Consider the following 126,884-nt stretch of genomic DNA (forward strand, 5'->3'; position numbering starts at 1 on the left):
TCACATCTATTGTCCCCTACATCTATAATGAACTCCATGGTTATTATTGAATTACATGTTAAAAATGTAGGATGTGCCCTGGAACCAAAGGACCAAGGTTCAAATATTACCTCTGATATCTACTACTTGTATCACACCTAGGCAAGTTCATTTAACACCCTAGGGCCTCAGTTTTCTCATCTGTAAAATAAAGTAGTTGAATTAGTCAGCTTCCATGATCCCTTCCAGCTCTAGGTCTAAAATAATAACAGCCACATTTATATGATATGTTTAAAGTTTGCAAAATGCTTTACATATATTATTTCATGATGTTTAGTTTTGCCCAACTCTTCCTTACCCCACTTGGAACTTTCTTGGCAAAGATACTGGAGTGATTTACCATTTCTTTCTCCTGCTCATTTTAGAGATAAGAAATTGAGGCAAGCAGAGGAGAGGAACTTGTCCAGGGTCACATACCTAGTAAGTATCTGAGCCAGATAATTTGAACTCGGGTCTTCCTGACTCTCGACCTTGTGCTTTACCTCTTTTGTTACCCAGCTGCCTGACATTTTTGTAGCACTTTACTATTTAGAGAGTGTTTTCTTTGAAACAGCCCCATGAGGTATATCTGCTAGTTCTGTATTACATCATAAAGCTATGATTTAGTTCCTGAAAACTGTTTGAAACTCAAGATCTTATAAAATTGCTTGAGGCTCAGCTAGTTTGAAGACAGAGGTGGAGAGAGAACAAACCCTAGTAACAAACATGCATAATCCAGCAAAACAAAGTCGGGCATTGGCCATGTACACTGTATGTCTCAATCTGCCTGGAGTCATTATTTTTCTCTCAAGAGGCAGGTAGAAGTCTTCACCCATGGGGCCTCTGGAATCATAGTTGGTCACTGACACGATCAGAGTTCTGATCTTAAAGTTGTTTGGTCATTACAGCGTTATAGTTATTGTGTACAATGGTCTAAGTCTGTTCCCCTAACTGTTAGATCATACAAGTCTTTCCCGGTCCTCTGAAACCATCCCTTTCCTCAATATTCCATCACAATTATAGGGAATTGGCTTCCAATATAACATAATTCATTCAGCTCTTCCCCAATTCATACCACGTTCGCTCCTCTAAGAAACGTCAGGCACAGAGTTTAGCATTTGAACCCAAGTCAGAGCATCACAGATAGGTACAGAAAGCTAAGGGACCTTAGAGCTCATCGGCTCTTTCTGTAGATGGGGATGCAGCCCCGGAAAGACTTGCTCTAGTGATCTAGGCGGGTTTCAAACCTTTAATTAGTCTTGTGACACCAAAGTTCTCTTTCAACAATCCCAGGGTCCCCAGCCCATCTCCCAGCTCCCCCATTGCCAATCCCCTGTTTTCTGCACCCACAGACTGAGGCAGAAAGTGGAGAGAGGAGCCCTGAGCCTCAGCAAGGACTGGGGAGGGGGGGGACTGTGAAGGGGAAGCAGGCCAGTTAGAGAGGGTGCCTTCTTCCCTGCGACCCTTCAGCTCTGGCCGGGACCGAGTCGCGACAGTGAGAAGCCTGCCCCCGGAGGGTCGGGGAGGGAGCTGGGCCACTTGACCATTGTCGGCTTGGATTGGAAGCTTCCCCTCCTCGGTTTCCTTTTAATTAACCCGCATTCCAAGAGGAGAAATATTTACGTTGGCTCCCGGAGGGCAGAGTCTCCTCTCTGGGGGAGAGGGGGCGGAGGAAAGAAAAGGCTGCCCCCGGCAAAACAATCTCCCGGAGGAGTTCAGGAAGGAAAAAGAGGGGCCCGAGAAGCTATTAAATCCGCCTGCCTTCTCCCTCCTCCTCCCCCTTCCCTCTTTGGCCCCCGAGCCCCCTCCCAACTCCTCCCCAGCCTCCTCCCCTCGACAACCCCCTCCTCCCCCAGTCTTCCAGCCGCCAGGCCGCTTCAATTCACATGCTAATCCGCCGCTGCCCCCTCCCTGGCTCCCGACACCTTTCCCCTGGGCGTTTGGGAACCGGCCTCTCGGGGCGGACCCAGCTCCCCGCGGCTCGGCTCGCACTCCTCCTTGTGTCAGCGGCTGCCGGAGTGGGGCTCTCCAGCCAGCAGGGGTTTTTCCCTCCCCCCCCCCCCTCTTTAATTTAAACAAAGACTCCCGAGTTCATCAACCTCCCACTGAAATTCACAGCTGCTGAACAAACTAATCCCCTCTCTGGGCCTTTCTTTCCTTCAATGGGCTCTTGGCTTCAAAGCCACTTTGGAAAGCACTTTCTTTGGGGGGCTCACACTGCGCCTTCAAAAGAAGTGAGCCAGTATTATCCACCCCTGAGCCAATGCCTTTGCAAACCAATCCCGCCCGCACAATGCCCCCAAACAGACGCACATCCCGCCTGCAGACTCAGCCTGGCCCTGTCTGATTAGGGTTCGGCCTCCCCTTGCCTTGCCTCGAAAGCCCTTCGTACCCCCAGCATTGCCCCTAATTTGAGGGCGCCCCAAGACGAGTCCCTGTCGAGCCCTCCTTCCCACCCCACGCAGGCTAGCTCCTGTCTCCTTTAGAGATTCCTGTGCTCCCTCCCAGAGGCAGGGCAGCAGGGCCGCCTCGGAGCGCCCAGCAGAGAACAGGTGTCCTGTTCATTTGGGAAGGAGGCCTGCGCTGGGTAGACAAGAGCAACCGGGGGAAACAGACAGCTGACCCTGGAGGAAACCACATCACTACAGCTTGTTTCCCCTATTAGAGTGCTTCACTGGCTCAAATGTCCAAAGTGTGGGGGAAAGTACTGGGAAGCAAATAGTGAGGAGTAAAAGGAGGGAATGGAAGCCCTAGGCCCAGTGTCCTTGGAGAGAAGGGGATTGGAGGAAATGGGAGGGGAAGGAAAGAGGAGGAGGGGACGGACAGGACTCTTCTTTGCCTATTTCTTCTGACACAGAGCACCTATAAGCACAATCTGACCAGTTTAGTGACCACCTTGGAATACAGGGTAATGTAGCCAACCTCAGAGTTTCTCATATCTGTGCTCCAGTAGCTGGGTCTCAGTCTCCCAATTTTGTTCTGTCTCAGGCAAGGGAGTCAATTAAGAAGGATGAATAAAAGATGGGAAAGCCCAAGGCCCTGGTGAGACTTCACCACCTACACTACACCACTGCAGACACCAAACGCACACGATTGCTGATACTTTTCAGACTGGGATGTAGCTCCTAGGAAGGAAAAAGTCTATCAGGAAGACTGATTTATAGCTGAGAGGTGACAGTAGAACCTACTTCATAGAGGAAAAGGGATCCTGAGGTCAGATTTATACAGTAATCCTCTAAAAAAAAAAAAAAAAAAGGTGCAGAGAAGGAAAGGAACAAGATTTTAGTAAACACTTATTATGTGCCAGACACCACACTAAGCCCTTTGTAAATATGATTTTATTTGATCCTCGAAACAACTTTGAGAGTTAAGATGCTATTATTACTCCCATTTTCCAGCTTAGGAAATGGAAGCAGATAGAATTTAAGTGACTTGTCCAGGGTCACACGGAGAGGAAGCATTTGAGATCAGATTGGAACTCAGCTGTCCAGGTGATGTGCTCCATCTTTTGTGCCACCTAGTTACCTTGTTGAAATGTCTCAAAGCTGATCTTCAGAGACAGATGCTCCAGGATTTGCAGCTCTTTCCTCCCTACCTGCTCAGGTAGCTGCTGCTGAAGGCAGACAGTTCATAGACAGGCTTATGTGACAGAGATCAGCCAGGCAACCAGAGAGATAAACCAGCAAGGCAAACAGCCTGACACCCTGCCTTGTCTAGCATAAATGACAACAGACAATCAGTTGGATGACAAACTAGTCAAAAAGTCCTTTAAAATGTATCTAGCTCATTTTAAACCTATATCAGATTGCTTGCTATCTTGGAATGTGGTGGGGGGAGAGGGAGAAAAATCTGGAACACAAGATTTTGCAAAGGTAAATTTTGAAAACTATCTTTGTATGTATTTGGGAAAATAAAATACTATTTAAAAAAAACATTTGGAACACAAGGTTTTGCAAAGGTGAATGAAGCTTGAAAACTATCCTTGCATGTATTTGGAAAAATAAAATACTATTTAAAAAACCATCTGGAATACAAGGTTTTGCAAAGATGAATCTCTAAAACTACCTTTGCATATATTCGGAAAAATAAGATACTATTTAAAAATATCTATTGTGCTGAATGTTCAGTGCTGGCCTCTTTCCCTTGTATCCAAACTTCCAGGGAGCACAGGGCCAAGGGAAGGAGCCTCAATACCATTTAATCTCCACCACCACTTTTAGACTTTCCTTCTGTTGCTATCACTCCCCAATCTGTCCTTATTAAAAGTTCACATTGCCAAATTCAAACACTCAGGACAGTGACACATGGTTATTAACTACTAATTGCCAAATTACATACAGATCCTTCTCTCCTCCAGGAGAACTGTATCTGTTCCATCTTTTCTCCTATAATCCTTGTCCTCTCCTTTGGTGTCTTCAATGTTTACAAAGATGACTTTTGGAACATATTGTCTTCCTATGTTCAATTGAACATCTTAATTGAAGATCTCTTTCTCATCTTTAGCTCAGACTCCCACAAGTACACTCCATGCCAGCAAGAATTATGTCATGATCAACTATGATAGAGTTAGCTCTTAGTGATCCAAAACAATTTCAGTATAGTTAGGAGGGAAAATAATTTACATTGAGAGAGAGAATTATGGAGGCTGAATGTGAATCAAAGCATACTATTTTCACCTTTTTTTTTTGTTTACCTTTTCTTTCTTTGAGTTTTTTCCTTTTGTTCTAATTTTTCTTTCACAACATGACTAATATATAAATGCATTTTTGTGCATTTATGACCTATATCAGATTACATGCTGTCTTGGGAAGAGAAGTAAGGGATAGAGGGAGAAAAGATTGAACTCAAAATCTTACAAAAATGAATGTAGAAAATTCTCGTTATGTGTAATAATACCATTAAAAAGTTTAAAAAATATTCCACACTTTGGACCTCCTCATTAATCTGAGACATCCAAGATCTTAAACTCTGAAATCCTCCTGTTTTCATCACTATCCCTTGTTCTTCCTCTTCTCCTGTTGCCCCATTTCCAAACTCTCATTTTCACCATATTATTCCAATCAATCACCCCTGCTCTGTCCTTGCTTTCTAAGCTCTCTTCTATCTTAGCACAATGCCTGTCACCCAGAAGGTGCTTAATAAATGCTTGTTTACAGAATTGTTGAGTTGACCCAAAATAATAATATTATTATTAATAGCTAGCATTTATTAGAACTGCCATGTGCTAGGTACTATATTAAGAGCTTTACAAATATCATCTCATTTGATCTTACAACAATCCTGGGAAGTAGGTGCTGTTATTATTTCTATTTTATAGAGGAGAAAATTGAAGCAAACAGATGTTAAGTTACTTGACGAAGATCCCACAGATAGTAAGTATCTGAGTCTGGATTTGAATTTTAGGTTTAGGGTTAGGTATCCTGAATCCAGGCCTAGGGCTCTCATCCACTGTACTACCTATCCCTGCTGTAGAGTAGAGATGATTCCTCTTTGTTAGGAATTGAAGGATGGTGATGGGCAGCAAGGTATTATTTGCTCCTTTCACTTCTACATCAGTGCTTTCTGAGTTCTGTAAATGGTTAAGGAGAATGAGTATATGGGACTGGATGTTCCCTGATTTATTCAGGATTAGTTAAGAAGAAAGACATGGAGAGTCTTATCTATGCATGTGCTATGGAACTTTCTGAGGCTTGTTGAAAATACCTATTGGGGAAAGAGGGCTTGTATTGGGGTGAAAGCAAGAAGCAACGAACACTTGCAGAATACCAGCCAACTTCTAAGAGAACGAATCTTTCCAGAAACATTGGGAGAGCACTATTATTTTTTTCTATGTACATGAAAAAGCTGTGAAACTGGCTCAACCCCCCAAAGAGAATTGCTATACCACAACTTTCATTTGGATGCAGATTTGGAGACCCACAACAGGACCATTTCTATGTCCAATCAATTGTGAGGAATAATTTTTAATAAATCTGTTTTGGATCTTTAAATCTTCAGTGTGGCTTCTTTTTTTCCTTTCCTAATGTGGACATTGGGCAATTAGCTAATCACTCATTTGGAGAAACATACATATGCAAATAATGGAAGAAATTGAAATGGATAGGAGTAACTGAGCAAGGATCTTTATTTTTAAGCCCTTAAACTCACTTGGTCTAAAAAATGATCCTAATTTATCTAATCTTTAATTCCTTGTCTCCTTGTCTTTCTTCCACTGATATCCTGCAAATTCTTAATCCTGGTCATACCCGCATTTCACCTTCTCTACTTTACATCCATTTGTATAAACTTATTGATGCTAATTGGCTAAATGAAACTGGGATGCTAATATCCAGAGGTTACCATGAGGGAGAACACACCAAAATGGGAATTCCACCTAAAAGCATTAGAGAAAGACATCCCTAACTCCTTAGACTATCTCTAAAGATCTGAGGACGTTGTTATTCTAAACCTGTCCCTCATCCTAACTTCTTATTTTGTGTTACAAGCATTTTCTTCTTTCTTCATCACTGAAATATATTTGTTTGCCCTTTCCCTCATTTCTCAATTCCAATCAGCTGTAAAGTTTTGATCATTCTACACCAAAAAAAATCTCATACATCTGTCTGTCTTCTGCTCTCTAATAACATGTTGTCACCTAGTCCAGGCCTTCATCAGCTCTTACCTGGGTTATTGAATTGGCTTCCTAAATAGTACTGATACCTCCATTCTCTCCATTCTTAAACCCATTCTTCACACCGCTGACAAAATAATCTTTTTAGGCCTGGAGTCATTGTGTCACTCCCATGTTTATATATCATCCAATAGTTCCTTATTGCTGATAGCTCAAAACACACATGCTTTTCCAAGCATTTAAAGAGCTTCACAATCTGGCTCCAATTTATCTTTCCAGTCTATGGTATGATTGCTAACTATGCTATTAATTATTCTCCTAACTCCTTTATAGCATCTGCCCTGAATGCATGCATGCAGCCTGTTCTCATTTCCTAGAATGTACTTCCTCCTCATCTCCACCTTTCAGAATCTTCTCTTCCTTCAAGGCTCATATCTGGGGCCATCTCTTCCATGAAGCTTTCACTGATCTTCTAACTGAAGGTGTTCTCTAACTACTCAATTTCTTCTGTGTACTTTTTGTCCGAGTCTTTCCTTATTTGACATCTCCTCAAATTATATAAATGATAATTTCATCCTTCAAAAGATAACGAAAATAATCAGGGAAGCTGCAATTCTGGACCTAAATAGAAATTTTGAAAGGAAGTGACTACAGTTATCCCTTCCACATTGCAACCTTTCCCAACAAGGTTTTCATACATCATAGGTTGGCAGAAAAAATTAAATTGAAATTTTGGAGGAGTTTTTTGGAAGTTGCAGGTGACATGCAAAGGCCAACATATGATACAAAAAGTTTAGAAACTCAGAAATATCTTCCCTGACTAGAACTAAAATTTGTCCTGGAGATTGATTTCGATCTAAGAGTATAAGTTAAAGGACAGTAAATCCAGCTCCTAGGGTTAAAGGGTACAAGCAGGAGAAACCATTTTTACATCAATAAGTACATTTAAGATAATTTCATGTTAGGTATTGTAGGGATACTCCTTTTAGCAGTTTAGAGAATTTGAACTTTGAAGAACTATTACTGGTTTTCTAATAACATTTTTGCCTATTTATTTTAAACTCATCGCCTCTCTCTATTACCTTCCCCAATTAAAACCTCCCAGATTCTTGTAACAGATAGTAAATTACACCATCCTTTGTCAATTCAAAACTGTATGTCTCATTTTGTATCTTGAGTCAATCAATCAGAAGGCGAGTAATAAACTTCTTTATTAGTCCTCTGCAATAATAATTGGTCATTGCAAAGACTGAAACTTTTAAACTTTTCTAAATTATTTTTATTTCTAATGTTTCTGTTACTGTATAAATTGTGTTTCTTTGTTTTTCTCTTTTACTTTGCATCAGGTCATAAAAGCCTTTCCAAATTACTCCAAAATTATTACTTTTGCAATTTTTTATGATTTTCAGATATAGTATTGCTTTTCAGATCCTCAGAGATTATTCAGTTATCAATTTTACTAATTTATGACCTTTTTCCCCAAATAAAATTCTTGATATCTGAGTTTAATTTGGTCCTGATAGACCTATATACAGCATAAAACAACAACAAAAGGTTTTTTGGAAAGAACCTTAGTTATTAATACCTAAATTCCAAAGTTCTTGACAAATTGGGGGCAGAGCTCCTTATTAAGACGGAAAAATTATTGTCAAAATTTTGTTTACATGTAACAATGACTTTGTAATATGAGATTCTCTATTCCATTAAATTCACATGCCACAATTTATGTAGCATTTCGCAGTTGATGGGTGCCTTCTTTGTCTCCAGTATTTTACTACAACAAAAAGATCTAATACATTTTTGTACAGATGGGTCTTTTTCCTCTTTCTTTCATTCTTTTGAGGTACAAATCTAGAAGCAGTATCACTGGATCAAAAGATATGTTCAGTTAGTAACTTTAAGGCATAGTTTTAAAATGTTTCTGAAAATGAATGGGCCAAATTCACCAACAGTGCATCACTGTGCTTGTTTTCTTGAAGCTCCTCCTAACAGCAGCCATCTTTTCCAGTTTGAGAGTTATGAAGTAGAAACTCAGAATTATTTTAATTTTCATTTCTATAATTATTAGGTATTTGGACCAGTTTTCATTTATCTGTTGATCACTTGCATTTCTTCCTTTAAAAATTACATTTTCATGCTCTAGGATAATTTTTCTCTTGAGTAATAGCTCTCTCTGTCTCTGTCTCTGTCTCTGTCTCTGTCTCTGTGTGTGTCTGTCTGTCTGTCTCTGTCTCTGTCTCTCTGTCTCTCTGTCTGTCTGTCTGTCTGTCTCTCTCTCTCGCTCGGTCTCTCTCTCTCTCTCTCTCTCTCTCACACACACACACACACACAGAAACACCTCCTAAAAAGGAAAAGGGAATAGAAAAAATTTTTAAAGAGATCTATTATTGTTTTATTGATTCTTCATGTCTCATAGAATTATTAGCTTCTACTTATCCAATTCTAATTTTTAAAGAATTATTTTTCAGTTAGCCTTTGTACCTTCCTTTGCATTTGGCCAATTCTACTTTTAAAGGACTTGTTTTTTTCAGTGGATTTTTTTTTCCAATTTGGCTAATACTATTTTAAAGGAGTTCATTTTTTTAAATAAAGCTTTTTATTTTCAAAACGTATGCACAGATAATTTGACACTGACCCTTGCATAGCCTCGTGTTTTAGATTTTCTCCTCCTTCCCTCCACTCCCTCCCTTCGATGGCAAGCATTCCAGTTTATGTTAAACATATTAAAATATATATTAAATCCAATATCTATAAACATATTTATGCAATTCTCTTGCTGCACAAGAAAAATCAGGTTAAAAAGAGAGTATATGAGTAAGAGAACAAAACGCAAGCAAACACCAACAAAAGGATTGAGGATGTTATGTTGTAGATTGACATTCATTTCCCACAGTCCTCTCTCTGGATGTAGATGGCTTTCTTCATCACAACATCATTGAAACTGGCCTCGGTCATCTCATTGTTGGAAAGAGTCGCGTTCATCAGAATTGATCATCCTATAATATTGATGTTGCCGTATATAATGATCTCCTGGTCTGCTCATTTCACTTAGCACCAGTTCATGTAAGTGACTCCAGACCTCTCTAAAATCATCCAAGGAGTTCTTTTTTTCAGTCAATTTTTGTGCTTTCTTTTCTAAGTTGTTGACTTTTTTTTCATAATTCTTTCACCTAACTCTCATAAAATAAATGAGAGTTATTGGAAAATAACCAAATTTTTCTTTTATCTCTCATTTGATTTTAAAATCTTTTTGAATTATTCCAAGAGGAATTTTTGTGCTCAAGACCAATTCATTTTTTCCTTTGAAGCTTCGTATATAGACATTTTGACATTGTCCTCTTCTAGGTTTAAGTTTTTGTCTTCCTTGTCAACGCTGTAGCTTTCTATGATCAGGGATCCTTCTTGTTTTTTGCTCATTTTATTTAAAATTAAGCTCTGCTCTTGGGGTACAGCAGTCACTGTTCCAAGCTTCTTACATAGAGCCTGGGGGTCTGTTTTCTACACTGGGGCCTTTGGGGTTGGCAGCTTGACCACTGTGCTGAGGTGGGAGGGCCATGCTAGCTTAGTTATGCCTATTATGCCCTAGGTTTTGGAGTTGGCAGTATGCTTGCTGCATTGAGGCTGGAGGTCTTATACCTGGTCAGATGTATCTCTGGTCTGCTGAGCCAAGACCATGGGTCCTTGGGTGCTGATTTGTGCTATGGCTAAGAGTTTGCATACTACCTGCATTGGGTTCCACTCCCCTTTTATCCAAGTGAAACAGATCTTTCCTGAAGTCTTTCTATGTTATCTTGGGCTGGAAATTTATTTCATTCTGTCTTTTTGTGAATCTGTTGCTCCAGAATTCTTTTAGAGAATTGACTTCACATTTCAGAGGAAAACTGGGGAGAACACAGGTAACTTCCTGACTTTTCTCCACCATTTTGGCTCCACAATAGGGTTACTATTCACACTGTAATTAGAAATCTCTCCTCCATGAGCTGGGAAAACTCACAATCTAGATTCTTCTGCACTAGCATCAGCCCTGCAAGGCATACCATGACCCAGATACCCACAGCAATTCTGCAATCACTGTTGGAAAAATCTTCCACTTTCACCCTTGTATGCTTAGATCACCCATGGATAGGTGGGGAGAGGGAGCAGAATGAGTTTTACTTGGTAAGAGGTTCCATACTCCCATATCAAAAATATTTAAACAAAATTTTCCAAAATAAATTTCATATACTAAATTTCACATCCAGAAAATCAATACTCATTCAATCACACTGATTTGACAAAATATAATTTTAGTAAGAGCAAAAAGTTTTTTTAAATTTTTGTACAATTGTAATTTGTACAATTAATAAATTATTTTCAAAATATTTCATCTTTTTATTTCAATTTTTTCTATTTAATATTTCTATATTATTTTCATTTTTGAATTTTAATATGCATAATTATTAGCACAACAGTACATGTATTTAATTTACAACTAAATAAATGTGCATATATTGATGGTGAATGCATAAACATTTTTTGCTGATGGGGTGTATGATTTAAAAAGTATGAAGAATACTAGTCTGGAACATGCTTATCATGTGTTCATAAACTACAAAAGAAGCAGCTAGCTAGTGATCAAATATAGTATTGCTTCTCAAATCCTCAGAGATTATTCAATTATCAATTTTATTAATTTATGACCTTTTTCCCCAAATAAAATTCTAGATATCTGAGTTTAATTTGTTCCTGATAGACTTATATACAGCATAAAACAACAACAAAAGGTTGTTTCCAGAATATTGTTTCCAAGTTTTTCACATATGAGAGTTTTAAAAATAAAAATGTATATTGAATGGAGAATAGGTATCTAGGAGGAGAAAGTGATCAGAGATTAGTTCTGCACTAGGAGACATCACTACACTGGGGGTCTAGGTGTTGCTTCCTGTTATCCAGAAAATGTTCTCCTATAAGCAAGGGCCTGTCTTGGTCCCAAGAATTGTGGGAACATAGAACTGATCCATAAACATATCATTTTATACCTCTAAATCAAAATATCAAAACCTCAAAGTTAGAAAAGACCTAGGATTTTAATTAAGACAATTTCTCCATGAACAAGAAGAAAAATAGCAACTTCTCATTGAAGTCAGGAAGAGTTTAAATGACCACTTTTGAGGGGATGTTGAAGACTTCTTCAGTACAGAATCAAAGGAAAAACTGTTCTTCTCTAAAGCAGAAACTACAGAATCAAGCAAAGGAAAAACTGTTCCTCTCAAAAGCAGAAACTATTTCCTTACAGGAGCAGGGATTATTTCATTCGCCACAACTCCCAATTAGTCACTTAAATGATTGTTGGTGCTTAAAAATCACTGCTTCTTTTCTATATATTCACTAACCAGCCCATATTGAAAACACTGGTTTAGTTTATATGTATTCTAGGAGACTATGGTCTCTGGCTGATTTCTTCCTGATCAGGATTAGTTCTTCCTTCCCTAATCCTTAGACTGAATCTAATGGGACTATTGAGCCAGTTGAGCAACACATCAGAAACACAGGGCATGTCAAATCCAATATTGACATTCCATGTAGGAGTTTAGTTTCTAACTGACCTCTGTCAGCTATATAAGCTTCAGAGCTTTTCTGCTGTCCCATTGGCTTGGCATATTTTTTTTCCTGGAACCAAGGTCATTCTTTCTTCCTGGCTTTCATGTAGTCATTTATCTTCATGGTATTACTAACCAAGGCTGACAAATTTTCAGGCATAGGATTCCCTGATTTAAAAAAAAATTCTCTATGAAACATCTAAACAAGCCAAAACCCACAATAGTGAGCCAGCCTATGTAACTTTTTAGTTTTAAGTTTTTATTTATTTTATTCTGAATTTAAGAAATAAAACAAGCATTTCCATAACATAGTAGGATAGAAAAAGAAATGATTGTACATGAAACTGCAAATCTATTATGTATGTATGTTAAATTGCTATTCTTTTAAAATATATAATAAATTTGTTATATAACTCTTTTTTCCTTTTTCCCCTTTTTTTCCCTTTCATCTCCTGCTCTAGAGATGGCTATCATTAGACACACACACACACGTATGTGTATGTGTATGTGTAGAACCATTCTATACATACTTCTTTTTACCAGGTGATTATAATACCCAAAATAACTTAGTCCCTGAAAAGTTTTCTTCAAACAATATTGCTGTTATCAAACACATGTTCTCTTGGTAATTTTTATTTCACTTTTCATTATTTTGTGCAAGTCTTCCATGTTTTTCTAAGATCATCAAGCTCATTATCTCTTATATTACAATAGTATTCCATCACAATCACATACCACAACTCATTCAACCATTCCTGAACTAATGGGGATCTCTGCAATTTCTACTTTTTTGCTGCCACAAAGAGAGCTACTATAAACATTTTAGAACATTTAGAATATACCCTAATTATCTGGGGAAACACACCTAGTTGGGGTATTGCTGTATCAAAGGGAATAGGCAGTTTTAAAAATTCTGGGCATAATTCTAGATTGTTCTCCAAAATGGTTGGATCAGTTCACAATTCTATCAACAGTGGATTAAGTGCCAGTTTTTGAACATCTCCTCAATCCCCTTCAATCCCTTTCAATCATTTTAGTCAATCTGATAGGTATAAAAGCATATCTCAAGGTTGTTTTAATTTGCATTTCTCTAATCATTAATGATTTAGAATATTTTTTCATATGATTATAAATAGTTTTAATTTTTTTGCTCAAAAAATTGCCTATTCATATTATTTGACCACTTATTACTTGGGGAATGACATATTATTTTTTTAATGTTTCAAATCTTCTTTATTATTGAATATCCATAAAATTAAGTTCAGATTTACTAGTTAGTTCATCCTGGACTACATCATTGTAGCTTGACTGTTCTTCAAGACACATCATTTCATTCCTTCCTCCTTGTTTTTCTACTGGGTGATTTTTTTCCATTTTTTTCTTTTTTTAATGTATTTTATTTGAAGAAACAGATAAGCAAAAAGAAAAAGAGAAAAGCAATACAAAACAAAATGAAACAAAACAAAAGAGAACATTATCATGTCCTCAGCAAAACAATGGGAAGGATTCAAAATATATGACAACAAATACCAATTTAAGAAAGTATATATATATATATACATATATATCTTAGTAGAAGAAATTATATTCACTAGTGTCCATCTTTTCTTTACTTGCTTGTAAATCATTCTTTTGTTCTCTGCTGTGCACCTTATTTACTTTATTCTTTTTTCCCCTTTTATCCCTCTACCCCCAAGCAGGTTATAATTAAGAAAGGATATATTTATGTATCCATATGTATATACATACATACACACACTCACACACAAATATACCCCAGAAATACACACATGTATTTCCTAGCCCTGCTGACTCTTTCTTCTCCATAACTTGGCTTACAGTTACTTAACAGTAACAGTAACTCACCCAGTAATCTTCTTCTCTCATCCTTTGCTTCCCCATACACCTATCCCTCCCCCGTTGTTTCTTTGTAGATTTTGGAGGGTAATATACCTTTCATGGTGTGTGTGTGTGCGTGTGTGTGTGTGTGTGTGTGTGTGATTGTTTATTGAATCCATTCCTGATATGAGTAGGTTTTCAGAACTAAGAGCCCTCCTCCCCCCTCCCCTAATGCCTCTGTGTCTATTTTTCCTCTGCATCTCATTTGTAAAACTTGATACCTATTTTTACCTTTACTCTGTCAATCTTTCTTTTGAGCTTACCCTATTGTTGCTGTAACTCTTAAATATAAAGCATATATTTCCCATGTAAAAAAATTTGTCTAAACAGTTTATACATCTTGAGTTCATTAAAATTGTTCTTTGATATTGACTCTTATATGTTAAGTTTTCTGTTAAATTAGGACTTGGTTGACAGAAAGGTCTGAAAACCTGCAAATTCATTGAATGTTCATTTTTTTCTCATTGAAAATTATAAATAATATTGCTGGATTTGATATGTTTGCTTTTGATCTTTTGCTTGTCTGTAGATGATTCCAAGACCTGTGGTCTTTTATTGTAGCTCCTAATAAGTCTTGAACAATTCTGATTGTAGCTCCAGCATATTTGAATTTTTTCTTGTTTTTTGCAAAATTTTCTCTTTGATCTGGGGTTTCAAAATTTGGCAATAATATTTCTAAGTGTTTTCCACAAAGGATTTCTTTGAGGTAGTGATCAGTGAATTTCTTCTATTTCTACTTTCCCCTCATGTTCTATCACTCCAGGACAATTTTCTAAGATTATTTCCTGCATTATTGTGCCAATGTTCTCTTTTTTATTACAATTTTCTGGCAATCCAATTATTCTTATATTTTCTCTTCTTGATCTGTTCTCCAGATCTGTTATTTTTCTTATGTGATGTCTCACATCTATTCTATTTTCTCATCCTTTATAATATGTTTTGTTATTTCTTTTTTTTTAATTACAGCTTTTTATTGACAGAACATATGGATGGGTAATTTTTCAACAATGACCTTTGCAATCACTTCTGTTCCAACTTTTCCCTTCCTTCCCTGTTTTGTTATTTCTTAATCTCTCATAGCTTTACTGGTTTCCATTTGCTCAATTCTAATTTTTAAAGAATAATTTTCTCTTTGAGACTCTGTACTTCCCTTTTTAATTGGTTAACTTTTTTGATAATCTTGTTTTTCTTGAATGGTTTTAATTTTTTCTTTAGTTTTTCCTCCATGTCTCTCATTTGATTTTTGAATTCTTTTTGTGAGTTCAAAACTCTGGGTAAGGAGTCATTTCACGTTACTCTTTGGAGTAGAAGCCTTTTTCTTTTCTCTTTTTTTTAAAAACTAAAATGTCCTCCTCTGAAGATGAATCCCTGCCTTCTCTATTCCCATAATATGTTTCAATGGTGAGGTTCTTTCCTTTTTGCCAGTTCATTTTTTAAAAATAAGAAGTATTAGTGTAAATACCTCTAATCTTGGGGTGGGGGAGATGATGCCTCAAGCTTCCCTTCAGCTTTCCACTCTGACCAGGAACTGAAAACCAAGAGCTCCACCCTCCTATAAGTGTCCACAGCCAGCAGGGATCCTACCCTGCTGGTTCCTTCTTGCCCAGGGCCATTTCCCATATCACAGCTGGGCCTGGCATTCTCAATCAGCTGAGATTCATTCTGTCTTCCAAGACTCAAACCACACTCTACAAACAGTCTGGGAGGTGAAAGTGTCTATGGTTCCTATTGAGGCTTGGGCCACAGCCAGCCAGTCCCAGGGATCTCCACTTGAAGTTTCTGTGCAGCTACCCCAGAGGTGTTTATATGTCAGACAGATTAATCCCCAGTCTGGGGTCTTTCTTCAGATCTTGTAAAGTTATATAAGGAGGATGCCAGTTCTGTCCCAAGTCTTCTTGGTTTTTTAAGATGTGCATCCTGAGGAGCAAATTTGTTCTATCTGTGGGGAAAATAGGGAGAGCTTGAAATTTACTACTTTACTCCACCATCTTCCCAATATCCTCCCCTTGACTCATATTCTTATAGATTTGAAAAAAGTTCTTTATACATTTCACATATAAAGCCTTTATCTGAGAATCTATGTACAAAATTTCCCCCAATTTTCTGTTTTCCTTCTGATCCTGGCTACATTTATTTTATTGGAACAAAAGCTTTTTAATTGAATATAATCAAAATTATTCATTTTACATCTCACACTGCTGTCTCTTGTTTATTCATAAGTTGCTTGCCCATCCATAATTCTGATAGGTAATATAGTCCATGCTCTTCAAATTTTCTTGTATTAACTCTATATCTAGGTCATATATCCATTGTGACCTTATCTTGGTAAACAATATAAGACAGTGGTCTATACCCAATTTCTGCCAGAAACTAGAAAGTTTCTTCTCAGCACTAACAACCAATGTTCTTTCTCAAATTCCTGCTGGAAAGCCTTTTTACAAAGCCACAAGTATGGTGCTGTCCACCACCACAGTGCTGAATTACTGAATTCTCTGTTGTGTGACAAACTTCAGCTATTGTTCTGACAATCTTAAAAACCTCTGCCCATCTTCACTTGTCCTTTCTTTCCTTTTTCTTTTTATGTGTAATGTTGTTTTTAGTTATGCACTACTTTTTATCTTCATTCCTTTTTCCCCCGGGGGTTAAATTGCATTGCTTAAGAATTAGTTGATCATCAAGTAATTAGCTAATTAAATAATGAAATAATATTGTAGTTATTTTTATTATCCTAAGAGGATTACTTTGAGGTAAATTCTCTAAGAATTTGACTCTTTGATACTTTTCCAAGTTTGCAAGTTAGAATGACTGGCAAACTATACCAAAGCCCTCTCTCTAACTCAATATTAATATTAACTCATTAATGATTTAGCCATCTTATTACAAGCATAGTATGAGAGACTTTTTCAAAAACACTTCCTGAAATATAAGCATAAAAATGTCTGCATCATTTCTCTGATCTATGAGCTTAGTTACCGTGTCAAAAAAAAAAGGGGGAAACATGTCATGAGCTGTTCTTCATGAAACTATGTTGGCTTTTAATGGTTACTTTCCTTTCTAAGTACTCACAAGTCACCTTTTTAGTCATATGTTCTACAATTTTTTTTTAAAAGAATTCAAGTTAAATTCACTGGCCTACATTCTTCCTTTTTTATTTATTTTATTTTATTTTTATTTTTTGTTTTTGTTTGTTTAGAGGTTTTTTTAGTGGGGCAATTGGAATTAAGTGACTTGCCCAGGGTCACATAGCTAGAAAGTATTAAGCATCTAATGTTGGACTGGAACTCAGGTCCTCCTGACTCCATTGTACCATCTAGCTGCCCCTCTTTTCTCTCTTTTTAAAAATTGGATTAAATAATCCAATTTTTACAACATAAGTCTTGCTCCAGACCTGTAATATTCTTTTTTGATTTACAAAATTTTTTCAAAGACCACTGGTGGGCTCAGTGGGCTCAGCATCATGGGTCAATTTTTATTCCAGGAACTATATAGATCAACCATACCTAGATACTGACTGACAGTCCCCTCACTTATCTTAATTTTCCACTCCCTGATAATCAATTTTTGTTCTATTTGGAGCTCAAAACTCCTTTACCAGGAAGGAATTTATGACCAAAGAAGAACTAATGTACTAGAGTACATTATGAAATGTAAACTGGATAATTTTGATTACATTGAATTAAAAAGTTTTATACAAACAAAACCAATAGAGCCAAAATTAGAAGGGAAGCAGAAAACTGAGAAAAAAATTTACATCCAAGGATCTGATAAAGGACTCATTTCTAAAATATATAGAGAATTTATTCAAATTTATAAGAATACAAGGCATTCTTCAACTGAATGAACATATGAATGAACAATTTTCAGATGAAGAAATTAAAACCACTTCTAGTCATATGAAAAAGTGCTCTAAATCATTATTGATCAGAGAAATACAAATTAAGACAATTCTGAAGTACCACTATACATCCCTCAGATTGACTAAGATAACAGGAAAAGATAATGATAAATGTTTGAAGGGGATGTGGGAAAACTGGGACACCAATACATTGCTGGTGATTTTGTGAACTGATCCAACAATTCTGGAGAGCAATTGGCCCAAAGGGTTATCAAACTGTGTATAAACTTTGATCTAGCAATGTCTCTACTGGGCTTGTATCATAAAAAGAGGGAAAGGACCCATATGTGCAAAAATGATTGTAGCAGTCCTTTTTGTAGTGGCAAAGAACTGGAAACTGAGTGGATGCCCAGCAGTGGAGGAATGGCTGAATAAGTTATGGTATATGAATGTTATTAAATGTTATTGTTCTATAAGAAATGATCAGCGGGATGATTTCAAAAAGGCCTGGAGAGACTTATGTGAACTGATGCTAAATGAAGTGAGTAGAACCAAGAGAACATTGTACATAGCAACAACTTTATGCAATGAGCAATTCTGATAGATGTGATTCTTTTCAATAATGAGATTATTCAGGCCAATTCCAATAGACTTGTGATGGAGAGAGCCATCTGCATCCAGAAAAAGGATTGTGTAGATTGAATGTGGATCACAACATAGTATTTTCATTTTTATTGTTGCTTGATTGTTTTTTTCTTTCTCATTTTTTTCCCATTTTGATCTGATTTTTCTTATGCAACATGTTAAATGTGGAATATGTATAGAAGAATTGCACATGTTTAACATATATTAGATTGCTTGCTGTGTAGGGGAGGATGGGAGAAAGGGAGGAAGAAAAATTTGTAACAATTTTTTACAAAATTGTTTGCAATAATAATGTTGAAAAGAATCTTTGCATTTTTAAAAATAAAAAGCTATTATTTTTTAAACCTCTTTCTCCTTGATAGATAGAAGAGAAACAAAATAAAGAACTGTTTCTGATCTTAAGATCATGTTACCACCAGCCCATTCAGCCAAAATAACAGTCTTTATTTCATTGATGCTTTGTTTGATCCAAACATAGCCTTAAAATTTTTTTGTTGTCTTTAGCATTAATTTCCAACGTCATATTCTGGTTATTTAAACTGGTACCATTTTTCAGATTTATGCTACTTTTTGCATATATCATATGTTATTTGCTCATACTTTCATGCTCATACATGTTTTTTGATTTTGCTCTTTTTTTTTTTTGAGATTGAGTTTCCCTTTCTGAAAGTGCAGTTATCATTCATGAGAAAGAGCCTGTTGATGATGGAATAGGGGGTTTGAGCAAATTAAGTGAACACAGCATTTTCTGATTTTTAAAAAATCTCTCCCATGATTTTCCCTTTTTGCTCTGATTTTCTCTCCCAACATGATTCATAAAGCAATATGTTAAAAATAAATTTTAAAAATACTATCATGCTTTAAGAAATTATGAGCTAGCAATAACTTTAATTATCTAGTGTTCGACAAATCCAAAGACCCCAGTTTTGGGATAAGAATGCATTATTTGACAAAAATTGCTGGGAAAATTGGAAATTAGTATGGCAGAAACTAGGCATTGACACACACTTAACACCGTACACCAAGATAAGGTCAAAATGTGTTCATGATCTAGGCATAAAGAATGAGATTATAAATAAATTGGAAGAGCATAGGATAGTTTACCTCTCAGACCTGTGGAAGAGGAAGGCATTTATGACCAAAGAACTAGAGGTCATTATTGATCACAAAATAGAAAATTTTGATTATATCAAATTGAAAAGTTTTTGTACAAACAAAACTAATGCAGGCAAGATTAGAAGGGAAACAATAAAGTGGGAAAACATTTTTACAGTCAAAGGTTCTGATAAAGGCCTCATTTCCAAAACATATAGAGAACTGACTCTAATTTATAAGAAATCAAGCCATTCTCCAATTGATAAATGGTCAAAGGATATGAACAGACAATTCTCAGATGAAGAAATTAAAACTATTTGTAGCCATATGAAAATATGCTCCAAATCATTATTAATCAGAGAAATGCAAATTAAGACAACTCTGAGAAACCACTACACACCTGTCAGATTGGCTAGAATGACAGGGAAAGATAATAGGGAATGTTGGAGGGGATGTGGGAAAACAGGGACACTGATACATTGTTGGTAGAATTGTGAATACATCCAGTCATTCTGGAGAACAATTTGGAACTATGCCCAAAAAGTTATCAAACTGTGCATATCCTTTGATCCAGCAGTGTTTCTACTGGGCTCATACCCCAAAGAGATACTAAAAAAGGGAAAGGGACCTGTATGTGCCAAATGTTTGTGGCAGCCCTCTTTGTAGTGGCCAGAAGCTGGAAAATGAATGGATACCCATCAATTGGAGAATGGTTGAATAAATTGTGGTATATGAATGTTATGGAATATTGTTGTTCTGTAAGAAATGACCAGCAGGATGAGTACAGAGAGGCTTGGCGAGACTTACATGAACTGATGCTGTGTGAAATGAGCAGAACCAGGAGATCATTATATACCTCAACAACAATACTGTATGAGGATGTATTCTGATGGAAGTGGATTCCTTCGACAAAGAGAAGATCTAGCTCAGTTTCAGTCGATCAATGATGGACAGAAGCAGCTACACCCAAAGAAAGAACACTAGGAAATGAATGTAAACTGCTTGCATTTTTGTTTTTCCTCCCGGGTTATTTTTACCTTCTGAATTCAATTCTCCCTGAGCAACAAGAGAACTGTTCGGTTCTGCACACATATATTGTATCTAAGATCTACTGTAACCTCTTTAACATGTATAGGACTGCTTGCCATCTGGGGGAGGAGGTGGAGAGAAGAAGAGGAAAAATTCGAACAGAAGTGAGTGCAAGGGATAATGTAAAAAATTACCCTGGCATGGGTTCTAGCAATAAAGAGTTATTAAAAAAAGAAAGAAAGAAATGATGAGCTGGATGCTTTCAGAGAAAACTTACATGAACTAATGCAAAGTGAAGCAAACAGATCCAGGAGAACATTGCACATAGGAATAGCAATATTGTTGTAATGATCAACTATGAATAACTTAGCAATTCTCAGCAATAAAATGATCCAAGACAACTCTTTTTTTTCCTTCTGAGGCAATTAGGGTTAAGCCACTTGCCCAGGGTCACACAGCTAGGAGGCATTAAGTATCTGAGGCCAAATCTGAACTCGGGTCCTCCTGCTTCAGGGATGGTGCTCTATCCACTGCGCCACTTAGTTGCCCTCAAGATAGCTCTTATATCTTGCTGATAAAAGGTGCTATCCTCTCCAGAGAAAGAACTGATGGAGTCTGAATACATTATTATCAGTAAATGTGATTTGTATATCTATCTTGTATACTTATCTACGTAGGAGCATATAAAAATTTCTTGGGAAAAAAAAGTGGAAAAAGTTTAAGAAGTCCTGACCTAGACTTAATAACATAGTTGTCATCCTAGACTTTTCATTCTCTCTGATCCCCCATATGTACTGCCTGATACAGGTGCTCATGCCTGAAATATTGCAATAACCTACTGATTGGTCTTCCTGTCTTAAGATTTGCCTTATTCCAATCGATCTTTCATTCAGTTGTGAAAATAATCATGATAAGCACAAATCTGATCATGTCATAACTCCACCCCATCCCACCTACCCCTCAACTCAAAAAAAGTGCTAATGGCTTCCTATTACATCTAGAAACAAATATAGAATCTTCTGTTTGGCATTCAAAGCCCTTCATAATCTTCCAATCTCATACCTTACACCTTGCCACATATTTTGAGACCTACCGACACTGGCCTTTTTGCTGCTTTTTAACCAAGACATTTCATCCATCAACTCCCGGCCTTTTCACTAGCTGTTCCCTAGTCCTGAAATTCTTCCCCTTCTGGTGTCTGACTGCTGATTTTGTCAGCTTCCTTAAAGTTGAGCCAAACTTTCCTGATCCCACTTAATTCTAATGACTTCTCTCTTTTGATTATTTCCACTTTCTCCTGGATATATTTTGTTTGTACCTAGCTGTTTGCATGTTGTCTCTTCCATTAGATTATGAGTTCCTTGAGACTGGGAACTATCTTTTGTCTTTCTTTGTATACCCAGTATTCAGCACATTTCTTGACATATAATAGGTGATAAATATTAGCTGATTGACTAGATTGAATTGAAGAACTCTCTTCTAAAATTATCCACTTTCTTCTCTCATATTTGCTAAAGTAATTTATTTTAATAAAAATGTTTTCTGTTTTTATTTAAAAGCAGAAAGCAGTAGAAAGCTCATGGTTCTAATTCAGACAAGTACATTTTTCTTTGAACTAATAAATAACAAATTTAGGGATGTGCTGCCATCTAGTGGCATCATACTAAAGATTAAATATGACCGATACTTTCAGGATCAGGGGAAGAAAATCAAGAGGGGAGAAGTTAAAAACCAAAAATCATGGCAAAAGTATAACAACAAAGACAAGGGGATTTTATTTGATCTATCAGAAAGTACATTTTTTATTTTCATTATCTCAAAAGGGTACAAGAGGTTCAAGAAACATTTGAATAAATTTGAGGACAACAACTTGGCAGGAGCCTGAAAGAAACGACTTCCAAGACTTTATTCATGGTGACTGCATTTCAAAAACTTTATTTTGTCATTCAGGTTGGGAGACTATCAACTAATCCCATTGAATTCCAGTGACCTAGAGGGCCTTCTAAACTCACTCATGGGGAGAAGGGATGTATAATAATATATCATGTTGCTATGTGGGTTGAAAGGATTGAAAGGAAATCTGTCAGTCTCTGGAGGAAAGGCAGCCTTGGAAAACAGGTTAAAAGAGAAAGAGAAATGGGATGGAGATAAAGGGATACAATCATTTATTAAGTGATTACTGTGTGCCAGATACTGAGACAATTACCATATATGTATACGAATATATATAATTTCCCCCAATTACATGTTAAAACAATTTTTAACATTTAAAAAAAGTTTCGAGTTCCAAATTCTAACCTTCCTTCCTCTTCCCCCTCTTAAGACAGTAAGCAAATATAAATTATACATGTACAATTATGTAAAATGTTTCCATATTAATAATTTTGTACAAGAAGACTCAAATTAAAAAGAATGAAAGAAAGAAAATGAAAAATAGCATACTTCAATATGTATTCATACAATAACAGTTCTTTCTCTGGAGGTGGATAGCATGCTTTTTCAGTAGTCCACTGAGATTGTCTTGGATCATTGCATTGTTGAGAATAGTTGTCATTCACAGTTCTCCATCAAATAATATTTCTGTTATTGTGTATGTACAATGTTCTCCTGGTTTTGTTCACTTCTGCATCAGGTCATGTAAGTCTTAGTTCTTAGCCACTACAAGAAAGAGTTACTGCATTTCTGTACAAATAGGTCTTAATGTGATCTATGGAAAGAAATTGATGTGATCTAGGAAAACAATTTCTGGTCACCAAATGATAAGATTTTTGTAGGCACCAAATGTTGGGGTTCAGTTGTGTGAGGAATTCACAATGGCCACTCTCTTTGGCAAAGAATAGGTTTATTTAAGAAAAGTGGGTACAAAAAATAAAGAAATACAATAGGCACCAGGAGTGGTAAATATGAAATAGCGTTGGGAGATCCTATAGTAAGCAAGGAAATGGATTTTAACAATTAACGATGGAAAAGACAATTCCCTAGTGGATCTTGCAATTAACTAGGAGAAATCTAACACCCCATGAGGTTGGAGTATACCTTTGGCTGGCAGGTTAAATCCTAAAGGGGATTTAGTACCCTAAAAGAGACGGTTAGCTATAAGAAGGAGAAAAGAATAGCGGAATGGTGGGGAATGAGAGGAGAGACACCATGTAATATGGGGAAGGGAAGGGGAAAGAAGCCACAAGGCAGAGTGTTATGGTGGACTAAACTAAAGGGGTTCGGCAAAGATGGCATGATCCATGGACAGGATTATAGGGGAAATTCAGTCTCAAAGGTTTGATATAATTCAGATTTCTGACCAGACTTAGCAAGGCAGGGCTGCCAATGACCTCCACAGAGGGTGGGACCACGAAGCAAAACTGATTCCTATCAGTACCCTCCTTGCCTCAGGGAGCAATTCCAGTCCCTTTCTGCCAACTGCACGCAGCTACTAAGGACCTCATCATGTCCTTTCCCATTTTTTAATGGCTTTGGGATATAGACTTAGCAGCAATATTACTGGATCGAAGGATATGCACAATTTTAAAGCTCTTTGAGCATGATTCCAAATTGCTGAGATAACTACTTTACAAATATTCTCATTTGATCCTCACAACAATCCTGTGAGGTGCTGCCATTATGAACACTACTATAGTTGAGGAAACTAAAGCAAATAGAGGGTAAGTGACCAGGTTAGATTAATATAATGTCTTAGAACTTATGTCTTCCTGATTTCAGGCCCAGTACTCTATCCACTGTTCTACCTGGAGAAGAGAGAAAAGCATAGGGAAAGACAAAGGAGAGAGAGAGAACCAAAGAGACAGAGAGACAGAAAGAGAGAAACAGAGACAGAGAGAGACAGAGAGGCAGAGGCAAAGAAAGGAAGAGAAAGGACAGAGAGAGACAGAGAAAAAGACAGACAGAAAGACAAAGAGACAGAGAGAGTCAGAGACAGAGAGACAAAGACAGAGAGACAGAAAGAGACAGAGAGAGAGAGAGAGAGAGAGAGAGAGAGAGAGAAAGACAGAGACAAAGAGGCAGAGGTAAAGAAAGGAAGAGAAAGGACACAGAGAGAGAAAGAACAATATATTTAAGCTCCCAAAGTAAAAGAAAATACAAGATTAATTAGTAGAAAGAATGTAGGTCCAAGAGTTGCAAGAGAAATTTGCTTAAAGCCTGTCTCCATGTGACCACAGGCAAATAATCTAACATTTGTAGAATTCACTTTCCCAAATATGAAATGTGAACAATGATACTAGAGAACCTATTTCACAGAGTTGTTATAAGGCTCAAACGAGACGCTTTTTTGAGGTACTTTATACATCTTAAATGCTATTAGATTTCAGTTATAATTATTAATGCCTTAATGTGGTATATGAGGCAGCTGTTGGCATACACTAGGTCTGGCGTTAGGAAGATAGGAGTTCAAAACTTCTCTCAGTCACTTACTAACTGTGAACCTAAGCAAGCCTCTCAGTTTCAACTTTTCATCTATAAAATCTATAAAATAGTGATAATAATAGTACCTACCTCCCAGCATTGTTGTGAAATTTAAATAAAATAATGAATGTAAAGAGTTTTGCAAATCTGAAAACAATATTTAAATGTTAGCATTTCTCATTTGGATTCCTGTTTTAGAGGTCTCTGAAACTAGTATAAAATCTTTTGATCTTGTCTTGTCTTCAATGATTGCTCTGACTGAGGCAGATCAAATGTGTTTCTTTTTATTCTGGAAAGGTTCAGAGAGAAGTTGGTGGCAACCTTTGTTCTGAAAAGCCTTGAACCCTAGACAGACTTGGACCTCAAAGATCAAACCAATAAAAAAATTGCTCCATGTGTAGGCAGGTCTAAGAAGCTTGAGATACACTGAAATGTGGTCATATCAGGTCAGGAAAACAACCTCACAACTTAATGACATCTTACTGCTCCAGTTCTGTGACCTTGCTACCGCTGACTGTTTCTGCTATAAATTATTTAAATTATGAATCAAGAATATTGTCTCTGACAACCTAACATTAGGATTGTTTGTTTAATAATTGTATTTATTATTTAACAACACCAGTCTTCCATGTTTGTTGTGAGAAATCAATGATAACACATTTACAAAGTGTTTTGTAGATCTTAAAATGATACATAAATATGAACTTTTATTATTTCATTCCTGTTTTATGGTTATCTAAGACTACAATAGGAAGTTATTTTAATTTATCTTATCACCATTTGTTGGTCTGACCTGTGCCAGGATCATGTTTCTCCCACTCCCTTTCCTGTAGTTTTGACTATCCCTAATTTCTAAACCGATTCCCACTTCCCAGAATTAGTTTCCCCAGATTTTTCAACTTTTCAATTCTGGATCTTTGGAGCCCTTTAGGGTGACTCATTATAGAATGTTAGTGGCCTTAAAGTCCTGTAGTATTCCAATCTGCATGTAGTCATGTGGTACTTTTACTTGTCACTTCTAGTGGTTTCCAAAGCCCCTGCTGTGGGCTTCTGATATCTGTGAAGCTTTCTCATGAAGTCCCTCTGGTCTCTTTATCTCCAGATACAGAACTCTGCAATCTATACCTGTCTCTAGTCTAATCTTTGAACATGCTGGGAAGCTGCTGAAGCATGGCTAGGACTTTTCCTGAGATAGTGGTTTCAAATTAGTCACAAGTTAGGAGTAGTAACCAATAAGAAGAGGCCTTTAGTCAGAAGTTACTACTGACCCAAATAGGAGTTCGTTCATAAGTAATTTTTATTTTCTCGTTTATCAAGCACTGAGTTGTTGGGGTCTATTTTTTCTGATCCTTCCATGTCTAAATTGTTCCATTGATCTACATCTCTCTTTTAAAAAAATAGTATTTTTCCTCCAATTAGATAATTTTTAGCATTCATTTCTACAAGATTGCGAGTTCCAAATTTTTCTTTCCCTCTCATTCCTCTCTCTTTATAAAATGGAAAGGTAACTCATAAGGCCATGGAGGAGATGGCCAGAGACTTCAAAATTATAATTACAGTTCTCATCTCTTTTGTGAACTTCATCACTACCAACTCTATGATGGATATATCCAGCTGGATAGCCCTCGAACATCTCAAACTCAACATTTCCAAAACAGAATTCATTGTACTCCCCATGAAGGTTTTCCTCTTTTGGATTCCTTGAATTTCTGTTGAAGGAACTTTAGTTCTGTCACTCAAGTTCAAAAATGTAGAGTCATCCTCAATTCTTCTCTCTCCCCTACCTTTCATCCAATTAATTGCCAAGTGTCATCAGTTGTATTTCCATACTATTTCTTGTATATAAACACTTCCCAAACAGATACTATCCTCTATCACATATTCATCTTTCACCCAGGATATTGTTTTTATTGTTTCAGTTATGTCTCATTTTTCATGATGCCATTTTGGATTTTTTTTCTTATAAAACTTTTTATTTTCAAAACATTTACATAAATAGTTTTCAACATTCATTCTTTTTTTTTTTTTTAAATTTAATAGCCTTTTATTTACAGGATATATACATAGGTAACTTTACAGCATTAACAATTGCCAAACCTCTTGTTCCAATTTTTCACCTCTTACCCCCCCACCCCCTCCCCTAAATGTCAGGATGACCAGTAGATGTTAAAATATATTAAAATATAACTTAGATACACAATAAGTATACATGACCAAAACATTATTTTGCTGTACAAAAAGAATCAGACTCTGAATTATTGTACAATTAGCTTGTGAAGGAAATCAAAAATGCAGGTGTGCATAACTATAGGGATTGGGAATTCAATGTAATGGTTTTTAGTCATCTCCCAGAGTTCTTTTTCTGGGTATAGCTAGTTCAGTTCATTACTGCTCCATTAGAAATGATTTGGTTGATCTCGTTCAACATTCATTCTTGAAAAAACTTTGTGTTCCAAAAATTTTTTCTCCCTTCCTTCTCCCCACCTCTCCCACATGACAAGTAATCTAATATATGTTAAACATGCATGATTTTTCTATACATATTTCCATAATTATCATGCTACACAAGAAATGTGCAAATCAAAAAGGGAGAAAATGAGAAAGAAAACAAAATGCAAGCAAACAAAACAAAAAAAAGTGAAAATGCTATGTTGGGCTCCACACTCAGTTTCTGTAGTCCTCTCTCTGTGTGTAGATGTCTCTCTCTATCACAAGACCATTGGAACTGACCTGAATCATTTTGCTGTTGAAAAGAGCCACAACTGTCTGAATTGATCATCATTTAATCTTGTTATTACTGTGTACAGTATTCTCTTGGTTATACTCATTTCACTTAGCATCAGTTCCTGTAAGTCTCTCCAGACCTTTCTGAAATTATCCTGCAGATGGTTTCTTATAGAACAATAATATTCCATAACATTCATATGCCATAAATTATTCAGCCATTCCCCAACTGATGGATATGCTCTCAATTTCCAGTTCCTTGCCCCTACAAAAAGGGCTGTCACAAATATTTTTGCACATGTGGGTCCTTTTCTCCTTTTTTATGATATCTTTGAGATACAGGTATTTGGAATTTTCTTGACAAGATACTGGAGTGGTTTGCTATTTCCTTCTCCAGCTCATTTTACAGATGAGAAACTGAGGGAAATAGTATTAAAGGAGTAGCCCAGGGTCCCACAGCAAGTAACTGTCTGAGACCAGACATTTTATATCATTAGAAGATGATATAAACTCTGTCACAGAGTCTCCAGTTTAAACATAAGGACATGTTTTTATAATTCCAAATTGCTTTCCAAAATTCATGATTCATAGCATTCCTATCTTCCTACAAGTCCTTTAACTTAGATCACTGCAATCTTTTGTAAGCTCTGCCAATTTGCAAAATGTGTGATAAAATCAGATTTGTTTTGATTTGCCTTTCTCTTATTTGTGATTTGGAGTATTCTTTTCGCAATTCTTTTGAGAACTGTTCATATCTTTTGATCACTTTTCTATGGGAAATGGCTTTTGGATATAAACATACATAAATACATATATGTTATATATATGTGTGTGTGTTGTTTATGTGTTTTGAATACCAAATTCTTTATAAAAATTATATAAATATTTTTCCCATTCTATCACTCCTTTCTCATCCTAGATGCATTAATTCTGTCTGTGCAGAAGTTTTTCAATTTCCCGTAATGAAAGTTATCTACTTTATCTTTTATCATTGCTTTTGTCCCTTATTTGATTAAGTATATATCACCTCTTCATAACTGTGAGAGGGTTATTATCTGCTTCTTTTCTAATTTTTAATAGTATGATCTTTAATACCAATTTAATAATATTAATTTTGTATTCCATTATAATATATAATTAGATATTAGTCTATATCTAATTTCTGCAAAACTGACTTTTATTTTTTCCTGCAACTTCCCCCCCCCAATTAGACCATTTTAGCATTCATTTCTACAAGATTTTGAGTTCCAAAATTTTCTTTCTCCCTCTCATCCCTCCCCTCTTTCTAAAATGATGAGCAATTTGATGTAGGCCATATATGTGTGACCATGTAAACATATGCCCGTATTAATCACAGTTATAAAAGAAGAAACAGACCAAAACTAAAATAAAAAAAGTGGAAAAAGTATGCTTTAAATTACATTCATCCCATCAATTCTTTATTTAACTGTGAATAGCATTTTCCATCATGAGGCCATTATAATTATCTTGGATCATTGCAGTGGAGAGAACTGTCATTTGTAATTAATGATCACATTATGTTGCTCTTACTGTGTACAATGTTTTCCTGGTTCTGCTCATTTCACTTTGCAATAGTTCATACAAGTTTTTTTTCAGGTTTTTCTGAAATCTGCCTGTCCCTCATTCCTTATTGCACAATAATATTCCATTACATTCATAATACCATAGCTTGTTCAGCTATCTCTCAATTGATGGGCATCCCTTCAATTTCTTTTCTGTTCTTTCTTTCTTTCTTTCTTTCTTTCTTTCTTTCTTTCTTTCTTTTTTTGCTGAGGCAATTGGGGTTATGTGACTTGCCTAAGGTCACACGGCTAGGAAGAGTTAAGTGTCTGAGACCAGATTTGAACTCCGCTCCTCCTGACTTCAGGTCTGGTACTCTGTCCACTGCACCATTTAGCTGCCCCCATTCCTTCAATTTCTAATACTTTGTTAGCATGAAAAGAGCTGCTATTTTTACATGTGTAGGTCTTTTTCCCTTTTTATAATTCTTTGATACACAGACTGTTAGATCAAAGGGTATGCACAATTTGATTGCCCTTGGAGCATCGTTCCAAATTACTCTTCAGAATTGTTGGATTGGTTCACAGCTCCACCAACAGTGCATTAGTATCACAATTTTCCCACATTTTCCCCAACAGTAATAACTTTCCTTTTTTGTTCTTTTAGTCAATCTGATAGGTATAAAGTGATACCTCAGAGTTGTTTTAATTTTAATTTCTCCAATCAAAAGTGATTTAAACTACAGCATTTCTTTATGTGCATATAGAATCATTTTTATTTCATCCAAAAGCTGCTTTTTCATATCCTTTGACCATCTGTCAATTGGGGAATGACTTACACCTTTTTAAAGCAATAACTGATGGTTTTGATGGTTACTGCTTTTTAACATAGGTTGAAATCTGGAAGTTCTATTTCCTCTTCATCTTTTTCTTTTTTCATTGTTTCCTATAATATTACAAATCTTTTGTTTTTCAGTTGAATTTTATTATTTTATCAAGTTTCACAAAATATTCTTTTGATAATTTGATTGGTATAGTAGTAAAAGTGGAAATTAAGTTTGGTAATATTTTCATTTTTATTATATTGAAACAATCCAGACATTAGCACTGAATATTCTTTCACCTATTTAAGTTCTAGTTTATTTCTTCCAGGAACACTTTGTAACTGAACCTCTACAAGTGTTTTGTTTGCTTTATGTAGATTGATCCCCAGATATTGGATGTATTTTTTACTTATTTAGAATGGTCTTTCCTTTTCTAGTATTGCTTCTTGTATTTTATTATTATTATATAGAAATATAATTGATTTTGGAAAGTTTATTTTGGAGGCCTCAATTTTGCTGAAGTTATTATCTCAATTAGTATCTTTGCAGATTCCCCAGGACTTTTCAAGTAAATCACATCATTAACAAATAGGAATATGTAGTTTTTTACTCTTTATCTCTCTTTATGCCTTAAATTTCTTTCTCCTGTCTTATTGCTATTGCTAGCATTTCCAGGATTGTGTCAAATAATAGATGAGAGAGTATCCTTGACTCATTCCTGTATTTACTGGAAAAATTTCTAAATATATTCCTGCCATTTGCTTTTGATTCTAGACACTTGTTTCTCTGTGATTATATTTTGTAGGGTTTTTAGCATAAATGATCATTGTACTTTGTCAAATTCTTTTCCTGCATTTTTTGAGAACCATGGGGTTTGGGATACTTTGTTTTTTTTTTTTTTAAATATGATTAATTATATTAATTATTTTTCCTAAGGTTGAACTATTCCTGGTGCAAATCTAATTTGCTTGTACCAAATGGTTTTTTAGATAAATTATTGTAATCTGCTTGACAAGATTTTATTTAATATTTTTGAATCAATATTCATTAATGAAATTGATCTATAGTTCTGTCTTTTATCCTTTGCTGATTTAGGTATTAGAATGATAATTGTTGGACTAGTCTTTTAGGTGGATGCTTCTTTTCTTAAGTTCTAAAAATTATTTGTGTGGTATGGATACTTATTTTCCGGCAAAAGTTTGATAGATTTTCACATGAATTCATTAGGACTGGGTTTTTAATTCTTCTCTTTGGGATTTACTTTAGATATAGTTCTATTTCCTTTATCTGAAATTGAATTATTTATTTGGTCTTCTGTTAATTTAGATTTCTTTCCTATACTCAATTTGTTAGCATGTAACTATAATAGGTTCTGATTATTACTTTTACTTCTGGTTTTATTATGATTTAATTTAACTCATTTTTATTATATTAATTTTGTTTTTTGTCCTTTTTAAAATTAGACTTGTTCAACATTAGTCATTTCAAAGCACTAGCTTTTTATTTTTATTTATCATTTCTTTAGTTTAAAAAAATTGTTATTTGACACACTGATTATTTAAGATTTCATTGATAAGTCTCCATTTGTGCCTGTCTTTTCTTTATATTCCCTGAATTGATTATTACTGTTTTTATTGCATCATGGATCATAAAGGATATATTTACTATTTCTGACTTTTTACAATTGCTTGTAATATCTTTGCACTCAAATACAGAGTAAAATTTTGTAAAAACTTCTATGTGAGAGATTTATGAGAAATATATATATATATATATATATATATATAAACAATTCCTTTTAGAAGATGTCAGAAGTCTTTTATCTCCATTTTCTCTAGTAATTTTTGCAGTTCTCTATTTTCCTTTTTATCTTTCCACTAGACTTTTTGAAAACAGAGAGAGAGAGAGACAGACACTGAAATCTTTTGCCATTATTTTGTTACTATGTCTTCTTTAGGGTGTAGGATATATTCAGGAAAGACTAGATCTTCTGGAATGAGGGCTTCTGAGCTCTTTACAAGGCTACTTTTCACTTTTGGTGTCCACCTGATCCATCTAATTCTCACCTGTGGCTCCAAGAAGCTGTAGCTTTCACAATGGTCATACCCAGTAAACCATTTGGCAGGCAGGGAATTCCACTATACTAAAAAAGTGCAAAACTTCTGAAAAGTTGATTCCATTCGACGTGAGTATATGGAATGAGCTTTTAGATAACATTTTTAGACAATACAAAATCCAATAGACCTAAAAGGACAGCTCTTGTTGCAAGGGAACTCAATAGATATTGCATCCAAATAGTAGCCCTGAATAAAACAAGACTGGCAAATGAAGGCCAACTTACTGAATCAGGAGCTGGATACACATTTTTCTGGAGTGGCCATAGTGAAAGGAAGTGCTATGAAGCTGGTATTCTGGTGAACAAGCCATATGGCTTCCAAAAGAATGAATGACGGGTTCATGACAATGCGATTGCCACTTACAGGAAAATGTCATGCCGTCATCATTAGTGACTATGCTCCCACTATGACAAACCCTGATGAGAGCAAAGAAAAATTTTATGCAGACCTGGAGACCTTTATCATAAATGTATCAAAAGAGGACAAGCTTATAATTCTGGGTGACTTTAATGCTAGATTAGGCTATATTACTCTCTGCCAAACAAGACAGGGAATCCTTATAAGTAATGGAGTTGGAAACAGCAACAGTAGTGATCATTTATTATTGAAGACTCGTGCATTTCATGGCCTTCTCATCACCAACATTTACATTCCATTTACATAAATTCAATAAAACTTCATGGAGGCACTATCAAAGCAGACACTGGAATTAAAAAGCTATGTGATTTTAAGGAGAAGAAACAGATAGGATGTGAGAAGGACCATAGCATTGTGTAGTGCAGAGTGCTGGACTGATCATAGACTTATCCTTTCCAAGCTGAATATTCACATTCAACTAAAATGGCAGCCTCAAGACAAAAAGACTACCAGAAGAATTAATGTCAACAGATTAAATGACTTCTCTGAGAGGGAACAATTTATTGCCACCTTGGAGGATAAGTTGAGCTAACACACAGTTGGCAACAATGAAACAGTAAAGAGGTGGGCAGCTTTCAGAAATTTCAGGTACAGCTCATCTGGATCAGAACACTTGCAAACATCAAGAGTGGCTTGATGAAAATTATGGGGAAACTCAGAAGCTAATAAATGAAAAATGAGAACTCCACATGATGTAACAGTAAGTTCTGCTATGGATGGCTTGCCTGAGACACTTGAGACCACTGGCCATAACTTAATGCTAGCTGAGTATGAAGAGAGAAAGAATCACCAGGACCAGATGAGAGATATAAAAAAACAAGCTCCATTTATTCATCTGAGGGCAAGGGTTTATATATTTTTATTAGAGTAATAATGAGCATTTTTCCTGAGAATATTAGCTAGGGAGTCACCCTGACCATTATAGGGAATCACCCTAAATGTTTCCTCATTTCCTTACGATCTCTAGCATTGTACTCTTCTCAAGAGACAGAACAGAGAAAGTGGTGAGCTAATATCCCAGTACACACAGCTATAGGATGGAGGACATGTTACAGGGAAAACCTGGGCTAGCCTGAATCTTCTGACTCCTCAGAATTGACCCTCAACATAGTTATGCATCTTTAAGGTGGCATTCAATTCCATCAAAAGTAAAGTACAACCAAAATTTAGAGAGATATAGGATTCTTGGCTTAATAAGAAGGCAGATGAAATTCAGTTTTATGCTGATAGTAACAACCCAAAGCATTTTTTTGATGCACTGAAGAGTATTTATGGGCCAAAGGTCTATGGTGTATCACAACTACTCAGTGCTGTGGTGCCACACTAATTAGTGGTAAGGACATAATCCTAGAGAAATGGGCTGAAACTTCCATAGTATTCTCAATAGACCATCATCAATCAATACTAAAGCTATTGACCGTTTGACTCAAATTGAAATCAATTCCTCCCTGGCTGAAGTTTCAACTGAAGAAGAAGTTTTGAATGCTATTAGGTTACTTTCATGTGATAAAGAATTGGGTGCTGATTCTATTCCAGCTGAGATTTATAAAGTTGGAGGGCCATTGCTCATACAAAAACTGATGGAAATTTTCCAGATTAAATGGCAAGAGGAAGTTATGCCCCAGGAGTTCAAATATACTCCATTGTGATAAGAAAGGGAATAGATTGTTCTGTGACAATCTCAGAAGGATCTCTCTGTCATTGTTGGCAAGATTCTTGTCAGAGTCCTCCTTAATATGCTGACTCTATACCTGGGAAAAGGTCATTTACCTGACAGCCAGTATGGGGTTCAGAAAGGACTGAGGAACAATCAATAGTGGGAAGCAATAGGGAACAACAAAACAACAACAAACAATGAGGAACAACAACTCCAGGAGAAATGTCAGGAGCAGAACAGAGATTTATATACAATATGGCCTTTGATACTATCAGTCATGAGAGCTTATGGAAAATTATGTCAATATTTGGTTGCCCGGAGAAGTTCATGAGCATAGAACATCAATTTCATGATGGCATGTTTGTCTGGGCTCTGGACAATGGACAATGTTCTTGAGCTTTCCCAATCCCCAATGGAGTGAAACAAGGCTGTGTGCTTGCTCTCATGGTTTTTAGCATGATGTTTTCAGTCATGGTGTCAAACAGCTTCAATGAAGACAAACACAGACTCAAAATCAGCTACAGTACTGATGGTAAATTCTTCAACTTGAAAAGGCTTCAAGATAAAAGCAAAGTGGAGGGAGTGTGGCTGCATGATATTTTTGTTTGCAAATAATTGTGCATTCATTGCAGCCTCCAAAGCTGAGGTGCAACAAAGCATGGATAGATTCTCAGATGCTCATGTTAATTTTGCCCTAACAATTAACACCAAGAAAACACAGATACTCCATCAGCCAGCACTACGCCATCCATATGTGGAACCATCCATTACAGCAAAAGGTGAAATATTGAATGCTGTGGTTAAGTTCACATACCTAGTTAGTATATTTTCCAGGAATCTCCACATTTATAATGAGATTGACACATACATTGCCAGAGCGAGATCAGTGTTTAGGAGTCTTTGAAGGAAAATGTGAGCGAGGATAGATATAAGACTAACTACCAAACCAAGGTTTACAGAGCTGTTGTGTGTCTGTTAATGCAGGAAAGTGAATTGCTTCCATGTGAATTGTCTTAGGAAGATTCTGAAGATCATCGGGAAGGATAAGGTACCAAACACTGGGATCCTTTCTTGAATTAAATTTCCAAGCATTCCAACTCTACTGCAGAGAGCACAACTACATTGTACTGGCCACACTATCCAAATACCAAATGTACACTTGCCAAAAAGTTTATTTTATGGAGAACTCACCCAGCAAGTGCTCACAAGGTTAGAAAAAGCAGTACAAGAATGCTCTTAAGATCTCTTTTAAGAACTCTAGAATTGGTTGTATGTCATGGGAGATACTGGCACAGGACGGCCCAGCATGGGGTGCCCTCATCAGAGAAGACTCTGTGTTCTATGAGCAAAACAGAATTGAATTAGCCCAGAAGAAACACGAGATACGTAAAGTTAGAGAAACTATCCCAAATGTTCATAGGGACTATTTAGGTTTGACCTGTGGCAGAGTAATCCAAGCTCGAATTGATCTAATTAGCCACAGTCAGACACACTGAAACTCCACCCTAACATAATGTTATCATTTTGGCTCTCTTCAAGAATGAAGGACAACGACCATTACTATTTTCCTGTATCTTGGTTAATATTTTCCATGTGAATTAGATAGGAAGATAGAATTAGATATATTGGAACATATAAATATAATATTGAGTTTTGTTGTCTATAGTTTCCCTTTCTTTCTCTCTTTCTTTCTTTTTTTTGAGGCAATTGGGGTTAAGTGCCTTGCCCAGCGTCATACAGCTAGAAAGTATTAAGGGTCTGAGATCAAATTTGAACTCGGGTCCTCCTGACTTCAGGGCTGGTGCTCTATCCACTGGGCCACCTAGCTGCCTCATCTGTGGTTTCTTTTAGCAAAATGTAGTTTCCTTATTTATTCTGTTTTCTGTTGTGAATGCTTGTTTCTGGGGTTTTTTTCCTGATACAATTATATTTCCTATTATTTTTTAGGTTCACCTGATGCACAGCAAGTTTTGTCTGAGCCATTCATTTGTATTCTGTAGATGTCTGTTTTTTAGGCGTGTTTCTTATAACCAACAGAATGTGGAATTTTATTTACTTTATTTACTTGTCACATTTTTTTTCATATTATTGATTTGCTTAATTCATTCACATTTAAAGGTATAAGAGTTAAGTTTATATTTTTCTCTATTTGTTTACAATACTAATTTTTTTCTGAGTTAGAATTTTTCCCTCTTTGTAAAGACATCACTTTCTCTTCAATTATTTTAGCTTAATGTACTTCAAGGTAAACAATTCAAAATAACTTTATTCCCATTGACTGTCTTCTTTTTCACCCTTAAGACTTGTCCTCTCTTATTGTGATCCTTTCTTTTAGTTTTGTAATTTTGCTTATTCCTTTTTTCCTTTTATCTAGTTATAAAATTCTTCCCTTCTTTCCCCCCTCCATTAAAGTAAAATTACCCTCTCTCTTCTCACTTTCAACTTACTTTGTTAGTTTTTAATTTTAACTTTTGTGTCTTTTTCTAAAAATTTTTTATTTTCTTCATTATTATATTTTCCATTTCTATTTAGTCTTTTATTCCTTAATTCATGATTTTTCTACTCATCTTTTGCTTCTTTTAGTCTTTTGAGTATTCTCTTCTAAATTGCATATTTTTGCCTTATAGATCTTATCCTTCTTGTTGTTAGTAATTTTTCAGTCATAGCACACTGTTTGTGAGACCATATTTGGAGTTTTCTTGGCAAAGATACCAGAGTGGTTTGTAGTTTCTTTCTCTAGCTCATTTCACAAATGAGGAGCTGAGCTAAATAAGGTTAAGTGACTTGTCCAGAAAAATATAGCTGTTCAGTGTCTGAAGCCAGATTTGAACTCAGGAAAATGAGTCTAACTTTAGGCTTGGCACTCTATGCACTGTGCCACCTAGTTAACCAGATCTTGACTTCTGGCCCCTTACGCCTCACTCTTAGAAATACAAAGTCCTGCAGGTGACTTAAAATGTTGCCCCTATGGTAAGTATTTTCCTATGACTGTGCAATCTATTATATTCCTTTGCCTTCCTCCCTTTTGTCATTTTTTCCATTTGTCTTGAGATTTATTCCCTAGACCCATACCCTTCCATTCTTCTGGGTATCAATTTATATTGATATTTATTGGAATTTATTGGATTGAGAGCCAAAATAAAATTATGACTCTGAAAAAGTATACTTTATTTAAAGGAAACAAGATAAATTAAAGGGGAATGTGGGGGAGGGGACAAGGATCATTGTGCAAAATGTTGCAAGTCACATATCCACATAGAAGGGAAGAATTTGTAATCAAGTTTTAAGGTGGAGGGAATGCCTCAACAAATACTATTGGGATTTTGTCCATTAGCCATGACTTATAATGCTGACTTTTTCCCACTGTTCCCTTTGTTTCTTTTATATGACTAAGTATTGCTATTTCCCAGAGCAGTAAGTACAGCCAGATCAAGCTTCTGGCTTTTGCTTTGGGGTAGGGGAAGAGTAAAGTTGAATTCTATTACAGATCTGTGGCTTGGCTTGTGTAGCAAGAGAATAAGGTAGCTGCTGCGGGGCAGGATACTGAGCCAACATATTGAGGATTAGGCTTCTCTGCCATTAAAGCATTGGTAACCTTGTTAGATTTCTGAAGAAAACTGAAACTGCTTTATCTCTAATGGGTTATTTTATAACTTCTATTTTTAGAAAGATTTGAGAGGAAGTGAGGTTTGTAAAAAGTGTCTAGCCCTCCATCTTTGTTGTTTACCAGGGCATGTATATGCGAAAAACAAATAACACTTCTTGGATGGTTCAGAGCTAATAATGTCTTCTTGTAATATTATTTGGCAGCTCCTATTTGACCCATTTCCCAGCGGATTGAATAGACTTATAGTCTTTTTCAGATGTACAGTGTCTATTGGGTACTGCATCAAACTAGATCAATCCTAATGGCTATTGAACAGTATTCTTCTGGTCTCATGGTTGTATTCTTCTGATGGTCTTGTGATTTCTGAGGCTGTCTCCACTATCTGCTTCTGGGCTGCTTGCCTCTTCAGCTCCAGTCTAAGAAGCTGTCATGGCTTGAAAGCATTTCTCTGATAAACATGGCCAAATAGAGGTAGAACGCCCTCAGACTAATGTTGTCTATTTTGGGAACTATTTCCTTTCCTCCCAGGAGGATCGTCATCATTAACCTAGCTTCTATTCTAGGTTTAGAACTCCATTATATTTTCTATTTAATTTCTAATTGATATTCCAGAATCTTTAAAAGGACTGCCTTGAAAAAAAATACTAAAGTGCTCTCTGGTTCTGAGGTCTCTTAGTTAGCTACAATCCCATAGATTCCCTTCTTTACCAAAGGGGCATAGTAAAAGAACAAAACTTCAGTAGGGATTTCTGAGGCATTCTCTTCCATCTCAAACTTTTATCACAAATTCTTTTTTTTATCATTTATACAAATTTTCTAAAACTTTTGAGTTGCCTTCACATACAATGCTCCTTAAACTCTCTCTCCCTCGATCCCCTTTGATCCATCTTGTTTCTTTTGAATATTAAGAAAGGCTTCAAGCAGGAGTTTGAACTTTAGCTGAGACAGCCTGTAAAAATGCTCAATCAAGAGATGGACTGTCTATCATATGTGAGGAAGAGCAAGATCCTGTCACAGCATCACTAAGACTAGAAAGGTAGGAAGGGGTCAGATTATGAAGAGATATGAAAGCTAAACAAAGGATTTTATGTCTGATGCTGAGGTCAGTAAGAAGGCACAGATGTTTTCTTGAGTCGGTGTATGTATATTGTGTGTGAGATATAATCAGATCTGTGTTTTGGGATTGATGAAACAGGAAAAGACTTGAGGCAAGGAAATAAGCCAGAAGGATATTGCAACAGTCTAGATATGAACCAGTTATTTTTACAAAGGTAGAAACTACAATTAATGAATGGGGGAGGTAAGAAAGAATAAGAAGTTCAGGATGACACAGCCTGGGTGCAAGCCTGGGTGACTGGAAGGAAGATGGTATCTCCATTGTAATAGGAAAATTAGGAAGAAGGGAGGGCTTGGGAAGAATGGTAGTGAATTCTCTGTAGACAAGTTGAATATAAGATGCTTATCAAACATCCATTTGAAAACAACCAATATATAGGTGGAGATACAAGAATAAAATTAGAGGTGGGTAAGATCTGAGAATCATCAGCACCAAAATGATAATTGAATCCAGGAGAGCTGATGAGCTCTCTCAGAAATATAGTATAGAGTAAAAAGAGAACAGTACGGGATCATTACTGTTAATGGATTGAACTGGATAAAGAGTTAGCAAAAGAAATTAAATTGAGAAAAAAAAAGTTAGATAGGACAGAGTAGTGTCATAGAAACCTAGAGAGAAGATACCATTTTTTTATAAACTTGAAAAATAGGCTTTATTTTAACCAGTAGTATTGTGTGACATCCTACATGGTGGAACTGATTACAACAAATGTTCATGAATACAAATAAAAGAGTAGTCTCTCCTTTGTTCCAGGTTGACCTCTTCCAAGAACTTTGGGAGATAGGAGCAATGATGCTCAGAAACCAAGGAACTCTCCAGCAAGATCCAGTTAAAGTCCAGGCTTCTAGCACATGTGGGCACACACACAGAAGCCTTAATTAAAAAAAAAATCTGAGCAGTATTTTTGAGGAAATTACACTAGCATTTGCACCAAATATGGCTAATAAAATTTCTCTCTTACCCACAGAGATATCTACGTTTCTATGTGAGGACCTGACCTTGTATCCAAAACAGGAATCCAAGGAAGACATCTTTAGTTAGGAAGTGGGTGGGAAGCCTGGTCAAGCCATTTTTCTCCCTCCCTCCTGCTCTCAATTACCAGAGGTGACTGATTCTTGCACAGGTCTCTAGGCTGCATTCTATACTGAGATAGATAAACTCAAACTATTCAGTACAACCCATCCGCCTCTCATTCTCTGCATATGCTTTGCTCTTTTTCACTCCAGAAAGCCTTGAATGTGTGAATCCTTAAAGCAATATAAGATGCATAAAACTATCTAAAACTTGAAAACAACTCTTCTCATATGAATGAGAGGATTTCAAATAGAGAATGTTAAATATACAAATTATTATAATCTGCCATTCTTTCCAGCTAAAAACAGGAATCACATTTCCAAAGGATCCCTGCAATACAGACGATACTGAAATGAAATTTGTTTCTCCCAAACCCAGAGTGCTTTCCCCTATTTTTCTAGGCAAGAGAAGAATAATGACAATAGATCTTTCTCAAGAAAAAGACACCTCAATAAAAATTTTCTGTATCTAAAGACTTTAGCAAGACGGGGTTCCTGATCTCATGTACTTTTTTTTTCTGTTTTGATCTTCAGCAAAATGTCAAAGACTGCAGAGAGATCAAGAAGATAATGTTTGAGAGAAAATCCATTCGTTTTAGCAATCAATTAATGGATGATAACTTTGGAGAGATCGATTTCAATTGAATGATGAGGTTGGAAACCAGTAAGAGACAAAGAAATAAAGGCACTTATAGTGGATAGATTTCTCATAGTGGTTAGCCACAAAAGTTGTTGCCTGTCCTTTGTTCTTGAAGAGGACCATGACATCAGAAAGGTAATGGCATGACTTGCAAGTGAATTGAATTAAGTGTAATGCCACAAGACACAGTAGAGATGTTGGATGATAGCTAGTGAGAATAGACAAAGCAAATGAGGGTTTTTGAAGATGGGAGAGACATGGGCATGTTTATAGGTAATAGGGCAGTATCCAGGGAGCACCTACAGATTAGTGAGAAAATGGGGATGATATGGATGGGGTGGAAAAAATCTTGTAGAAAAAATATTAGATGAAATGGGATCACTTGTGCACAGAGAAGGATTTGCCTTGGCAAAGGGAAGGGCCACCACTTCATATGAAATGATGAGGAAATAGTAACAGAAGGCATAGATGAGTGATGTGAGTTGAGGAAAGGGAAGAAGAAATGTTTGTTTGTTTTTTTTCAAATGGCTTCATTTTTTTTTCAGTGAAATGGAGAGAAATTCTCAGCTACCAGAGTGATTGGCAAGAAAGAGGCCTTGGATTTCACAGAACTTGAAAAAATAACAAGAAAATTCATCTGGAAGAACAAAAGGTCAAGAATGAAGGTAGCCCACCTGCACCAGACTAAACTAAATAAAACTATATTATAAAACAGGAATCATCAAAACCATGGTACTGGCTAAGAAATAGCATAGTCGATGAGTGGAATAGGTTAGGTTCACAGAACAAAATAGTCAATGACTATAGTAATCTAGTGTTTGACAAACCCAAAGACCTCAGCTTTTGGGATAAGAGCTCACTATTTGTCAAAAACTACTAGAAATTAATATGACAGAAACTAGGTATTGACCTGTAGCTAACACCCTATACCAAAGATTCATGATTTAGACTTAAAGAATGATATTATAAACAAATCAGAAGAACAAAGGATAGTTTACACCTCTGAGATCTGTGGAGAAGGAAGGAATTTGTTGCCAAAGAAGAACCTGACTACATTATTGAATGCAAAATGAATAATTTTGATTATATTAAGTTATAAAGTTTTAGTACAGGGGCAGCTAGGTGGCACAGTGGATAGAGCACCAGCCCTGAAGTCAGGAGGACCTGAGTTCAAATCTTATCTCAGACACTTAACACTTCCTAGCTGCTATATGACCCTGGGCAAATCACTTAAGCCCAATTGCCTCAAGGGTGGAAAAGTTTTAGTACCAAAAAACCAATGCAGAAAAGATTAGAAGAGAAGCAATAAATTGGGGGGGGGGGGAGAAATTACATTCAAGGTTTCTGATAAAGGCCTCATTTCTAAAATATATAAAAATTGCCTCAAATTGCTATGAGAATTCAAGCTATTCTCCAATTGATAAATGGTCAAATGACATGAATAGGCAATTTTCAGATGAAGAAATTAAAACCATTTCTAGTCATATAAAAAGATGCTCTAAATCACTATTAATTAGAGAAATGCAAATTAAGACAACTCTGGGGTACCATGTCATACCTCTCAGATTGACTAAGATGATAGGAAAAGATAATGATGAATGTTGGAGGGGATGTGAGAAAACTGGGACACCATACATTGTTGGTAGAGTTGTGAAGTGATTTATCATTGTGGAGAGCAATTTGGAACTATGCCCAAAGGCTATCAAACTGTGAATACCTTTTAATCCAGCAGTATTTCTACTGGATTTGTATCCTAAAAAAATCACAAAGGATGAAAAGGGACCCAAAATATGCAAAAATGTTTATGGAAGCCCTTTTTGTAGTAGCAAGAAACTGGAAACCGAGTGGATGCCCATCAGTTGGAGAATGGAGAATGGTATATGAATGTTATGGAATATTATTGTTCTATAAGAAATGATCAGCAGGGTGTTTTCAGAGAGACTTACATGAACCATTGAAGTGAAATGAGCAGAACCAGGAGATCATTTATATAAGGCAACAGCAAGATTATACAATGATCACTTCTGATAGATATGGCTCTCATCAACAATGAGATGATTCAGGCCAATTCCAATGGCCTTGTGATGAAGAAAGCCATCTGCACTCAGAGTGAGTACAGTGGGAACTGAATGTGGGCCATAACATAGTATTTTCACTCTTTTTGTTGTTTGTTTGCATTTTGTTTTCTTTCTCTTTTTTTTTCCTTTTTGATATGATTTTTCTTATGTAGCATGATATTTGTGGAAATACATATAGAAAAATTTCACATGTTTAATATATATTGGATAATTTGCTGCCCAGGACAGGGAATAAAGGAAAGGAGGAAAAAAATTAGAATACAAGGTTTTGTAAGGATGAATGTTGAAAATTATCCATGTATATATTTTGAAAATAAAAAGCTTTAATTTAAAAAAAGAAAGATCTTGGGAAGGATAAAAGATTGTGATAGTGAGTAGAATAGTGAATTAATTAGGGAAGTGTCAAAAGAATTCCTTGATGCACTGAGCACCAAGTTGAGATTTTGTAACATAAATTTGTAACTGACCCAGTCAGTATGGATTTATTTGTAAAGGAAACTTAAGAATTATAGATTTTCAATAGGAAGACAAATAGTCCAAAAAGCTGAACATCATAACACAGGAAAAAATACAAGAAGACTGCCCAGAACTTCTGAAGGGAGTTGGGGTGAATACTAACCAAAAGAATTCACAGATTGCCCCCAGAGGAAAAATAAACTCTAATGCTACAAACTCCAAAACATATAGTGGTTATATTTAGCAATTTCAATGGCAAACAACAAATTCTGCAAGCCATCAGGAAAAAGATCATTTTCAGGAAAAGTAAAAAGAAAGTCTACAAGAAATTAAATGAGGGGGCAAAAGAAGGGATTAAACTGGGAGGGGGTGGGAAAAGCGGAGTTTTTGTTTTTTTTTTTTTTTTTCCCCTGTGGGGACATGGGAACTTTATAATGGATATAGAATCTACAAGGATTTGATGTTAAGAGTCATGGCTCATCTTGCCTCAAAAAGGCAATCAATGATTCTGGGGCAACTGATGACCAGAAGAGTGGAAGGACACAGACTCAGAAAGGAGATTTCAAACCAAATGGGAAAAAAAATTGCAATGAGGAGGGCAAAGAGTAGAAATCAACTACACAATCAGAGCCATAGGAAAATCCCTACCTGGATTAATGTCCTCTATCACTGACAAGATTTAGCATTTCTAAAAAATAAATGGGGAATTATTTAAAAAAAAAAGGCGGGGGGGAGACTAGAGAACAATTATCTTTGTATCTTCAGAACTTAGTAGAGGTTGGCACAAATAGTTAACATGTTTATTGACTGACAAATTTAAAAAGCAATAATATACAAACTACTTTGAATGGGGAACCAAAAATAGATACCTTAAAAGCATTAATAATTTTTAACCCATTTCTTTTCATTTTTATTTTAATGGAGGAAAAAATATAAAACCCCATTTTGCAATATCAGCGGTGCCCTTCCCTTCCTTTTTTGTGTTCATATAGTTCTTGGGTTTGTCTTGGCAGGTAGACCCCCAAGTATTTTATTTTGTCCGTAATAATTTTAAATGGAATTTTTCTTTCTATCTCTTGCTGATGAACTTTGTCAGTAATATATAGAAATGATAATTTGTGTGGGTTTATTTTATATCCTTCAATTTTGCTAAAGTTGTAAATTGTTTCCAGTAGATTTTTGGTTGATTTTCTAGGATTCTCTAAGTATATTATCATATCATCTGGAAAGAGTGATAGTTTTGTTTCCTCATTGCCTGTTTTAATTCTTTTCTTTTTTTTCTTATTGCTAAAGCCAACATTTCTAGTCTAATGCTGAATAATAGTGGTAATAATGGGCATCCTTGTTTCACCCCTGATCTTATTGGGAATGTGTCCAGCTTCTTTCCATTACAAATAATGCTTGCTGTAAGTTTTAGATAGATACTGTATTATCTTAAGGAAAATTTATTTGTAGGTTCTCTAGTGTTTTTTAATAGCAATAGGTGCTGTATTTTGTCAAAAGCTTTTTCTGTTATCTATTGAGATTATCATATGACTTCTGTTTTGTTATTGATATGGTAATAGTTTTCCTGATATTGAACAATCCTGCATTCCTGGTATAAATTCCACTTGGTCATAGTGTATTGTGCTGCTGGTAAGTTGCTGTAATCTTTTTGCTAATATTTTATTTAAGATTTTTGCATCAATATTCATTAGGGAGATTGGTCTGTAATGTTCTTTCTCTGTTTTGGTTCTTCTGCCCCTCCCTCCCTTGTCCTCTAAGACTTCTTTTCCACTACCTGAAGACAGATGGGCTCCACTTTCCACTTACTCTCTTCTCCCCCAGAACTTCTGCAATCTGACTCCAGAATCAATGGCAGCCAAGAAAAAGTCAAATTTACAAAGTACCCTGCTCTGGTGCAGCAGGACTTAGAAGAGACCAGGGATTCTGGGAATTCTGATGGTTCTGTCAGGTCTGGGGGCTCTAAGACCTTAGAAGTATTAATTCCAAAAAGAATAAGAAGAATAAGGTCCATAAATCAAAGAATAAAAGTCTAGAGTGGACAAAAAGGAAAAGCAAATAATGAAGAGAATAAGAGAGAGAAATCCTACTTAGAGAAAAATCCAGAAAATTAAAATTTAAATACAAAACAAATTAAAGGGAGGCAAGGAAAAGAGGTTTTACGAGAGAGAGAGGGAGAATAATTTAATAAAAGGAAGAAGGAAAAAGGAATTAATGAATAAAGCAAAATGTCAAAACTGGGGAAAGTATAATAAATGAGAGGACGGAAGCTTGATGACAAAGGGAAGAGAACCAATGAAAATAGGAAAATAGGATTGTCTTAAAATACATTATGCTCATTACTATTCAAAATTGTACTAAAAATGCTAGTCCTAGATACCTAAATTCTAGATAATGCTAGATAGTACTAGGACAAGAAAAAGAAATAGAAGGGGAAAAAAAAAGGTGACGGGGGAATGAGGGGCACTTAGAGAACCCTTAGAGTGTCAACTAAAAACATTAATCAAAACAATTAACAGCTTTTGCAAAGTTACAGATTATAAAATAAGCCCACAATCTCTTCAACATTTCTGAACATTACCAACAAACCCAGCAGGAAGAGGAAGAAAAAGGAATTCCACTTAGAATAATTATAGATAGTAGAGGCTGAAGTCAAGATGGAAGATTACAGGCAGCAATCCATTTCTGCTTCCAAAATTCCCATCCAAACAACTTTAAAATAACTTCTCAAATCAAATTTTAGACAGGCAGAAGCGAGAAAATGTCAGAGTGAGAAATGTTTCCAGCTTACATTTTCTTCCTAAATTTTCTAGAAGATTAGCAGAAGTCTGTGATATTGGGATAGGTGCTGACCTGGAATACAAGTAGCAGCAGCACCAACAGTGGGCCTTGGAGGCAGAGAAGAACACTTATAATCTGTCACAAGGGAGCAGGAGCCCTGGGCATAGCTCCAAGCATTAGTAGTTGCACAAGAATGGGGGCCTTTCCTCAGTGAAAACGAGGAGTATGGACCAACAGAACAGTGACTCCACCTTTCTCTGTAATACACCACTTTGAAAGCACTGAAAACACGCAGATCCTCCCAGAACTCATTCTAAAAACAGCAACATGAAAAAGCTTGAATCTGGGGATGAGGGATAGCTCCCCACTCCAAGGTGAGCAGAACCCAACTTTAACATAAAGTTCAAACTCAAGAAATAGGCTTGAAAAATGAGCAAACAACAACAAAAAAGAACTTAATTATCAACTTGATAAAAAGAGGCCCCAAAATACTGAAGAAAACAACAGAATTGGTCTAATGATAGAAAAGGGACAAAAATTCACTGAAGAAAAAAACTTTAATATGAAAGCCACTAAATATTGTGTGAGCTTGACTGGGACTCCATGACATTTTAATTGTTTCTTGCTACTCAATTCTAATTTTTTAATAGCTTTTTATTTACAAGTTATATGCATGGGTAATTTTTCAGCATTGACAATTGCAAACCTTTTGTTCCAATTTTTCCCCTCCTTCCCCCCACCCCCTCCCCTGGATGGCAGGATGACCGGATGACCAATACATGTTAAATATGTTAAAGTATAAATTAAATACAAAATAAGTATATGTGACCAAACCATTATTTTGTTGTACAAAAAGAATCTGACTCTAAAATATTGTACATTTAGCCTGTGAAATTCAAGAGAAGCATAAAAAGGTAAACTGGAAAGAAAAATCATAAAAGATTCAGTAAGGTTAAACTGTTTACATTCCTATATGGAAAGATAATACTTATAACTCCTAATAATTTTTCATTATTAGAGCAGTTAAGAGGAAACATAGACAGAGGACAAAATTGTAAGTTAACTATTGTTAAATCACTTCAGTCATGTCTAACTCTTCATGATCCCATTTTTAGGTTTTCTTGGCAAGAATATTGGATTGGTTTGCCATTTCCTTGAGGCAACAGGCTTAAGTGAGTTGCCCAGACTTATGCAACTTATAAGTATGTAAGGTAAAATCTGAATTCAGAAAGGTGAATCTTCCTGACTTCAGGCCTGGTGCTCTATACCTTGGGCCACCTGTCATAGGTAACTGTGATGGGATAATATTTTTTTAATTAAGAAGTGAGAAAGAAGAATACACTGGGAGAAAGGGGGAAGGAGAGGAAGAATGGGGAAATTATTTTACATAAAAGAGGCATAAAAGGGTGAATTTATATAGCAGAGGGGAAAATGGGGGTGGGATGGAAGACAACACTTGAACCTTTCATCAAAACTGGCTCAAAGTGGGAATAATCTACACACTCATTTGGGCTTAGAAATCTATTTTGCTCTACAGAGTAGGGGAGGTACTGATGGAAGGGAGGGCAACTTAATGGAGGCAGTGATCAGAAACAAGAGTAACTTTTGAGGAGGGATGGGGAGAGAGACAGCAGACAGAGATAGAAAGAGAGAGAAAGACAGACAGAAAGAGGATAAATGGGGGGAAATAGGATGGAGGAAAATACGGTTAATAATCATAACTATGAATGTGAAGAACTCATCCATAAAATAGAAGCAGATAGAAGAATGGTTTAAAAGTCAGAACACAACAATATGTTTTTGTTTTTGTTTTTAACAAGAAACACACCTGAAACAGAGACATACAAAGAGTTAAAGTAAGGGGTAAGAATAGAATTTATTATACTTCAGCTGAGAAGGGAAAAAAACAGTGGTAGCTATCAAGAAAAAGCAAAAATAGACCTAATTAAAAGAGATAAAAAAGGACATTTTGCTAAAAGGTACCACAAACAATCAATACTAAACATACATAATATACAATTTTTTAATAATATATTTTTAGTGTTTTCTTTTGGTTTTGCACCCATACAATTTCTCCTAAAGAAATATCCTGTGTTATATTTGAAGGGGGGGAAAAAGGGGGGAAAAATTAGCAAAACCAATCAGTACAATGAAAAAAGTCTGATAATATGTGCCATATTCCATATTAGTATACAAATTTTTTTTTTCTTTTTCTTTTTTTTTTTTGCTGAGGCAATTGAGTTAAATGACTTGCCCAGGCTCACACAGCCAGAATGTGTTAAGTGTCTAAGACCAGATTTGAATTCAGGTCTTCCTGACTTCAGGGCTGTGCCACCTAGCTGCCCCAGTATACAAATTCCTAAAGGAAAAAATGAATTACAGGAGAAAATAGGCTGTAAATACAACTTTGCTTTTTCATAATTAGATGAATCTAGCCATAAAATAATGAGGCTGCTAAGAGGATTGTAATTGAGAAAATAAAATAAAATAGATAAAAAACAACGCACCCAAATTTTGGAGATGCAGCTAAAGTCCTTTAGGGAGAAAACTATGTACCTACAAACACATATTAACAAAATAGAAAAGGAGAGGTTAATATAACTGAACATATACGTTTTTAAAATTAGAAAATTAGAAAATTTAAAATGAGAAAAAATAGAAAAAATTAGAAAATTTAAAATTAGAAAGTGCCTTGGGTATACACTGGGTGTTTTCTTTCTTTTCACTGCTAATGTGTGTACTATAGAAAAGTATGCCTGAGTTTTATGAGGGAAATGTTTCATTGCCACTTCTCTTACTATGATATTTTATTAAATACTTTTGCTTTGTTTCCTCTGGACCACTTATAAAAGTAAATATAATTTTGGGGGTTCATGAGGTGTATGGAAATGAGAAAACAGGGTTAAAGAAAGGGATTTTTCTATACCCAATAATGGTCCCCATCTTCAATTTGCCTATATTCTATTAAGGAAAGGGAAGAAATAAGCAAATGCTAAATATCAAAGACATCTAGTATTTTCAGTAGAAACATTGGAAGGATGGTTGGAAGCCAGACTAAAGAATGAGTTAACAAGGGAGTGAGAGGAAAGATAGTGGGGTCACCTGTTGCTGATAATCTCAAGGAATTTGGCAATGAAAGGGAGAAGAGATATGGGACTGGTTGGTTGTTGTCCTTTGTTACCAAAGAGCTCAAAATAATACCAGTGTCAGAATCAAATTACAGGGTGTTCAGCTATGACTGATCAGATCAATATGACCTTAGAATGTTCTACCACAAATTGGACACAAATAATGCATATGAACATGTGAGGTGGATCCTCTAAATTTGTGCATCTCATGTGTCTTCTGAGCTAATTCAATTCTGCTTTGCTCCTAGAGCATTGCCCCTTCTCTGATGAGGGCACACAGTGCTGGGTGGTCCTGTGCCAGAGTCTCCATGTCATGCAAAGTTCTTGAGAGAGTATCTGTGTATCATCCTTTCCTGACCACCATGCGAGTGCTTGCCTTGTGTGAGCTCTCCTAAAGTCTAGTTAGCTGAGATGCAGCCTGTGATGGATTGAGTTCCACTCTCACTCCTGGGCAACAGATCTTTCAAGATGACTTTCTAAGTTGACTTGGATTGGAAAACTGAACCTTCCTAGAATGCTTTGGGGCATTAAAATTGTTTGGAAGGGCTTAAGGGAAAGCCAAGGCATGTCCTTGGCCTGTTCTCTGCCATCTTGGCTCTGCTCCCAACACAGAGTATCTGAAATCCAGGATAGCTTTTGGAGAGACCACAAATGAAAGAGAGAGGTCCTCCTGATGATACTATGTTGATTTTAAAAGGTTGGAATTAAGACCCTGAATTTTTGCCTTATTCGTTGGCAAGTCTGAACAATATTCAATAAGCAAAGCTAAACTTGAAGAACTAATCCAAAGAGTACATATCATTGAATTACAACATCAATTAACAAGGAATTCTTTCCAGGTTTTTGTAGTGGGGGCACGTGACCCTTTGGCCTGGGACAGATCCCATTTACACAAAGTTACTTATGTAGGGTTATCATTTACATAGATGCAAGGTATGTCTCGATTTGTAGGCCCTTTGGCACCTTCTCTCCTTCCCTATGACCAGCACTTTTAACTGCCCACCTTCACAATGTATATTGCCTCCTAAGGGTCCTTGATAATGCTTTTCTTGTCCAGGACTGTTTTATTTTCTATCAATCAGCCAAACTATTTGTATGCAACAATACCTGAAAGGCAGACGGTGAGCACAAAGACAGGACAACAACTAAAAGGCAGACTGCGAACACAAAGACAGGACAAAGACATCTCCAAAATACAATTATTTTACAAAAACCATCTGGTTTCTCCAACTTTTTAATAAGAGAATTAGAGCTGTCAATATAACCTTCCCTAAATTCTGTCTTGGACAAACCTTCCCAAGACCCAAGAATTAATATCTATGATGCCTATGACCCCAGCCAGGGAGGAAGGTGTCTTTATTGAGCTGTAATAAGGATATCTTATGGATTAATTATATAAAGCACTTTACAAAACCCTAAAGCATTGGAGAAATGTCGGCTACTGTTAGCTATAATATCTGGTGATAAGTGGGCAGTATTTTTTTTTCTGGGCATATTATCCCATCATTAATTTTAATGAAATTCTTTTGATTTTTTTTTCATTTTGTAGGATTGTCAGTTTCTAATTAATTTATAATCTTTATTTCAAAGGCCTTTTATGCAATATAATTTTAATTGCATTGTGATCAATAAAAGATAATTTTCGGGAGGTTTTTGTGCTCTAATACATGATCAATTTTGTGAAGATACGGCCTGCAATTGATAATGAAACTGAGCAACCCTAGATTATGACTAAATAGGGATTGCAGGTTTTTTATGAGGTGTTGTATTGAAATGGGATTGCCTTCCTTCCAGATCCCTTTCTTTTTTCTACTGCAATTCAAATTTATAAAGGGCTCTCACTTCTAAATAGATCCTAGTCTTAGCCATGACAATGCCCAGTATGACCTAGAAAAAGCATCAGGATGTTCTTCTACCCTGACCTCTGCCCCTTGGGAGGGTCTGTCTGCAGTCACATAGTGCGCTACCTTAATGGGTCTTCCCCATTATCCTTCTCTCTTTGCCCTTTATGCATAACCCCTTCTTACAGTGGACTCCCTTCAGTGGGCCTCCAGTGGCTCCTTCAAATCTCCCAGGGTTGGCTTTGTCTATTCCTTTTGATACTGATTCATCCAAAAGCAAGTACACACACAAGGCACTATGTGTTCACACATGCACCCATTGACCTAGGTGGGAAAGAGTACAAAGTGAAAGTCCTCCTTCCCATCCAAAGACCTACTGCTAGCAGTTTTTTCCTCTCAAAAGCCACCGAGAGAGCTAGTCTCAGTTGGAGGCTTTTGTATATATTGTCTAGCTCTAGGATCAATTAAAAGGCTTTTCTTCACTGTACAACGAAGCAGACAGGAAACATCACAGAGTACCTGTCCATGCTTTGAGTTAGGGACAGAATTCATTCCTTCACATTGTCACATGTGTCTAGAAGCAGGCCCACCAAGTCTCCCAGGTGTCTTGGCAGAATTAAATGTAAGATGACTAGAAAAGTAAAAGGTCAGATTTTGAAGGGTGTTAGAGGAAGAATAGCTGCAACTCAAAAAGACCATCACTGAAGACTTCTTCCTTTTACTTTATTCTGAAGACTAATATACCCAACATCTTTTGCAAATGGCCTGGTTATAGCCTCCCCCGCCTTTTTTGTTTTTTTCCCCCCAAATTCCCCAAATCCTCCAATTTAAAACATTTATAATAAGAGGCCTTTGGCTAAGACCATCACTGAAGACGTCTTCCTTTTACTTTATTCTGAAGACTAATATACCCAACATCTTTTGCAAATGGCCTGGTTATAGCCTCCCCCTCCCCCCTTTTTTGTTTTTTTTTCCCCCAAATCCTCCAATTTAAAACATTTATAATAAGAGGCCTTTGGCTTTGTTCATTACCAGTCTAGCTGATTCTCTTATGAAACTCCCTTAAAGTTCCAAGACAAATAACACCATTCAACAGTGATAGTAAAATCATTTTATTTAAATTTTTTTCAAAAAGTAACATTTTGCATATAAATTTCGACTTCAAGATTACAGCATATATTTACCAAAAGGCACATCCCCAAAGAAGGGACAGAATCAAAAGCCCACTGAGTGAGCACTGGGAAACAAGCTTCCTGGGGAATTTAAGCGGAAGTACTTTCTTCAAAATTTGAAAAAATATTTCCTCCACAATGGCATCCCATTTCTAAGACCTGACAGGTGTAGTGTGAGCAAATGCAAACCCATCAATATCACCTTAGGGTGATTTTTAAATCTACAGCTTATTAGATGGAGGAGAATCTCTGGAACTAAGAGTATAAAGAGTCAAGGACACAAATTTTTCCACAACAGATACTTCAATCAGCAACAACAATAAAGCCATGTGGATTGCCATGTTTATTTTGATCAGTTTACCAAGAAATTTTACAGGTATAGGAAGCATAGAGGATGCAAAATTGAATTGAAAATTGAATTTATAATCAAAGAATAAAAGCCAATTTCCAATTACAATGCCACCACAGTACACAGCCCAGGAAACAGACCTTAGGACAGATGTTCTATATCAGGTTTGGGCTTTACCTTCTTGGCACAATGGATACTAAGTTGGAGCATCTCTTATCACCACCTACAAGAATAGACAAATTTTCTTGTCTGGCTTCCTTGTCCAACGAAAGATCTTCATCAGCTGCACACTCATTTACTGTTGCTTTTGGGAGATTCAACTTCAGGGTTACAAGAGGTCCAGGTCACGTCTCCCAGACCAATAGGACATATGTCAATTCAGAACCTTTCTCTCTGTGGCACTACCCCAAAGGGACTCTTCTTCCTTTTCAGGCACCACTGGAAGGGATGACGGCCTCCCAGTGACAGTCTGAGAAGAATAAACAAGCTGACCACTTTAGCCTCCCAAGACCAGGCAGTTACCAACTAGCCAGGGAGGAGGACATAGAAAAAAAAGCGATGTCAAAGTGCACTACCAACATTTCTTACTACATTTGGGTTTCTGATGAAGAGTAGCAAGAACTATTGTGCTACAGTTAGCAGGGCAGCCATAGGGTTCAGCCTCAGAAATAGGCAGAGTGCTGGGGGATGCCGATGCCCCCAAATCCAGTTTTAAGAACAAAACTTCTTTCATTCAGGCTAAAAGTATATGGTGGGTAGCAAAGCCCTACTCCTTTCTCAGGCAGCTGCTGAGCTGAGAACAAGCAGCACCCAAGTCAGTCTTCGGACAGCTCACTACTGAGGAGAAATATAGCCCAACAACTACCCAAATGAAGGGAGATCAGGCACAGCAGGGCTTCGGGCCATAGAGGAGAGGATTACTTTAATGACCTCAGAATCAGGAGTACCTGTCCCTGAGTCGGTTGCTGTTGAATCTCCCCATTTATGTGCAATTTCCACACACTTAAGATGTGGCAGCAAATCTTCTGGAGTTTCTGGTGAGATGGCAAGGTCTACGGACCAACTGGCCACAAACTTTGCTGTTGGACAATAGAATCCACTCACTTAGAAGGTCCTTTCCCAAAGAACCTCAAAGGACTAGATGGCAATCGCTTCTGTGAATTCTGGGTCTGGACCCCAAAGGGGAAAATAATGAGCATTGGGACCCAGTGGTTTGTAAAGTTTTTTCTTTATGTCCTTGCCATACACCTGGGTCCCTTTGGCCTGGAAACATTTTCCCCAGGGTCTGATGTAAACATTTGCAGATTGCCCTTTAGAAAAGCAATAACTCATACAAATTTTTGTGTTTAACATTCCAGTGCAGGCAGTGTCTTAGCATTAGTCTTTTCCTTTTTCACAAGAACCTAGCTTATAAAGGAACACACGGAGGGAGCTTGAAAGAACTGTGGTCGAAGAAAACCACCTGACTGCCAAGGAACTGTGTCTGTGTCCTGCAGCCAGTGGATAAACCAGGCCTTTCCCAGGAGAGCAGAGTAGACTGAGCAGTACTTCTGTGAATTAATTTGCAGTCATTGTAACCCTTGTCCCTATTATTGCCCCCACCCACCCACCCTCCCGACTGCCATATCTTGGTACAGACGAGTTTTTCCAGCTCTTGCATCAACCTGTGCTTGCTTTGTTTCCAATGGGGCTTTTCTCAGAGGGCTCTGGGGCCTCCTTAGAGAGTAGAGAGATTTCTCTCCCAGTCCTGGCATCTGGGTACTTGAAAGCACAAGAGGAGGAGTCCATGAATATGCTAGGTATGCTGCTGCCAAAGTAGATCTTACTGTTTGCAGCAATGGCCTGGTACTTTTTAAGCTCTAGATACTCCGGGGTTAGTTTGAGCTGTATGGGGCAAACAAGAGGAATACTGTTAGAATACCTGAAACTCTCCCCTCCTCTTATAAAACAATGATTTATAATCTCTTTCCCTTCTGTTCCCAAGTAATTTTGGGAAACAATTCTGATTTCATTGAACAACACTCGACCCCTCATCTCCCCAGAGAAGAGATCCTCAATTTTCCATTCCATTTATCTATAAGCCATGACACGCCTTATGCTCAGGTTCTACTCTCATAGCTCCTAATCCTTCCACCCAATTCACTCAATACCAAAAGCCTATTCCACTCTGTTCTTTAGAAACATAAATCTACTGATCCAAGTTCTCCATGTTCTCACACTTTCCCATCAAATTTCTTTCTACCTTTTCACTTCGACAGAAATGTGGCTTCCCTTGAGAATACTGAATCCTTTGTAGCCCATTCCATTGGTGGCAATTTCTCTGAGATTAATAGACTGAAAGGAAAATGGGACACTCCCTGCTCCCCACTATTACACTTCCAGACTATTGGGGATCTTCACATTTTGGGTCATGGATTCCTTTGGCAATCTGGTGAAGCCCATGGATCCCTTCTCAGAATATATTTGTTGCCTCCATTCGTAAGTGAAAGTGAAATTTCAGATGTCAGTAAAAATAAAAATGTAATTTTTTCTCCCTATCCAAATTCATAGGACTCCCCCTACCCCTTGCCCCCTGCCCCAGACATCTATTGGATCCAGATTAAGAACCTGTTTCATGCAATATGTTATCACCAGTTCTCTAATGCCTTTACCTCCTTTGAAGTCCATTCAAAGCAACTGTTCTAGTAGGCTTCTTCCACGCTTGTCACCAGCTGCACATTGGAGTATGCCGCTCATTGCCACTGAGGACTTGCTAATCCTGGAGGTGTGTTCAGGGTCTACAAGCTTCCTCCTGTTCTCATTTAATTCTGTCCTCTAGGTCTGAGGACCTTAAGAGCACAGATGTAAAGCTCAAAGAGGCTTCAGAGAACATCTAGACCACTGCCCTTGTCTCTACCTCTACCCAATTAGTTTTCAAGGTCTTTTCCATTTCTCACATCTGTCCCATTTTCTCCCCTCATAGGCACCATACCATTTAAAGCTTTTATTATTTCTCATCTTATATAGGAAAATAATCTTCAAACACAATGCAATACAATAATCTGCCAAAATCATTTTCCTTAAAGCAGAGGACTGAGCAAATTACTCCCCGTTCCTGGAAGCTTCAGGGTCTCCCTCCAGTCTCTCCAGATTTATCTAACAGTTCTTCTCATGTCCATTCCAGCCAGATCCTCACTTAAGCCTGGAATATGTTCCAGTCTTGCCTCAATCTTTGGGAATCTTAGTTTTCTTCTCCAAGCCTCCCTTCAGACACCACTTCTCTCAAAATGCCTTTCTTGGTCCTCCTTCAGATGTTAGTGATCTCCCACATTCCCATCCTTAAGACAGCTTGCATTTCCTTAGAAGAACTGTAAATTTGGAATAGAAAAAAATCCAAAGGTCTTCTTCTCAATGATCTTCAGTATTTCACCTTTCAGGATTTCTGTATGAGTGTGATCTTAATAGTCACTGTTGTTCTACTCCCTATTTTATCTAACCTTCTTCGAAATATATTTTAGTCATAGGCTAAGGTTTGGTTTAATCTTCCTTGCATTATAATCTCAATTCACTTATTTCTCCCGTGTCTTATGTCTGTGTGTATAACACTGAAATGCCAATATACCTCCTGGACATTATCTAAGAATTACTGACTGGTCTAATGATAGTTCACTTCTCAGGTCATAATTACTCTTCTCTGTCTATACCCACATTCTCTCTATGTCTCTCTCTCCCTCTCTGTCTCTCTTCTTTCCCTCCCCCTCTTCTCCTCCCCTCCTTCCATCTCTTTCTCTTTCTTTCCTTTTCTCTTTTCTTCTTCCCCTCCCTCCCCTTACAATACTCACACAGTTTTCTCCCTCTTTCTCCATTCTGTTTTAATGCCTTCTGTCACAACTATAAATGTCCAAGAAAATACCCTTTCCCTAGCTCTAGTTTTCTCCCTGGCCAAGAGCCCATCACACTTTTACCTCTAAGACCACCAACTTAGACCTAAAGTCCTTTCTTCTTCACTGTTGTTTGGTTTCTCTTCTGAGAAAATAGGATCGTCAATGAAACAATACACCTAACTTAATATCTTCAGTTTGTAGCCCAGTACCTATCCTCACCATCCCTAGATACTTTCTGAACTCCTGCTAGCAGTGCCACTCATCCTCGTGGGAATCCACAGAAATGCAGAATGGTCCTAAGAATTGAGAAGACCTCAGAGGCGGGATTACAATGTGGATGGAGTCAGGAAGGCCCAAGTTTGAATCCTGTTGGACACTTGCTGGTTGTGAGACCTGCAAAATCCCTCACCCTCTATCTGCCTCAGTTTCTTCATCCATAAGATGCAGGCTTACCTCTACCAATACATACCTATAACCAATAACAGGAACTTCAGAAGATAAACCATTTCAAAGGGTTTGGAGGAGGATCAAATGAGATAATGTGTGAAGCGCTTTCTATAGGCTTTAAGGTTTCCAAGTGCCAGCTCTTAGGATTAGATCATTTTCGAGAACTTCTGTCCATTCTAAGATCCTATGTTCCCAAGTTTCAACAGGAGGCTCCACCAGGGCCCAAATTATGTCCCTCAAAGAAAGCAGCTGTCCTATGGCTTCAGTGGCCTGGCTTCTTGATGTTCTAATAGCTCTGGCAAGTATGATGACCAGGTTATCCTTTATCTGATCCTTGTTCCCTACTTGGTTTCCCAAAAGTGAACTTCAGACCAAGTCTAGAATATCACATTGATTTAAGCACTCTTCCCTGGCTGCTGTTGGTTATAGTTCCCCTGGAGCAGAAATTCTGATTACATTCAGATGCACCAGTGATTACTTCAAGTTCTGGTATTATATCCCCTTCCTTTCCTCTGCCAAGGCTAACCAAAAGCCAACTTTCCCCAATTTACTTGGCTGCTGAGACTCTACAGTATATACTTTCTCTCAGATAGATAAAATCACCTCCATCCCACTATTGTCAATAGGTAGCATAAGGGAAATTTCAGACCAAATCCTTCCATATTCTCCCTCCCACCCCCATTTGCCCAGGACGCCAAAAAAAGAAAGTTTGGGGAGGGAAAGCCAGTCACCTTGTTTGAAGTGGCATGTTTATGTGCAGTGTAGTATTCAGCATCTGCTCTTGCCTTCTCTCGGGCCAGGAATGCAGCATCTGGTAAGCAAAGCAAAGTGAAAAATTACTAAAAATAAAAAATTCCCAAACTATCCAAGTTGGGGAAGATTTAAGATCCTCTCTTGATGAGGGAGGACAAGTTTGCACATTCCAGAATCTGAGAGTATATAAGCAGTACAAAATGTAGACTACAGGCTTAGCTTTAAAAATTAGCCATTCCATTAAACATTTTTCACAAAAGAAGCCTTAACATCAACGTTACTCATTTTAATACTACTGCCTGTTCCCCCACTATTTCTTCCTTTCTCTTTCTCTTTTTTCTCTCTCTACTCATGCAGTTCTAGTCACTATAATAAAATTAGTGTTCACAATGCCATATCCCATAATCCACTTAAAATTTAAAAATAAAGTTATTCCTGCTTTTCCTCTCTCTGAAATAAGTGCCTAGTCTAAAGGTGCAATAAAGGCATTTCTGCTCTTAAGAAGTACAATTCTTTGTACCTTCAAGAACACCTGGCAGAATCCCACATCAATCAATATTTATGGAACATTCTATTCTCTTACACTTTGTTTAACCTATCCCAACTATCTTCTACCAATCAGTTCTGGAAGAAACAATTACTACAGAAATCACTTAGGGGCTAGAATGAAAAAGACAAAAGTAACAGGGTATAAGTAAGCAAAAAAAAATCTGAATATTCAAAAAACATTTGGGAACTGAAAGAAGCTAATTTGTGAAATCAAGACAGCCCTGGCATCTAAAGACCCAGCATTTGTTTCTTCAATTATGGTAGAAAATCTACAGTAAAAATTAAAAATCAAGTCACAGGAAACGTCCATGAGAAGAAAAAGGCATTTAGCGCATCAATCTTATTTTCAGAGGGCAAACTAAGCCCTGAGGTCAAATGATTGACTCTTACTCACAGACCAGTACCTGAGAACATTGAACTGCCCACTAACTGGCCTGCCTGGCACTGATGACTAGTCAAGAGAAGACATGGTTATTTTCATACATTCTCCCTATTCCCTGCAATTTCAAGAATTCTCCTTTCCCTGAGAAAAAAGGGCAATCAATAAAATTGGGGTGGTCCTCAATTGTGACAACACACCTTCAATTTCAGAAATGCGCTTCTCAGTTTCTTTCTCCATTACCTTCTGCTGAAACCGGATTTTTGCTACCTGTGCAGTTTTCTCTGCTTCTACAATTGAAAACAAGGAAAAAATATGTCTTTAAAAGCAGAATTTAGTAGCATACATCCAATCGAGTATGAGGTACCCTATTATAACATGTAAATCTTATGTCAACCACTAGAATTTAAAAATAACATTGAAGGAACTGCTTAAAAATACTTGTCAAAATAACAAAAATGAAGATATAACTGTTACTTAATTGTTCTGAGGTGCCAAAAAAAGAGGTCAAATGTAGTCTTTGATCTTGAAGAGCTTAATCCTTTTATTTATATATTTTTATTTATTCATATATTCATATGCAGATGTGAAAAACAGCAGGGTAAACAATACCCCAAATAACAGAACTATGTGATTACATAACCCATGTGGGGAGGGAAAGAAGAATGGGAAAATAACCAAAGACACAAAAGGCAAACTGGGAAAAGATTCTTAAAGGTTTTAAATTGGCAAAGGATCGAAAAGAACATCATCCTGGCAACAGAAGCAACATGAGCAAAGGCCCAGAGCTGGGTAAGAACAGTCACATAGAGGGGACAGCAGAGAGTTTCAATCTGGTTAGAGAAAAGAACAATGAAACATAAGGTTCAAGCTGTGCTTGATAGTTTCATTTGGTACAAGACTTTGAAAGGAGGAGATGCCTAGAGAGGAGAAGGGTAAAAACAGTGTTTGAGGAGCATTATCTGATAACTATAGGTATTGAACTCCACCAAGAACACAAGAGGAGATCACAACAAACCAGGCTTTTCACAAACAAGGATGATCAACACAAATAGTCCAAGAGCACAACAAATCAATTAGAATAAAATTTCAATCAACAGAACTTTTTTTTATTTGGAGAATAATAATAAAAATAATAGCTAACATCTATACAGTGCTTCTTGTGGGCAAGGCCATGTGCTAAGCACCTTTATCATTATTATCTCATTTGTTCCTCACAGACATTTAAAATAAGGTTAAGTGACTTGCGAAGGATCACAGAACTAGTAGAACCATGAATGGTCTTCCTGGTCTTCCTTCCAAGAATGACTATGGTACCACCTACCTGCCCCAATATTTCCCAATGTCCAATCTTGGGAGATACACTTATGTTTCAAGGCACCTTATTTCTGTCTTAAGAGTTAATTACAACAATAGAAGAATTTCCCAACTAAGTCGTCTCTTGACTCATTTCCAGAAGAAAATATCCTGGCTGAATATTAAGCAACAGGCCTTTCTTTTTCTCCACACAGCATAAAACATCAGAACAATCTACTATTATTCAACACAATGCCTTCACATTTGATTAGAAATGTAAATATGAAAAGAAACTCAACATTATGTAGTCTGGATTTAAATCTAATATTCTATCTTAAGCTCTTAGATAATAAAGGCTGTGTCATCTGTCATCTGGTACCTTCCCCTTCCCACCCCCAACATCTTAGCATAGTGCTTGGCCCAAAAGTGATAAAACTGCTGAAGTCAGTACAGAACCCCTGACCTGGAAGGAGAATCTGGACTTTTCCAAAAAGGTGATTCATTTCTGCCCACAAGAAGAATAATTATTCTGACAAGAATAATTTTTCCTAGGATTACTTCCAGAGGCTATCTTATTCACAGGCACACTTGTGAATTTCGAGGATAAACATTTAAATACTAATCAACATTTCCAAGGGAAGTGATAATAAAGAGGACTATAACTCAAAGCATCCAGGTTTCTATTTGTTTCTCTCATCCTCCTTCCATATTTCCTTTAGTAAACCATATCATGAAATTAAATATATGTCTTTTCATATTTGTTTTATCTAATTTATAAAGTTTTTATCTTCCCTATCCTAAAAAAAAAAAAAAAATCTTAAAGGTATTGTCTATATTTCTCCCTAAAAACAAACAAGAGAAATAGCGATATTGATGGGATTCTGATTTGTATGTGGCACTCCTGCTTATGTTTCCCTGGAGGGAGGGAAGCCCCATAGAATTCAGGTTCTCCCCTTTACTCTCACCAAACTGAATTGTATGTTCTTTTTAAAAAACTGAAAAAATTAAAATAGGAAATTACTGTAGAAAGCTGAGTACACATACATAACTATAAACAAATCTTCCATAAAAAAGAGGGGGGAAAAAACAAGTTAAATATCCATACCAATGAAAATGCAAAACAATTTTTTTTTTGGCTCTGGAATACAATTTATATATATTTTTTCTGATCATTATTGCTTTGGTCAAATTAATATGAAAATAATTCTGTTGCCCTTAAATATGAAGAAATAGCTAGAGAAGGGCTAGACAAGCAGGGGAAATCATATCCAAGACAACAAAGGCTATTTTGGGCAGCATTTGTCTAGCCAAAGGCAAAAGCCTGTAAACTATAGCTGAGTGCTTTGCACAGGTTAAGGGAAATCAAAGATTAGGTATACACTTCCAACATTTACCACATTTTTTTCTTTCTTTACAGTTGTTTGGGTTTTTAAGTCCATAAAGTCAATAATATCCACTATAAATATTCTTGGAAACCAGTGAAACAGTAGCTACTCCCACCAGCATGAAGAACCCTAGAGTTAAGTATGGCCCAATTTCACACCTTGCTTTGGGAGCTGTGGAGCTGATTAAAAAGGGAAGAGGAGGGGTGTCCAGGGAGACAACTAGGTGGATTACGTGACAAGTGTAAAATCAGGAAGACCACAAGTTCAAATCTGTCCTTAGACACTTATGATCTGAGCAAGACATTTAACCTCCGCCTGTCTCAATTTCCTCAGTTGTAGAATAGGAATAATAATAGCACCTACAACTCCCAGGGCTGCAATAAGGTTCAAATGAGATGTTTGCAAAGTACCTGCCATAGTGCTGGGTACCCACTAGATGCTTAACAAATGCTCCCTCATCTCCCTCTAAGTATGACTGGGGCATCACAAAGTTCAGCATGAGATGGCTAGTTATCTATTAATAGGACAAACTCATTCAACATATTCCAATCCACAAGGGACATTCATTGCAAATGGGGAACTGTGTACCTATAATAGCCTTTTTCCTCTCTGTTTCTGCTTCTTTCTCCACCACCTTTTGCTTCTGTGCAGCTATAAGAAGTTTGGTCTTCTCAGCTTCCCTGTGGAGTAGAAGATTTAAAAAATTAGGAAGAATTCAATTCAGTAAATATTTTTCAACTACCCATAATGTGCAAAGTATTGCGCTGGATGCTGAGAATACAAGGATAAAACACAAAGCAGTCATTTAAGAAGTCTGTGTTCTATTGGGAAAAACAAGATACAGAGGAAAAAAATCAAGGAAACCTAAGTGGGAAAGAGGAGAAACTATGGCAGGAAGTTGTAGAGAACGTGATAGGGGAAGGAATCAAAGAAAGCTTTTCATAGAAGATAGCCTCCCAGCTGAACTTAGAAGAAAGTTAGGGATGTAATTTAATCCTTTACATTAGAAGTAAGGATGGAGTATATACTGGGAATGAGAGATGGAGCTCCCAGTGATTAAATCTGTCTAGTATGCACAAAGGAAGGAAATAGAAACAAGTGGAGAAGAGCTTTAAATGCCAAACAGAATTAGCATATTCATTTGGCAGCTGAAAATGATTGGGAAAAGGATTATTGGGAAGCAAGGAGCTGCAGTAATCCAGGTTAGAAGTGATGAGAGCCTGAGATGTGAATGGAAAGCAAATGAATGTGAGATTTCATTATAAAATCAAAGTCACTGAGATTTTGCAACTGATTTATAGACAGCTAGGTGGCACAGGGCAGGGACTTGAAGCCCGAGTTCACCTCCTACATCATTTACTAACTGCGTGATTCTAGGAATCACTTAACTCTTTCTCTATCTCACCTGTAAAATGAGAATAATAATGGCACTTGCCTCCCAGAGCCATAGTGAAGATAAAATGTTTGTGAAGCACTTTGCAAACTTTAAAGTACTGTATAGATGCTAGTTGTTGTTGCTATGGTAATTAATTACTGTAATGGGTACTGAAGGACTTGTAGTGTGAAAACTTTCATAAATTTCAAATCAGATGATTTCAGAAAGGCCTGGAGAGACTTACACGAATTGATGCTGAGTGAAATGAGCAGGACCAGGAGATCATTATATACTTCAACAACAATACTATATGATGATCAATTCTGATGGACGTGGCCATCTCCAGCAATGAGATGAACCAAATCAGTTCCAATAGAGCAGTAATGAATTGAACCAGCTACACCCAGCGAAAGAACTCTGGGAGATGACTATGAACCACTACATAGAATTCCCAATCCCTCTATTTTTGTCCACCTGAATTTTTGATTTCCTTCACAGGTTAATTGTACGCTATTTCAAAGTCTGATTTTTTTTGTACAGCAAAATAACTGTTTGGACATGTATACATATATTGTATTTAACTTATACTTTAACATATTTAACATGTATTGGTCAACCTGCCATCTGGGGGAGGGGGTGGGGGGGAAGGAGGGGAAAAATTGGAACAAAAGGTTTTGCAGTTATCAATGCTGGAAAATTACCCATGCATATATCTTGTAAATAAAAAGCTATAACAAAAAAAAAAAAAATTCAAATCAGAGTAATTAAAAGGATGGCACCATCCCCAGGGAAATTAGTAAAGTTGGGAGGAGATTTAGGGGGAGAGAATAATGTGTTTCAACATGAAGTCAGGAAGAACTTGAATTCAAATCTGGTTTTAGATACTTTACAAGCTGAATGAATCTGGGCAAAGTCATTTAATCCCAGCTGCCTCCCCCAAAAAGAAATAAATGGATATAAAAGGATTGTGGAGGATAAAGACTTAAGATATAGAATCGGATGAGTTAAAATTCAAGAAGGATAAAAAGAAGGTAGGTGGTTTGTCTTACAAGGTTAAAAAAATAAGGGCCTTGAATAAATTGATAGAGTAGATTGGTGGGTAGGTCAAATTGTTTTAAAAAAACAAAAACAAAAACAAAAGGAACCTGAAATTCCTCTAGAACCATTTCAGACATAAATGTCCGGCAGGCAGCTGACGAGACAAGCTTAATAAGGCCTATATGTATGTATGTATATGTGTATATATATGTGTGTGTGTGTATACATATGTATGTGTGTGTGTGTGTGTGTGTGTGTGTGTGTGTGTATGTATGTATAAAATATATTAAAAAAGTCTGGGAATGATACAATACAATTCAACTCAATGACCTAGGTGACAGAAGATTACACCAAACCAGTGTTCCCCAAATCACTACTATTCCCAAAACTCTTTGGCTCAGGGTCCTGGGCTCCATCAGGATCTACAGGGAAATGGTAGTCAAGGTGATGGTGGTGCTAGTTTGACTTTCTTGGCAACCACTGATTCCTCTCTCTCCCTGACGTACCTTGAAAGCTTCAGTTAGTCTGGGTTATAAATTCTGGGTGTAGGAGCTGGTGGGGACGACTGGTCCCTTCTTCACAGAGTAACTTCCTCAGATGATGGCTGAGGCAGATGGGATGAAAGGAAGACCAGGGATTTGGGTGAATGGGGAGAGAAATTGCCATACCAGGGCTCTTGTGCCTAGCAATTCAAGCTGTCCCAAAATGGAATGTTGCCTAGAGAGGTGGCAGGTTCCTCTACTTGGAGGTCTTCAAGCAAAGCCTAGTATTTCATATCCAGATTGGACTCACTGGTTAATGAAGTCATCTTCCACCTCTCAGATACTGTGATAGGAGTCAGAATTATTCTTCTGAAATGTCATTGATTATTGTACAGACTGTCCTCCTGCGGCTTTTTATTTCACTCTCACATCAGTTCACAAACATCCTTCTAGGTACCTACTTCATTTGCTACCTCTTCTAATACCAATATTCCATTATTGCAATATACCATGATTTGTTTGATCATTCCTCACTGACAGGAATCTACTTTGCTTCCTGTTCTTTTTTACAACCAGAAGTAACACTATATCTGTGTCTGCGCATTTGCATGTCTGAACTGAACAGAATAAATCTTCATCATGAGGACAGCTGAACCCAGGGGAACTGATGAAATAGCAAGAGATCATATTGAAAGTATAAGAGAAAACTCAGAACAGAGCTTTGGGAACACCTACAATTAATGGTCAAGAAATGGATGATGATACAGTAAAGGAAATAAGAGAAGGCATGGTTTGATAAAGAGCCAAAGCAAAACAACTTCAAAAAAAAAAGGGGGGGGGAGAAGAAGGGGACTAATCTAGAATGAGAATGTGGTCGTCAAAGTCAAAAACTGCACTAATCTTGAAAAGAACAATTTCAGTCAAGTGACAGGAGTACCAAGAACTAGACTGAAGTGAGAAGTGAGGAAATGGATGCAGTGAGTATAGACAAAGCTTTCTAAGAATGGTTACCAAAAAAAGAGCTACAGGAAGATAATTTGAAGAAATGGCAGGGTTTAAGAGAAGGTTGGTTGGCTGGGTTTTTAAGATTGGGGGACATTTGATCATGATCGAGGAATCAATAGGGAAGGAAAAATGCTCTAGTCAGGTTCCCAAAGGAGCCAGGAAAAAATACAGCAAAGCTCACCTTTTTTCAGGAACATAAGCAAAAAAGAGAAAATGGAGAGGTTCTAGGGAGCCAAGAGAGCTTACAGTGAATTTTCAACAAAGTAGGAGACAAAGGTCTTCTGCTGAGATGGAGAGAGAAGGAATGACAGTGTATACTTGAGGAGAATATTAGGTGGCTTAGAAAAGCCAATGCAGTATAAAAATGTAGATTAAAGGTTTCATATTTTTCTTATTTACTTTTTATACTCTGCTTTGTGTATGGAAATGGAAATGCTCTCTTTTTTGAAAATCAGGTTTACAATAAAAACATTTTTTTTTTTAAAAAAAGTCAGTCATTGTAGGGAATGTAACAGTTTCAAATGGGAAAGAATAAAAGACTTTCTTTGTACAAAGACCCCAAATTCACAGAGGGGCTTGGTCAACATGATTGAATGATTTTCTTTAGCAGCGTGCAAGGAAGAGTAGAGAAAGCAGATGATGCAGATAAGTCAAGGGTGGGTTTTGGCAAAGTGACAGAACACTGGGTTTAGAGACAGGTTTAGAGATATAAGGCTTATTTCAATACATCATGGAGCCACAAAGAGTACATTCCTTCCAACAGTACCAGTCACAACATATAATCAGTATTCAGGTACCTTACAGGTAAAAGGAGGCAGGGACTTTGAGGATCCTTTCTCCTGATGCAAATGCTACAAAAGGATTTCCCTTTAAAATTAAAAGTAATTCAAGGGCAGCTAGTTGATGCAGTGGATAGAGCACAGCCCTGAAAAGTCAGGAGGACCTGAATTCAAATCTGGCCTCAGACACTTAACACTTCCTAGCTGTGTGACTCTGGGCAAGTCACTTAACCCCAAATGCCTCAGGGGGAAAAAATTAAAAGACATTCAGCTCATAATAGAACAAATTGAAAGAAAATTCTAAGCACAAACTCTTGAAAATTTCTAATGAGCTAATAAGATTTAAAAAACGCTCAGAGGGTACTTTCCCAATCTACAATAGAGAACACCTAGTTGACAACTGCCAAAAGACCACCAATTTTTAATGATCATTTGAAACAATAATCAATCTCACTAAAAATCAAAAATTAAAATATTGCTCATATATCACTTCATACTGACAAAAATGACAAAAAGTAATGAAATTATTTTCTCAATCTTTTGATTTAAATTTAACATATTTACCACTGCTAGGGCTATTCCCCCAAACATCAAAAAAGAAAAGATACTTTATTTACAAAAGCTCTTTTTGTGGTAGCAAAAAGCAAAAACTAAGGGAATGCCTACCAGTGAGAAATTTTGGTATATGCCCATAATTGAATACAATTCTGCTGTGACAAATGAAGAAAAGCAGTTAGGTAACAGTGGATAGAGTAATGGACCCAGAATCAGGAATACTAAGTCAAATCCAGGCTCAGACACTTAAGACTATGTCTTACCCTCTATCTGCCTCAGTTTCCTCAACTGTAAAATGGGGAGAAGAACAGTATCCTCCTCCCAAAAGTTGCTGTGAGAATCACATGAGATAATATAGAGCACAGTGTCTGGCAAGTACTAGGTACTTAGTAAATGTATATTTACTTTCTTCCTTTCAAAGAGTTATGGAACGACTTATATGAACTGATGAAGAATGAAATCAGAAAATAGTTGTGTGTGTGTGTGTGTTTTAAAAGACTCGAGTGAGCATAGTTAGAACAATTTATATTATAACATCAAACTTTTTTAAAATTATGTTGAAGAAGTTAAAGCTTATGGAGATCAAAATGAGGAGAACCAAGAACAACAATATAAAAACACAACTCCACAACTCTGAAAGCTGTAAGAATTATAATCAACATAACTACCATCTATGAGTTCCAAAGGCTGGACAAAAAAAGCATACCATCCCTACACCTAATAGTGAGGAGATGGTCACTCTTAGGATACAGAAAGAAACATGTTTTTTGGACACAGTTAATGAAAGAATCTGTTTTGTTTGACTATGCATATTTTTAACAAAGATTTTATTTTTATTTACCTTCCTTCTTTCCCTGTACCCAATGGGGTAGAATGTAAGAGGAAAAAAAAGTAAAACTTGTTCATTTAAAAAATAATTTTTCTAACTGTATGGATATGTATACATATATTGTACTTAATATATACTTTAACATATTTAACATATATTGGTCTACCTGCCATCTGGGGGAAGTGGTGGGGGGAAAGAGGGGAAAAACTGGAACAAAAGGTTTTGCAACTGCTAATGCTGAAAAATTACCCATGCATATATATCTTGTAAATAAAAAGCTATTAAAAAAATAGTAATTTACAAAAATTAACTTACAAAATAAAAGTAGTGAAACTCAATGCTAAAAGGGTTGGGGGGAGGTACACTCACAGTTATTTGCTGCTGGAAGGATTGAAAACTTTTATTATCTTTTTGGTAAACAATCTGGCAATACACAATAAAAATTACAAATACAATTACAGACTTTGACCCAATGATTCCACTGGGAACACAGCCTGAAATTATTATAAAAAACCATTCAAAAAACATCTGTTGAAAAATTTTTATTTTAGAATTATACGTAATTGCCCTCCCCTCCTCCCCCCATGAAATAAACCTAAAAGTCCACATCTGGGAATGGTTAAATAAGGTACTTTAATGAAATATTATAATGCTGATAAAGCATGAAGAATACAAAGAAATAAGGGGGAAAATAATGCAGCTAAAAAAAAAATCAAAGCAGATGCAGAAGAATGGGATTCATATGATCTACAATTATTTAAGAGAAAACAAATGGACAAAGAATTCTGATGGCGGCTTAAGCATAAGTGAAAAATTACAACATTTTAAATGTTCAAATCAATTAATTAAATATCTATATTTAATGAGCAAGTTCAGTTAGCTGAATTGGCATTTGTTTAGTATTAAGTTTTAGTAAAATATGTGATTTTTTGTAAAAGACTGTCAAGCTATCCATAAGTATTTATTAAGCATTTTGCTATCCACTAGGAATACAAAGAAAAAGCAGAAACAGTCCCTAACCTCAAGAAGTTTATCTTCTAACAAAGGAAAAACAATATATAAAAATCAGAATATGCAAGATAAATATTGAATAGATGGAAAGACTCGTTGAAGAGATGAAACTAACAGCTAGGGTAACCAGGAAAGGTCTCCTAGGGGAGATGCTTGAGCAGAGTAAGGTAGTCAAAATTAGTAGAAGTTGGAGATTGGGAGAGAAAGAATTCCAAGTGTAGTGCTGACCCAGTGCAAAGGCCAATGATCAGAGGATAGATAGAATGTCACCTTTGAGACTGCAAGCAGCAGTCTGGAGAGTAAAATGTGAAAAGATTGAAAAGGCAGAGAGGAGGGATGTGAAAGTTTTAAATGTCAAACAATGGACTTGTACTTTCAGGGCTGAGTGAAGAATGGACTAAAGCTGGACAGAAGGCAAAAGTGAAAAACAGGATTTGAGGGCCTAGGAGAAAGGTGATTTGTACCTGAATTAGGCTGATGGTTGAATATGTAGAGAGGAGATAAGAGAAGTTATAGAGAAAGTGGTGTTTGAGCCCAGTCAGGATTACAAAATCTGACAAGTGACTGGATAAGTGCAGTACCATAAGAGAGGTTTAGAAGAGTGTAGGAGGAAAAATAATGAATTCTATCTTAGATTTATTGAATTTGAGATACTTGTAGGATATTACGCTTGAAACATTTAGTTGGTAATGTGAGACTAAAAACAGAAATTAGGCACAGATGAACAGATATGGAAATCATCTGCAGAGAAATGATAATTCAATCTAGGAAGCTGATAAAATCATCAAAGAGTATAGAGAGAAAAGTGAAGAAGGCCCCTAGAAGTGACTTTTGGGGGATCATCCATGGTTAAGTGGAAATTGGAAAAAAGACATATAAGTGATATAGGAGAACCAGGTGAGAACAATGTCGCGAAAACTCTGAGAAAGTGTCCAAAAGGAGAAGATGGGTCAATAGTATCAAGGGCTGCAGAGGTCACAAGAATAATAAGGATAAAAAAAAAAAGTTAACAGATTTAGCAACCAAGAGAACACTGATCACTTTGAAAAAAGCAGTTTCAGTTGGGTATTAAGGTATTAAGCCATACTGAAGAAGTTTAGAAGAGACAGGACAGAGTGAGAGCATCACATTGGGATAGCTTTTCCATAGAATTTAGCTGAAAAAAAGGAGAATACGTGTAGTCTGAAAGTTGCTGGCATGGTAGGATCAAGGGAAGGGTATTTAAATATGGAGGAGAGGGCAGTTAGGTGGCACAGTGAATAGAGCACTAGCCCTGAAGTCAGGTTCAAAGCTGGTCTCAGACACTTAACACTTCCTAGCTGGACCCTGGGCAAGTCACTTAACCCCAATTGCCTCAGCAAAAAAATGAAATAAAATAAAATAAAGATGGAGGAGATTTGGGTGTATTTGTAAACAGCAAGGAAGGAGTCAAGACAGAGATTCAAGATTAAAGAGTGAGGTGAAAATAGGTTCAATCTTCTGATGAAGAAAGGAAGAGACCAAGAGCATATTTATAAGAGAGATATCAAAAAAGAAGCCTGAACCAGACAAAAATGTAATTGGACAATTTTTAAGTAAATAAAAATATAATGAAACGTAGATAATGTTATTGTGTGGTTACCTAAGTCAATATGGTTTAATAACCCATTTCTATTTCAGTTTGACATGACTGATACAGAGGAACTGACTTTAGCAAGCAAAAGGGAAATCTTCCAGATCTGGAGTAAAAGAAGAGACGGTGGGGGTGAGATGTCCAAGCAATAGCAGATAAAGACAAGGCTCTCAGGGAATGGGCTGAATTTTTTTGAAGTATAAGGCAAGGAGGTCCTGAGGATGTGGGAAGTGTAGGGAGTGAGTGGTATGAGGCTTAATTGAGAAGAAAAAATCTGGAATAGCTAGTGTGGTGTGACAACAAATCAACTAGGGAGAAGAAGGAGGAAGGCTGTTTTGCTGGAATGAGGGCCCCAGCTGAGATCAGTCAGCATAAATCTGTTGTGGCCCCAAATATCAGAATTTCAGGATGTCCTTACAGTTCTGGTCTGTAGCACATGAGGAAGAACTGAACAGGTATTTCATCATGGTAATTATCCAAGATGTCAGAAAGGCTAACAACAATAAAAGCTAAGATTGCAAAAAATCATTCTTCAAGGACCAACAAACACCATACCATTCTCTATCTTTCCTTATTTCAACTTGCCTCTCCATTCACTTAGCTGTGAATTCTCTTCCTTTTGCTCCTTCAATGGTATTTTTGTCTCTCCTTCATGTTGCCTTTATTACATATGCTGCCTGTACTCCAATTATTGGAGAATTTATTCTTTGTAGATTCTGTCAGATGAGATTTAATTAGTCTGAGCCTATAGATTTAAATTCACTTAAAAGGAGTTTAGGTGCTTTCTTACTATCTTCTCACCCACCTTAGGTTTTAATTCTCCCCTATTCTATTTGCTTCTTGATGAACAAAAGTAAAATAGGAGCAGGGCAATTAGACTTTCTGTAGTCTTGTTAACACGACACTATTTTTCCACAAGCAATAATTCTAGTCCTTTCTTATTCATCTCCATAACTTAACATTCAATTTACAATTCTTCAATTAGTAGTAGTAAAACTCAGATCAATGCAATGCCCAACTACAACTCCACAGAACTTTCATATAAGCACTTCAAGTCTACAAATTGTGTGATTGTAAATATTAGAAAACCTATTGTACAGAAAGTGAAACTGAGGTTCAAGAGATGTTAAATGACGTGTACAAGACCATGTCCTAAATTAATGCTGAAAACAGAATTTAAAGCTAGATCTATCTTGACCATTATCTTACTCAATATTTACTAAGCATCTATTTATTTGTTTCAGTAGTTGTCCTTGTTATATACAAACTATATAACCATTGACAAGGCACTTAATTTCACTAATGTTCAGTTTACAAATCTATAATATGGAAATATTACTTGTACTACATATCTCACAGATCTGTTGTGATAGAAATGCTCTGCAACTCTTAAAAGCACTAAATTAATCACAGTTATTGTTGCCATATTGTAGCCATATGCTGCTATATTATGATATAGATATAGGCACTATGATATAGTGGATAGAAAGCCAAGAATTTTGGATTCAAATTCTGCCTCCAAAGTGTCATCTATGTAATCATTGCTAAGTAAGTCACTTAACCTTCTCTGAAACTATGCATTACAGATGAATTGCCAGACCATATCTGTGAAGGGAATGTCTAGACTGCAAGTTCTATATACTAATAAAATCTCAAGTTCAGACCCAAACCAAAATTACCATCATGATTCCCTGGGAAACTAGAGTTTTCCCTTAGGAGTTTAGTCTGTTAGTTTATGCTGGGACAATAGATGAGTTAGTCTATTTGGGAACCTCAATGACAGAAATAAGTAGCCCATGGTGCTACTTTCTGACTGTACACTGAGCCTAAGAAGCAACTATATGGTCTAATGGGACAAACTAGAAACTTTCTAGACTCTCAACCAAATAATTTTTTAAAACCTTGAAGGAAAACCTTTGACATCAAAACTAATTTTTTTTTTATTACATCAAACATTTACTATACACCTACTATGTGTTGGGCACTTTACTAGTATTGGAAATCCAAAGTATAATAAATAACAATTCAACTCAATCAGTATTTGCTAAGTATCTTGCCTTTCAGATTATATTCCTATGGGAACCTACAACATATAACAGAATCTTCTCTTACAGACATTTTGCATATAGAAAGGTAAAGCTACATAAATCTATTGTTTCTGAGGAGCACCAAATGTACAAGATACTACATGCTCTAAGAGTTCAGAGGTACCATTAAAAATGACAAATATGAAGAATGCAGAGATGTCTGGGAAGACTTAGATGAACAAATGCAGAATGAAGTAGTCAGGAAAATAATACACTATGACTACATTAATATATATGGTAGAAACAACAGCAAAAAAAAAAAAAAAAAAAAAAACCAAACCCTGAATATTATAATTACACTGACCAAGATTGGGCCTAGAAAAGAGAAAATACACTTTCTTCCCTTCACTGAAAGGAAGGAGGGTGGAAAGGCAGTGGGGAAACTATGAATGCAGAATATTGTACACAATGTCAAGACAAGGTACACGTGTTGTTCAGATATTTTAAGAACTTCTATTTTTCTTTAAAAAAAATCTTTGTTAAAAAAGCTCAAAGAACAATGCAGGGTGAAGAGAATGCATTTGAAAATGAACATACTGTAAAAATAAAAGACTAAAAGATTAAAAATTTTTAAATCTCAAGGATTCAAAAGAAAAAGCCATGGTAAGCTAAGGGAGACAGGGAAAATTTCATAAAGAAGGGGAAATATGAATTGGATCTTAATGGACACTTAAATATGTGACAAGGAGAAGGAAAGGCTTTTTAGGCACAGGGAAATTGTGAGCAAACTAAGGCCCAAAGAGATGGATGGTGATTTGATCAATGTCTTCTAAGTCATCAGTGGCAGAACCTAGCCAGAGCAAAGCCAGTATTCAAAAAATAATCTCTAAAAATGATTAGCCCTAAATGCTTCTCATTCAAATCACATTTTCCATTTCCACAACTTAAACCTAGTAACTTAACAACATTGAACATGTTAAGGAATTCAATTTTTAAAGTTACTGCATTTTCTAAGTCAAAATGTAGCAACATAGTAGCACTATTTTTATAGGGAAAAATCACACACACACACATACACAGCCACCCACACACCCCTGATGTGGAGAAGATAACTCTTGCTACCAATGGATCCTTTGCTTCACATATCAATCCAAAAACAAAGGGCTGGACAAGCTAAGATAGCAAAATAAAGTTTAGGCTGCTGAAATGCACAGCCAACTGTTTTTAGTCCAACTCTGATCCTGACTGAATGGCTGATTCTGTCTCCTCTTCCCTGATCTGATATTTACCCTGACCTCTCTCAAAAAAAAGTATACTGAAATGCTGAACAAGCAGCATTAAGTGAAAAGAAAAGATGGAATCTGGTTACAGAGAACCTTAATCTCCAGATCAGAGATCTGGAAGATTTTCTTTAGCCATTGTTATTAGCATTGTTCAGTTACTGAAAGTTTGGGGGCAATGGAATGACAAGATTAGAGCAATACAGATCAATCTAACAAAAGAAAGGCTGAATTAGAGAGGGCACTACCAGCCACATGGTCACAAAGGGCTGAAGTGTCAGTCTCTTTGAAGGTATGCTAGAAAATGGTGCCAAAGTGATGTTTTTTCTAATTAGTACAATACTATAAACCAGAGTGTAGCATACTATCTTCAGCTCAGCAAGAAATTCTACAACTTTATTCATGAAGTTCTAATAAACAAGAAAGACATGGGCTCAATGACAACAAATAAAGTCTGGTAGCAATGACAGGATTTGGCAGCTCTTTGGATATGGGAGTTGAAAAGGAGTGAGGAGTCGAGGATTAGTTCTTATTGGGATGTAAGCCTGGTTGAGTAGGAATATAATGGTATCTTCAACAATAACAGCTAAGTTAGGAAGAGGGAGGGATTTCAACAAAAGATAATTCAGTTTAGGACATGGCAAGTTATCCATTATCCTTAACATATACCCCCAAATCTATAGCCAAGCTCAGGATACAAACCAAGGAGACTATCTTCAGAAACAAGAAGCTACTCAAATGAGTTTCACCTGGAAAGATTCTATTACTACTGTCAATGTATGACTGCACACAACAGATATCTAAACTTCAAGTGAATTGCATCCAATATAATCAGTACAATAATGAAATATGATTTGAGAATTTACAAGGATGACAGATTCTTTCATCTCAATAGATTCTTTGAAGGTTTTGCTCAAGTCCCTATACTAGGTTTCCAACAATGGTCCTGAGCAAAGATTACAAAGCCACTCTTCTGAGAGGACTCTGGATTGCTACTTCATGGTTTTCTTACACGGTTCAAATTAAAAGAAGAGGGCACAAGATGGCATACATTTCAAAAGACTATTAAAAACAAAGACACAAGCCCAAAATAAAAGAGAAAATATTTTATAAGAAAAATAAAAACTAAAGTAACATTGTCTTAGTGACAAGATATTTTTGAAGATGTCTATAACATATATGAAGCTAATAAACGAAGGTACACATGCTCTGCTGCTCCCTCCCCCAACTGAGTACAGTTCAATGCTGAAATCTTCCCTAGTCTATGGGGGCTGGTCTTCAGATAACCCTATTTTGAAACAGTGTGTTCTCATGAACATTACTCACATTAGCTCAAAATTTCTTCTTATGGCTTCTGGGATTTTGGGTTTTGTAACACGCACAGCCTATTAAGAAAAAAAGCCAAAGTATATTTTAAAAAGGTATCTAAATATATCTTTAACAGCTTTGCAGCCTTGAAGTGTTTATGAATGTTTCACAATTAATTCTGATACCTAGAGCAAAGAAGAGAGTCTATTGGAAAACTCAAGAAAGGCATATCCTATATTTATTAACTGGTTTACCAAAAACAGAATGTTAGGTGAAATATTACTGGGATCACTTAATTTTACATGAACAACGATCACCCACATAAGTGACATGGCAATAAGATGTAGATTCAAAGGAATAAAAATTGCCAGCACTTCAAGCAGTAACCCAGATTGTCACTAATCACTCAATTTATGTCTTGGACAATCAAGGGAATGATATTACATCATGATTTAGCTACAATGAATTAATATCATTACTGTATAACTACCTGTATTTAACCAACAAACATACAGGATAGACTTTGTATCCCATAATGGATGTTGTTCCAAGAACAAAGTTTTGTCTGATACTAATGTTAAGCAATTCTGAGACAGTATTACTCTGACCCAGCCTGAAAAACAATGTTCCCTACTTTCTACACAAAATAGTACTGATCTCCAATTTGAAACCTTTGATTTTCTTGTTACTTTACAAAGATTCAAAATACTACAAATCAGATTGAATTTTATTAGATCAAAGGAATTATGGTCATTTAATGCAATTAAAAGATTTGACAATGAATGTGTTTTTCTGTTCCCCAATCTGCACCATGGATGATAGTTGTATAGACAGTCTGAATGCTCAGATGGCTTGGAGAGATGGCGTCATCAGCTCTATTCCTTTCAATGGACCCCATGTTTTACCATCTTCCTTGTCTATACAAAGCTACTGACCTCCACCTGTCCTTTGGGACTTTTCCATTTACCTTGCAACTAAATTTCTATTTTATGTTACTTCCTCCAATTGGACTGGGAACATACTTGTCAGCAGGGAGTGGTTAGCTTTTTCTACTTGTATTCCCAATATTTAGTGCAAAAAAAAAAAAAAAAAAAAAGCACAACGTAGGCAATTAATGCCTTTTCATTTATCATTTATTATTGTTCTCCTTCCAAGAGGTAAGAATATTACCTTCTCTCTCTGTTAGTTTCATAACAGGCACAGTCCATCTAACAAAACTCAGACATTCTATCTATTTCTTCAGACATCATATACTTGTATTAACAAAGACCAGAATTTACCTAGAAAGTGTACCTACTCACTTCGTTCAGGATTGGTTCATGTAAGCCCAGGCTTTTCTGAAATCATCCTGATTATCTTTTCTTATAGAATAATAACATTCCATTATTTTCACACCATATCTTATTCAGCCATTCCCCAACTGAGTGGAGTAGACATCCATCCACTCAATTTCCATTTCCTTACCACTACAAAGAGCTGCTATAAACATTTTTGCACATATTCTCATTTACTTCTGAAGTGACAATTGCCAAAGATCTCTTAATTGTCTAATATAATATTTTTTCAGTCCTGCTTTCGAACTCTCTTTAATACTGTTAACCAGGCTCTCCCCTTAAGATATGCTCTTTTCTACATTTTCAGATACTTTTCCGTTTTGTTTCTTGTATCTCCATTTCTGTCACCTTTGCTAGAATTCCATCCCCCCTCTTTTCTCTCTTGCTGATCATCAGCTCCTACAGATTTAATTATCTCCATGCAGATAACTCCCAGTCCTTATTCTGGTACCTCAGGCTCAACATGTCTAAAACAACTCACTATCGTTCCCCAAAAATCTGCCTCTAATACATAATTTGCTTGTCTTTTTCAAGGGATCACCACTTTCCTATTCACACAGATTCATAGCTTCAGAGTTAATATATTTGATCCTCCTCAACACCAATATTTAACCAGTTGCCACATCTTGTCAATTCTACTTTCATAATTCACCTCCTTTCTATCTACCAATAGTCATCACCTTTGTCCAGACATCATCCCCTCTCACCCAAACTACTGCAGTGTTCAACTGGGATCCCTATTTCAAGCCTCACTCTTTCCAAACCAAATCTCATATGACTATCAATTTAATGTTCATAAAGTCTATGTTTGACCATGCTATGTTCCTGGCTCTTGTGGCTCCATATAGTCACTAGGATCAAAAATGATTTCCTTTGATTCACCAGTAAAGCCTTACCCATTAATCATTTTCATGCACTTTATGGTCTGACCACATCTGGCTACCTGCTGCCAACATTTCAAATTTCCCACCTCTATACATCCTGACCCAGGTATCATCCATGCCTAAAATGTACTTGCTTCTCCTTTACACTTCTTTCTGAATTCAAAGTCATTCCCTGTATGAGACATTTCCTATTCCTCTCTGCTGCTTGTGCCTTTCTCCAAGTATATCAATATGGCATAGCAGAACACTGGATCTGGAAGCAGGAAGAAGTGGGTTTCAATCCCACTTCTGACAATGGTTGAGTAAAAAAGATAGGTTATAACTCCCTCAGCCCTTCTGAATCTCAGTATCCTTATCTATAATACCATCTGTAATGAGGGTATTTTCACAGAGAAAGCTGCCAGAATGGAGAGAAGCCACCCAACTTCCACAAACCCATGCCAGAAAAACCCAAGATTTATATCAAGACAGAATAATGACCTAGAAATTCAATTAGAAACTACAGTGACTTCCCCCCCCCCCCATACAACTACTCAAAAAAAGACAGCCAGAAGCACAAGAATGATAGAAGGAGGGCCCACCACCAAAGCTGGTACCAACAAATGGCAGCCTCGTGGCACATCCAGAGATGTAAAGTGTTCTGTGACCAGAGGCAACAAAAATGGAGGGTTCCCCTGAAAAAGCACCAGAGTATCACAAAGCACTATGATGGGGATCATGAAAGTACCGGAGAGTAGTGAAATGGGCAGCAAACTAGCATGACACTACAGTGCTCAGAAAAGAGTCAATAAACATTAAACACTTCCTATGTGCCAGCAGCTACTTATATGCTATGTGCTGGGAATACAAAAAGAAGCAAAAGACAGTTTCTGTTCTCGGAAAGCTCACAATTTAGTGAAGAGGGTCTAGAGGAAGGTCTAGAAATGTCACAGAATATCCTGAAGATCTAGCACTCTGAACCTCAAAGATCCAAGGAACAGTCTGGCCTCTGGAATTGGCGTCTGTGCACAAATCCAAGAGACTCAGCATTCCACCCAAAAGTGCATCAGGAGGTACAGCCTCTCCCTAACACAAGGCCCCATTTTCATAAACTAAAGCTAGAAAAATGAGTTAAATCAAAGAAAATACCAATTCGCATCAAAAATAATTGTAAAGCTAAAGCTAACACAAAAACAAAAGAGTAACTTCTCATTGTAAGAACTGCAAAGGGGGAAAAAATGGATTTTCCACAACAAAATGAATATCATGTGAGGTTTTAAAAATTCAGTACTTTCAGTGAATCTAGGTTTTGATTCCTAAATAATAATGACATGAAACACGTAAATCCTTTGGTTAAATGGTAACTTTGGTTTGGGAATTACTGTTGCTAGTTCCCCTTCTCATCTTTCACCAAAAATCCCTTCTCTCCAATTCAAAATTAAGAGAAAGAGGGGAAAAAAATCATAATAAGTAAGCAGAATCAAGCAAAGTAAATCCACACAGGGATCATGTCCAAAAACGTGTGTCTTTCTGTATCTTGAGCTTATTACTTCTGCTGCCAGGGGGAAGGAAGTATGTTTCATCATCAGCTCTCTGAAGTTATGGTTGGTCATTGTATTGTTAGAGTTCTTAAGTTTTTCACAGTTGTTTTTCTTGAGAGTGCTGTTGCCCTTGTTTAAAATGTCCTGATTCTGTTCACATTACTAAGGTCAATTCATACTAACCTAGATTCTCTGAAATCATCTCTTTTAAAGTTAATTCTTATGGGATAGTAATATTCTATCACATTCATATACCACAATTTGTCATTCCCTTCTTGACTTCCAGATCTCCCTTCCTCTTGATTAGGGGGCTGAACTCTTCACCAACCCCCACCTCTTACTGCCCTGGTAAATTTGTTTTATATCTCTATACAAAAGTTTATATGTTCCCAATCCTCCTTTGTTTATCTCAGAGAAGAACAAGGTCCATCTGATGCCCATTCCTTTCACCTCTTCCTCCATTGCTCATTTACCTTATGTTATGACAAGTAGGACATTCCCCATTAAGCCCATCCTTCTACCTCCATTCTACAATCTTTATGAATTCCCCATTTTTCCCTTCCCTTCTCTTTCTCAGAACAAACCCAGTTGTTCCCAGGACCCTTATTGTTCTTATGTAACTCTCACCACATCCTTTCAGGAAGGTTCTAAAAGGTTCCCTCATTAGAATGTTCTCACTGTATACAGCTACTTTCAATTGCTTGAATATATTTTAGTAACGATAGCTAAGATTTATATAATGACTTAAGGTTTGCAAAATGCTTTACAAATATTATCTCATTTGATCCTTACAACAATTGCAATTAAGTGCAATTATCACCCCCATTTTATAGATGAGAAAAAAGGCAGAGGTTAGAGTTAAGTGACTTGCCCAGCGTTTACACAGCTCATGTGTATCTGAGGTTGAATTTGAACTGAAGTCTCCCGAGTTTTTGATGAATTAATGTTTTAGTATCTTTTCCTATGAAGAGTACACTGTGTCTCTTGGAGACACGTCATTGGCAAGCCACTTGTTACAGAACTTGTTATCTTTCCCCTCCAAATCTTCACCCATTTTGAATTTCTCTATTATTGCCAAGGATACTGCCATTCTTCCAGTCCCCAAGGCCTAAACTCCAAGTGTCTCCCTTGGCTTCTCCTTCTTCCCTCCAGAGCATCACCAAATCTTGTCACGTCTATCTTCCCAAAATCTTTCAGTGATCCCCTTCTCTCCACTCACAGTCACAGCTGTAATGGAAGCCCTCATCATCTCTTGACTAGGCTACTGAATAATCTTCTATCTGCCCTCTCTGCTCCCTTCTTCTCATACCAATTATATCCTCCACTCAGCTATCATGGTGATTTTTCTAAAGAAGGTAAATCTGACCATGTCACCTGCTCACTCCAGATGAGATCCTTTTCTTGGACTATTCCAATAACCTAACCTAATTTCTTGCCTTTAATCTCTTCTTGTCTTAGTATTCATCCTACTTCTAGGATTCAAGGATACAGAACACAAGGAGTACCTTAGCAAATATCACAAGCCAACCCTCCACTTTATGGTAGAAGAAGCTAAAATCCAGAGAGTTGAAGTCCCTCCTTCACAATGACAAGATAGCAAATAATTAGCCTGGTCGGAATCTAAACCCAGATCTTCTGAATGAATCCCACGGTCTCCCCACAAGACAGAGACTTTTCAACTTTTGTTGCTTTGTGTATTCTGATCTACTCAGAATGTTCCTGCTTCCACTATTTTTGGTTCATTCACATGCTATTCCTCTACCCAGTCTCATTTCAAACCCTACCTTCACAATGCCCCCTGAACTGCACCAGGCTAAACTATCACCTCAATCATTCACAACAGACTGTATGATGGCCAAAGAGATTCAGCCCTTGTCAAATCATCTGTTGTTGCTGGGGCCTATTATTTTAACTTTTGCAATTTATCTTTAGACCTTGTCCTTAGATCTTGTCCTTCAATTAAGAGTATAAATTTCCTGAAAGCAGGGATCGTAGGTCATACTCTTTTTCACACACAAAAGAATGTACCGTCAATATTTGGCTTATATATTATATAATATATAAATATTTCATGAAAATTTTCATGTATAAATATTTCATGTAACTGCTTAAGACAATGAGCTTAAAGAACCATAAATTAACTTTTACTTACTTTATTTTTTAGATAAATTCCACCATACAAACATTTATAACAACATATTGGTCAGTCCATCCTATTCCTTTTTCTACTGTTTCATTTGCCCCCATATAAGTATACATTTCTTCCTTTTACACAGTAATAGTCCGTGTGTGTGTGTGTGTGTGTGTGTGTGAGAGAGAGAGAGAGAGAGAGAGAAAGAGAACGAACACATATGTTCAACTGGTCCCACTTTCTTTCACAGAGACTTAACATAAGTCTTTTGATATTTCTTGAGACTGCTAATATTTATTATCTGCAATTGCACAGCATCAATCTAGGTTTCAGCAGTCATGTCCTACTTGTTAAGACTTTCAGGCTATAGTAATATTATAAATATCTTGAAATAGGGAGCTCTTTTTTCTCTCTTTAATAAATAAATAAATAGGTATAGAATCCCAATGAATTAAGGCATATAGTTATTTTGTAAGTACCAGATTCCACATAGAACTGAAATTCATGAAACTATCTTGGAAAGCAACATATGAGTGCAGACTTGAATTTCTTTAATAAGATTGAGCTTGCTTTCTTTTTCCTTTCAAAAGCACTCAAAGGGATGATAATTAAAGTAAGCAATAATAATTTTAAAATGAGATGAATCATAAAGCCATCAAGATCTTTATTAGGGATGACCTAACATTTCATTATCACTCTTAAATAAAATTTGTTGAATGAATGAGACCTAAATTCAGAATCTCAAATTCCTTTAAAAAAAAAAAAAAAATCTTCCCAGGACATTGAGCCTACCTGTATAGTGAGTCCAGGGGCCATGACATTCAGGTCTTTCTGTAGGGCCTGCTTCAAGTTTTCATCTATCTGATCTGTTTTTGGAGGCAAGAAAATAAGAGATGTTACACATATAAAATTTTTGCTACTTTATTAAAATTTAAACAAAAATTATTGTGATCAATCCTGGAATTTAGAGAGTAAAATTCTTTTGTGAAGTTCAGAATTCTTCTTCTTCTTCTTTTTTTTTTTTTTGCTGAGGCAATCAGAGTTAAGTGACTTGCCCAGGGTCACATAGCCAGGATGTGTTAAGTGTCTGAGAACAGATTTGAACTCAAGTCCTTCTGACTTTAGGGCTAGTGCTCTATTTACTGCACTACCTACCTGCCCCCAGAATTCTTTTTAAAAGAAGTGATATTATAAAACAAAAGAGCACTGAGTTTAGTGGACTAGGCTTCAAATCTTGGCTCTGGAGAAGCCACTTAACTTCTCTAGAGTTTACCATCTTCATTTGCAAAATAAGGTGCTAGGACTAAATAATTTTAGACCTAAATCTATGATTCTATGTTTGTAATATAGCTTTCTGTGGTGGGAAAAGTGGCAGGGATTATCACATCAAGGAAGTAAACAAATTGCTCAAAATTACTTAATCAGAGGAGAATTTAAATCTGTAGTCTATGAGGTCATAAATTTCACTAATCTGAACACTAATATATAAAAATCTTTATCAGGTACAACTTTATATATCACTCTAATAATCATATATCTCTTTTCCAAAATACATAATATAACAAATCACTTTTCTATCACTGTCAGCATTATTTTGATTTTGGATACAGGTCCATAGGAAAGTCTGTAGAGTTTACTCTCCACAAGTTCAACTCATGTTTTCTCTAATACCAGACTAGTGTGTTCACCAATTAGTGTGTTAGATTAACAAGAGTGCATAACAAATCCGGACAGACCAAACTGCTTCATTCCCATCTATTCAGTAGATCTGAACCAATTGATAATTCACAATTCTCAAGGCTCTAGTTGATAGATATCCTAGCCAATTGTTGCCTACAAGGCAATCCCCCAAATCTGCACATTCTTCACTAATGAAAGATTTTACTGTCAACTTCCTCTTACCTCAAAATGATTTTGAATCTTCAGGAAAAAGAGAAGTAACTCTTTACCTTAAGAACCTAGTTTATCCAAAAAAAACAGTACTCAAACTTCAAGAACACTAATCTATTCAAACCAGAAATTTGTAGAATAAGTACCCTTGCTGACTCCCAGATTTCTCTTCCACTAAGAAAGGTCAGGTGTAAAGAATTTGCAAATAGATGAAATTTACCAATCTGTACTTAATCAAATACTACCAAGAGTTTAAGAAAATATGTCTTTAAAATGATTTTCTCCCAAAGCACTTAAAATCTAAACTTATAATAAAAATAACTTAATCTCAAATCATGTCAACCAGTTAGGGTAGTTTAACAGTATTATTTAAAAAATATAATTTTTATTTTTATATGTTTTAAGAAAATTGCTCTCAATAAAACAAAAACATTTTGTAAATTTTTATTTTAAAAGCATCTATAAAAGCCACACAATTTAGTATTACCATACTAGGTTGTTAATCTGCATAGTCAAAATGAGGTGAGGGGGAGAGGAAGCACTCACCAAATAATTCAATGTAAACTTCCTGAAGGGTATGGGCACTGCAAAACTGGTTCAATTCATGATGTATTTTATTGAAGATTAAAGTCTTATCATAATCTGCAGTGTAGTTCCTCACAATATCAAATACTGAAAGAGAAGTACAAAAGAGAACTTTCCAAAACAATATCCAGTATTTTAAGGGGTACTCAATTAAGAATACTACTTCTACCTAAACTAGAATTTTCCAACTACAGGGTACACATTTGGGGAACACAAAGTAATGCTCAAAAATTAGGTCATTTTCAAGGACAACAGGCCCATAAATACTTTTTTTTTTTTTTTTTTTGCTTTTTTCAAAGAAAACAAATAAATAAAAATAAACATGGAGAATTTGATTGCAGGAAAACAATGGAAGCTTATGGAAGGGTTATATTTCAAAAAGATTAGATGTGTCCTCCTATCAGTCCACCCTAGAGTAAAGACAGCCAAAGTCTTCTTCAGACATTAGATGAGGAGCTTTGTGGCAGTCAGGGGAGGGGATTGTCAATTGTCATTGTTCTTCAGGTCCTTCCACCTGAAAAGAGTAGTCTTCCTAAGGCTCCCTTCTCTGGTCTCAAGTCCCCAGTGATGAAAGAAATTCCTGGGGGACTAGGTCAAACAGAAGTGAGAAATAGCAGAGGCCCTTTTCTCAGGCTTGCCACTCACATGTGAGCAACAGCTCCTAGTTTTCCCCCACAGTCTTGGACACAGAGTATGCTTTAATATGGGGAGCTTTAAAAATTAAGTAGTTTGTCCAGCATCATGGATGCCTGTATCTGAAAGTAAAGGATCTGAGTCTGAATCCTGGTTCTGTCACTTCTTGAGCAACTCACTTCTCTGGGCTGCTCTGAGCTGAGCTGAGCTCCCTCAACTATAAAACAAGAGGGTTGGACCAGAGGACCCTGAAGATCAAATCCATCTCAGACGCTATATCCAAACCTTGGAGTTATCCAAACCTAACTCTGAGTATTGCAGTTATTATTTATTACTACATGTACTTTTAATTTTATGTTTTGTTATAAAAATTATGTCTTTTTTATATTTGAATAAAATACTAGCTAAGCAAACTCCCTGCACATCAATGCTTTATGAGGAGTGGGAGGCGGGGCAGGCAGCCCCATGATCTGCTTGTAAACGTGGGTGGCATCACTGTGCGCCGTGTGCAAATGCCTGGCCAACAGGAAATGGCAGGGACCAGACAAGGACCAGGATGGTTTCCTGGGTGACCATAAAGATTCAGAAAAAGCACAGTTTGGGCGAGTTAAAATAGGGGATAACAAGAGAGAGAAAACAGTGTTCTTGGCCAGCCAGGAATAACAATGCATATATCTAAAAGGGAGGATTTTCTTTTTCAGTACCGTTAAGGTGAACCCAATTTTGGGCATCCACTAAATGCCTTGCTGGGCTGGTAAGCAGAAGGTATAAACTAAGTAGAAGACACAGTTCTCCTGCCTATAAAGAGTTTAACTGTAAAGTAATCATACACGCACAGAAGTGTGATCTTGAAGTAGCATACAAAAAAAACTATTAATTATGTGGCATAGATAATAAGTATAAAATGAATGAAATTAACAGACTAGAGTTTGGAAGACAGAAGTAATACTGAGATGGTATTCCAAGGAGAGTTAGGATTTAGATAGATAAAAGACAGAGGTAAGTTTATCCTTGACAAAGGGAAGAATCTGAACAAAGGCAGGAAGATAAAAGTGAGACGGGCCTGTTAGGGAAATAGTAAAAAGACTGATTTAGTGGTGAATATGACTGGAGAGTATCAAGAAACAAAGGTAGGCAGGATAGTCTTCTAAGCTCTGTACCTAATATACTTAGACTTTCAAATAATTCCCCAAAAAAAGGTAAGCTTGGGTAAAAATTAAAATGTCCTCATATGAGTTGTCACTAACAGCATTACATCTACCTTAAGATTATTATGTAAACCATTTTCCCAGATATTAGTTATGGATACTTTGATTCTGACATTAGCAATAGTAGAAGAGATGGGCACAATACCTGCAAAAGGAGCCAACATATTAACAACTTCAATTCGGTCAATATAAATCATGACCCCACCACTAGGAAAAGAAAAAAAAAAAAGACAAAAAAAATGAGTCAACGATAAAATATCTGGCTATAAAAAAAACAGCCCTACAAAACCATTTGCTCAAATATATTACATACTATGAGTCATCTCAGCCAGATGGAAAAATCTAAAAGCATATTCTGTCCTTCACACACCAAGTTGACCTTATCAAGCAATAAGGATATATTTATATTGCTCTATCCATCCACATTCATCTGTTTTTTCTTTGTAGCCAAAGGCACATACATAGTCAATTTTCATCATTCGTGGTCATTATGTTTTATAAATCACTATGAACACGGCATTAGGAATACCGAATCAGTAGTCCTCGGGGAAATATGAGGCTAGACCTTTATAAGCCTCTGATCACAACATTTATGTTAGCATTTTCTGGAGCAATCTCACATACAGATTGGTGAATTTCCTCTTTTCTTTCTCTGAATGTACCTATATTATTGATGCATTAACAATGCATCCAGCATCACTATCACTCATGTCTAAACAAAACTTACCTAACACACATATTTTCTTTGTAAGACATATCACAGCCTTCTTGACTTAGAACACTAGACAGCACTTCCTTAGGAGCCATTTTAAATAACAAAATCACAAAATAAAAAGTGCAGAAATGCAAAAAAATGGACATATATACAGGGAAAAGAATACTTGTTTATAGTGTTAAAGATCAAGAAATCAGAAAGTGTCACCTCGTTCAATTTCAGCTGGGAAAGTGCTAATATTAGATAACTCCAATTTGTCACAATCTAAGTATTTCCACAAATGACCATAAAAGCGCCACAAGTATTGATTTTGGGGTTACAAATAAATTTTAGCAAGTAAGCAAATTCACAAATATGGAATCCTCAGACGAGGACTGACAGTACCCCTCTCCAAGATGACTACAGGGGTGAGTTGTACGATCCATGATTGGGAAACTAACGCACAGGAAAAATAACTCATTTAACATGATAAATGATGAATATGATCAACCATACACTTTGAAAATCAAAAGAAGGGGCAGCTAAGATAGCTCAATGGAGTGAGGAATTCCTGAGTTCAAATCTGGACTCAGATACTTACTAGCTATGTGACCCTGGGCAAGTCATTCAAGTCCAACTGCCTCCAAACCCTGCCCCCGCACCCCAGAAAAACAATGGAATCAAGGCTCTTCCAAAAAACCTCTAAAAGCAATCCATAAAAATTATAACTAACACAAAAAACAAAGAAAGTCTGCCCTCTTACAGAAAGTGTGACTAATATAAGAAACATTTTCTACTTTTATAGAAAGTATGACTAAGAAACACAGTCTGCATTCTCCATAGGAAATTACAGATCCAAAAACTTTCTAGGTGACTAATCTTATTGATTAATAATCTAATCAAATTTAGTATCTGAGATATTATAGTTTATATTCTTTTCTTCTTGGCACAATTCAATCTGCTGATCAGAATATTATTTTCCACACATTTTAGGTCTAACCTGCCTTTTCCCTCTTTTGCATCCTCAAAGTATATTGTTCCATAAAGATGCCCCTGCAAATTGTTTGTAGATTTAATACAGTTCTACTCTGTTACTGAAATTTCTTTATGGAACTTCTTTTGGTTCAAAGAAACTTAAGACTACTGATGTTAAGGATATAAAGGTTCGAGTTATAGACTCTATTGGAATACTGAGTCTAGAAACATTCCTAAGCTTGTCACAACATGTGTATTTGAAGGCTTTGTAGGCAAGAACCTCCTTTATAGAATAAGAACCAAAGGCAGACAAAGGCAAAGTTTACCTTGTTCCACAGGGCACATTTTTAACTTCATCAGTTTGTAGTGTTGTCTAGAGGAAAAAAGTGAATCAATAGTTAAAAAAATGCATGTATTCACCAAAGAAATTTATGCTCCAGAAGCAAAACTTTGCCTGCTGGCTACAAGTTTCTGAGAAAACAAAGAAGGAAAGAGTTATATTACTATGTCATTTCTCCATGTAAACAGAAGGCATAGTATGATCACCACGAGTTATGAAATTTTTTGGCCAAAGCTACTCTCAAAAGCTATTTCCCCATAGTTTTGTAGGGATTCTGATGCACATCAGCAGAAAGAACCCCATGACTTCAGTAGTCACAGATCATCCAGAGCAGAAACATCATGGCAGCAATTTAAATAGCACCAAAGAAGAGGTGATGGGCTCCAGATGTTGGTAAGACCATCACCACATTTCCCTCTGGGTCAGGGAATCTGGTGAGAATGTGTAGCTACATGGCTCATCTACAAGGACATCTACAGATGAGGTAGGCTATGTCTTTGTCCTTGGGCACTGACTCTCTAGGTTCTCATACTACATAAAAAGAGTATGTTTTAACTTTCCAAACTTCTTTCATTCTAACCTTCTGAATTTCTACATTCTCATCTCCTCATCTGTCCATCCTGCAAAATCTTGTCTTCCATCAAAGTTAAGTTCAAATGTCCCCTCCTTAATAAAGCCTTCCTTGATTCCCCTAATTGTTAGTGCTTTCTCCTATCGATTTTCCTTGTACTATCTCTTCTTTGTGTAACATGGTATCTCCTATTAGAATGATATGATGAGCAAGATTTGTCTTTGCTGATGTGTTACTTGTAATTAAGATAACCTAGCATGATGCCTTGTACATAGTAGGCACTTAATATTTATTGACTTGAACTGAAATTTAAAAAACTCTTAGCTAACATAAATGATTAAGTTCAGTACTCTTTTTGTCAATGTTCTTAGGACACAGAGCCACCTTTAGTCATTGGTTGAACCTTCCTCTCAGTGAAATTTCCCTTCAAGGAAACTTATCAGTGAGCTGCTTTGATCATGTTATCCTCTTCAAGTGACTAAGCATTGTATCAGGTCTTCTGCCTTCAAAATTCACCCAAATATCTATAAAGCACAAGCTATCTACAAAATAAACACAGTTTAGAACCGAACACTAAACTTCAGGCATTGGAGGAAGAAATAGAAGAAAGAAAAAGACATAAAAACCTAACCTTAAGGACCTCACAATCTAGCTGGATAGACAAAACTCTTTAGGGGAAAAAAAAAAAACTCTATAAAGCAACAAGTATGAAATAACATAATACAAAGATTTTATTCCATGATCTTTAAATTAAATGCCTAAAAAAAAATGCCAAAGGATTATAAAATCAAGCATGCCTTTTGATGAACAATATTACTTCTAGGCATGTATCCCAAAAGAGATTTAAAAAGAAAAAGGAAAAGGACCTCTATTTGCAAAAATATTTATAGCAGCTCTTTTCTTAGGGCAAAGAATTGGAAACTGAGGCAATACCCACCAACTGAGGAATGGTTGAATAAATTTTAGTATGTGATTATAATGGAATATTACTGTTCTGTAAGAAATGATGAGCAGGATGCTCTCATAAAAACCTGGAAAATCCTCCATGAGCTTATGCAAAGTGAAATGTACTGTGTACAAAGTAATAGCAATGTTGTGGAATAATCAGCTGTAAATGACTTTGCTATTTTCAGCACTACAATGATCCAAGACTTATGATGAAAAATGCTATCCCTATCCAGAGAAAGAACTGATTGATATATTCTTTAATCTGTATTCAGATATTTTTTTAAACTTAATTTTCCTGAGGGTTTTTTTTGGGGGGTGAGGTAAGATTTGTGTGGGTTTTCCCCCCACAATATGACTTTTATGAAAATGTTTTGCATAACTTCACATGTGCCTTCACAATTGAGAGAGAGAAGAAGGAAGAGATTAAACTCAAAATTTTAAAAAATGTTAAAAAAATGTTTTACAAGTAGCTGGGAAAAATAAAATTATCAAATAAATAAAATAAATGTCCGAGTATTAGGGGAAAACAGGCAAGTGAATCAAATGAAATATAATCCGAAGAGGCCTCCTTCAGAAGGCATATTATAAAACCAAGTCTTAAAGATATTTCTTCATTGTATACTGTATAATTCAAATTTGCATTCCAGAAGGGTTGGTTCACAGCTTCACCAATAATAGACTGGTATGTCTATCTTCCTATAACTCTTCAACATTAGTGCCATATTTTGTCGACTTTGCCAGTTTGCAACTATGAGGTGAAACTTCAGATGGGTTTTTGTTTGCATTTCTCTTATTATTAGTGACATGTGGTTGTTAATATTTTGCAGTCTTATGAGAACTGTTCATTTCCTTTAATAAGTTATTAATTGGACAGTGGCTTTTAGTTACATATTACCTCATTTATTCTTAATCCTGAACTTTTGAATATGATACTTCTGGAAATTCTGTCAATTCATGTTCAGAATCATAAGATATCAGAATCAAAGTAAAACTGGTGCCGCTTAATCCAACCTGTGCCTAAACAACAAAGACTTGTTTTTCATCATATTTACCATTAAATCCTTGCCAATCAAGCAGCAAGCCTACTACATGTCTATACCCTTTGACCCAGTTCCAAAGAGGCCACTAATAAGAACAGCCCCAGAGACACCAAAATATTTATAGTACCATTTTCTATGAAAGTGAAGATTTTAGAAATAAAGTAGATGCCCACTAATTGGGGAATGGCCAAACAAATTATGGTACATCCGTGTAATGGAATATCTTTGTGTTTTAAGAAACGATAAATGCTATAAAGGCAGTTAGGTGGATAGTGTCTCAGGCCTGGAGTCAGAAGACTCAATTTTCTGAGTTCAAATCTAACCTCAGATACTTACTTTGTGATCCTGGGCAAGTCATTTAACTCTGTTTGCCTCAATTTTCCTTCTAAAATAAACTGGAAAAGGAAAGGACAACCATTCCAGTATATTTGCCAAGGAAACCCAGAAGACATGGAAGGTCAGTAGAAAAGGTCTGTGGAACCAGGGTGGGATCTCAGTGCACAATCCCAGTGCAGCCCTAGCTCCGGTCTGGTCTATTCCCTAGCGTCAGTGAGACGGGACTTCTGAATTAGCAGCAGTGCTAGAGGCTTCTGGGTCTCTCAGTCTGGGGACACCAGGGAGGACTCTGAAGGTTAGCAGAGAGGATCTATGACAATAGGGTGGGAGTCTGGTGTACATCCCAAAACAGCACCAATCCGCAGAGCCCTAACCAACACACTAGATCTTACAACTACAGTGGGGTGGGGATATTCCTACCACTTCCAAGGCAGAAAAGAGTGCTTATAGTCAGATTCAAGAAGGAATGCGCAAAACTGAAGCTTGGGACAGTATACCTTCCACCCTGGAAACAAAAACCTACTTTAACAAAGAGTTAAAAGCCAACTTATAAGCTAGGAAAATGAGCAGAAAACAAAAGAAGTTTCTGACTACTAAAAGCTATTATGGTGACAAGGAAAATCAAAACACAGACTCATTAGATTATAACAAGTCAAAGTTCTGATATCCAAAGCCTCCAAGAAAAAAAGAATTCGGCTCAGGCCATGGAAGAACTCAAAAGAGTCTTTGAAAATCAAGAAAAATAGAGGAAATTTAAGGAAAGAATTGAGAGGTTTACAATGAAATACAAAAAGCTGATGAGGAGAAGAATGACTTAAAAAGCAAAATTGGCCAATTGAGAAAGGAGGTACAAAAGCTCACGGAGGAAAATAATTCTTTAAAAAATTGAATTGAGGAAATGGAAGCTAATGACTTTATGAGAAATCAAGATACAATAAAGCAAAATAAAAAAAAAAAAGGAAGAGAAGAAAAATTAGGAAAAAAAAGTGAAATATTTCACTGGAAAAATAACTGACCCAGAAAATGGATCCCAGAAAGAGAATTTTAAAATTATTGGTCTACCTGAAAATCATGATCCAAAAAAAAAAAAAAAAAAAAAAAAAAAGCCTGGACATCATCTTTCAAGAAATTATCAAGGAAAACGGTCTTGATATTCTAGAACCAGAAAGTAAAACAGAAATTGAAAGAAATAGTATTTATTACACAGATGGCTCTCTGGGGAGAAGGTGCAGAGGAAATTCTGAAGATGTTAAAAAAAAGAAGACATCAATAAAAACTTATTTAATTAAGTATGAGGCATGAGTGGTAATAAAATGGCATTTTTTTTTCTAATGTCACAGCTGTTGCAAAATGACTAGAAGATGAGCTAGCAAGTAGTAATTAAGATGGGATGAAGACATAGATGTAATGTGGAGGTATGGAAATGGAAGAGGATCAACCTAATAGCAACTCTGGAATAAGAATATAGGAGGCACAGGGGGTGGAGGAAGGAGAACAAAAAATAACTACAAGGCTTAATATATGGAAAAATAAAGATAATATTGTAAGCAATAAGACAAATTACAAAGAAGCATATATGTTGTGAGACTAAAAAGGGAGTAGTTGCCTTCCACACCAATTCTTGTTTTGTTGTTTTTTTTAATTTATAAAAGCAGTGGGAATTTTCCAAAAGCTGATACATACTTCAGAGGATTAGACTTTTTTATACCACTTCTCTAAGCTTTCATTTTTCATTATGAGTGCCAGAAATGTTGAAACAGAACTCTACTCAAGATTTTTATATCTAAATTCATTTGACAATAGGAGAGATGGTCCCTGGAAAATCCTTTTTTCTAGTGAGCAGATTCCCAGTGGCACTTTGGCAAATAGCATCTACATACAAAGTTACATAATTAATACCTTACCTACTCTGTCTATTCTCCAGACCTGAATTTTGGGTACTCTGAACACAGACTTATACTATATTCATTTTCACTAACTTGACACAGCTCACTTTTCTTCCTCTAATAGTGAAAAATGGAAGTTGAAGAGGGTATTGAAAAGCCCTCCACTTATTAATTCTATAATTTTCCTCCATTTCTAGCATATGCACCAGTACACAGACTACAAACAAATTAGGTGTCTTTCTTAAAATTGTTAACAGATTCATTATATCACCTAATTTCCACAGAAATTATGTAGAAACAATTTTTACTTTCGTTTCTCCCCGTAGTTCCCCTTTCCTGACCTTGAATGAATTTGTATCTTTCTCTGTTCTTACCTAGTTTAAAAAAAAAAAACAAAAAACATTATCTCCTTCATCCACAAAGTCCCTTATTGAGATATTTGTTTTTTAAACTACTAACTCATTTGATCATGCAGCATATCACAGTGTCTAGTCTTTGTTTCTTTTCTACATAAAACAGGCTAATAGTTTGCACAAAGGGGGAAACTATGTATTTTATTCAAGGTCCAGAACTCATTGTTGAGAACAAAAGGGTCACAAATCAATATCTTAGTCATATGTGTGACTATACATTCTCTAAAACATCCAATTCTCAACAGAGTCCATATTTCCAAAGATTTATGATACTGTATTTATTTCTTATTCTAAGTGCTAAATACCTGATGACCTTATCAGCTGCCACGAGTGTAATTTTGAAGACAACTCTCAATTCTATACTCAGCCTTACTCTTCTCTCTGCTTGCTAAAGTCCAGTCACACACCAAGTATCCTTCAGCTCCACCTGCTTCTTTGCAGAGGCAGCCTTCAAGTCTTGTAATGAGCTGAAACTGAGCAGATGCATTGAGGTTCGACAAACAAGCACTTAAGGCTAATTACCAAATGGACAATACTCTATTAGCATTTGCTTGGAAAATGGCCCGCTCCACCATTCTGTGAGGGCTCCATTTGTTGGTGTAGACAGAGATGAGGAGGAGAGAGAAAAGGGTGGAGTAAGACAAGCTAGAGCGACTCCAGGCCAGATTCCTGTTGCCACTCCTCTCACTCATGTCGCCTTTCCATTCCCGTCCACAAAGAATAAAGATCAAGGACTTTTGCTGATCCTGACTCCGACTGATTCTAAAGTATCCAGGGTGCTAACTAACATGGTCATCCCCATGTCTGAAACACATTCTTCGCCTCCAGCTCTCCCAATCCCTAGGCTGCCAAAGTTCAAAGCTCAGCTCATCAAGGTACCAGCTCAAGGAGTTTCCTGGTCTGGCTTTCAAAGAGAATGTATACTTCTCAAAGAGAATGTATACCCCTTGTGATAGAGACCGTTCCATTTTCTGTCTTTACACTCCCAGTAACTAGCACAGTTCCTGGCACATAGCAGACATTTGATTGATAAGCCTAATTTGCATTCTCAAATGCCTAAAAAGTTAGTGTCACATCAACTGAATGTTGTTCAACTTAGAAGGCCCACTCAAAGAAAATCAGAAATTTATAGTAAAACAGGGCCTTAAAAATAATCCTGCCCTAACCTGTTGTTTTAGTTCCTTAAAATAATCTAGTTTAATCTAATTCTTACAAATTATAGGATGCACAATTCTGGTTACAACAGACAGAAATATTAGATGGCCTTTCCTAAGACAACCTAGAACATAATTCAAGCCTTATGACCTTCAATCCAGAGTTTTTTCTCCTCCTTTGCCACAATACTTCCTGATAATGATTCAATTCAATGAGTATTTAATGTTTTCTATGTGTTCAGCAGCATAAGTAGGTGATGAACTTATTGGCAAAGCAAGATATGAGATTAGAGACCAAGACAAGAAAATACTTAATACATTTGGGAATGTAATATATTTGTGTCAAAACTGACGCCAGTGGGGCAGCTAGGTGGTGCAGGGGATAGAGAACCAGCCCTGAAGTCAGGAGGACCTGAGTTCAAATCTGACCTCAGACACTTAACACTTCCTGGTTGTGTGACCCTGGGCAAGTCACTTAACCCCAACTGCCTCAGCAAAAATAAAAAAAATTTTAAAAACCTGATGTCAGTGTAGTCACAAAGAAAAGCAATTTATGCTAGCAAACTACCAGAAAGTTTCATGAAAGAGGGAGCATTTGAACTATACTTTCACAGACACAGAGTATGCAGGCTCCTGCCACTCTTTCCTCCTTCACCCCATCTCACATGAAAAGGTGACCCTTTTTCCTTGCCAAGACAAAGTCCTATACATGCGCAAGTGATCCTATTCCATCTCATCTTCTTCCAAAGACTGCTGCCTCTATCATGCCCATTCTTATTTATCTAAAAAATAGGCTCCTATCTCCTCCATCCTCAAAACCCTTAATTTAATCTAGCTATCCCTCTGACCAATTTCCTATATCTTTCTTGCCTTTTATAACTAAACACATTGCTAAGGCTGCCTATAATAAGTGTCTTCTTCAGTAAGTGACAAATAACTGTCTTTCCTTTTACTCTCTTAATTCTCTATAATCTGGATTCCAACCTTATCATTCAACCAAAATTTCTCCAAAATTACAAATAATCTTTTCAATCCTCATTCCTCTTAACCTTTCTGCAGTTTTTAATACCATCGATCACCCTTATTTCCTTGACATTCTCTTTTTTTCTAGGTTTTCCTGACACACTTAGTTCTGTTTTTAGCTGGCTGAGTACTTTGCAGTCTCCTCTGCTGGGTCTTCATTCAGATCATAGCTAAGAACTAGGATTGTCCCACAGGGTTCTGTCCTGGGCCCTCTTCTCTTCTCCCTCTACACCATTTCACTTGATTTCATCAGCTCCCATGGATTCAATTATCATTTCTATATTAATGATTCTCAAATCTACTTATCCAATACTAAACTTTTTGTTGAGCTCCAAACTCATATCTCCAACTTTCTATTGAATATCTCAAACTAAATATTCCATAGATATATTATTAAATTCAACATGCCCAAAACTGAATTCATTCTCTTTCCCAAAATAACTTTGTCTTCTTAACTTCTCCACCCTAAGGGTACCACCATTCTCCCAGTTACTCAGGCTCCATACCTAGGGTTCAACATCAATTCCTCATTCTCTCTTACTCCCTTCACATCCAATGTTACCCAAATCCTGTCAATTTTATCTCTGTAACATCTCTTGAATGCACCTCTTTTTCTTCTCTAACACTCCCACTATTCTGTTTCTCACTATCTGACATTCGGACTACAGTAATTTTCCTGCTTGCCACAAATCTCTCCCTGCTTCAGCTATCAAATTCATCTTCCTAAACTACAGGTCTGATTAACCATATCATTTCTCCTTGCTCAATAAATTCCAACTGCCCATCACCTATTCTCATCAAATAATAAGCCCATCATAACCTAGCCCCTCCTTCACTTTTCTAGTCTTCTTCTTACACTTACACACACACACACACACACACACACACACACACACTCCATCCAGCAGTGCAGTTGGCAAACATTTCATCTACTTCTGACCATGAAGAATGTTCAGGAGCCACCATTTAAGTTTTTAAGCCATAGGATAAGAATGATAAGAATGACCCCAAAGAGTTCTCAGCATTACCTCATTTTATAGAAGATAGCAGCTCAAACAGTTTAGATTAGATAAAAATATTAATAATGGCAGAAGGTGAGTTTGGATTTGAACTTCATGAACTTCATGGATCATGAACTTTCATGATGAGGAAAACATAATAGATTATAGATTATACTGCAGCTCAAAAAGTATATATACCAATAATCTTTTTTAAAAAAAGAACAATGACTCTAGCAAATGCTTAGAATTTTATTTTATAAGATCATCGCTGTTTTTGTCAGAATATTCCTATTGAAATAGTATAAATAAGCACTGAACTTAAATTAAATTCACACACACACACACACACACACACACACACACACACACACACACACACAAAAGAAAACAGACTGTGGCCAGGTTCTGACTGTATTAGTTGGTCATGCACTACATTTCCATATAGTCAATCATTTTCATTTATCATTGGAATACTTACTATACACAAAGCACTGATCAACAAATGTTCGATAAGTATCAATTAAGCACCTATTACTACTACCCACCATGCAAGGCACCATGGTCAGTACTGAAGATACAAAAAACAAAAAGGAAACTCTGGCTTGCTTTTATGAGGCCTCCATTTTCTTGGATGCCCTTGCACAATGCTTAGGGAAACTGTCAAAATAAATGTTTCAACAATAACTCAAATTCTGTATAATGTAATGGACAAAAAAAGTGTTAAAACAGATTTCACTGTGTATGAGAATACAGAGTTTTCGATATTAATGGAATCCTCTGACCCAGTCAATATAAATAATTAATTATATTTTAAATACTTCATTTAACCTATATTTTTAGTATGATTATTCCTGTTCTATTACCAACAATAAAAATATCTGATAATGACCAATAGGCATCAAGGATCCACCATGTTCCAGAATTGTGCTAACATTAGATATACCAAAAAAAGAAACAGTCTATACAAAAAAAGAACAGGGTTCAAGAAATTAACATTCTATAAGGGGAAAAGGAAGGAAAAGGGAGAAAAAGTAAAGGATAACACACAGCATGTACTTATATATAGTATATACAAAATCAATATGCAAGTGTTCTAGTGGGAAAAACAACAAGTTGGGGAAACTATATATTTGATCCTAGTGGCAATAGGGAGCCACTGGAGTTTATTAAGTGTCATAGTTAGAACTGCAATAAATGAAACCTTGATAATGGAAACTTTGATAATCTTCTGACAGGCAAGATGAAGAGAAATCAGTCCTTAGAGAAAGAAAACTTCAAGACTACCCTGAAGAATTGCTACTAAGTATTAAACTGCCTGTTCAAACAATAACTTATATTGAGAAACAAACAAACAAACAAAAAATAACATATGAAGAAAAAATTATTTAAAATAAATGATTTTTCTAAATTATAAAATAATTTAAAATAATTCTATTTATTTAGGAAAGGGGGTGGGGGGAGATCACCATCTCTTTAGTTTAATATTGCTCCTTTCACACCTATCTATTCAAATTTTGGGCTTCTCTAGGAATAACTCACCTGAACAGATCTGTAGGTGGTAATAAAAGGCAACATAATATGATAGCCTGGTCCACTAGGGCTAGTAAGTAAAGCTCCTCCCCTGAAAGAAAAAAATGTTTCAACATATCAGTATTATTAACAAAGAATAAAATTATCTTTAACCCAGAATTCAGAAAAAAAATGTTCACAGTATCTCATTATACAATTAGAGGGTGCAAAAGTTTGAAGGAGCACAGGGGTCTTGGAGCTCATCTAATCTAACATGTATCTGAATAGATAGATCTTTAGTGCACTCAACAGCACTGCTGAAGAGTATGGAGCCTGTGCTTCAACACTTCCACAAGAAAGGGAAACCATTACCTCCCATAGGACCAGTTCCTACCATTTGAGAAGAGCTTTAATTAGAAATTAAAGTTGACATGAAGCTGAAATCAACCTCTCAATGACTTTGGAATACTGTTCTTAGTTCTGCCCTTGAAGACATAGCAAAATAAGACAAATCCCTCTTTCACATGCTTGAACAAGGCAATCATGCCCTACCTCCCTCACCTTCCCCTCAAGGCTTTTCTTCTCCAAGCTAAGTCTCCAGATCTTTCAAACAATCCTCATATGGGACAACTTCAAGTCTTCCACAATGCTGGCTAAGTTCCTTTGGAAATACTACCATATGATAATGTCCTTTCCTAAAGTCTCATATCCAGAACTGAACACAACACTACAGAAATGCAGAATAAAGTGGATTCTAAGCTTTCTCATTTTAGACACTGCTCCATGAATGCTGCATTCCCTTTTTCTGGCTGTGGTATCACAGTTGATGCTTTTTAAGCTTACAGTCTACTGGAGGGATCAGGTTAATTAGCCTGAATTATTGTCTAGCCATACCTCTACTACTTTATACTTGTGCATTTGGCTCTTGAACTCATGAAGAACTTTTCCTTTATCTCTGCTGAAGTTGGTTCTGCAAAATATATCTTATTTTATTTGCCCCATTCATTCTAGACGTCCAGTATCTTTGAGTTCCTATTATCTGGTGTGTAAGCTAACTTTCCCAACTTAGCATCATCTGCAAAGATGTATGTTACTAGCTATACTTTCATCCAAGTCACTGACAAAAATGGTAAGAAGTACAGGATACAAGCACAGGTATCGGGGGCACTCCACTGAAGACATCCTTGTGTGCGACATTGAACAATTAACGACTGGACTTTGAATTCACACATTCCATCCACCTAATTGTACTGTGATTTAGCCCACTCTTTTCCCCACATGCCTGAAGATCCTTTAAGTTCTTTGAAGGAGAATTATTCAAAATGGAAATAGTAAAGTTGAAAAGGTACAGAGGCAAATTCACTTCATTTCAACATTTATTAAAACATCTATATATACATGTGTATTAGGTGTATTAGGTATAGAACACCTAATTTATTAAGTATAGAGAACTTATTTCCCCAAGAACTAGTTCTTCAATATCAAAAGATCCATAATTTCATTAGTGAAACAATCCCCACTGGCCTCAGTAGTTGATCTTTATGAGTTTCAGAGGTACCCCCTCTCCCCCCAAAAAAATCACCTGGAAGTCATCTTTCTGGTGAGAAGCCTTTCCCCACTATGGCATACATGAGTTAATCATGAGGTGGTCAACTCAAAATCTTTTTGACTTGGTAGGGTTTACCAGAATTTAAGACTCTCCTGCCATAGTTTTAAAGTCTTTGAAACATTTGATGAGATACTGATATTGGAATTTATTAGAGGCAAAAAAATAAAAGTTTAACATGCTGAAAATACAAATAGGTTCTATAATAAACACATGGATAATGGATGTTTTGGAGAATACCTCTCATCTGACCAGAGTAGATCTTGGAAGGTACCCATGGTCATCCTTAATTAGAAGCAGAATACAGTTCCTGACTACCAGTCACATACAATCTGTTTCTTCTGCCAAATCACCCTTTATTAGGGACCTAAAAGTAAAAAAAAACCTCAAAAACAAGATTGTTTAAAATATGTCTATTTCCTCCACCAGAAGAAGTTACCAACTTGGATACATTGAAACTAAGTAAATACTCTTTCAGTAAGGCCTCCATTACCTGATCTCTTGTAGATAACAAGTATCTGTGAAAAGCCCACTGGCAATAACATCTAAAAGAAACTAATTTTTGACTCTACTTTCCCCTTACCCTTTAGGCTAGACTAGAAGAAGAAAAACTCAATGTACACAAGACTGTTTACATATTGATCTGCATCTGATCCTTCATAACCCTAACATGTGGTGGTTACTATTTGTAGTGATCAGATTCAGGGAAACTCCTGGAGAAAAGGGGTTGTTAAGACACCAAACTCCACAGTGAATGCCACTGAAGATCAAGGGCCACCCCTGGGCCTCTACAATGTATAAGAATAAAATCAGTTGTATCCACTGTCAGCAGCATCACCCCCCACAATACTATGTACTTCATATTCCCAGGTCTAGAAGAGAATACTGTAGCAAGGAGAACTTAAGCTTCCAAATTCCCAGGGAACACAGTTGCCTTGTTGGACAGTCTAGTCTAGTAGGCACAGGCTCCCTGGCCTGGCACTCACCTGTAGTACACAGCAAGGTGTCCCTCTTCGATTCTGTGGATGGAGGCGTAGAGGAGAACCACCACCAGCCCTGCAGCTGCAGCCCCCAGAGCCCCGGCTTGAGTCATATTCATCCTGGCTCTTCCTATATGAGGAGCGAACCAATAGTCCTGATCTCCCTTATCCCCAGATAGCCCCGTCCCCTTTTATAACCAATGGGGAGAAGAGCTCCTCTTTCTCCCCTCCCCCATATCCCCTTGATAGAAATGATCCCTTTTTCTCTGACCCACCCAGTGTCCCAAATCCCCCATGATGCCTCTTCTTAGCTCCTCCCTCTTCCCTTAGCTCTCCCCCCAAAAAACCCATCACCCACTTCGGTCACATCTTTTCCATTCAGCCCAACAGTTCACCCTGACCTTCCCTCCCAAAGTGACCCCCCTTTTCTCAATAATTCCAAATGTGATAGGAGTCCCCCCCTCCTTCTCAGGAAGCACCACCCCCAGTATCCTCCCATCTACTTTCACGACCTTTGCCCTCCGCTAATAGCCACCTTTCCAAGACACACCCCTCTCCTCTAGAGCCTCTGGCTGAGCGGGGCTCAGGGCTTTCCCTGGAAGAACAGCCAGTGCTCAGACTACCTCCACCCCATCGCTCCTCCCCAACTGACTCTGACCCTCAAAGATCCTCCCCCACCTCGGGCCGCCCTTCTTTTGGGGCACTTGCGCCTAGAATAGCGGGACTCCTCCGGGTCAGACCCGCAGCTGCTCCCGTGCCCCTCCTCGCCCCTGTATCTCATCTTCCAGGAACCTCACGCCAGGGCCGGAGCGCTCATCCCCGTTCTCGGGTACTCTGCCGCTCTCCTACCCCGACACTCAGCCCCTGCCCTTGGCGACCGAAAGCGGGACTCCCCGGCCCCCAGCTCCCACCACCCGAAAAGAGGACCCGGGGACTCAGTCTCCCCGCCGGTCCTTCCCCCCCCGGACCCCCCCCCCCCCCCCACGCTCCGTCCCCGGAGGCGAAGGCTGCCCCAGTCCCCTTCTCTGCTCCGAGTCCGCCTTCCCCGCCGAGCTTGTCACTCATTCCCTCGGCGAAGCCCCGCCCCTCCCAGGGACAAGCGGCTCTCCGAGAGAAGACTCCGGGCTTCGGCTTGGTGCTGAGGGAGGTCCGAGCATCAGGTGGCTGCTCCGAGCCCTCGGGAGGTCAGGAGGGAGCCGGGCTGTGCGCGCTCCCCAGGTTCCTCTGGGTCTCCTCGGTGGGAGCCCCCGCATCTCCTGGACATCGCCCCCGCTCCCTGTCTCCCTCGGTGACAGCCGCGGCGGTGACGACACCCCACAGCCCCCAGTCCCCGTCTCAGCCCCGGCGGCTTGTGACAGCCGCGCCTCGGCGACGCTCCCCGGTCCCGCGGACACTGCCTCCCCATGAGGTACAGCCCGCTGAGAAGGAATCAGACCAAACCCGGCTGCTGCAGCGAGAAGGCCTCTATCGCCCGCCCGCCCGCTCCCAGCCTCACCGATCGGCTGCGCATCTCCCCGGCGCGTCCCAGCCGAGCTTGTCGCCCACCTTTCCGGGCACCACCGGTCGCCCACAACCGCCGGCGGGCCCACAGTCCCGCGCTTCTGCGCAGGCGCCGATTTTTAAACGCATGCGCAGTCACATTCTGTACGGTCAGGCTGGAGAGACGGCGAGTGCGCAGGGACAAAACTAGTCTCTCGCTTTCGCTATGTGTTCTGTAGGCTTGTCTCCCCCTGGCGGACGTGTGAAGATTTGGCCCCCTAGACCCCCCACGTGGCACGTCGTGGGAGACGAGGAGACTTTCCGAGGAAGGGTGGGGCAGGGACTCTGCCCCGGAGATTCCAGTAAACCGCGTCAGTTTCTGGGAGACTTTCTCTTTCGCTCGCAGGCTGTGCGCTTGCGCAAGCGGCTGCGTGGGCAGCTCCCCGGCTTTGCCTGCGGTCCTCCCACCCAGCTGCCCGGTCAGTCCCGCAAATAGTGAGCTCTTGACTGCTTGCTGCGCTCAGTCCCCCAGGGGTGCGTGCGTGCGTGCGTGCGGTTATACATATAAACACAGATTGTAGCGTACACACGGAAGGACCGCCGATCCCCAGCTGACCATAATTCTGTCTGTTAGCCGTTCCTCAAATATATGTGTGCGCCTGTCAGACTGGCTAAGATGACAGGAAAAGATAATGATGATTGTTGGAGGGGATGCGGGAAAACCGGGACACTGATGCATTGTTGGTGGAGCTGTGAACGAACCCAACCATTCTGGAGAGTAGTTTGGAACTATGCTCAAAAAGTTATCAAACTGTGCACACCCTTTGATCCAGCAGGGTTACTGCTGGGCTTATACCCCAAGGAGATACTAAAGAAGGGAAAGGGACCTGTATGTGCACGAATGTTTGTGGCAGCCCTTTTTGTAGTGGCTAGAAACTGGAAACTGAATGGATGCCCATCAATTGGAGAATGGCTGAATAAATTGTGGTATATGAATATTATGGAATATTACTGTTCTGTAAGAAATGACCAACAGGATGATTTCAGAAAGGCCTGGAGAGACTTACACGAACTGATGCTGAGTGAAATGAGCAGGACCAGGAGATCATTATATACTTCAACAACAATATTATATGATGACCAGTTCTGATGGACCAGGCCATCCTCAGCAACGAGATCAACCAAATCATTTCCAATGGAGCAGTAATGAACTGAACTAGCTATACCCAGAGAAAGAACTCGAGGAGATGACTAAGAACCATTACATTGAATTCCCAATCCCTATATTTTTGCCCACCTGCATTTTTGATTTCCTTCACAAGCTAATTGTACAATATTTCAGAGTCTGATTCTTTTTGTACAGCAAAATAACGGTTTGTCATGTATACTTAATGTGTATCTAATTTATATTTTAATATATTTAACATCTACTGGTCATCCTGCCATCTAGGGGAGAGGGTGGGGGGTAAGAGGTGAAAAATTGGAACAAGAGGTTTGGCAATTGTTAATGCTGTAAAGTTACCCATGCATATAACCTGTAAATAAAAGGCTATTAAATAAATAAATAAACAAACAAACAAACAAATAAAAATAAAATAAATAAATAAAAATAAAAAAACAAAAAACAACAAATATATGTGTGTGCATGCTGGTGTTCTCGGGGCAGCGCAGAGAGGTGGGAGAACCCCGGCACGGGTCCTTATGAAAGAACTCGCGAACCACAAAAGTTTTAAGTAGCTAAAAGGGAGTTTTACAGGCACTGCAGAAGTCGGCTTTGCTGGGAGACTGACGAGGTCCTAGGAGGGAAATGGGGTTAGCACAAGAAGAGAAAATCTTCACAGCCAGCAGGAGTCGTGACTGGCAGCTAGCTATCCCCAGGGACGAGGCATGGTCCTGCTTTGGACATTCTGCAAAGAAATGAGCTAAAATTGCCCTTTCATAGGAAATCTGAGGCTCAGGTTTTCAAATTGAAAGCCAAAGTCCCCAGGCCTCGATGCTAATCAAAATCAGGCTCAGATCTCCAATTGAATGGACATCACTTTGAAGGCTTCCAGAATGAGGATCCAGCTACCAGTGGGTGGGGGGAGGGGAGAGTGATGAAGTCTGTATGTGTGAGAAAGCATTCCTGAGTCCAAAGCCAGCTCTTCCTCCCTCTCACCTTTCCTTCTCCCCCATCCTCCTCTCTGTCTCTCCCAATCTCTCTCTTCCTCTCTATCTCCTCTCCTCATCCCACTCAGGGTGGTCCATCTCTCAAAAAATACAAATCTAACAAACATTAAGTTTCCAATTTGTGCAGTCATTAGGGGCTAACATAACCAGAGGCAAGGAGAGAGGTTTAGTAAAATGGAGAGAATAAGCATCAACAAGAGATTATAAGATAAATTGAAACCAGGTTGTAAGCAATCTTAAATGTGAAGATTATTTTATACTTTTTTAAGTAGACAAAGGTTTTTGAGAACAGTGGAGAGGACTGAGGCAGCTACATGGTGCCTGAGTGGATAGAAGGTCAGACCTAGAGGCAGGACAGACCTCAGTTCAAAAGCTTCCCCAGACACTAGCTAGGTGACTCTGGGCAAGTCACTTTCCCAGTTTGCCTCAGTTTTCTCATCTGTAAAAGCTGGGAAAGGAAATGGCAAACCACTCTAGTATTTCTGTCAAGAAAACCACAAATGAGAACATGAGGAGTCAGACATGACTGAAGCTACTGAGCAATAGGAGAGAATGGGATGGTGTAGGCTTAAAAAAAAAAAAAAGAACTTGAAATCACAGAATTATAGATGTAGAGATGGAAGAAATCTTCAAAACATTTTCTTTTTCTCATTTTCCTCCAATAGTAAAATAAATGAGAACACATTTTTATAGCTTTATGGTAAGGAGCAAATGTGATAATGTACACAGGATACTCTAAACACTTTGCTGTTTGTCCTCCCTTCTGGAAAAGCACCATGAGATCAGGGAGATAATGTTATGACTTGCAAGTGAGTTAAGTGAGGGAGAGCTGTGCAAAGTCACTAGCCTTGATTTTTCCTCTGGGTCATCTGGGTCCACTTGACCAGATATAGATCAGAATGACTAGCAATGCCCTGGGTGCAATGGGAGAAAATTTCAAAGGGACCGACAAATGTCAGTTGTTACTAGAAATAACTAGATCACTGCATTAGGGTTAGAAAAATTACTCAAATAACAACAAATAAATTCAAATGGAAGGGAGATGGAGTCAGGGCAAGACCAATCAAAAGGCTATATAAATAGCCTAGAAGAGACTTTAAAACATTACAGTAGAAGGTAAGAGGTAAGAGAATAGAGACAGCAAAAGATTTAAAGAGAAAGAATTGCCTGGACTAGGCAAGTCAAAAATAATTGAGCAGATGGTAATGTCAACAAGAGAAACAGATGTTAAAAGGATGGGCAGGGCAGTTTGGGGGTTGGGAGGAAGGGAAGATCGTTGTTTCAGCTTTGGATATTTATAAAATACCAATTAGATTGCCAGCTAAAGATGTTCAGCAGTCAGTTGAAAACATTAGTCTAGGGCCTAGGAAGATGGTAAAGGTAGGGATCAAGTTTTGGGACTCCACTTGCATAGAGGTAATGATGGCAGATCTTTGGCCATAGGGTGAATTGAAGTCTGAGACTGGCTTTTCTCAGGCACAACCTATAAAACTAGCCCCAGTCACAGGCCAAGCCCTATTCCTGACCACTGACTCACAGATTTGGCAACAAACTGATCCCTTAATCTTGCCACTGACTGAGCCCCAACTGCAGCCACAGGCTGAATGAAATGCCTGGATGCTGACTCGGCTTGAAAAGCATCCAGAAATTTAGACTAATTCTCAACCACAGCCTCTTATCCTCTACATAAAGGGATCCCTAACCCAGAAGCAATTCACTTCACTAGAGGCTACAGAATCACTTGAAAATTTGACCACATCATTATACTCTCCCCTAATCTCACCGATGGAATGAACTTTAAATATGAACCAAAGCTGAGCCCTAATTTTGAACTCAATTGCAGCCCTCACTTTTCATTCACAGCCTGAGCCCCAATCCTTCAATAAAATAATCTGATTTCCACAACACAAATGGATAATTTAATCAGATTGAAGGTTCTAGCTAATTCTATTCAATTAAATAAATGTTTATTAAGCATACTGTGTGGGCTCTGTTGATCCAAATAAAAACTGTCTTCAAGGAATTTACATTCTACCAGAAGAATACGGCACATTTACAAAGATGTATGCCATGATGAAGAAGCTAAATAATAATTAGGTCCCTTTCCCTGTTTGTGCATATTATTAAGTGGAGAATATTGGATATGGATAGGTCTGGGTTTGAACTTGCTGCTCTGCCACTTATTAGCAGTGTGATCTTGAACAAGTACCTTCACTTCAACAAATCTTAATTTCCTTACCTGTGAAACAGATCTTTTTGGAAAGCACAGTGTCTTAGGAGTGCCTTTGTTAAATAGTCCTGATTGGAATATATGGTTTATAAACTCCTCCAGATTGTGAGACATCATTTCTAGGCAAGCCATCCCTTCTACAATCTCATGCTGACTCATGAAGGAAACATGCATTTATGATGTGCCATGCAACTTTACAAATAGGATCTTTAGATGTTTGCTGTGGAAGGAGGTCTAGTGTTCAATAAGAGGTGAAGCCATGAAGGCCATGGGAGAGTATAGGGAAGGTATGGCCCACATTAGGCTGGGGAAGTCAGGTGGGACTTTTTAGGGAGGGGACATCTTCGTGGCTAGATATTCTCTGTAAGATGTTCTTATTTTCATGACACTTTGGGGCTGTATCTCAAAGGTAGATTTGGCGCTTTTTGTGGGGACCACCACTCAGAAGCAAGGGCTGGAAAAACCCAGTTCCCTGCCCTGATTGACCATCTCTACTTCTGGGTCTCCTTTCCAGATCTCAGGGAGCATAGCTGTGGACATAACAGAATACCATCTAAGTGGTGAATTGGGCCAATGAGAACGCTCTACATGCATCCAGCGGTCAAGGCTGCTCAGAGCCCAGTCATACTCATCATGTGATCAGTAGAGTGGAAGCTCTAGAAGGGTAGGGATTGTATCCTTCTTAGCTATATCTCTTCCACATCTAGCACTTTCCATCAATAAAGGTTTGATGAAATAAACTGGCTCAATCCTCAAAATATCTGTGGGAGGTGAATTGGCTGCAGGCCCAAGGGGAGAAAGCATGATTTGTCTAAAGTCACTGGGCCTAGCAGCAGCCAAACCTCTGGACCCAGCCTAGGCAACTGGGCTTATTTTTTTTTTTCACTTAATATTTTATTATTTATAATTACATATAAAGTTAGCTTTCAACATTCATTTTTGTAAGATTTTGAGTTCCAAATTGTTTCTCCCTCCCTCTAACTGCACTTTTAAAAAAGCTTTTATAAAAGAATATTTTTCAAAGCTTCTGGATATTGGTATGATTCAGCTTACTGCTTTCAAGTCTCTCAACCTTGCTCTAAAAATCTCAAATGAGAAAGAACAGAACCGGAAGCCCAGATCTTGACTTACCTGGACTGAGTTCAATTTAGAAGGGCATTCTTACCAGTTATGTCTGGTCTGTACCACAAGCTAACATTTCCACTGTGAATAACTGAAAGTTCCTGTCTAGATCTCCACATGAATAAAAAAGGACCCTCAGTTTTCATGCAAGTACTCAGGCTTATAAAACATCAGATTTAAGACATGTTTTAATCTAACCAAAAAAACTCATAAAATAATCTGCATCCAAATCCATCAACAATTAAGACAACTCTTCTTCACTTTTCAGGAAGTCTGTACATATGATTTTACAGTTATGAATCTAGAGTTTGAGATTCCTCCCACTGTGGAAAAACATTCAGGCTTACTAGAGAATTGACCCCTTTCCTTGGGCCAGTTCAATCCATATAACCCAAAGAACACATGAGAGGCAAAGCCCGGGGTTGGGCTTTGTTCCTATTCATTCTATCTCTGTTCTTGATGGTCCTCAGCAATGGTAACCACTTGATCTGGTAGTTTCTTCCACTAAGAGTAGGAGACCAGAAATTCTTCTGCTTACCCATAGTTCCCTAGAAGGATTATAGGGCTTTTTTGAAAGATAATATGGCAGCTCATGCTTCCTTCCTGAGAACCAAGTCTGTGTGTGTTTGACTAGAACTACTCCATCTAGCTTTTCTGATTCTCTTCTCAGAGACTAATTAACCAAAGAATCATCTCCACCCTAGCAATAGACTAACCCCATAAACAGGACCTGAACTGGGCCCAGTTCCATTCAGAAATTGGTCTCTAAATCAAGTGAAAAACAGATTTCATTGATTTATCTCTAACCTTACCAAAAGACCAAGCTATAGTCACTGCTGCAAAATTACCTTGGTCACAGACCAACATTTCTTCAGTTTTGATCACAGGTAGTCCCAAAAATTGATCCCCAAAAGCTAAACCCTAACTCTAATACTAACCATAAGTTCAAAAAGAAACCTATCTCCAACCAGACAGAAGCTGCATCCCTGCAGTCTTCAACTGACACCTATAACCTCTCATACAACCATCCCTAAACCTGATAACATAATGAAAGGGCAATGGATGGAGGGAAATCCATGAGCTATATGATGATTAAAGGAGCTAGGGATGTTTGGAGAAGAGATGACTTAGGGGAAATAGCAAAGCTGTCTTCAGGTTATTAAAAAGAAAAGTCTTTGTTCCAGCTTTCATTCTAATTAAGAAGTCAAAACTTAGGACAAAGAGAATTAAAAGAAATTATGTCAAGATAACTTCTCTCTTTTTTTTAATTTGACAGTTTACCAAATACATTACACTGGTACCTTTGCTGTAATCTTTTAAATCGCTCACACATGGACTTGCTTAAAAATGTATTTCATAGAAAAAAAAAATCCACAAAACAAAGACTAAAACAAGAGTAGTAAAAATAATAAAATCCACCCCTGGATAATCTGCTGAAATGTTAGCAAGAATTCCTTTAATTTATTCTGTACATGTGCTTAATGAAGATACTTATGAAATGTTATGTGACTCAGTTCTTTTAAGTTTGGCACCAGGTTGCAATCAATGTTTAAAGTGTTGATGTCAGCTCTGGGAAAGTTGATGCAAAAGTGTCCAATTGCAAAGATTCCATCTAGCAGTGTTTCAAACACAGGACAAAAACAGACACTACCGTTTTGTACAGATACTTTTGCAAACCCATTTTCTAAGGCCTCTCTACACCCAGAGAATTAGTGCAGTCTGTTCTCCTGTTGACCATAAAAGTCAATCTTTTCAGAAACAAATTTAGGCCTAATTACAAAACAGGCAAAGGGAGGTTATTTTAAGTAGGTGTTACTGCAAATATGATTAAAAATAAATACAACCGAGAGACAGGATGTCCTTTCAGTTCTGTGTTTCTACAAATGCACAAAAATGCATTTTCAATGCACGGATTACCAAACGGCATACAATGCAGACGGAAACAAAGAAGTTTGCAAATGCTTTATATTTCCAGCAGTTATGACAAGAATATTAAAGAGCGGAGGTTACCTCTAGCGGCGAAACCAAAGCCAGCTATTAAGCAGCCAGAAAGCTACGGTAATGGAATACATGACCATCTCCCTTTTTGCACGTTCTTTGTTTTCTTCTTCCAGAAGTTGGAGACGGCGATTCAGTTTGATTATCTGCCGTCTCAGGGAAGCAGCATCTACCACAGTCACATCATCTGACGTTCCTTCAATTGTCATGTCCAAAGATGAAAGGCCATATATGGAATCGTTTCTGACCAACTGTCCATTTTGTCGTAAAACATTTTCACTCATGGACCTCTCCCTTTTCATCCTGCTAGTTGTACAGACTTGATCTTCATGTTGATTAGGGATTGGAGGAAGGGGCTTTTCTAAGTCCAGAAAATCAAGCGGTCTCTCACTTAGCGTCAGAGCACGGGTAGGTGTTTTTAATGTCAAGGGTTTGAAGGGTGTTGATTGAATGAGGTCAAGGTCTGCTGATCTTGAAAATGAAATTTCTTCAGTATTACCTGATATGACAATCTTCTCTGGAACCTGCATGGTGACAGCATTTGGGACTCCTTCTTGGAAGCTTGGCTCCAGATCAGAAGCGGGTGGGGCGACTTTTAACTTCTCTGGGATCCTCATCCGCTGGCTGATACCTTCAGTGTATTCCATCTCATATTGAATACGATTTATTTCTGCTATGTCACTTGTGGGAGAAGGAAATGCTGCCCCACTCATCCTCCCTATGGGATTGTCACTGCTTGCTCCTTTACTCATTTTGGCAATTGTATTGGGTGCCTTTACAAGGACTATTCAAACACTGTTACTCTGTAGCTCAGTTTACTTTATACGGTTCCCTTACAGATCTGATTTTTTTGTTTGTTTGTTTGTTTTGGGAGTTGTACATAAGAGCACGGACACTTCTTTCCCAGAAAAGTATTCCGGCTATAGCTTGCTATATGCACTATCTGCTTCTGTGCTTCATTTCAAATCCTTGAAGTTGTTTCAGCTAGGATGTTCTGTACTTGTTGCTTCTTTTCCCCCTGGAGCCCCGTTGGTGAAGTCGCCGGCGAGGGCCCCTCGGACCGGCTCCCCCGGTAGCTCGGGCTGAGCGCTCTCAAAGGCCGTTGGCCGGCGCATGAATTCGCCGGGGACAGGCAGCTGACTGGGCACCCTGTCAAGGTAGCTTCTTGTGGAGGGGCTGATTACCGGGGATTGGCAAGGATGATGATGCAAGATAGAGGCAACTTTTATCGACAACTTTCATGGTGAGATAAAAGGGGCAGCTAGTTGGCGCCATAGTGGATAGAGAGCTGGGATGGGACTCAGGAAGATATCTTCCCAAGTTCAAATCTGGTCTCAGACATTTACTAGCTCAGACACTGGTCCGGAGCAAGAGACTTTTGAGCCTTTTTGTATCAGTTTCTTCATCTGTAAAATGAGCTGCAGAAGGAAATGGCAAGCCATTCCAGTATCTTTGCCAAGAAAACCCCAAATGGGGTCATGAAGAGTAGGCAAAACTGAAACAACTGAACAGCAAAAATGAGATAAAGACAATTTTGATAGGTCCAGGTCAGCACAAGGGAATCTTAGTTTCTCCCTGATTACCTACACCTGGTGTTTATCAAGTACAAAGAGGTAGAAGATGACTTGGTATGAGATAAATGGCAGGTAATACAAACCTGCAGATTGAGCAACACCTCCCCCAGCACTGATAGATCGGCAGATCTGAACAATGGGGTCACTGAGTCAGCATCATTTTCATGGGGAAGAAGGATTAGAGGTTTTTTTTCCCCTTAGGTCCAGAGCTCAGAAATGGGGAGCAATAAATGTTTGTTGCAGATTGTGACTTGTAAGAAAAACTTGCTAAAGTCCAAAACTTCCCCCAAAGGAAATGGATGGTTTTGAAAGGTTCTAGAGGTTTTCCAGCAGGAGCTCTTTGCTAGGGAGATTATAGCAAAGATTTGTGTTCAGGTAGATAGATGCCTTCCAGAGTTCCTTCCAACTCTGTGATCTTTAATGTGGTCACAGATGACCCTCCCAACAATCTAGTTAGATAAAGACCAAGCATTGATTCAATTCAACAAATTTATTAAGTACTTGTCTTAGAAAGAGGAAACAAAGAGACAGTCTGCTCTGAAAGGCACAGGTAATACTAAGTAATATTAAGAGTAAACAGGAAAGTATAAACTCAGATTAAGAGTGATGGAGACAAAGTAAAGATTAAACAATTTGCTCTAGGAAAATTTCAAGATTACAAGCTAGAAATCTATATCAACCCACTCATTTTCCCTATAAGAAAACTAAGGTCCAGAAAGGTGTAAATAATTTGTTCCAGGCTATGCTTGTATTAAGAAGGGCAGATCTGGAATTCAAACCATATCTTTTGATTCTAAAAACATATCAGCTTTCTATTGCCCTACATATACCAAAATGTCACCTACTATGAGTCTGCCATCAATGTATTATAGTTCAAATCCAGCCTCAGATACTAATTGTGTGACCTGGGCAAGTCGATTAACTCTAATTGCTTCTCCCCAAAAAATGTATTATAATTAATCAGAGAAGAAAGAAAGTATTAGCAACTCTATGTAAGATTTCATGAAGGAAGGTGCCCTTGTGATAGCTTTAAAGGAGCATAAAAGCCCTGAAAAGTAGAGATAGAAAAAAATATATTCTAAATTCCAGGGAATTGTGTAAATGTGCAGAAGTGAAAGACAACCTGATGGGTTTGGGAAATAATCCAGTTTGGTTAGAATAAAGATTGTTTTGAATTAAACTGAGGTAAAGCTGGAAAGATGGCCATATAGTAGAGGACCTTAAATACCAGTCTGAATAGCCTAATCCCTTTCCTAATATCTCTAGATGTTTGTTGGTGTTGTGAGTTGTTTCTGCCACATCTGGGTGCAAAAGGAATCTGGGGAGGTTAAGTGCTCCAAGGAGGAGGATTTATTTAGTCTATTTTCTTTTCTACTTATGTATCCAAAAAACAATGTGGTCATTGTAAACAATGTTTTTGTTTTTTGTTTTTTTTTTTTAATATGGAGAGTTGTTTCAACAGAGAGGAAATTCCAGATTCAGGGTGGGGGCAAAAGTCATAGGTTTCATATTTTGTAGCAATATTTCCTTTTATTTTAAATTCCTTATCTTATCTTAAGTTCCAAACTGGATCAATATGAGTTTTTATTTGGCTGGCCATTTGAGTCTAGAAGTTACTATGAGATGGAGAGTAATGCCAGCACATGTAAACTGAGTACCTTCTGATAGCCAATGAAAGGAGTCAAGTGGGAAAGGAGTCCAGAACCCAAGTAGAAAATTCAGAAGTGGTTAAAAGGTCTACCACTTTCTTTGAGACAGGAGAGAAGAACAGCAATAAAATAGAAGAGGCTTTCAGATGTAAATTAGGTGAAATAAGGAAAACTAATATGAGCAACATGCATCTCTTTCATAGAAAATGGCCTGTGCTGAGAGGAATTCTAGAGAGGGCAGTATAGAGCACTTATGGCAAAAAGAAAATTTAGAACAGTCACTGAGAGGAATATAACAGAGTCAATCAGGGGAAAATAGCTGCTCAATAGCAATGAAGGCCTGCCTGAGGTCAGATCACATGAATTTGGAGAGGATTTAGTATTGGCCGTATGACTTTGTCTAATTGCATTCCACAGCTCATGAAAAGGATCAGGAGGATTTTGAGAGTCACCTTGAGTAGATGCAATCAGCCAGGGCTCGACTAGCAGTAAAACAAGGAGTGCCAGAACCAGAAGGAGAAACCAACACTTGGTTGTACTCATTAATGATGGGATTGAGATCAAGGTGGGAAAGCGAGATAAGAACAGAGTTCATAGACCATGAAAATAAGGAAGAATTCAAGGACTGGAGATTACTATATGGAGAAAGAATAGATTTAAGAGATGCCAAGGTATAAGGTGTGATTACCCTTTTGAGTATCTGAGGTAAAATGGAGCAGGAGGTCAGGGGAATTGAAGAGGTTGATTAACCAAAAGGACAAGGTATTCCACAGGATATCTATGTGTTTTGAAACCACCAAGGATGAAAGCAAAAATTGGGATGGAGTCAGTAATGGAAATATGACTGAAAAAGGAGAGTTGACTAGGACCCAGTAAAGGGCAGTAACAAAGACTCAACCCATAAAATTAGCCTGAACACTAGCCATAGATAAAAGGATCATAAGTGTGGAGGTAAAAAAAGATCTGAGGGATGATTTGGCCCAACCCTCTCATTTTACAAATAAGGAAACCAAAGTCCATACAGGTTAAGTGACCTAACCAATGTTATACAGGCATTAAGTGGCAAGGTTAAGATTTGAACCCATATCCTCTGATTTAAATCCAGTATTTTTCCTACTTCAATAGAATGAAACCACTCATACATATACATAGAATAAGCCCTATATCTTTTAATGAAATGATCCCCATGTTGAGCTTATCCCTTAGCTGTGGTTATCATGTGTTCTCCTAACAACAGCTACAGATGACCTATTCTTATATAATAGAGGTCTGTGTAACCCCTCTTGTGAGGTAGCTAATAACAAGCACCCTGATTCCATTTGACTATTTAACATAGATATTGAAAAATGACATTTACTTTGAAGATATATCCAGAAGAAGCATAGAAATACTTTGCCCAATAGATTGGAAGTGAATGTCTTTTTCCCTGATACCACCTTGATGGTGGGAATGGAGGGATGGGAGGAATGAAAAAGTAACTAGGTTCAACTTGGTTCAATACTTATATAGCTTTGGTTCCACTAAGTTTGTGTTGAAAGGTAGCACTCTTCTAGATATACTTATCTAGAATACTTATTTCAGCTTCCCATGAGCAGAGAACTCAAAAGACTGTTCCTTGTTTCTTAGGGCATCAATGCTGGGCTGGCTGTAACACTGAGTCTGAGCTCAGACTCTCCATTTCCTTTGGCTCTTTCTCTTTCTCCCATCCCTTTAAAACTCCCACGGTCAGAGACTCTATTCCCTTCACTGACTCCATGAGGGAAGAAATCACCAAGATCTCCTGTTTTACCACAGTTCTCCTTTATTGTCCTGACTCAGTTTCCCTAATTATCCTAACTCAGTCCTGCTTCGGTTTCCCTGCTTCTCAGTTCTGCAAAATCTGCCCTTCCTCTTTATCAGAATACTTGATTGAACATCAGAATGCCTCTCCCCATTCCAAGCTATTAGAAAATCAGATACTGTCTTATCAAGATGCCTCTCCCCATATCCTGATTATGTCATTCCCCTCTCCAGAGGCTCACCCCACCCTATCAGAATCCCTTTCTGGCTCTCAATACCCTGACTCCACCCCTGCCTCACTCTAATTGTTTGCTGGATTCTCAGAGATGATAGTCTCATTCAGCCCTGGGACTAAACATGGATCCATTTTGATCCCAGGATATCTCTCCATTTAATAAATTATTAAATACTCTCTAATCTCTATCTTGCTCAGTTTCTCAGGCATTACACTCCAAGAACAGAATGGAACAAAAAAGACAATCACTGAATCTAATAGGACTTTCTGAATATCTCCACAGCCAATCAAAGACTCTTACTCTTCAACATGTTGAACAAACCAGTTACTGAAGGTTCATAGGAGTTCCAGATTCTACAAGACACATCATCAATAAACTCCCAGAAGCAGCTTCTAAATGATATCCACATGGAAAGATGTCATCTCAAGGGAACTTGTATATATTTTATACTTACTTATCTCTGTGTCTATTGTTCTTCCAACCTAACACCCCCAATCCCCAACATTAACTCTCTGAGGACAAGAACTGCTTATTTCATTTTGTCTTTGTATCCTGAGCAGCTAGTTCAGTACTCTACGCATATTGTATTTAATAAAATTGATTTGATTAATAAAATAAGAAAATATTGGTCAGGTGCTTTGCAAACCTTAAGGCACTTAATCAATACTAGCTATTATTTTTGTTGTTATTATTAAGAACTGCATTGAAATGAATCCTTAGCTACAACCAGGAGCCTAGGGTCATCTGTCTACAAATGAGAAGCAGGGCTCAAACCAGAGACAAAATGAAAACTCTATAGGAAGTAAGACTCATGCCTTCCTCCAACACATAGTGACTGTGTGATCCTGAGCAGGTCCCTTAACCTTTTGATGCTCCTAGCTGAGCTCCAGTTTGAGAAGAAAATTGAGGGATCTGCCCTGGGAGACTAAGTATTTACACTAAAAATTATTCAAATCGATGAACTCATGGGTACTAAACAAAAGCAAAAATGTCCAAATAAAAACTACAAACAAGAATGGTCCCTGACTTCAAGAAAGTTATATTCAACTGGTGAATTATACCAGAGAACAAACAGATAGTTTCTCTTCTAAAGCACGGACACCTGGACCATGCTTTCACAATTATTTTACGGAGAACACCCACATTTTGAAAAAAAACTATCAGGCATTTGTCTGCCCCTAGATCATTTATCTCAATACTGGAATCTGTTCTCAAAGATTTAGGGATGTTGGGAAACAAAGATAAACCTGCAACCTTCATTTTACTTATCAATTTCATCAACAAGCAGTATTTTCTCTTACAGGATGAAGTCCATGAGCTTTCTGAAACAGAATTAATAGTTCAGAGACCATTTTCACTTGTTTGTTTGCAACTCGAGTTTGCATGGCTAGGGGAGTGTGACTGTAATTAGATCTACTCTTTTGGAAACCTCCTTGACCACTGGTAACACACTGAATTGATCTAACTGTTCTAGAAAACAATGTGGAATTATGCAAGAAAGTTACTAAATTATTAATCACCTATGACCCAGCAATCACATGACAAGGTAGTCTGAATAGGTCAATGACAAAAAAAGCACTGGCATGTACAAGTATTCATATCGGCAGTCTAATAGCAAAATGCTGAAAGTAAACTATGTGCCCAACAAATGGGGGATGGCTGAATAAATCTTGGCACAGAGATGTAATAGAAATGGAATATTTTTTTTTTGAAAGGAATGACAACTATAATGAATTCAGGGAAACATGAGAAGATCAGTATGAAGAAATGCAGAGTGACGAAAGCAAGGGCAAAAGAACAATGTTTACAACTATAACTATGTAAATGAAGTGATAATTCACGGCCCATCATCCCAAACCCTGAGCTAAACATGGATCAGGTTCAGTCTTAGAGTCAGTGCCCCTGAATTATAATTATTTCATTTTTTCCCTATTAATAATTTTCACTGGAAATTTTAGAATATAGTTCATGTTTAGCTCCCTACAGATGTGACTAAAAGAGTCCTCAGTTCAAACTCTCTAGCAATGTGTATAGCACCTCCTTTAGGATGCTCCATAACTTGTCTTTACACTTGTGGATTTGATCTCCAGATGGACATCTACCCTCTGGGCTCCAGAATGTATACTATGGCATTACTCGTCAAAAAAATATAGAACGAAGAGGATTCTGGGAAGACTGCAAGTTGGTCAGAAAATTCCAAGCTCTTCAGATCTCCCATAAAAACAACACAAAACAGTGCCTCAGGGAAAACAGAGTGGGTAAAAATAAACAAGAGTTAGGAGAAGAATCTGAGTCCTGGGACAACCTGAAGAGATTGAAGGAAAGAACCCAAAATGGAAATTGGCTTTGGTGTGAAGTGTAAACAATTCTAGGCTGGCTCAACTGAAACGCAAGCAATGAGCCTTGGAGTTGGTTGTCTGTGTTGGGAGGCAGCCTCAGCTCCAGTCACAGACATTTTCATCTCCCAGATAGAATGGGAGTCTGGACAGGGAAGACTAAGGGAACCTTTGCTTACAAGGAACTCCATGAAATGCAGTCTTTTGCTAGAAAGTATTAGCACATGCTGTGTGAGTGCAGAAGTGGAACAGGAATGCTGCTGGCTGTGAGCACTCCCAGGAAGGCAGTTTTTGGTTTCTGTTCTAGTTCAAAGGGGAGAACTGGAGCAGGACCTGAGGCCAGAGGCACCATCCCGCATACCCAGAACTAGACATGATTACAGTAACAAATCGCTTTTTAAAAAACGATCAGGCAAAGAAGAAAGAATCCAATCAGAGAAAGTTACTGTGGTTCATCTTCAGAAGAGCAAAGAAGCTTCAGAAAAGCTTTTTTAAAGCAAAAAAAAAAAGCCTCTCTTACTCCAAAGGGCCCAAAAAGAATTCATAGAACTCAAAAAAAAAAACCTTTAAGAATCAAACCCTTTGATCCAGCAGTGTCACTACTGAGCTTATACCCAAAGAGATACTAAAGAAGGGAAAGGGGCCTGTATGTGCACGAATGTTTGTGGCAGCCCTGTTTGTAGTGGCCAGAAACTGGAAAATGAATGGATGCCCATCAATTGGAGAATGGTTGGGTAAATTGTGGTATAGGACTGTTATGGAATATTATTGTTCTGTAAGAAATAACCAGCAGGATGATTTCAGAAAGGTGTGGAGAGACTTACACAAACTGATGCTGAATGAAATGAGCAGGACCAGGAAACAACAATACTATATGATGATCAGTTCTGATGGACTTGACTCTCTTCAACAATGAAGATGAACCAAATCAGTTCCAATACAGCAGTAATGAACTGAACCAGCTACACCCAGGGAAAGAATTCTGGGAAATGACTAAGAACCACTACATAGAATTCCCAATCCCTCTATTTTTGTGCGCCTGCATTTTTAATTTCCTTCACAGGCTAATTGTAGACGATTTCAGAGTCCGACTCTTTTTATACAACAAATTAACTGTTTGGACATGTATACATATGTTGTATTTAACTTATACTTTAACATATTTAACATGTATTAGTCAATCTGCCATCTGGGGGGAGGAGTGGGGGAAAGGAGGGAAAAAGTTAGAACAAAAGGATTTGCAATTGTCAGTGCTGAAAAATTACCTATGCATATATCTCGTAAATAAAAAACTATTTAAAAAAAGAAAAAAAAGAATCAAATGAGAGAAATTAAGGGGGAAAATTTTTAAAAAAGAATAATCCAAGAAAAACAAGATTATGAAAGGAAAGACAACCAATTAGAAAAGGAGATATGGGATCTTAAGGAAAAAAATGATTTCCTTGAAAATTAAAATTGGGTAAGGAAAAGCCAGTGAACTTATATATATATATATATATATATATATATATATACTATTAAAAATGAAATGCAAAGAATGAAAAAATAGAGAATGTGAAACACAAGAAAAACTGATTTGGAGAACAGATCATGAAGAGAAAACATACAAATATAAGAAATTAGAAAAATATTAAAAGATTTGGACTTAAAAGCAAGATGCTCTCCACCTTCAGAGAAACAGAAGACAAAGAATCATATTACAGTTTTACATAGATGAATATGCGTGTATGTGTTTGATAACTATATGTATGTATGTATATACATTTTTGTGTGAAAATATTGATATATTTATATATCCAAGCTTAATTGTAGCCTTCTTGGAGCAGGGAAAAAGGAGGAAGGGGGAAAAGAATAAAGTAAGAAGTACACATCAGAAATCAAAAGAAAATCTACAAGGAAGCAAAGAAAAGATAGTTCTAAACACAATGTATAGTAATTATTATATATGCTTTCTTGAATTGGACATTTATTGCTCTATATTTTGAATACTCTCATGATCTGTTGTGTACCAGATAAGGTGTTTTTTTTTTCTATTTTGTATTTAAGTTTAAAATAAATAATTTTTAAAAATTGAAATAGCCTATGACTCCCTACTAGTCTTAATATAAATTATCAACCTATAGATTAATTACTTCTTACACAGGTATTTGCTAAAATGGCACAGCTAAAACAATAGTTATAAAAATATCTTCCCATAAACTTGGGGTATATTCTACCACAAATACATGCCATGGGGTAAATAAATACATATTCAAAATATAATAGTAGAGCAAGAGTGAAGGGAATGCATATGGCCAAGGTAACTCACATCTACTGAACTGCAGGGCTTCAGCACTCTTTCTTTAATAGTAGAACTCTTTTCCAGCATAGGGATTGCTGACCTACGCTTGCTCCCCACAGGACATATCTCTGCTGAATATATTTAACCAATGATTCATTGAACTTGTTTCCTTATGTACAGGTACAAGCTCTATTGACCTCAATTTAAGTGTCAGTTATGATTCTTAATGGGTTATACTATGTGTTTTCAGAAAGAGTAGAGCTTTTTGGCCTAAGACCAGCAGTTCTCCGCAGTACCTTAGTCTGAGGTTTATTACTTCCCATAGAAGAAATGGGAGAATAGAAGTTAAAGTCTTTTTTTTTTTTTTTTTCAATTTTCTTAGTAGTTCAGAGCTCACCATAACTTACTTTAACCCTACAGTACATTTCTTGATTGTTCATCTCTGTCAAAACTAGGTCCTGGCCATTTGTCTAGTATTCACCAGATAGTTCTGGAGATATTGTATTGGTCTATACAAGTGCTAGCTGTGAGGGAAAGATGCCTAAGCAATCTATGCTCTGGGGATAAATTCATAGTCTTTTTATCTGCAAATGAACTACTCAAAGTTTCTCCTTATGAGGTACAAGTAAGTCCATTCAAAAATTCTATATCCTTTATAATAGTTAGAACAGTGATTCAGGGGTTTGAGAGTTCAAAATTATTTTCATAATACTAAAACATTTTAATTTCTTTTTTCCTCAATATATATGCATTTGTTATTTTCTCCTTAAGTTCTTTGTCTTTTTTCTCCCAATATTTACTTTCATAAGATTTTTATCTTCATTTTTTTCTCCTTCCCTCCCCTCCACTCTCCCTAAGACAATAAGCAATCTGATACGTATACAATTATATGAAACATATTTCCAAATAATTATGCTGTGAAAGAAAAATTAAAATAAAAGGGAAAAACCATAAGAAAGAAAAAAAAGTTAAAATTGTATGTGCTGATCTGCATTCAGACTCCATTGTTCTTTCTCTGGTTGTGGATAGAGTTTTCTATCATGAATCTTTTGGAATTGTCTTAGATCAGTGCATTGCTGAAAAGTGATAATTATGCTGTTACTGTGTACAATGTTCTCCTGGTTCTGCTTACTTCATTTAGCATCAGTTCATGTAAGCCTTTCAAGTTTTTCTGAATTCAACTTATTCATCATTTCTTATAGAACAATACTGTTCCATTACATTCAGCCGTTCCTCAATTGCTGAGCATCCTCTCAGCTTCCAATTTGTTGCTACCACAAAAAGGACATTTCAGTTTCTAATAAGATAAGTATCTATAGATATAACTTACATTAAAGGAGAGGTTCTCTCTAGTGCTCTGTCCACTGCATCAACTAGCTGCCCCAACATTCTCAGTAATTTTTAAAAGTATAAAAGATACTGAATCCAAAAACTGTGAGAACTGAAGCAAAGAATGATTACTCAAATATAAAAAAGGCCTCATGCTCTATAAAGTACAAATGTCCTCTGAATGAGATATAGCCCTATACATATATCTGTGTAATTTGCTTCTTATGACCTGCTAATTTGCAGGTCTGAAAGGGGCACACCCTTACAAATTAAGATTGTTGGGGTTCAAAAAAGATCCCCAAAAGATTGGGGTTTCACAACAGTGTCATGAAGTGTCTCAAAAGAATTTGCAGGCTTGGACCCATCTCCAAGTCATGGGGCAAAATTTATTATGTCTATAATGTCAATTAAAGCAGGCTAAGTATCAAAATAATTTAGCAAAGAACCAGGAGCAAGAGGATAAATTTATAGGGAAAAGATAGAAAGATTAGATGCTTCATGTCACTGATATGCTAATTTTATGGCTTAGAAGTAGAATTGAGGAGTGGGCTTAGAGGGGAGTTGAAGAGGGATCTGATATGTTGGGCTTAGAGGGGAGTTGAAGAGGGATCTGATATGTACCTTATTATTAAATTCTATGGCTTACAAGTGGAGTTGCATCCCATTATTGAATTCTATGGCTTAGATTGTCTCAGAAACTTTGCTGTTACTAACAAATTGTTATCTAACAGCCAGCTTTGTTTGTGGAACTTCAGCATTCCCAAGGACAGGTGGCCTTAGAGTAAATGTCAGGTAGCCTTAGGGTTAGTATAGATCCTCCCTAGGAGTTACACTATCTCATCCCCCCCTCAAGCAATTGGGATCCAAATTCATTTGGAGGAAAAGGACAAAGGTCTCATCTTCTGGAGCTGCTTCAGGCTGAAAAAGGCTATAGAGCTGGCCCTGCCTAGTTGAGTTCAGACAGAGGAAGGGAGACACATGACTTGAAGATGATGGCAGCAACATTCAGGGAATGCCGAGTCTCAAAATTAGGTAGTCAGTAGTTCAGGTTGAATAAGTAGTTGGAAGTTCATGGCCTGTAGCCTAGAAGAGAATAAGCTCAGGAAAATGTTGAATAACAGAACAATATTCTGGCAAGTTGAGGCTTTCTACTATTAAAGTAAAAAGGCTTGGGGGGGGGGGGAAAGGGACCTGTATGTGCACGAATGTTTGTGGCAGCCCTTTTTGTAGTGGCTAGAAACTGGAAACTGAATGGATGTCCATCAGTTGGAGAATGGCTGAATAAATTGTGGTATATGAATATTATGGAATATTACTGTTCTGTAAGAAATGACCAACAGGATGATTTCAGAAAGGCCTGGAGAGACTTACACGAACTGATGCTGAGTGAAATGAGCAGGACCAGGAGATCATTATATACTTCAACAACAATACTATATGATGACCAGTTCTGATGGACCTGGCCATCCTCAGCAACAAGATCAACCAAATCATTTCCAATGGAGCAGTAATGAACTGAACCAACTATGCCCAGAGAAAGAACTCTGGGAGATAACTAAAAACCATTACATTGAATTCCCAGTCCCTATATTTATGCCCACCTGCATTTTTGATTTCCTTCACAAGCTAATTGTACAATATTTCAGAGTCTGATTCTTTTTATACAGCAAAATAATGTTTTGGTCATATATACTTATTATGTATCTAATTTATATTCTAATGTATTTAACATCTACTGGTCATCCTGCCATCTAGGGGAGGGGGTGGGGGGTAAGAGGTGAAAAATTGGAACAAGAGGTTTGGCAATTGTTAACTCTGTAAAGTTATCCATGCATATAACCTGTAAATAAAAGGCTATTAAATTAAAAAAAAACCAAATACATATTTCCATACTAGTAATAAACTTGAATAAAATTAACTTTTCATTGATGCAACACAAAATATTCCATTAAGTTATATCCCTCTAGGAAAACTGATTGCATTAAAATTCTCTTCTCTAAACCATACTAAAGATGTTTCAGACTTTTGAATGGAATCCTAGATTCCATAGACAACATATCAATTTAGGGACTTAATTTCATAGAAGTATATAACTAGTAATAGGCAGATGACCAGGCCAAATATTCATTTACCTAATTACTTAGGATAAAATGAGACATATTTTCAAATTGAAAACAGCAATATCATATATATTTGTATTGTGCTCATGGTTCCTACTGACCACTTGCTTTGATTATCAAAATTTGATATAACAGGAAAAAGCAGGGACATGATTATAAAAGCATCAAAACGGGTCCTGGCTTCAGCCTGAGAGCACATACATGACAGGATAAAGCATCTTTAGATCAGTTTGTCAACTGATCATATAGTTATAACTCCACTTTATAGCCAGACTCAGAAATAATCAGGTGGGAAACAAAGAAACAGAACTGGGAAACTGATTCAGAAGGATCCCACCTTAAGCAAAGGCTAAGGTTGTCCTCCCAGCTCTTGCCCAGATAACCGTTCACCTATGACAGTTCAGAATGGCATCCCTCTGAAGAATTTACAGCATTTCTCTGGAATTGTGGGTTGCTGACTTAATGCTCCATCAGACAATCATACCCAAATTCAAAACTCAAAAAAAATCAGTTCTAGTCCCAAGAAATTTAATCTCTAATAGCATATTCTACTAACCATAGCTTAGGGCTGGATACATTATTTTTACTCTCATGAAGTTTCAATAAGCAATAAAAGTTTACCAGGACTCACACACATAGGAGATTTTGTTTAACATCTTTAACAAGTGTTTCTTTTCTTCTTGAGTTTAAACTCATCCTGGTGCAAGGACTGATCATTAGAAATCATTTCCATATAATAAATAAGCTTATAAATTTTTAGTAAACACATTCCATATTTGGAAACTATCTATTCCAAACAAGCTCATTTCTCAGGGTTGATAACTTGCCTACACTTATGGTTTAAAGAAAACTGACAAGTTTACAAATTGAGGGGAGTTAATAGAGATCCCAGAGAAGGCACTGAGCTTGCTGTTGCCCACTTCAACTGTCAGCTTCCATGGACTGTGCTGTTTGATATCTCCCCCTACTTTAAAAAGAGGGGGAAAGGCGCTGCACACTCTTATGCTTGAAGGTGATTTGATAAGACTTTTACCTCATCACTTTTGTTCCACACACAGTAATTACTGTAGGTTTGACATAATGATAATAATTCCAAATAACTTAGTTAACATTCTTAGAATTTTCATTTATAATGTCCAAATAGTTTAATTTTCTAGCAAAGGTGGAAATACTTAATTCTTTACATTGCATTTACAAAACATTATAGAACAGGGTTAGCAAGACTGATGAAATAAATAAATTTTCCATCTAATTTTAGTTGTTCAGTTTATTTTCTTCCTAAGCTGTTACAGCTTTGGAAGTTCTCAGGGACGGTTCCAGCCCCCTCTCCTGTTCCCTTAAATAAGTTTCCCTTTTGTTTTAGGGAAAAAACAAGACAATTCTTAAAACTGAGACAGAGCAAAAATGCATTGCAAAAATGAATAACAGTTTCATATAATTTACAGTAAAGTTTTCCTATTTTAACATACACACCACTTTATAAAGTTATTTTTAAAATGACAACTTTAGTTTATGAGATTTCCTAAATTCTAATTAAATGTTCCAGTCAAACTGAATTACCATTTGGTTGTTTTCCAATTTACACAAACCATTTCTCTTTTGGAAGCCAGGAAAGGGCTAAATGCCAATTTTTCTGACAGGGCCCCCAGAAATCTGACTCCCCATAAAACAAAAGCAGGCTGTTTGCTTTCAGAGTTTTTGAAGTAGCATCAAACTGCTTTTCTGTTTTCTTAAAGTTCTCAGTCTCTTAAATCTTAATCTGTAAACAGTGTCAGTGTAAATAGATAAAACTGGGCAGAGATAAAATAATTTGCCATAAATTACATAGCTAACACATTTCTGTAACTGAAACAGAGAATAGTGGGCTTACAAATGCAGAGGCTGACTAGCTCTCCCATTTCATACTTCCATGCTTGGTGCTGCCAGAAGCCACCAGCTTCTTCCCAGGCAGTTACTGCAGAGAACCTGCTGAAGGCTGGAGTGACTGGTGCCAGGAGCTCCCTTTGATGGTAGTTTCAGATACCATGGCTCAGGGAATGCTGATTATGTGGCCTGACCCCCCCATTCCACCTCAACCCCAAGTTGGGTTGGGAAGATGGTTGGGCAATGTTTGTAAGATCCCAACTGCTATTGCATTACATTTGACAAGGATAGAATAAAGCCAGAGGAGATCACACTCTCCCCATATGGACCACCAAGTGTTGGAGTTCAAAAAAGCCCTCCAAAAAGTCGGGGTTCTAGACCAGTATAGTGAGGTGTCTCAAAAGAATATGCAGGCTCGATCCCATCTCCAGGTCAAGGGGCAAAGTCTATTATAATTGTTATGCCAGTTAAAATGGGTCAAGTTCCAAAGAATTTAGCAAAGAATCAGGAGCAAGAAGATAAATTTATAGGAAAAAAATCAGATGCTTCATGTCCCTGATGTACTAATTTTATGGCTTAGAAGTAAAATGGAGGAGTGATCTTAGAAATGGAGCTGAGGAATTGTCTGGTATGCACTCCATTATTGAATTCTATGGCTTTGATTGTCTCAGAAACTTTGTTATTACTGACCAACAGATTGCTATCTGACAGCCAGCATCATTTATGGAACTACAGCACTCCTAAAATCAGGTGACTTTAGGATTAAGGCCAGGTAGCCTTAGAGTTATTGCTACATCCTCCCTAGAAACTACACTACATCAAGATCAGGAATACAACTACTTTTACTTTACTCAATTAAAAAAAACAAAATAAAATGTAAGTCTCTTAGTAGCTCATAAAGTGTTAATACAACTGTCCCCTCTCTGGTAAGTCCCCATCCACTTCCCTTTCCCCACTTTCCCCTTTGCTTCCTAACACTCCTAATGTGAAATCTTCCACAATTATGATATGATATGATACCTCCTGGAAGACAGGTACTGTGATGTTTCATTGTATTCATTTCCCCAATCATAGCACAATGCTTGGTGCATAATTAGGACACTGGACTTGGAGTCAGGAAGACCTAAGTGCCAATCCTGCCTCAGATTCTCACTATATGCATGGGCTGAGCAAGTCATTTAACCTGTCAGCCTCAGTTTCCTCTTTTGGAAAAGGAGGATAATTTTAATACCTCATAGGATTATTTTGAGGGAGATAAATGTAAAGCACTCTATAGATGCTAACTACTATTACTATTATCATTAATAAATGCTATATCCTTATTTAGATTAATTTTTTTCAAATATGTTTGACTCTTTGTGACTCCATTTGGTGTTTCCTTGGCAAAGATACTTGCCATTTTCTTCTTCAGCTCATTTTATAGATGTGGAAACTGAGACAAAAAGGGTGAAGTGACTTGCTCAAGGTTGCAGAGTTAGTGTCTGAATCTGAATTTGAACTCAGGTCTTCTTGACCCAACTGCCACTTACATTTACTTAACTAATTAATCAAATTACAATGTATAAAGTAGAAGCACTTCCCTCCTCTCCCTCCCCCCCATTCAGTTCCTCTAAGCCTCTATCAGGATTCTTTGGTCCATTCATTCTCAACCACTTGTCTTCTTATATGGTTAGAGTTAATATGTAACCCCTCCTATTATTACATACTTCAAAAACGATACTGTAGGAGGATATATTTCTGAAGTGGATTTCTTCGACAAAGAGAAGATCTAACTCAGTTTCAATTGATCAATGATGGACAGAAGCAGCTGCACACAAAGAAAAAACACTGGGAAATGAATGTAAACTGTTTGCATTTCTGTTTTTCTTCCCGGGTTATTTTTACCTTCTGAATCCAATTCTTCTTGTGCAACAAGAGAACTGTTTGGTTCTGCACACATATATTGTGTCAGGATATACTGTGACATGTTTAACATGCATAGGACTGCTTGTCATCTGGGGAGAGGGAGGAGGGAGGGAGGGGAAAAGTCGGAACAGAAGTGAGTACAAGGGATAATATTGTAAAAAATTACCCAGGCATGGGTTCTGTCGATAAAAAGTTATAATTAAAATATATATGTGTACTCACTCCTTTCTCCTGATTCTTTTTTTTTCCTACTTTTTGTTTTTATAAATGTCTTTTCAGATTTGTTGGATTTGTTTTAACATAACATTTTATCACATGGATATATCACAATTTATTCAACTTTTCTCTTGGTGTTAGAGATCTTAATTATTTCCAGTTTTTTTCAATTACTAATATTATGAAAATCTTTGAACGAATAACACTCTTTAGGCATCTATTCATTAGTCTGACACAAGGGAAGTGCTGTTTGGTACTGGGAGGACATAAAGGTGAATAAAACAGTTTCTATTCTAGTGAAACTTATAATCTAAGGAGAGAATTGTGACACAGACAGAAATATGTAGTAACTTTACAAGAGTATCATAAGCAAATAGTAACTATAATTATTATGTCCATATATTAAGATACATGTAAAGAGTTTAGGAAGAGTACACAATGTTTTGTGAGGGTCGAGTAAGGAAACAAAGTTGGTTCCTGGACTCAATTTCCTAAGGGGAAAAAAAACTTTTATGAACTTTACTGGCAAAATGAACCCTGTCCATTGAGACTACACTGCTAAAGGGGCACATAGAAAATCTTTCCCCATGTACTAAGTGCTAGACTTAGGGGAGAAGAAGATCAATGGTCAGGAAGTCAAATAAGTTCAAATGAGTACTTTTTTTTTTTTTTTTTCTTTTTTCATTTTTTTAGGTCATGAAATCTTGAGTTCAAAACTAATTGCAGCCACTTTCTGACCCTGGGCAAGTTTTTTAAGCTTTGACTGCAGCAGTTTGCCCTTCTCTAAAACAAGGCTTATAATAACACATTCTCTGGATTGTTGTGAGGATCAAAATGAGATCGTATTGCAAATCTTAATATTGCAAACTTTGTGAAACTTAAAGCATTATATGAAAACTATTTTATGAATATTTTATTATTTATAATTTTATTTATTATTTATAATTTTATTAATATTAAGCAAGGCCCTCTAGGCTCTTAAAGTTAAAGAGGAACATCAAAGAATTCTACAGTTTCTTCAATGTCTCAGAGTCCAACTACCCAAATCCCTATGCTGACACTATCTGTAATCCTGAACGAACTATTATTTTTTGATGTTGCCTCAATTTCCTTAACTGTAAAAGGGAGGGGACTAGACTGATCATCTTAAAGTCAATTCAAATTGGAACTATCTACACCTTTTGATGTGGCTATGTAGCAAATGATGCTGCATCAGGGGATGTGCTTAGGAGAAGCACCAAACGTTGGGATTGATGCTGTGAAGAATTCACCATGGCCATTCTCTTTGGCAAAAGGTAGGTTTATTTAGGAAAAAAGGCATGGTCAATATG

General features: G+C 37.2%; 1 protein-coding gene and 1 pseudogene across 3 annotated transcripts; both read right to left on the minus strand.

Annotated features, from left to right (window-relative positions):
• Positions 1 to 52,208: 52,208 nt before the first annotated feature.
• ERLIN1 (ER lipid raft associated 1) lies at positions 52,209 to 100,887 on the minus strand. 3 transcript variants are annotated; one of them, XM_031956696.1, is made up of 12 exons: positions 100,763 to 100,842; positions 99,274 to 99,397; positions 96,712 to 96,793; positions 86,787 to 86,833; positions 84,937 to 84,998; positions 82,912 to 83,037; positions 81,268 to 81,341; positions 74,625 to 74,683; positions 61,894 to 61,985; positions 58,825 to 58,914; positions 57,675 to 57,754; positions 52,209 to 54,517 (listed from the first exon to the last, which is right to left on the minus strand). In XM_031956696.1, the coding sequence occupies exons 2-12, from the start codon at positions 99,384 to 99,386 to the stop codon at positions 54,293 to 54,295; spliced, it is 1,050 nt and encodes a 349-aa protein (XP_031812556.1). In that variant the 5' UTR covers positions 99,387 to 99,397; positions 100,763 to 100,842; the 3' UTR covers positions 52,209 to 54,292. The 3 variants fall into 3 exon arrangements, with proteins under 3 accessions (XP_031812556.1, XP_031812555.1, XP_023353377.2); XM_031956695.1 differs by lacking the exon at positions 99,274 to 99,397 and having other exon boundaries at positions 100,763 to 100,887; XM_023497609.2 differs by lacking the exons at positions 82,912 to 83,037; positions 84,937 to 84,998; positions 99,274 to 99,397; positions 100,763 to 100,842 and adding an exon at positions 98,528 to 99,220.
• Positions 100,888 to 107,933: 7,046 nt separating this feature from the next.
• On the minus strand, positions 107,934 to 109,364 carry LOC100933763 (annotated as a pseudogene).
• Positions 109,365 to 126,884: the final 17,520 nt, after the last annotated feature.

Source organism: Sarcophilus harrisii, chromosome 2 (assembly GCF_902635505.1).
Source record: "Sarcophilus harrisii chromosome 2, mSarHar1.11, whole genome shotgun sequence".
Classification (NCBI taxonomy): domain Eukaryota; kingdom Metazoa; phylum Chordata; class Mammalia; order Dasyuromorphia; family Dasyuridae; genus Sarcophilus; species Sarcophilus harrisii.

Coding starts and splice junctions, on each gene's coding strand:
- ERLIN1 (XM_031956696.1), bottom strand. CDS start 99,386: ATGAATATGACTCAAGCCGGGGCTCTGGGGGCTGCAGCTGCAGGGCTG. Junction 84,999..86,786: donor AATGTGCCCTGTGGAACAAG/GTAAACTTTGCC, acceptor TTCTTTTCCTAG/TGGTGGGGTCATGATTTATA. Junction 61,986..74,624: donor AGAAGAAATTTTGAGCTAAT/GTGAGTAATGTT, acceptor TCTACTCCACAG/GGAAGCTGAGAAGACCAAAC.